The sequence below is a fragment of the Epinephelus lanceolatus genome, chromosome 15 (genome assembly GCF_041903045.1).
Source record: "Epinephelus lanceolatus isolate andai-2023 chromosome 15, ASM4190304v1, whole genome shotgun sequence".
Lineage (NCBI taxonomy): Eukaryota > Metazoa > Chordata > Actinopteri > Perciformes > Serranidae > Epinephelus > Epinephelus lanceolatus.
This window is the reverse complement of record NC_135748.1, coordinates 21,969,926-22,113,799: the sequence shown is the minus strand read 5'-3', so window position 1 is coordinate 22,113,799 and position 143,874 is coordinate 21,969,926. Positions and strand designations below refer to the sequence as shown.

General features: G+C 41.7%; 6 protein-coding genes and 1 long non-coding RNA gene across 8 annotated transcripts; 3 read left to right on the top strand and 4 right to left on the bottom strand.

Moving 5' to 3' along the window:
- Positions 1-4,414: 4,414 nt before the first annotated feature.
- Positions 4,415-37,093, bottom strand: prkcha (protein kinase C, eta, a). 2 transcript variants are annotated; one of them, XM_033643434.2, is made up of 14 exons: positions 36,463-37,093; positions 28,816-28,879; positions 24,583-24,736; positions 24,454-24,488; positions 24,284-24,366; positions 22,062-22,194; positions 21,827-21,960; positions 21,002-21,133; positions 20,559-20,732; positions 17,908-18,062; positions 9,796-9,934; positions 8,924-9,112; positions 5,153-5,299; positions 4,415-4,984 (listed from the first exon to the last, which is right to left on the bottom strand). In XM_033643434.2, exons 1-14 carry the CDS (start codon positions 36,811-36,813, stop codon positions 4,835-4,837), a joined length of 2,040 nt encoding a protein of 679 aa, XP_033499325.1. In that variant the 5' UTR covers positions 36,814-37,093; the 3' UTR covers positions 4,415-4,834. The 2 variants fall into 2 exon arrangements, with proteins under 2 accessions (XP_033499325.1, XP_033499327.1); XM_033643436.2 differs by having other exon boundaries at positions 22,062-22,191.
- A 13,684-nt stretch (positions 37,094-50,777) lies between these two features.
- Positions 50,778-68,017, bottom strand: slc38a6 (solute carrier family 38 member 6). The gene is made up of 16 exons (XM_033642055.2): positions 67,739-68,017; positions 65,149-65,279; positions 64,974-65,047; positions 61,484-61,536; positions 61,319-61,358; positions 59,266-59,344; positions 57,249-57,334; positions 57,100-57,158; positions 56,070-56,138; positions 55,566-55,622; positions 54,034-54,113; positions 53,820-53,920; positions 53,583-53,707; positions 52,144-52,288; positions 51,740-51,834; positions 50,778-51,631 (listed from the first exon to the last, which is right to left on the bottom strand). Exons 1-16 carry the CDS (start codon positions 67,829-67,831, stop codon positions 51,548-51,550), a joined length of 1,371 nt encoding a protein of 456 aa, XP_033497946.1. The 5' UTR covers positions 67,832-68,017; the 3' UTR covers positions 50,778-51,547.
- A 58-nt stretch (positions 68,018-68,075) lies between these two features.
- On the top strand, positions 68,076-73,719 carry trmt5 (tRNA methyltransferase 5). The gene is made up of 5 exons (XM_033643488.2): positions 68,076-68,169; positions 68,296-68,888; positions 69,759-69,883; positions 70,015-70,654; positions 73,415-73,719. The coding sequence occupies exons 1-5, from the start codon at positions 68,129-68,131 to the stop codon at positions 73,474-73,476; spliced, it is 1,461 nt and encodes a 486-aa protein (XP_033499379.2). The 5' UTR covers positions 68,076-68,128; the 3' UTR covers positions 73,477-73,719.
- On the bottom strand, positions 73,719-122,721 carry mnat1 (MNAT1 component of CDK activating kinase). The gene is made up of 8 exons (XM_033643489.2): positions 122,516-122,721; positions 113,391-113,543; positions 112,932-113,005; positions 109,653-109,756; positions 109,294-109,434; positions 107,933-108,064; positions 92,116-92,237; positions 73,719-74,018 (listed from the first exon to the last, which is right to left on the bottom strand). Exons 1-8 carry the CDS (start codon positions 122,602-122,604, stop codon positions 73,907-73,909), a joined length of 927 nt encoding a protein of 308 aa, XP_033499380.1. The 5' UTR covers positions 122,605-122,721; the 3' UTR covers positions 73,719-73,906.
- Positions 122,722-124,047: 1,326 nt separating this feature from the next.
- six4a (SIX homeobox 4a) lies at positions 124,048-131,134 on the top strand. Its single transcript, XM_033643380.2, has 3 exons — positions 124,048-125,022; positions 126,700-127,394; positions 128,932-131,134. The coding sequence occupies exons 1-3, from the start codon at positions 124,289-124,291 to the stop codon at positions 129,540-129,542; spliced, it is 2,040 nt and encodes a 679-aa protein (XP_033499271.1). The 5' UTR covers positions 124,048-124,288; the 3' UTR covers positions 129,543-131,134.
- Positions 131,135-131,761: 627 nt separating this feature from the next.
- On the bottom strand, positions 131,762-134,777 carry LOC144466964 (uncharacterized). Its single transcript, XR_013493355.1, has 3 exons — positions 134,547-134,777; positions 132,777-132,890; positions 131,762-132,088 (listed from the first exon to the last, which is right to left on the bottom strand). It is a non-coding gene; the product is annotated as an uncharacterized LOC144466964 (long non-coding RNA).
- A 2,243-nt stretch (positions 134,778-137,020) lies between these two features.
- LOC117267641 (homeobox protein six1b) lies at positions 137,021-139,327 on the top strand. The gene is made up of 2 exons (XM_033643662.2): positions 137,021-137,855; positions 138,646-139,327. The coding sequence occupies exons 1-2, from the start codon at positions 137,296-137,298 to the stop codon at positions 138,938-138,940; spliced, it is 855 nt and encodes a 284-aa protein (XP_033499553.1). The 5' UTR covers positions 137,021-137,295; the 3' UTR covers positions 138,941-139,327.
- Positions 139,328-143,874: the final 4,547 nt, after the last annotated feature.

The window sequence follows — 143,874 nt, the reverse complement described above, 5'->3', positions numbered from 1 at the left end:
TTCAGTCCAGTTCAATTAAATAAACTTTATTCATCCCTGAGGGGCAATTGTGATTTTTTGTAGACTTATGAACCAGAGCATAATTAAGGTATAAAGCATAACATATTAACACTATGAATTCACTCTATGCAGTATTTGCACTTCACCTGAGTGTTACAGGTAATTGTAATTGTGTCTGCAGCTTGGCAGAGTGTAGATTAACCTCACTCACTCTAATAACCATATTCCTACATAAAACTGTTTCTGCACAGCACCACATACTACTTACCTTTATACTTGCATGCAATGCTCGATGGAGAAAAAGAAAGGGATCTGTCTGGTAACTGTAGTCACTGTGGTAGAGATTACTCAGTCGCAGCAAACACTGTTTATTTATTTAGTCATTCTGATAAACTTCGACTGCCAGGAAGTTGTCTGCAGTGCCAGACACACCTTTTTTCTGTGCTATTCGTCATTTCAGAAGGGTGAACACATGATGCCACCTCATACATTGTTTTATTCCAAGCCCTGCCAGTTATCTTTGTAAGAGCAAACATTGTGAGATTAGAATTTTAGCATTGTTTTGTGGGGGGAGCATGTGCAGGTTGTTTTTGTGGCACAAACCTTTCTTATGTCTTGGAAGTTAAATTAAAATACACTGAAGGCATGGGTGGATTATGAGACAGCGGACCCCTGGGCACTGATATGCAAAAGGCCCAACTACCCCTCCCACACAGGAGCAAGACACAGACTTTGTAGAGTGTTAACCTCTTTTTCGTTGTTTTTGATCTCTATATAGTCGTTATGCATCTTTTTTTTTGTGGTTTTGTGTCTCTGTGTGGTCATTTTGTCTCTTCCAGGTCATTTTTTGTCTCTTTGAGGTCATTTTTTGTGTCCTTGTGGTTGTTTTGTGTCTCTTGGAGTTTATTTTCTGTCTCTTTGCAGACATTTTTTGTCTCCTTGTGATTGTTTTGTATCTCTTTATGGTCATTCTTTGTATCCTTGTGGTTGTTATGTGTCTCTTTGTAGTCATTTTGTGTCTCTTCGAGGTAATTTTTTGTCTCCTTGTAGTTGTTTTGTGTCTCTGTGTTCATTTTGTGTCTCTTCCACGTCATTTTTTGTCTCTTCTTGATCATTTTGTGTCTCCTTGTGGTTGTTTTGTGTCTCTTTGTGTTCATTTTGTCTCTTCCAGGTCATTTTTTGTCTCTTTGAGGTCATTTTTTGTCTCCTTGTGGTTGTTTTGTGTCTCTTTGTGTTCATTTTGTCTCTTCCAGGTCATTTTTTATCTCTTTGAGGTCATTTTTTGTATCCTTGTGGTTGATTTGTGTCTCTTTGTGGTCAGTTTTTTGTCTTCGTGTGGTCGTTTTGTGTCTCTTTGTAGTCATTTTGTGTATCCTTGTAGTTGTTTTGTGTCTCTCTAGAGTAATTTTGAGTCCCTTTGAGGTCATATTTTGTCTCCCTGTGGTGGTAGTCATTTTGTGTCTCTTTTAAGTCAATTTGGTCTCCTTGCAGTCATTTTGTCTCTCCTTGTAGTCATTTTGTGTCCCTTTGAGGTCAATTCTTGTTTCTTTGTCGTTGTTTTGTATCTCTCTGTAGTTTTTTTGTTTTGTTGTTTTGTCTATTTTTGTGTTTACTTTGTGTCTCTTTGCAGTTCCTTTGCATCTGGTTGTGCTCATTTTGAATCTCCTCCTGATCGGTATGTGTGAATTCAAGTGACATTTTGCCAGTGAAAGTCAGGAAGGCCCCTGGGATCGTTAGGCCCATTCAGCAATTCAACCATGACTGAAGGGACTCCGCTGTGTAACAACAACATTAACACAAAGCTTCAGAGAAAGATGTTGAAATGTACAAGAAAGATTGCATTGTTGCTGCAATAATGGCTTTCGTCTGATTGGATTCTGCTGTCTGAGTCAATTCCTACACAGGCTGGGGTGCTGAGTGTCTATAAACTCACAGAACCCATCATGTGTTGATGTATCAAAGGCACAAGTGACAAAATTAAGATTTCTACAGGGAATCATTTTGGTGATGTCTGAGTCTTTTTCATCATCTGTTTAATCCACCAAGCAGGATAGCAGGGTCAAACCCTGATTCTATCAAGCAGTGCAGAGACACTGCTGGCAGTCTTCAGTGAGTCTCAGTAATGAAAGCTGAGACAAGGCTCCTAAATCTTTCCTCTAATTCAGAAGTTACCCCGAGGAAAGCTGCAAAATGGGGCCATGATAATGGGGGAACAAAAAGGCAAGTCCTTTAATCCAATGTCCCATTCTTTGTATAGCACACACTGCCCGTCTCAGTTAGTGAACGCTTAAGGTAGATTAGCTGACTGATGTTAAGTCCTTGAGATCAATGCACTTTTAATCTTGAGTTGAAATGATCTTCAACAGGGACTGAAGCACTATAGGAAGTGCTTAGCTGCCGTATTAGCCTCCACTCGCTCTTTGTATGTAAACACAACTTCACATTAGCTCGTTTTGTGCTGTGAAAGCACAGCAGCACTGAACTCAGTGTCAGTGTATAAACAGGCATTTTTGCATCTGAAGCCACCAATTTACTGTATTTAGCCACACAATCCTCCACAGGATAGGGGGCTGAGGAGATAAACAGATGTGGTGTGGAGCCTGAAGACTTCCTGCCTCCAACTAACAGGAAGAGTCCATCTCCGTTCTGTAAGGTCGGGGCTGCTCATGTCTGTGCAGGTTCGGCACAGGGAAAACTAGATTCCTCTCATGGCAAGTGTCTTTATTTCTCTTTTGTTGTTGTTTCAGTCGGTGTAATTTATATTACCAGTGGCACACACTGTACTGTATTCATGCTTTTCGAAGTTCCCAAAAGCATGATTCTAGTATTCTTGTGTCTTCCTGTTTCTATCAGGGGCGACAGTAATGACGCTGTGTGGTTTCCTGTTTATTCTCTACTGGTTTGTAGCAACAAAGCAAACTACTGAAGAGCCCTCCACCGTCCTGATTGGCCGATGTTACTTTAAAGTTTTAAAGCTCTCCCTCTGTCTAATATTATGTTCCCACAGTGAGGGTGGTTAAGTGCTCAGCAGGGAGAATATTCAATAACTTTCTCGGATTTGCATGTTTGAAAATGCCCCCGTGTGAGCTCTCATTACTCAGGCAGTCTGCCCACAGACATGGAAGTTTTCAAAGGCTCTGTGTTCGCCGAGAGAAAGAGAGTGTGTGTGTGTCTGAGGGAGCAGAAAGCAGTGGACTGTGAGTGATTACTGTTACCCTTGAGAAACCCTAAGACACACCAAGACAAATCTAACAATTACTAAACACCATACTAGCATTATTAGTCTTCTGGCTCGAGAAGATGTGTGGGGTAATCTCAAAACTTCCCAGTCAGCGTGAATCACGGCGGAGCTTTCACCTCGGATGAAATGTTGCATCATCTTCAACATGCCTGGCTGATCAAATTACACTGAGAATCACTAAGGCAAAGTTTTTGTGACAGGGTGTGGCTAATAAGTGGGTCAAACATGCATCATCTATTGTCTGAAAATGACTGCAGCTAGTTAGACAAATTATCCTTTCAAAATTTACATTCAATCAAGAACTTCACCTAATGTAATGTTTAACATTATTTAACTTTTCGTAATGCCCTGAAAAAGCTGCACAGCTGCTTTTTAAGCCTCATTTACAGAGACACTTCTGTATTTTTCAACCTGGATCCTGTTTCCCTGTGGGTTTTTTTGTGTCAATGTGACTATAGGAACAGTTTTCTAAAATGGTCCTGCACTTGAAGCTGGCAGCTACGAAACAGACTGCAATGTAATTCTTCAGGACAACAGCACACTGTCAATATACGTCCACTAAAGGTGCTTGTTTTTGCCACTGACAGGGTCATCTCACAAGTTGAGTTGCTGCAGGAGGACAACAACAAACAGACCGAATCAACAAGAGACAAAGAAAAATATTAATTTTCTCTGTAGGGTCCTTTCCATAACATTTTCAGACACTTAAAATAACAATCTGAGCCTGTCTGTGGCAAAAACAAGCATTTTTAGTGGACGTGAAATGATGGTGCCAATATGTTTCAAAGGATTACATTGTAGCCCATTTTGCAGCTGCTGCGCTCAATACTGGACCAATTTAAAAAAAACTGTTGTTCCCATTAGTCCCTCTGACACAAAAACATCAGAAAATAGGGTTCAGGTTGAAAAATAAAGAAGTTTTATCCTTTATTTTGAAAGTGTAGGGATTCAGCTGTCATGCATGCAGTGTTTGTCAGTCTGTGAGTGTTTGCTTTTTTCCACAGCGGGGTCACATCATTGAGAAACTATTTCATCTGCTCACTCAGTCCTTCCAGGATTTTAACTGGCAGCTCAATTTTTCTGGGAATCTCTGGCAGGCTGGTTAAAAGTGACTCTGGATTTCTTGTTGTCTCTGGACAGCGCCAGGGCAAAAATGAAACACAGACCATGCCCTTGTGCTCCAAAAAGTGCTTTTTCATTTAACTGGAACTCATTCAGAGCAAAATGTACAATAGAATTCTGAGGTTGGGCACTTTTGTTAAAACATTTTACAACACATGTCAAAATACACAACGTCCACATAGACACTTGCACGAAGGTGTCCAAATCGAGCCGTCGTGCAATCAAAACTAAATGTCATTTCAAAAGCTGATCACATGCCACTTTTTGGGGGAATTACAGGAGTGCTTAAGAGTTCATCAGGTTCGTCCCTGGATCTTTTGAAGCGTGACTTCTCGGCACTTTGCACCCTCATGTCTCTGGGGAATGTGGCAGCATCATACTGCATGTACAGCTGGGAACTGTCTTAGACAAAGCCACAGACACCGAGACGAGTCAGAGTGCAGGATGACTAGGGGACCAATGAGGAGACCCTTAGCTCTCCAGCAGTTCAGGCGAGGTGAAGGAGAAGTTACGAAACTCTTCCTGGTTGATGGAAGGGATCAGAGGGTCTTCGATGGGAGTGAGGGTGGGCTCTTCCTGAGTAAAATCTGGGTCAAAGTTGTTGACGTCCTCTGGTGTTTTCTGGAGGGGAGTAATAAAGAGCAAATCAGAGGCAGCAACATTTTAGCAAAAACCTCAGTCACAGAGACAAGGTAAGACAAAGTCATACACTACGTAATGTCTGCAGAGTCTTCATTGTCATTATCACACACTTTATCATGCCATCATAAAGTAATTCATGTGACTTACGATCCTGGGCTTGAAGGGCGGCTCTATTTCTCTACGATTCAGCTTCTCCCAATCGATGCCAGTGAAGAAGGGGTGGCCGGTCACAGCACTCTCTCCACCGTCTGAGGCCACACAGCCCAGACGTCGAGCCGGGTTTTTGGTCAAGAACTGTGAAAACAAAAAGATGGATGAGTTCACAGACTAAATAAGACACTTTTGAAAATCAGTAAATTATGAAGAACACAGAAGAACAACAACAACAACATCAAAGTAGTATCAAAGGGAAATCAGTGAATTTTAGCAGATTATTGATGAGCTAAACAATGTGAGGAAAGTGTGACACATGTGAACTAGATCAGACCAGTAAGTTTTGGGAGTAATGCCAAACTGGACATGAGCCAGGGTGACATCCAGTCACTCCCCGCCTCCTAACACACACACACACACACACACACACACACACACACACACACACCCTGGATTGTATCTGGCGCCTCCCACAATGCTGAAGTTGAAGAGTTCACCTAGGTTCGATCAAGTGCAGCTACGGTGTCTCAACTTCCTGGTGTTGAACACAATAAAACAATAGAACCTGTTGGACTCCCAACTGTCTCTGCCACCAAAGTAGTCGTGGGTGGTTGGAGGCCAGAGGGAGAGAGCCAAACAAAACAAACTCAAAATTGAAAAACTTTATTTTAACTTGCCTCTGGGAGAAAACTGAAAAAACAAATGTGTTTTGGACAGCCCTCTCTTTTGGCTGAGGAGTGTGTGCACACCTAAGGGCAGGCGGTGACATTCAGACGAGGCCACAACAAACTAACGGACCTCCGTCTCCACAGTGACAGAGGCCAGATTGACCCGAAGTCATTGGAAAAGATCAATACATCTTGCTATATTGGCTCCAAACACTATTAAGTACCAGAGGCCTAAACAACACCACCTGCCTCGGCAAAACAAAGTTCCCAGAGACAGAGAAAGGAGATTAAAGAGACGTCAATGCAGATAAAGAACGGCACAACAGGGGAGATGAAAAGATAGAGGAGAGGATGAACCAAAAACAGTCTACTGCTGGTTTTGTGTGGTTTAGTCCTGTAACACACTCACATACCTCACTCACACACATTTTAAGAAGCATGCAAATACTTGCAGGCAGCTTTTGTTCTCAAGCGATGCAAGAGCACCATAAAATCAGCTTGCAGAGACTTGAATCCTACATCAACAACACAACCCTGTTTATATCAAGACATCTTTTTCGGGAGAGAACCATTACAGTTTAATGCGTTTTTATGCAGTTGCATGCAGGGATCTGCAGCTGCAGGTATGATTCTGATGATGAGCTTTACAGTTAATTAGCCAAAACTTTAAAAAAGCCCACATCAGTATACTAGTGTGGTCCTTGAAGCAGACATATGTTTGAGTTAGACAGACCCACAGCAGGGTTCAAGGAGTCCAGACGTTTACAAACCACAAACCTTGAGAAAAACTTCTGCACTGAATCTGATGCCATCATTTTTTCCATGGCTACACGTTAGCTGTGCCATCCTCACCACCAAAGATGCCATGTCAGCATTACTACATTAAAGTTCCCACTCCCCCATGGCAGCAGAAAGACACAAAGCAATCAGAAATTAATACTGGAGCTGAAACTTCAAGTCGATTATTCAAGTCATCAGCTGGCAGAAAATTAAAAAAATTAACAATTTTGATTGAATAAATGAATCCCTTTGCTATAACAGCAAAAATATCAGGGCTCCCACACATTTACCAGTGAACTTTCCCATAATATTTTACCCCATTTCCATTATTTTTTAAATAGTTTAAAAGAGGTAGGCCTATAGAGCTTGTACAACGCCATAATGAGGCTCTTACTCCAGTGAGTCATGCCCTAAGAAAGGCATTGTAGCAAAACATGTAGCATGCAATGCAAGCAATGCCTTTGTGTCTTCACATACAGTAGCCACAAAGTATTAACAATATCTGGCAGGGCTACAGCAGGCGTGAAATATGTGCCAACGCTGACAGTCTGTTGAGCAACCTTTTGGTTTTCTCAATGCTTTTTGCCTTTAGCATGGCCGACCAGAGGTACTTCCCCTATGTTACCAACGTCTAAACTTGTTGTTCGTATTTCCCGGGTAATAGTGCCTGCAAACTTAACTTGCTTATTAGACCAGTGGTTCCCAACTGGTCCAGCCATGGGTCCAGATTTCTCCTGAGTCATTAGTTGGAGGTCCTAGTTAAATACTCACTCTAAAGCAGAAAACGGCACTTCAAAATAAAAGCTCTGTGCTGGAAAAATAAATAACGTTTTGTTTTGTTTTTTTAAACAAACTTGACACGTTTGCAAGTCACTTGCTGTGCCTGTGACCCTCTTTTGGGCTGCGACCCACCAGTTGGGAACCACTGCATTAGACATTCCTGCCACCAACTAGCTGCACACGCCAATGTGTATCAGGTGATGCTAGTAACACTTTGACGGTGACACAGTGCAGCACTAGATTTGAATTTAGTAATACAAGGAACGTATGTCACGGAACGTTAGACATATAATTGGATTTTTATAAACACATTTAAAAAAAAACAAACAGCCAAAACAATATATATTCAGAAGTTTTTTAAAACAGACGTTAATTTCAAACCATCTCCAGGCCTGGAAAACGGTTTTATTTCATAGCTACTCCAGGAATTTCATGACTGTGGGAACCGTGGCTCCTGTACTGTGGTGGTGTTTTATAGCAGTGTAAATCGAACTGTTTGTTGGACAAAAGAATTTGAGGACACCTCCCTTGGGCTCTTATGAAACTGTGATAGGCATTTTATACAGTTTTCTGATATTGCACAGATTAAATGATTAATTAATTAATTAATTAAAAAGCAACAATGAAAGTAATTTTGTCACAGCCCTGATTAATAGCGTCATCTGATAATCCACGCCCCCCTGTTCTAGAGCATCTTTACGCAAACCACTGAAACAAACTTCAGTTATTAATAAAAACGTAATTATTCTCAACAAACTCAACTGAAAGTGAACTTGCTCAAAGGAATGAGGAGATCCATGCAACGGATCAGCCGTCAGTATAAATAGTGCAGTAGCGCTCAAATCTTCTCACACCGACAAGCATCTTTACATAACGTGTGACACTGGCAGCAGGGACACAAATCACCAGAGGAGATCGGCCCTGTGCTTCCTCAAGCATGCTGGAATAACAACAAGGATAAGGGGAGAACAGGGTGCAAAGAGGGCAGGAGTGGAGGGAGGAGGGGGGAGGGGGGAGGGGTCATCGTCGTATTTATAGCCTGTGTGCTGTGGCTGGGCAGTGGACCATGCCTTAATATAGTTATGTAAGAGAGCCGAGCCGGGCCAAACAGCTGGCTTGCAGAATTCCACAGGGCTGCCAGTCACTCTGCAGTCAGAGGGTGTCAGTCAGTCTGAAGGACAATAAATAACACACCCTGATCAGAGACAACCAGATGAAAGGTTTCAATCCTAAAGATACCACCAGCAGGCTCTGCTACACTCTCCAGGAATGCTGGGAATTTAGTAAATGACCTCAACTTACTGGCTTTTCTCAACAACGCTGGTCACAAGTCCAGCAAGACATTGATTTTCTCTGTCATTAGTTCAGTTGAAAAAAAAAAGCCTCTGACGTTTCCTGCTATTGTGTAATGAGAAAAAAGTCCAACTGAGGCAATCTGAGGAGGGTAAATGTCTACGGCAACACCTGGCGTTCATCCAGCTGTACCCATGGTGCAGTTTTTAGAGTTTATGAACCACTTAAAAAGATGCAGACTCACAGCTTTGAGTATATTCACTGCTTCAGCGCTGAGCCAAGACGCATAAACAATCTCTTCATTGAGGATGGATTCAAAGAGGTCGTCTTCGTTTTCGGCCTCGAAGGGGGCGTGTCCCGACAGCATCTCGTACAGCAGCACCCCGAGAGCCCACCAATCAACAGAGGGCCCATACAGCATCTCCTGCAGGATCTGTGGAAACATGTCGCAGCACACTATTAAAGTTAATCATCACAGACGCACAGAGAGCGCTACAGCGAGCTTAAAACCACTCCACTGGGTTCAGTTAGTAGACGTGTTGGATTTGTGAGGCTACACTGAGGAGCAAGTGTGAGGGGAAACCAAAGAGGCCTTTCATAAATCCAGACACACAGTCTTGGTCAGAGAAAAATCTCTCAAACATGAAGACACAGACCATCTTAATCCCTCATTATGAAAACCAAGCACGTCTGTAAAGGCACATTCTGATGAGGGGATCAGGGCCTGTCAAGTCAACAGAACCCTTCACAAGCTTGACCTCATGGGTACGCTGCCTTCCAGTAAGTCAGGAGGGCGTTTGGAGTGCCAGGCAGTGACCACAGTGTTTGTTTATAGTGAGGTGGTGTGATGGAGAGAGGACGGGACTGGGAACTGCATCATACGAACTCAGAAGACCAGGGCTGCAGGAAGCTAAGTGTGTCTGAATTTATTTTTTGCTGAAATCTGTTGGTTAAAAAACTGGAATATATAAGACAGCAGCAAGGTATCTAAAAATGTCCTGCGTCACAGATGTGGAAAAAGGATCCAGAAGTCTGAGATTATTTGTAGTTTTGGGTCTTGAGCTGTATGTGTATAAAGTTACAGTGTGTTTATTCAGCACAAGTGCAGAAACTGACCTCAGGGGCAATGTAATCCGGGGTCCCACAGAAAGTTCCCGTGGCCACGCCTTCAAATATGCCCTCTTTGCACATGCCAAAGTCCGCCAGCTTACAGTGACCGTCTTTGTCCAGAAGGACATTGTCCAGTTTTAGATCTCTGAAAGACAAGACGAACACAGACACAGAATATTAGTTTTGGCGTGTTGTTATCCAGCAGACATAAATGGAAAATAACAGAGGCTGGAAGGTTATCAATGATGCCAACAGCTGCAAGTTTGTTCTCGGCATCCAGTCGCACCCAGTTGGTGTTGTTTCTAATTATATCAAACAGAGGTAGAAATTTGTGGCGAGACAAAAAGAAGGTCTTCTGAGGACATTGGAAATATCTGTGGTGGCAGGAGACGCTGACAGAGAACTCTTCAACCTTTAAATGGCAGCCAGGAGCAGTCAGATGGTCACTTACGGACATTGCACGGCATGTCTGTATTTTTTGTCCAAAATTGTTGCACGGTTAAAAATAAATACGACCTTACGCTGTGTCAGTCACGTTTGCACACTGACTTTCAAACTTACGACCAAGAAACAGTGAAGACAATGTGGCATACAGGAGAGAGGTATAATTTCATTACTCAGATAGCCTACTTTCAACAGGTCAGACAGTAATAGGGTAGACGATGATGAAGAGGAGGAAGAGGATGGGGACCGCACACAGACAGAGAGCGACAGAGTGGAGACAGAGAAGGAGGACAGGTCAGCCCCTTCAGCTTCCAGTGGTGCCAAATGCAAGACATAGACAGAGAGTGGTGGCAGCCAGGGAGGTACCTCCAGTGGAGAGAATAGACAAGACAGCGAATGTGTCTTTTCATTTTGTCTCATTTTGCAAATAGAAAAATAGAATGCATCAGACTCAGTGTGCAAGGGTTCTGTGCATTACAATCAGTGGTGTAGTGGCAGGTGACTGGGCAGATGGGCAGGCTACAGAGGGGGAAGTGTATGAATTCTCCTATAAATTCCAGTGGCTTTTTTGCTGATAGGTGGGTGTACTGTACACAGCCGTAAAAAGAGGTGTGTTTACCCCATATACCCTCTGCTGCACCAATGGAAACTATTTTTGTTGGATGGAGGATTTCAAAAATGCACATGGAAAATACAGACTCAGTGTGCAAAGGCCTTCAGTTTGGCAAAAAGGGTAAAGTGCTCTGATGTCATTATGTTAGGATGTTACATACTCTGGCCTTGTCCCAGTCCATAAGATGATTTTCCCTTTTGCAGTGATCTGTGATGGCTGATTTGTAGGTTTCTTGTTGTGCCTTTTCTTTTATTGATCAAGGGAAGGGAAATTCATCTTATGGACTGGGACAAGGCCAGAGTCAGACACACCGAGGACAACAAATACCGGCGCTGGATCAGGGAGGCTACTGAAATAATGCTCTCCCACACCTGGAGCAGCGTCCTGGAGAGGCGGTGGACGGACAGCAAGTGGCGTGACCGTCCAGTCCGTTTTTGACAGGATGGTCACGCCACCCTAATATCGGCTGATTGACAGATCAGCTGATAAAGAGGGCGTCACAACCACCACCAAGTGACACTTCTGAGGAAGGCGGAAGTTTGCGCTGAAACATGTCAAGGTATCATCCTAACATGAGATAAAAGAACAAGCATACAATCAAGTTGGTGCTGTGGTGCTCAACAAAAAACAAACTGCAATCTGCAAAACAAGCAGGTTAAAAATTAGAGACGGAGATGCGACAGCGTCACGCTTTGTTCAACATTCAAATTTGCACAAATAACAGTTAGTAAGTAAGCAAGCTAATGCTAAGCTAACATCAGTTTAATGGCTCTGTTGTGGTACTGGTTAATAGTGCTACATGCTATGAAAGTGCAGTGTCAGCAAAACTTTTTAATGATTAAGATCGGTCGCATTTGTTTTAACAAATAAATACAAATTTTGTAAATTTAATATATTATTAATCTATTAAAGTGGAAGTACCTTTGGTGAAGAGTACATTATGACTTACTAAAGTTTAGGATTCGGGACCAGTCAGTCTTGACCTGCGACTTGGGCGCATAGACTTGGGACTTACTTGTGACTTGCAAAACAATGACTTGGTCCCGCATCTGACTGGAGGTAGAGTTAAGGTTAGAATTATATTTTGTTAATAATTAATCATGCAGTTAGGACGTCCATTTTTGGGTTATGGATGTGGGTTGTTTCCTCTTAAGCAAATGCATGATTTATGATTTTGTGGGTATATCAATAACACTGACTTTAATTTAACAACTGAGATTAACACATTATCATATTTTCTTATATTACCAAGGTCATTCGACTGAAAACAATTTCATAGTGTTCTGTGTCGTTAAACAAAATGAATGAACGTTGTGGCATAAAAATGACTCAAATAATAAATAATAAGGCACCAAAAACCCCCCAACCGCTCGGGGCGCCTGACCACGGCAGCCCCCTCACTCTGACATCTCTCCACTTTGTACATGTATAGGTCCTGTTTGTGCATGTGTGTGTATTTCGGACCTGTGTGTTAATGACAACAGAGTGAAAATTTGAATTTTTCCCTCAGGGGGATTAATAAAGTATATGAAATAAAAATTAATAAACAAAATATTAATAGATAAACAAAGGCTCCACAGAAAGCAATAACATCATGTCTTAATATCAATTGTACTGAAAAGGAAATGTATTGTAATATCAGTGGAGGTATCTTCCACTGTGCTGTCTGTGCATGTGAAAACCTCTCTAACCAAGTGATGGATAAGATCTCTTCCTGTGTGTTCATGTCAACTGGTGTTTTGTCATCTGACAGAGAGATTAAACTCTCTGAGCGTGGGCTCTGGAGTTGAGCTGTAATCTGTAATCAGGTGACCCAACTTTGAATCAAGGTCATTTCACAGAGACCAACTGAGGCTGAATAGAAGATACTTTTTAATATTGCAGGCTGACTGATGATAAATGACAGCTTTTGGGTGATGCACACAACTTAAAAGGGAACTGATTTTTTACATTTTTTTTATTTCCTGTTCCTCCCTGCTGAAAATGCAAAAAGGATCCTGAGTGATAATAAAAACAGGAACGCAAATCCTGAATGAAAAAGAGACAGGCAGACTGCTGGTCAAGCAACACGAGTTTGGTTGGATTAATCTGGATTGCTCTTCTCTCGCTAACGTAAGCCGATTGTGTAACCGTGACTCAGATATTCATGGCAACTGTCCCTCGCAGCCTCAAAAACAGGCCAAAAGGGATCAACGCTGATGCTTACACATCACGACCACTCAGTCGTACAGTACACAGTTTAGAACATGTTAGAGCTTAATACAACAAGAATAACAAAACTGGATGCCAGTAAATAGTTTCATGTTAAAGAGGGTGTGTGTGATATACGGCCACTTCTGCTATTTCACAAACATTCTCCTGCTCCAAAGCACTTTACAGTATTATTGCTGTATATATTCTAGTATAAATGTGCCCACTGAGAAATGACTCCCTACCCCTGGCAGTTTTACTACGCACTCTCATCACTGAGCTCCACAGGATCGCACATCACTATGCAAATAACCCACTGCACTAGTGCTCCTGCACTCCTTCATCCGCCCACCTCAACACACTGGAAAAACAAGCCAGACTTTGAAACGGGTCAGTCAGACAGTGTGGTAGCTACTTTAACACTATACATCTGCAGCTTTGATGTAAGGAAACTTTATCCCACTGCAAGACACATCTAACTGGGTAAGAGATAGAGTTGCACTAATATGAAAATTTCCAAATAAGAGAAGAGGAAGTGCTGATTAACACTATGACGCACATACTGAGAGGCTGTTTTTTTTCTCTGACGGTAGTAAGAGGGTATGAGTGCATCTGGACAAACTACCACTTTTGAAATCTATGCAAATACTGAACGCAAATAATCTATGCACTCAGGGAATACCTTCCCCTCAAAATGATCATTTGTTTATCATTTACTCACCCCTTGCTGCCTTGAATTTGTTAAAATAACTTTGTTATCCTCCCGCCTGCCTCAACAGTGAGCAAAGAAATTAAAACTGAAAAAGTTCTTGATGAATTGAAGTACATGGGGGCCGCGATTAACAACATCTATTTACAGAGTCTCACACAACTCATGCAGGATAATCCAAGTCTCATTTATCCAATCTTCAGTGCTTCCCAAACACATGCATTCTCACTAAAAGAATAATATATGAAAACACATAAATGCAGCACGCCTGGGCAACTTAATGGAATACATGAGTTCAGGCAAACACACTTGCCCATGCGCGCTACTCGTATGTGCTTGAGCAACAATGCATGTGTTTGAGGAAATGCAGCGATTACACTTCATGAAAGCTTTCAGGAAGATCATCGTGTCGCAACCTCTGCTGCTGTCCTTCCTTCATTGCTCTGTGGAAAGTGTCCTGACTTTTGGCATCCTGGTGTGGTACAGCAGCAACTCTGCAGCTGCCCCGCAGAGAGTGATAAAAGCTACGCAGAAAATAACCAACACACACGCCTACCTGACCTGGAAGACATTTTTACCTCCTGCTGCCTCCAGAAAACAACAAACATCCTGAAGGACTCGTCTCACCCTGCCCGCCATCTGTTTGACCTTCTGCCCTCAGGTAGACATTATCGGACAATTAAAACATGCACCATCAGACTGTTGAACAGTTGATACCCCAAAGCCATTATTACACTGAACGCTGCACTGAAATCACACAGCCAGTAATATTCAATTTTTATACTTGCATTGTGTGCAGTGGATTTTGTTGTATTCATTTACAAAGTCAATAAAAAGGAACTGAGCTGAAGTACTGAGCATACAACTGGATAAATGAGACTATACTGCACGAGTTGTGTGAGAGACTGTGTGAGAGAACGGGTGTTTTGATATAGTTTTGCTGTTGTTAAACGCTGCCCCCTTTTACTTCAATTCATCAAGAACTTTCGCCATTTTTGGATTCTTCGTTCACTGTGGAGGCATGTGAAACAAGTTAAGTTTTCTTTATGAATTCACGGTAACACAGGTGGAGTTTTTGGTAAACAAATGGTCATTTTTTTGTGTAAAATATTCCATTGAGGTCACGATTAAGCAGTGTCTTGTTACACACGATGCATTAAAGTGCTCTTAAAATAAGAGTTTGGATGAAATTATTGCATTTTTTTAAATTTTGTTCCCTCCTTATATGGTTTGCTTTCTAGCACTGTGGTAGGGACAAAATATTTGACACTACAAGACTACGCCTCTCTAGTATAGTCCCAAGAACAACTTTGTTCACAATGGTGGCATTTACCGCAGGGCATCTGTACTGGATTGCATGACATTTAGCAGCTGTTCATGACACTGTGTTCACCCCCCACGGACTCTCCAACGCCAGCCTGGGTTCAGACTGTTTGAAGTCTAGATGTATGTTAACTGAATAACTACGGCATTTTTTTTTTTTTTTTAAAAACATCTTGAAACTTCTTTTTGAGGAGAACAGTAACAGGAAACACGCTAAAGGAAATATGTGTGGAGAAATACATCTAGCTGAGCCACATAAGTTGTGCATGTTACACAACACAGTAACTGCAGTGTTATTTTAAGGAGGCAGCATGAGCTCTGCTCTTCTGACACTGGCCTGATGTGCGAGCAGCTTGTTATTTTAGTTGTAGCATGCTACTGATGTGAGGCCTCTTCAGCTAACAGTCATGCTATGTGGCGCAGACTGACACAGAATACTTGGACCACCAAATATAACTCAGGATTTCGCTCACATGATGCCCCCTTCCTGACCATCACGCACTGGCAGGAAGCCCACTGCTCTGCCATTCTACTACATTCTACAACAACCCAGAGGTCTCAAAGAACATACTCAAGTATCTGATGCAGGAATATGAGCAGAAAATTGATTACCATACAAAAACATAATCATTAAATGGGAGATCGAAATGAGTTCAGACATATCACATGACACCTGGAGGGAAATTTGTACTGAGGCACAAATTCCAATATCTGGCGGGAGTTTAAATGGAAAGTATTAACACGATATTTCCAGACTCCACAAGTAACAGCTAAGTAGGCTGCATCCAAGTCAGACAAGTGTTGGAGAAAATGTGGCCCACAAACTGGAAACCACATTCATATTTTCTGGTCCCGCCCCAAGTTAAGGAACTTTTGGAAGGATGCGTTTGATGCCCTGAGAGCAGTATTTCATCAAAAATATCCCCAAATATCCCTGAAGGGTTTGAGGGGAGGGCAAAAATGTATCTATTACAAATCCTCTCAGGGGCTGCGATTAAATGTATCACAATTAGATGATTGAATCCTGAACCTCCAACGTACAACATCTGGATTAAAAACTTATGGGAACTGTTTGAGATGGAATAAATCACATATGCATTGAGGTTGCAAAGACCAAAATTCATAAAGAGGTGGAGTCCTGCAATGAGTTTGTTAATGCAGTAAGGGAGCTCTGAAATCCATATCTCACTTTTATATTTGTAAGTTCACTCTATTTCTTATTTACATGTTTTTCTTCTTCTCTTTTTACTCATCTTAAACCTGGACAGATGTTACGGCAGCTGAAAACTTTGCACAATGATCAAAGTACTATGTGAGCGATGTAAAAACTGAATTTGCATCAAATGCTTAAGTTGGTATAAAAAAAATAGTCCAAAAAACTCTAAAGATTAAGTTATATCGTTAAAAGTGTGGTTAAGATAAAATTAAAACTGTGACTATGCTGCCAGCGTACACTCTGTGGCAGTCTGTCGTTACACTGTGCTTGCTATAATAAGGTATGGGCCTTAAAGAAAATAAAGGTGATAATGGACTTCAAACTGCACAGCTCAAGTTGGCTGCAGCACATTGTGCTCCAAGACCTGCTTGGAGAACATGAATGGGAAAAAAAATCACTAAAGAATAATGACAGTTTGAGAGAAGGCTGAGATGAAACCACAGGGGTAAACTCAGTGTATGACTGATAGCTTCAGAAACTGCACTGATGTTTCAACTGAAATGGGAAGTGAAGGAATGATGGCTGAATGAACACAGTTAACACATCCATCTTAAAGGAGTACAAGTCATCAAAGATAGATTAAACAAATGGGCAAAATCGATGCAGCAGAGGACAAATCACAGTATCATGAGTTTTATTCGCTTTTGTTTGATAATAAGAATATTTTTCATGCCATGAGGTTTTTCTTTTTATATCAGTCCGTATACATATCCTTTATAATTTTACTGTGCAAAGTTCCTATGCACTTTTCCTTCTTTTGCAATAGTATTTCATACTTACTGTGCATTAATATTTGTATATTTCAATCCATCATGGACGTTCATTACCTGTCTTAGTGAAAGGTGTATATAGCTTTTGTATTATTTTATTTTTTTACTCATGTCTTTATCTTGTTTCATGTCACTTTATCCCCTTACTTGTGTCTCTTGAGCTGCTGTAATGAGTGAACTAACTGTTGTGGGATTAATAAAGTCTGTCTCTTCTCATCTCATGTGAAAGCAGGTTAGTGAACAGTAGAAAGCAGTATGAAGGCCAGTGAAAATGTTACAGTGGTTACTTCTTTTTTTTAAATCTCTTAATTATTCAGTCTCATTGTCAAATTCGGTACACAATGATGCTGGAGCACTGCTTGGAAGAAAACGGGCAGTATTTTGTGACAGTGCGTCATTCCATCATGCCAAAAAGGGGTGTAAAAATTAGCGCTTTCACCTGAGTGTTATATAGAGCCAATTGAAGCTGGAGCTGATAAATACCTGTAACTAACAGAGTCATTTGTCCTAGGGGTTAACACCATCTCATCTCATCTGTAGACTGCAAACCCAAACCAATAAACCTGATTATACTATTCCATATAATGACACTGCACTTTCCTTGTTTTCATGAATTTTCTGGAGTGCCAAAACTACGAGACAGTGGTTCTTGCAGTGTAAAGAATATGAAATCTCAATATTATATTATTACATTCTTCATTTTAGGACTCAACACAAGGTAAAATATCTAGTTAAGATGTAGAATTACTGCAGTAGACTATAACATAAAGCTTTTGGGAGCTTTCTGTGCACACATATGTTCTACTGTATTTAGCACAGCAAAGCCCATTAAATCGTGCTCCCTGATTCAGACCTGTAGATGATGCCTTTGCTGTGCAGGAACATGAGAGCGGAGGTTATCTCTGCTGTGTAGAACCGTGCTCTGGGCTCCTCGAACTTCCTGGACTTCTGGATGTGGAACATAAGATCGCCACCATTCACAAACTCCATCACAAAGAAGAGACGGTCCTGCCAAAGGAAGCAAAGGGAATGACATTTATACATGTGCACACAAACCACACAAGGCTCCCATGTTATTATACAGTCCAAGAACCCATGACCATGGACATGCTGAAATTGCTTCAAGGATGATACATGTCTGCTTCTCATCAATTTCATGTCTGTTTAATGGATTCCTGTGCAACTCATTGAAGCTGAGAGTCAGCGGGGCAAAAAAAAAAAAAAAACTGATCAAAGCCATAAATCTTCCTCTCTCATTAAAGGCTGTGGGCAATATGTGATCTAGAAAATCAGAGCCTGGAGGGGAAAAAAAATCACTGCAGGAGAGTGTGATGTAGAGATCTGCTCATAAAGCTTCCTGAAGTGATCACGACATTCAGCTACAGCTGACTCCGTTTAACCACTCTGTGGCTTAGAGTGGCTGAGTATTTTCCCTGAGATTTATAATCTTTAATAATAATAATGTGCTGCACAAGTAAATCAGGCTGAACTCTGTGTGCCGTGTAGCTGTGAGGCTGTAAAGGGAATCTTAAAATTCACACTAGAGTAGTTTCTTGATTGTACTCTCTATTGAGTCGTATAGCATTGTAAAATTTTAAGATGCTAGTCACACTGACATTTGAGCTCCAAGGTGCAAGAAGCATTTAATCTAAAAAAAAACTGGTTCACTGTTTTACGTCAGTTGAATTCCACAATACTACTTGAGCATTAAGGTAACCACAAATGCCATTTCCTACAGTGGTCAATTTGAATTCACAGCCTATGAATGGCTGTCTCTGGGATTTCCAGAGTTTATTTATACTGGTTTCTTTTGCAAGACATTCTCCAAACCTGCGTGAACTTGATGAGTTTGATGCCTGGCGGTGCATCATTAGAATCAATTTGCTTTTTAATGGGTAAGATGAGCAGCTAAAGATCAATTGCCGTGCTGAAGGACAATTTTCCAGAGAAACATCATCTCCCCCTCAACACAGAAGCAACACATCCCCCTTACTCATCACTTCTCCCACGCTTTCCATACCCACTTGCTTAAATTTCACACTTTTGTTTGTAGAAATGCTTCAAAACAATCTTGGATGCTTTCACGACCTGTTCAGGAAAAGCGCGACAAGACACCTAAAAAAGTGAGGGTAAGGTTTAGTGGTGGAACAAAGGCTATTCTGAGGTCTTGTGTGGGCTTGAATGGATCACGGGAGCAGTGTCATTGAGACAAGTTTTCACTTTGTGCTGCTCTATTTTGATCCGAGGTGAAGTAGGTCAGTGCGGTTCAAACGATGAAAGCAGATTAGGAGTTGCCTGACTGTGCTGAGATCATCAGCTCTGCCATCTGAGCCTCAGTCACTCCCAACACCCTCTCAGGCACAACACTGGGAAACTGCCGCCACCTGCTGACCAATGTGCGCATGACAACATTGCATCCTAAATCCACACCACACACTAACTGTATCCACTACAGTAGATCTAACTGTACCGTTTGTGTGATGAGCAAACAAACCAGCCCTTGGCCATTGTGTACTAAGAGGAAAGTAAAGCAATATGTGCAGATCCAGATTAATGGACCGAACACAGTGTGTGGAGTAATACATTAACAATCACACAAATGAATGCCACGCTATTTACTAACATGTAAAGTATATATAAACAGGCATACAAGGTATTCAAACAAGATCAGTATCAATACAATCTTTACAAAGTGCCTGTGCGCGATTAACTACAATTAAAATACCTGAAAGAAAGAAATACTGCATACTACTGCCTCATCTTAAGTAATTCAGGATGGGAGGGCAACAGAGATCTTTACATCCACGAACTATGCAAATACAGCATAAAGAGTGTTTTGAGTTTTCCACTTTTTGAATGCACAGTGATCTTCTCAAATATCAACACTTATTTATACCAAATTTGATCCGAAAACACTTTTCAAGGAAGGCAAGGGAGAAGGTGTTTGTTATCCATCCATCCGCTTATCTGGGGCCAGGTCGCAGGAGGCAGCAGGCTGAGCAAAGCACCCCAGATGTCCCTCTCCCCAGCAATGTTTTCCAGCTCATCCTGGGAGACCCCAAGGTGTTCCCAGGCCAGACAAGATATGTAATTCCTCCAGTGTGTTCTGGGTCTGCCCCAGGGCCTCCTACCAGTGGGACGTGCCTGAAACACCTCTAACAGGAGGCGCCCAGGAAGCATCCTGATCAGATGCCCAAACCACCTAAACTGACACCTTTCAATGCAAGGGAGCAGCCACTCTACTCCGAGCTCCCTTCGGATGTCAGAGCTCCTTACCCTATCTCTAAGGCCGGTTGTATTCGCAATCTCATTCTTTCAGTCACTACCCAGAGCTCATGACCATAAGTGAGGGTTGGGGCATAGATGGAGCAGTGAATTGAAAGCTTTGCGACTGAGGGTAGAATGAGGTGTTTGTTACCTCTGTTGAATTGCAAAAATGCTCTGATTGTCTTCACAATAAAAGCTTACTGAACTGTAAAAGTGCACGAGTGTATCTGTACTGACCAGCGTCTGGAAACAGCAGTACAGCTGTGTGAGGTAGGGGTGACAGCGGGCCAGTGACAACACCCTCTTTTCCGTCATGGTACACTCCACATCATCGTCTTGCAAAATGATGTCCTTCTTCAACACCTTGACCGCGAAAACCCGATCTTTGCCATTTAGTCTCGCCAGCATCACCTGCAGACACAATGTACAGAGTTTAAATTCAGTACCACCTTGATACAAATCCCATCAGAACAGATGAGGCATATCCATTCACATACTGTAGATGTATTCAAGTATTGGAAATGCTAAATGATATACTTCATGTTACAACATCTTTTGAAAACATTTCTGAATTAATTCGACCATCTTCCCACTTTCTAGTCTTTCTCATTGTTCATCTACTGTGTGTTGTCACCTCATGACACAGAGCATTTCTCATTATCCTCTCTCTTCATTCCCACCTTGCCAAAACTGCCCTTGCCGAGGACTTGAAGAAACGTGAAGTCTGAGATGCCCAGCCGAGGGGTCTCCTGCTGAGTGGCCGTACTCCCCTTCCTTTCAGAGGGCGTCCTCATCTCACCTGCACTTTTGGCCTGTCAGTGAAAAAATAAAATAAATAAATAAAACGGCACTCAGTTCAGCCTGATTGTTTAAGCCACATTTAAAGTTCCCATTAAACAAATAGCCGAATGCTACTTGATCCCACATATTTACATGTTTCCGGTAAAAACAGGAAGCTAGAGAGGGACTTTTCGCAGATATTGCTTGGCCATTACGAGTGTGTCTTCAGAACACCCCCAAATTTCAGATTGACAGTAGCTACTTGTTCAACATTAAGACAGCCATGAGGACAGCCTGCTCTCTCTCGCCACCATTACCGTCCATGACTGTGGATTTTACCGACAAATCCGACAGGGACGAAATGGATAAAGAAGACAACTACGATGAAGTCATTTTTGGAGTGAGGCCAAACATGTTTGAGCCATGGTAGGCTTGTGTCTATATTATTATTCAGTCATGCTTTTCCAAGACATAACGTTAGTATACACCCCCAAATGCAGGGTAAGTCATCAACATTGTTTTTATGTTTTTCCAGGAAATGACAAAGTCTAAAATGAACACGTAAAAAAACTACTGTTTTGTTACTGTTGGGCCAGATACTGGTGATGATCAGTGCAAGACATATGCGATAAAAAAAAAGAAAAAAAAAAACTTAAATGTCTATTTGGACTTCATGGGAACTGAACAATGATTTGACTCAATCTCAAAAAACATAGCCTTTGTACCACTGAGTTGCGTTTAGCGAGTCCTCCAGCCTGCAGACCCATCGCTGCAAGCGTATTGGCCAGTTCCACACTGTTGACCCCACAGTTGGGAGCGACGTTGCCTCTGCAGCGGATGTGAACGTTCATTTTGCAGACTGAAGAAGAGAAACCACACAGACAGGAGCACTCAATACAAAGCCAAATGAGGACATTTGAGATCCTGATTTTGAGACACAAATGACGACGCAGGTCTTACTTTTACAGTGCAGCCCCTGCCGGACTATTCCCCACAGCAGGGAGCCACAGTGGTCACAGAAAGTGGGCGACTTGTAGTTGTGGATGTTGAACATGTGAGGCACATTGATGCTGAAGCCTTGAGTTATGGCCTGCTGAGAGAAGACATAGTGTAAACTAACCACTGTGTTGCAACAGTATCGTCAACCACACTTGTACATATTCTAAATAACCTTACATTGCCACATAGACTTAGTTCCTATTTTTGTCATAGCTGGACCTTCTTTCAGTTCATTGCTGCACTTGCTTCTGTCTGAATTTCCCAAAGGAAGAGAAACTTCTGACGCTCAGCGAAATATAGTAAGACAGTGCAAAAATGGCATGTTCAAATGCTAAAATGTGTATTTAAAGAAACATACGAAAATGCTACAACAAGCATGTGTGGAAAAGTACAGTGTTCTGGCTCAGTGACCAGCTCAACACAGAAACAGGAACCTGTGCATACTGCTGATCACTGCAGGTGTCAATCAGATGTGTGTGGTGTGTGTGTGTGTGTGTGTGTGTGTAGGAGGGGGCTGTAACAGGTCTGCTATATTTTGCACATCCTGTACTACACACAAACTGCTTCAGCAGTGAAAAATAACAGCAACAACTTCACTGCTTGAAACCCTCTGACACACTGTTTGATATGTTACTGCGGGTTTCACGATTTTCATGCTAAATCAAAAATCGATCATAATGAGCCTTTAATTTTAATCATCGAAATCAAAAGCAGAGTCAACAATTCTCCCAGTATGTATTTTCTCTTAGCCTGCGGCTGCACGTTTCCAGACACCATGGCTGCTGCCAGAGTAGGAGATGACTGAAAAACAACAGAACTGGAAAATCTTCCTGTTTCCCTGAAGTCAGCGGTGTGGCAACATCTTCCCTTCCCTCTGAGTTATGTAAACGACAAAAGTGTTGTTGACAGAAAAACTACAGGTTATGCTACCTCGGGCAACATGACAAATATGGCAGGGCATATTTGCAGGCTCCACAAACAAGCAGATTTGACTGGGAAAACAACATTAACACAGGCAACTCTTTGTCCTCATTAAGGATCTGGGTTTTTGTAACAGGTGTGGAAACTCAAGCTGCTGTTGTAAAGTACTCCTCAGCCATCCAGTGCAGGGGCCATCAACTACATTTGTCCAAGGGCCAGACTTTCAAAATTATACAACATTTTTAAAAATACAATAAAATTATTTTAATAATATTGTTACATTAAAACAAAATATTAAACAAGAGCATGTGAAATAAACTAAACATTAATTGACAGCTATGAGTTGGTCCCTTTGACTCTGTCCACTCCACTGAGATGACTGGAACTAAGCGCCGCGCCGCATGTGTGTGAGTTTGAGGGAGGGAATGACAGCGAGAGGGAAAGAGATGGTGAAAGGTGGACTATTGCACACATATGTTTCTGTATGTTAGGCTATTAATAACTTTCTTGGAATGCAGCTTTGTCACTTTTTGATGCATCACTGCTACTGATAATAAGCTGACAGATGGATCTATGACTTCTTTAGGATCCGGTAGTTGAACACACAAAAATGGGTTTGGTAAATCATTCATCATAAACATATTTCCATCTCTATTGTTTAAATCGTTGCTTTAATATAGGAAAAAATGTTAGAAATCCTAAATATTGGAACGCATTTTTTTCCTCCTCACTTTTTCTGAATTAATTTATACTCCATGGGCGGGATTGGAAGCTTTGGTGGGCTGTATTTGGCCCATGGGCTAGCAGTTGATGATGATTGTGGCTCTTCTTTTTATGCTTTTTATGTAGTTTGTTTAATTGACTGGTGAAATAAATTATTGTTATTTCATTTTAAATAAATTACTTAAATTTGACCATCTGGCCTTTGTGTGGTACCAAAAAAAATATGGCAAAATATATCATGGCATGACATAAATGACATCTATAATGGCATAAAACCTATTATCTGTTGATCTTTACAAACCAAAACTTAAAAATAGCCTAGCCTTAAGTGCTGAAATAAAAAAATCTAAATCAAAAACTGAATCAAATCGGGACCTTAAAGTTAAAACAAACTGAATCATGAATTTAGAGAACTGTGTCACCCTTATTTGTTACTCATCTGATGATATACAGTTACCAGAAATCCTGCTGTTGTGACCGCACAATGACCCTGTGTACAGGAAGTGTTGTGTGTTATGTGACGGTCACTCTGTTCTCACCTGGTCCTTTGCTGGCTTCTTCATGCGTGGACACACAGTGACGACCTGCTGGTGGCATCGTTTGTGAACCACGCAGGTGCAGACTGGGAAAAAAAACAACCGCTCAGTGTCAAACCCGTGTTTGTATGTTCAAGTCACTGCGGCAGAAAGAGAACATAAAGTCTGCTCACCTTGGCACTGGTAACCCTGTTTTCCAAACACACCCCTATAGTAAGAGACAGAGAAACAATCAGATCCAGCTTATAGTCTACACAGACATGTGCGGGCAGCGGTGATTCGTCCTTGCTCAGTGTTCTTACCAGATAAACTCTTTGCAGTGGAAACAGAAGGTGGGTTGACGGAGAAAAGTGGACATGAACTTGTGTCCGTTGACTTGGTGGATCCTCCGTTTCACAGCCCCCTGTCGCTTCCTTGTAAACTGCTTGTAGGTCTTCTTATTCACTATGGCATCATCTGACAGAAACAATACATAAATAAATAAATAAAATGTGTTGAAATTGAAGGAGTGGAACAAGTGCTGCTGACAGAAAGTCAAAAAAGCATACACTGAATCCTAGTTACATGGATAACTGTTGCACTAAAGCAGCTATAATGAATATTTCTATATTAACGGTGGACTACTTGCATAAGAAAGAGGTCACTCATATTGTCAAACCCACAAGAATTATCATTGCTACAGAGCTCTATAACACCTTTCAGCTCTATGTTTTGGTTTTGTGACCTAAATCTTTACTGTTTTGGTTCACTCTTATCATTAGCTTTAGCTGCCACAGCAGGCAGCTGTTGTCAGCCAAAAAAAACCCCACTAAAGACCCACTCTACACTACCTGAAGCGCTAGATATTTCCTGCAGACACTGGCGTGGTGCTCCAAATGAAAACTACCATCTGTTTCATACTATATCTAACTTAAACGGTGATAATATGTCAGTGTTGTGATTGCAGCTGGCTGTAAATCGCAGGTTTAAATATTGTGAATCCAGAAAAACTACTTTATTGTCTGAATTACCAATTGATGAACTGTTTGGTAAATAAAATGTAAGATAGTCATGAAAAATTTTCAATTTTCACCCACTTTGCCCAGAATTTAATGAACAGAAGCAGAAGCTATTCACATTTTAGAAACTGAAACAAGCAAATGTTTGGCATGCTTGTTTGATTAATGACTTAAACCACAAAATAATGATGGAAATTGTTGGTGAATTTGCATTCAATCGATCAATCAATTAATCAACTAACTATTTTGTACCAGTCCAGTGGTGTTTAAATATTTTCAATGCCAGCTGCAACATTCCCCCGCTGACTTGATGTTACCAGCCAAACCAATATCATGGTATCACTGACAAAAGAACATCATCAGTTTACTTTTTCTTCATATCAACCGACCCCGACTGTAACTTTGTATTGCGTAAAATTATGTGCATATCTTTATACCTTTGTGCACATCTGCACTGTGCAGCTCTATGTGTTCTAACTCGAGGTAAATACGGAGCTATTTGTGAGATGAAAACCACACATGCTTTACAGAAACCTGCTGGCTGAGCCCCCGCGATTCTCCTGCAAACAACAGATATATTTGTGGCAGAAGTGTGAGCAGGGGGCTTTACATTCGTCACAGAGCGCTCCTGTATCAAAGTATATATGCACAAGCCTACTTAATTTTTCTCTGTAAAAGGTCAAGATATCGGATAAACACCTACAGAAGGACAGATGGATTTCTGTTTTCACTTTGTTTTCCTATAACATCTGTCTCCATGAAAATGGAGTTTAAAGTGCATACTAACTGAGACCCAGTAATAATTTTAATTTAATTTAATTTAATTTAATTTAATTTAATTTATTTTATTTAATTTTTAATTTAATTTAATAATAACATATTATTTATCAACGTTTAGTGGAACTGTTTTGTGATGATGTGACAATACTGTAATATGATTTTGCAAAGTCAGATTTCCAAATAAGCTGTGAGGACATTTTAGTGTAAAGTAACTGAGTCATTTAAATTTTTGTTTCACATGAGCAAAGACTTTGGTCTGATGTAACCTTTAGAAGTGGAGCAGTTTATTGCAGCTAACATTATTTCAAAAATGTATTTCTTATGTTGCACACAATTTAATATGATGATATATATCAATATCAGATAATAACCCAGCCTGATTGTTGCCTGGAAAATGGCCAGAATGGTGCATTCACTGGCAATAAGTAAGCATAAGAGAGCAGCTGTCTCTCATTGCTCAGTGCTGTTTGCAGCCGGTCACAACCCCCCTGAGGCTGACCAGCACACAGATAATGTGAAACTCTGAGGTCGTGCGTCACATGTATTTCAGCAATAGTGACCTTTTAAGTCATGTAACTGATGCTGTTGTACACACTGAAAATATCCATATAAAAAGGCTGAGCTTATGTCCAAAGTTTGGTGAGTAATGTGACAGTGGACTCTGCAGAGAGCAAGAGAGGTACATAGAAGAAAAATGTTTCAGGGCAGTGCGCCAGGAGCTTTTCAAAGTTTGGAAAATGCAGGTGAAATCTAAAATTAAGGTAAAACACTGGGACTACCTTTGTTTAAGCTGTTAATGATGGATCACATGAAACATTATATATATAAATTGTAGGAGCCGTGGATTAAAACGTTTTGAGATGGTTTATATTTTGTATTTTTATATGTTATTTTGGTTAGTGTTTTGGGATATTATTATTTATTACTATTTTGTGATTGTGGTTATTGGGAGAGTCTGGTCACATGGGTATACGTGGTGACACTCATAATCTATATGAGCATCTCATCTTCACATGTGTGGGTTGGGTTTTTGGTGAGTGGGTTTGCCATATTTTCTGTTGACCACACTTATCTTTGTTCATTGTGATCATCTTAATTCCAAGTTTGTGCACACTGTAAGAAGTTGATTCCTTTTCATTAATACATTTATTCCACCTATTCTTGGATCTCAGTGAATCGTTTGTTGGCGTCAGACGAGTTAAACAGGCCCAGTCTTTTTACATAAATTATATAAAATAAAACAAAAAACAGCCAATATCTAAAAAAGGAAAAGATGAATCTGTGAAGATGTTTTGCTAGTTTAAAACAGTGGGAGAGTATCTGCAACAACTGCAATATTTGATGCATTTGTCATCAACCCAGTCACCAGCAAAAATGTTGGCATTGTGCATTTCTTTTTTTTTTCTTTTGAAAGACATGACAGTGACTATGCTGTGGGAGAAAAGACAGGTGACGCAACAGACAAACATTCAGGCAGTTTGGTAAAATGCATGTTGAGGGTGTTGAATGGCATTTTTGGTGTGTGTATGTGCATGTGTGTGAATGTGTGTGTTTGTGTTAATGAAATGGTAAAGGGGGAATAAGTTAGAACAAGTGGAACGGGCAAAAGGAAAAGAGACACAGAAATAAATATATTAAGCAAAATAAAGTAAGAAAAAGAAAAAAAAAACCCAAACAAACAAAAAAAAACACCCACCATTAATTCATTCATTTTAATTTCTGCAAACCATGGCTATGTGGTGTTTCTACATTATTTTGCAGCAAATACGCTGAAACTGAAACTGGAAAATGTTCCATTACATTTCAATAAACACTGGGGTTAACGTGTGGTTAGGTTTAGGCACAAAAACTACTATTCTATTAAAAAAAACGTTTTTGTGTTTCGGTGCCTAAAATACCACTGGAAAAACAGCTTCTAGTCACTAAAAACACCCACGTTCGGTATTTAAAAAGCTGCTGGTAAAACAGTGACACATTGTTACTAAAATACATCCAGTTTGATGTTTGTTGGTTTCGAACAGTGGTCTGCAGCTTGACAGGCGTCTCTCCATCCCCTCTGCTTCCAGATGACAAGACCAGCTATTATACTTTGTCACTTTAGAAATGTTGACATGATACATATGAAACATTCATGGTCTGCAGAAACGTACAATGCCAACATCTTCTTCTGGCGACGAGCTGCATGTTTTTCATATGTAAATGAAACTTTAGTGCTTCATGAGGTTTGGCGGGCAATGAAGCATTACGGCAGCAGATAAAAAAGGGGAACTTAACGGATGCCAGTTAGTCACTAGCGTACCAAACTTCTGCTTCAGAAGACCTGCAAGGTCACTTCCCACTTGTCTAATTTGAATGGCTCCATGTCATCGGTTAAAAGATCATGTTATCTAGGCAAAGTGGTCATGTCTTCTGACGTCTGAAGAAAGCAAACCTTCCTCTCATCACAAAGGCCGAGCATACCTGACACATACTCAGGTCACACACAAACATGCACGCACACCTATTCTGAAAGCCTCTTTTGTTACACAGCTACACTTTGGGTATTCAATGGCACACAGATGATTATTATTCAAAACAGCAGGCGGTGTTTCACAAACTAGAAATGACAATACAGTGACTAACTCAGTTGACATGAATAGCCGGCGCTGCTGTTAAAGATAGTGTGAAAAAGAAACAGAACAGGGGAAGTGTGAAGGTGACATTTCTGCATGGGGACAAACACTGGTCTGCAATTTGAATCTACAGGAGAAGCCTTACCATCAGTGAAGGATCCAGTGAGTGTAATATGGATGAAGACTTTGCCCTCTGGCTCCAAGTCCATCTGCAGGCACACAAACACACAGTTACATATCTGCATGGTCAGACAGCTAAACAGAAACAGTATGAATAGATATTAAGATCCACAAACAAAAAGGAAATCGGAAATATGGCACAGTTGATGCTTCTAAGTTGATATAGCAAAGAGTTGTTGTTGCTTGAGTTACAAGAACTGGGTTAAAATAGACATATGAGATAGCATCTGACATTTGAGCATCAGTCCTTAAGCTCTGGTGCAGGAAAAATGGACCTACGTAACCGCATATTTTTGCATTCCTCAGTGTGTACGTTATGTCTGAGGAATTTGGTCACTGGCAGAAAGACAACAAAGCAGGTCCTGCAGGTTGGGCTGGTTGTAGAGGTTGTGGTGATCTGATGCGATGCGCAGCTGAGAGTGACGTCTTACAAATTTACCCATTTAAAACAGACAGCGACGTGGGGACAGAACAAGACACCCACTGCAGCAACCACCGAGTGGAAACTTTGGTCACTGTACGCTTAAATAAAGATCTATTTATGCTACACACACACACACACACCACTGCCTGGAAAATGCTGTCAGCCCACAAAACACTGACACATCAGGTGTCTATTCTGGCTGCTCAGTTGGCACATTAAGCGTCAAACTTTCATTTCATGGAAGAGTTCATTTCACTTCATCTCAACCGTCTCCAGTTTTGTTTTCGGTTACCTGCTCATATCCTGTGTCTCTATCTGCAGTCTAGACAGCAAGTTTGACTTGTCCACTGCAAGGACTTCCTCTATGTGTACTATCTTTGGTATTTTCACCTCTGCCTACTCTGACCAAGCTCTTGAAAAGAACTTGAGAGCTGCGGTGCAGTTTTGAAATTTCTCTTGGCTCTGGTTTTGCAGCTTAAATGTACAAAAGGAGTCGGATTAAAGGACAGATTGTGTCAACTCTGTTTTTAAACAGTATTTACATGACCATGTGTGCAACCCAGATTCCAAAAAAGTTGGGACATGGTGTAAAACATAAATAAAAACAGAATGCAATGATGTTCAAATCCTTTTCTGCATACAGTAGCTATAGTACATGCCAGTTTTACACATTTTCCAATGCAGCCTTTCACACAAAATTTAGATCAGACGTTAGATTTAATTCAATAAAACTACACTGACAAGGAAATTGTAACATTTAATACTTAAATTTAACTGTATTTAATAATTGGAGAAGCCTTTATTTGCAATGCTACCTTCAAGACACTTACTGTATAAAGAAACTAATCTCTCATAATGCTCAGACGGATTTTTGGCCCATTCTTCCTCATAAGTTGCGTTTCTATTACAGTTTTGCGCAAAGTGAATGCGATATTTCTAAAGTTTCAACAAAGTACAACTGCGACTTGCAGGTGTTTCCATTAAAAGGTGTAAAGGTGTTTTGCGTACGAGCCATAATTCTCGTAAAATCTCATCCTGCGAGACTTCACTTTGTTTGCGCAAGTAAGATGGACATTCCAAATCTCTTGCGAGCTGGAACAATCATCTCGATTGGCACTGCTACTGTTGCAGTAATCTACAACCGAAGACGAAGAGAGCGAGAGGTCTTCCAAAGGCAAAGTCCTTATGTGTGGCAGCGACCACGGATAAAGGATTTCTGGGAAAGGATAGTGAACGAGGAATTCACCAACGTCACATCCGGTGACGTATATTTGCGAAAAAAAGTGTTTCCATCACACTTTTGCAATATACTTCTGTATCGACACGTCTGAAAAACCACCTCATGAGAGCGTACAAACTTTTTCTTGATATTTGAGAGTTTTTTTGAAATGTAGGCATTTTCCATTACCATTTTTTTATTGCGATATTTAGGTTTTGCGCATTTTTTGGGTTAATGGAAACACACTTACAGACAGTCTTTAAACCTTGAAGAATTTCGGGAGGACTACTTGAGGATCATGAGAAAGAATTTCATTTTTAAAACTTCAACAATTAATGTCCTTAGTTCCCAAACACTTAAGGTGTTGTAAAAAGAAAAGGTGATGTAACACAGGTGTAAATATGCCCCTGTCCCAACTTTTTAGGAACATGTCGCAGGCATCAATTTCAGAATGAGCGTATATTTACAAAAACAATAAAGTTTATCAGTTTGTACATTAAATGTCTTTTAACTGTATTTGGATTTGCAGATCACTACATTCTTTTTTTAGTTAAGTTTTCTCCAGCGTCCCAACTTCTTTGGATTCGGGGTTGTATATGCAAAGAGTGACTGGTAAATGTCAAAGCCTCGTGTACTGGCCTGACTGTCACTGTGAATCCATTTTTAGCATGGACTATGAATTTTGTCCATCACTTGTATTTCTTCTTACCTCAGAAAGGAGAAAGGAGGAACAATAACGTCAATCAATAACTCTTTTGACATACTTAGAGGCATAGAGCAGTGTTTTAAGACAGACTTGAAAAAAGTGAACCGACCCACTAAGGCTGAGCAAATTATGAGCTAATCTAAAATAGATGCGTGGGTGAAGGCAGCATGATACTGTAGTTCAAAAGCAGAACATTAATTGCTGTATCACAAAGAGGGAAGTTTCTTCTTTTGTTTTTTTCAGAAACAGGGGCTGGGCAAGTTTCAGTCAAGCAAGCAGTACACATTGCTGGAAAATGTTGAGGGGCCATATTTAACCCACTTTCAGTTTCAATGCCTCTCAGAAGTTGATATATTGTGAAATTTAAGAGCTCAAAGTGTCAAAGATGTCACAACGCAGTGCCATGTAGTGTCAGCAGGTGGGAGGCAAAGGAAACTGGCCTCATGTGTCTAAATGTCATATGGTGAATGTCTCAGACGGATGATGTCAGAGTGACATTATAAGTTAAAAAGAAGGAGTTGAGTAACTTTGGTTTGAGTGCATCAAACTGAACCGTGTGCACAAAAGGGGTTGAGGAGAGAAATGTAGATGAGAGCCAATAGTCAGTGAGTATTTTAAAACTGAGCCTTCCAGCGCTGATCAGATGGTGGGAACGCTGCGATAAGTGGCAGTGTGGGCGTGTGGAGGCTTGTGCCTCAGTCTCTGCTACCTCACATGTGAAACAAACCAGCCCAGCACTTCTTCAGCACAACAAAGCACAAAAACCCTTCACAGTTTAGATGTGGCGGATAACAGCTTTGAGCTCGTGTCTTGAAGTGAGAAAGCCAGCTAATTGCTTCTTATAAAACTGAGAGCCAAGCTCCACTTTCACACCACTTCCCCTCAATGCTTGAGGGTCTTGGTGACAGTGTGTGCAAAGCTGTCTCTATTGTTTTTTATTATTATTCCTAATAATGATCATGCACTCATCCCACTCAAACACACATTACCTACTTTTCTCACATAAGGATATATATTTCTCAACACTTTCACACTCATTTTAGTCGTATGTAAATGCCCAAGGGGGAGAAATTTGCAGAAGCCTGTCTGAATATTTGTTAAGATCATAATTCATACACACCTTTTTTTAATCCGTTTGCTTACATTTGTTTGCCCTGTCAAAGCAAAGTGTAATTCAAGTGCCTTGCCTAGACTGCTCTTCAGTGCACCTTACTTGTTTGTTTGTTAAATACTTGTGGACTTATGTTTCAAATTCAATAAATACACTTGTTTAAAATGTATGTAAATGCGTCACTTCTTCGACACCATGCCAGTGTGACTATCTCATACTGAATGTCAGGTGATAAACCACAGAAGTGTTGGGCAGTCAGTGAGGTGTTGTGGTAGGAATTTACATTTTGTAAATCATTTCTACAGAGTACATATAAAGTTGAGGTATAAAGCATTTGTCTTCCATGTATAATGTTGTACAAGCTTCCATGTGCTTTTTGTTTGTTTTACATTACAGTTAAAGTAAGGTGCTTTTTGGCACACACAACACACTTTACTTTGTAAAGTTATTTCACTGGTAATCGAGTGTTTTGCTGCATAATATAAATGCACTGAGTGATTTAATTAATTTAAGGTTAATTAAACAACACACTTTACTTTGTAAAGTTATTTCACTGGTAATTGAGTGTTTTGCTGCATAATATAAATGCACTGAGTGATTTAATTAACTTAAGGTTTAAAAAATGTTGACATTCTTCTGTGTCTAACAGGAGTTTTTTGGTACGTAGTCGATACCACCTTAGCTTGCTCCAGGCCTGGACAGGCTCAGGTTACACTCACCAACACCTGCAGTGGCTTAAAGTCCTAGAGGGATGAAAATAAGCAACAAGAGGGAAACTCCAGTGTGAAGGAGCAGTTTTTTGTTTGTGTCTGGAAGAGAGGGAGACTCATGCGATACTCAACATAAGGGCATTTAATCTGAGCTTTGATGGGGTCCATTTTAACCTTCAAGTGTGCATTAGGGAAGCAAAGTGTGGGGGATTTATCACAAAACATTTGTTTGTACAGGCAGGTCAAACGCTGTGCAGGGCAGGCAGAGGCAATGCAAGTCTGCTTGTGCACGATGCATTGTGGTGAAACAAGTCTTCATTGGGCAGAATTAACACTTTGTCAAAGCAGTGGTATGTGTGGTTGCAGACCACATTTGCAGTTGATCACAGTCTCACTAAGTGCATGATAAGTCCAAGACACAAATGGTCCCTTCTCTGGTGGAAACTGTCCAAACTTAGACATGACAATGTGAATGTCTGATGGTGTTAAGCATCTGCATACAAGGGAGCATTGATGTTTTCAGGCAGAAAAACAGGCAATGTTACTCACGTCGTCAGTGACACATGTAGTGAACATTGCCCCGAGCTAAATTGCATGTTTTGTTTCCTGAACCTGCTCTCAAATACTGTTCAGCATGTGTTAAATCTCTCATGGACAGAACTACAATGTTTCCGTGTAGAGAAGAGTACATGTGATGTCCTGTAGAGACTTAATGAGACTTGTTCTGACTCTGACTTTGAATGTAGACTTTTATAATGTAAATCGATCTATGGGAGCTACATTTTAACAGTATTTTTCTAGAAGTAAATGGGGAAATACTATTAGAATATTCATGGATGGATTTTGAGACAATTGGTCCCTGTCCCAGCAAGCAACAGAAAAGATATATAATACAAATATCAAATTGGACTGGGTGGAGATTTAAGGGGAACGTTGTCTCCTTAAACGTCAAGGACTAGTAATTCATCCATCTACTGGATCTTATTGTCAAGACTGGATTACCATCAGGGCAAAGCGGGTCCTTTGTCAAGGTCTCCAGATTGTAGGCTTGGGGCCAGACACTAACCAGCATATAAGTACTGGTTAGTGTCTGGGTCTCTGGTAGGCGTGGGAGGATCAATACCCAGTGCATCAGTACTATTAATGAGCTGTATATGGACATGGCATCATCATAGTGTGCCTTTGGTTCAGAGATGCATCAGGGTGCTTGGACCCTGGTCTACCAACAGGTAAAAGTCCTGCATTAAAAATCTCCCTAAAGTAAAGGTACATAAGTATAGTGTCAAAATATACAACATAGACAGAAGTAAAAGTGCTCATCATGCAGATGCCACATTTCACATTACATCTGAATCTGTAAAGTCACTAAAGCTGTCAAATAAATGCAAGCATGTAATGGAACAAAACCAGCGCTGTGTCTCAAAATGGGTACTTCTGTACTACTTGCTATTTTGAGAGCATAAGTGTTGACATAGAGAAATGTGGCAATATGCAGTGCACTATGGTGCACTTACAATGGTCAAAAAGTTGAGTGTGGGACGTTGGACACTTCTGACCTTCAATGGTCCCTGCGTTGTCTACGTAGCAGAAGGTGCAAAATGTTGGCCACCTACCACGGTGAAAACTGACGCATTATACATGTGTATTTTTCACTACCGCTATACTGTTGTCAGATAGAAGCCATCAGTTTGTTTACTGAGTTAACTGCGTAATAATTTGGGACCACAAACGATAATGGGAATACTAACATTAGCTTGCTAGCTAGCTAACAGCAGCACATCATCAGGCATGACATTACATGTTGTATAACTAAATACAGAGGAAGTCAAGTGGGCAAACAAACAGATATTCTGGCAAGTGACAATCATTCGTCAAATGTTGGCGGTAATGCTCCACTCAGATGCCATTCGTCAAGCGGTAGAAAAAAAAGCTGTCAAATATTGCAATTGTCATTTCTGTTAAGTGTGCAATGGCCATGCTTGATTTTGCAACAACAAAACTCCCTCAAAATTGGTGAACAAAACATATGATTGGTTGATGCTTCCCCGCATCATTGGAGCGCTGAAAAAAAGTTGGGGGGAAAAGTTGGAGTAATAATTAAAAACAATCGTCAATCTTTGTTGTAAAACTGTGTATCGTGTATTTACTAGGGATGCACGCGATTAGATGTTTAAACAATTAAACGTCGACTCCCTCGCTTGTCGGCACCAGAAATATTAGTCAGTTAAACCAATTAGTGTTTTATTCATGTACAAGGCCGCTTAACTGTCATGCAGCCGCCCGCCACTAATGGGTACTACAGAACCATCAGACAGCAGGCCCCCTCGCCGCGGTAATGCGGTAACAGCACGGTGGGAAATTGGATGAGATGTCTTCTCACAAAACCAGCGCAGTTTGGCAGTACTTTGATCTAGAAAATTAATTCCGCAGCAATTTATCTTTTTTGAGATGTTATATTATTTGTTAACTGTAAGTGAATTTTGTCAGATAATGTGCTGAGTTTACATTCATACTGCACGGCGCAAAATGCCTCTCATTTCAGCTGAAATTTAATTTTAAATTAGATGTTGTTTTATTAACTTTAAAGTGAATTGCTATCACTTTTGCCAGATAATCTACACAGTTCAATGTGCCCTACATTTCAGAGGCAATTTATTTATTTCAGATATTATTTTAGTGGTTAGCTTTTGACTGAGTTGCCATCATGTTCACATTCATACCGCAGGGCACAAAGTGTCTCGTACTTCAGTGGCATTTAAAGTCCGACATGGTTGTCGAAGATTGTTATTAAATACTTAAAAGGGCTCCTAATGCACACAATATTTTTTGGGACAATGTTTCAAATGGTTAACAATAAATTGTGCTAAATTTTGACCCTTTTTAAGACTAGTCGACTAGTCTTAATAAAACTTTCGTTTAGTCTACAGGGACATTAGTCGCCAGGAACATCCCTAGTATTTACCCAAGCAGTTTTTGTTTTGTTGGTTCTTATTATTTTTCAACTATTTTATTATTTCATAATGCTGTTATCACAAAAATCGTCTTGATAAAAGGTTATATTACCACGCAAAAATATCATGATACTATGCTGTTCCAATTTTCCCCCCACAACTAGTAGCATGTTGCTGTGTCGCTCATAGTTGAGAACGCAGCATTAGTCTTTACATGCTTGTTTGTACATTATGTGTACTTAAACTAATATTTACAATACATAATGTGATCACGTTACAATAGGGGGGGCCCAAAACCAAATCTTGCAAAGGGCTCCCAAAAGTCTGGGGCCGGCCCTGTCTCTGGACATGGATAATAGGGTGGGGATGGATCAAGAGGGACCCAAAGGTGGATGTTTCCAAGGCACCCCAATAGGTTAATCTGGCAATGATTGGGGTAATGAGGACTGGAAAACATATTTAAGCCCTTGATGTGTTAACTTTTTACTCACCCATCCCTCGAAAGTCTCCCCTGTGTTGGAGGTTTTGATGAGGTCCTCAAACAGGATGATGCAGTTGGCCACAAAGTCATCATATCCGATTGGAGTGTCGTGGAAAACCGCCAGCTCGATCTGTTTCCCGTCGTTCACGTTCAGGCAAAACTCCTCGTTGAACGTCGGCGTGTTGGTTTTCTGTTTGGTGAGGGTCTGTCCGATTTTGACCTCGTCCACCTTCACCACCATGTAGGGGTCCAGGGCCGGGGGGGCTTTGTTGAAGATGACAGAGTGTCGGAGGGAGAAGGTGGTCGGCTTCAGGTCCACCGCCTCTCCGATCCGGAGCTTCAGATAACCGTTAAACTTCATATTTACAAAGCTAGTTTAGCCTCGCGCGCAAAGTCAATAACAAAGAAGCGAAAAAATAAAACAAAGAAGTCATAAAAAAAGCACTCACGCCTACTTCATATCAACACTGACCGACAAAAAAGCTATAATAAATTCATAGTTAAAATCTCTTCACTCTAATTTGATACCAGCAGTTGGTCTGTGTGTGTTGCCGTCATGCTGACTGACCGTGTACCTGCTCACCTCCCACCTCTCAGCACACACACACTCACTGTCAGCCCCCCAGTCGCTCCGCTGCCTCAGTGTCTCAGTGTGAACCTCCTTTAAGAAGTTTCAGTAAATAGGAAGCCACAACACAGACATGCCGAGGAGGAGGCACAGGTTCCGCATAACTTGTCACGGAGCGCACAAACACACTCTCACAACCTGTCACTGTTGGCTTGCTGCGTCACATGATCGACTTTGTAGTTCTGGTTTTAGAAAGAGGAGTCTGGTACTACGCCGACCATGATGCATCACTCTGTTCACTGGAGGTGTTGTGGTGGCTCACCTGTCCCGTGCTGAGTGGGGAAATACCGCTGTTTAGTGGATACTAGAGTAAACTACATTGCAAGTTCTGTTTTACCTTTCTCTTCCTGGCCTATTTGAAAATTTATATATAACATTTTAGGTCTGTACTTTTTAGGCTAACTGTCTTTATAAAAATAAAAAAAATATACATATGATAAAGACATTTTTTTGTTTCGCGCCTTCATGCATCCTCGCATAAGGATATCACATTCTGGGTTTCCTGCAACTTATACTTAGCAGAGGACAAGATCAGCCGCCATATAACAGAGACAGTAAATGATGGTTATTGCCATGTTATGTCATTGTTAATGTTTGTAATGTGCTGCCAACGCATATGTTGTATGTCACACTAGAGGCCGGTGCTCTTGTGTTACAGGTCATGCCCATCACGCCACTTTTGATTCTGCAATGTCGCCAGGCAGTCTAAAATCCCACAGTGGAGAAGCATGATGCCTGCCTTGTTTGTTTCTGTATAAAAACGCAAAGGTGACATAAATAAGGGACATCGTGGCAGCTCTATAGTGCAATCTGCAACAGGTTGTGTGTCCTGCTCCGATATAGAGCCGGTGGGGCCCTCTGCATGTCTGTGCCCAGGAGCCCATTGTCTCATAATTTGCCCCTGGCTGTGAGTAGTAAAGTGAGGATTCGACTGTGGCTTTGCTCAGGATACATTTAGCCTCAACAGGAATCTCATCTGGGCAGTCAATTTAGATATCATAAATTATGTGCACAATCAATAATATTATCCAGCATTTTGAAAAGAGCTTAAATCCGTCTGAGTAACAATATAGTCCATTATTAGCAGAAGTTACTCATATTGCATTTAATTGTACAATTTTGATAACTTTTTAAAATGACTATTAAAGTCTTGTGCTTCTTTATGCTTTTAATCAACTAGCTCACTGTGCAGAGTAAGAATTTGAATACAAAACTCACAATCGTCTTATAAAATTGTGATATTGTAGGAAGTATTGTATTTTCAGATCCTTTATCTAAATTAAAGTAATAAAACCAAACTTTAAAAAATCCCTTAAAAACTTTAATTTCACCCAATTATTGATGGAAGGTATGTATAAAGGCACATGTTTGTGATTTTAGAAATGTCTACACTTTTAAGCCTACCTAAACCTAGGGAGGTGACAATTTTTACTTTCTTAATTTATATACCTAAAGAATTCTACAAGCATTTTATTTTTTATTTTTTTTACTGATTTAAGAAAATGTTCATTCATTTGCTCAGATTGCACAAAAAGTATTGATATGATACTGGATGTTACACGGACCGTAATAAATAAAAAGACAGATCCCACTGTTCTGACTACATTAAAAAAAAATGCATATGGCGGTGTGTTCTTTATATGACAGTTTTCCTAAAATCAGATTTTAAAAAGCAATATATTGCAATATATTGAAACGTAACCCCTGTATCGTGATATGTACCATATCCCCAGATACTTGCCAATGCACAGCCCTACTTAAACTATGATGATGCATAATGTAAACTCAAAAAATAAATAAATAAAGTACTGAATTTCATCACTGAAAATGGACAAGTCGGCCCTTGATGTGGGTCAAATGCTAAACAAAATAACAATCCCAATATTAAGCAACACATGGTTATGGTGTGAAAGTGAAATGTGAGACACAATGGCCGGTCACAAACCTTTGACATGAACCCTTGATCGGTGCTGACATGATTTGTCAATTAATCAGTTTACCAATTGTCAGAAAATTTGTTTTTTAAGTACTTTGTCAGGCAAAAATGCTGAACACAAGTTAGTCCCACCTTTTTAAATGCACTGATTTGCTGCTTTTGCCATTGTAAATGGAATATTTAACACTATAGAGCTGTTGGTCAGACAGAACAAGCATCTGTTTGGTTCTGGGAATATGTGTTAGGAATTTTTCACTTTTTTTTTCCCCTAACATTTTATTGGCCAAGAGATTAATTGATCACTTGTAAAAAGCTAATGTAAGAAAATTCCATGTGCTACTGGAAAATAAATCCCAAGGTGAGAGTAAAGGATAAATATTTAAAATCAAATTCTTCCCAGTGCTATTCCTTTCTCTTTTCTACTTTAAATGCCATTCTCTCCCTTTCTCTTGCTCTGAGGGTGCTGCGCTGCTCCATCCATAAATGCCACGATCAAAGTCTCCACTTTATTGGTGTTAGACTTGACCTCTCACCCCACTCTGCCAAATGTCAGCGCTCCACATCTCTCTGCTCCAGCTGTTATAAATAAAGAGCCCGGGTCCCAGATCTTACACATCCCTGGGATACAGACTGTCTTGTAAACAACGTCTCAGACATGACCTTACTGAGCAGAGAAGGTCGTAATGATAAAGGAGGCAGATAGCGGATTGCCTCGGTGCAGGAGTGTGAATACACCCACAGCCATCAGCAGCAAAGGCTTGAATGTTTGATGGGTTTAAGTGAAGCATTTTGCACCTGATATTTGTGCTACAGATCACCTTAACAAAAGAATAAACATGCATGTGTATGTTCACCCTCTACATTATTTGACCCAACACCTTAAAGTAAAGGTAATGGTATGTTTGAACCTGGACAATATAGGAGAGGTCATGAGTGCTGAGTGCTGCTCACTGAGGCTCTATTTGCATATGATGATATGGTTTATGGTTCATATCGTCCAGCAGAGGGCACAGTAAGACTGCTAAATAAATTTCCCACCCTCCTCATCCTCCCTGCTTGCCTGTCTCTTATGATGAAGCAACTTTTAAAGTGTATATATCTTACTTAATCTCTCCCTTGTTTTACCACAAAGCCACAGATGGCATTTTTACGCTCTAAGGTGATTTGTTTTGTTTCTTTGTTCTGCCCGCAGTCCTTTTTTTTTCTCCCTCTGTTTATCAACTCTGTGGTCCCACATCCCTTTCTCCTCATTCCAGTCTAACTTTCTCTCTGTAAGTGGTTGTCAAGGCCATATCCTGAATTATGCACCCGTGGGAGTATTCTGCAACTTCACACAACTCCCGACACCTCACTGAGAACACAGACTTGTGGGCTACATGTGTACATGTACACACACAGACACGTGTAAGTCCCAGACGCACACAATACTTCTGATATATCTCCTCAAGATGCCAAAATTTTATTGCACCCAAGCACAAGGCCGGCTACCAAAAGCCCCCCATATTTCAGAGCAGACTGATTCTCTGTATACGACTTAATTTCAGCCACCTGTAGAGTTTCCACATTCACGTCGCAGTCTACGCTCCAATTTATGTCCGTGTAACCCAGGACAGCTCAATCCTCTGGCTCCCTGCCCAGGTACACCCTATAGCTGCAGCTAATGAACCATAGCATTGGTGCCAAGCGGGGCAGTGGGGAAAAAGAGAGTATAGCCCAGATATGGCGGAGCCGGTTCCCAGCTCTTTTGACCCGGTGAGAGAAATCCTACGGGGCCCGTATACACCCCCACCACACCTCCTGCACCACCACAAACTCAATTACATCCATCAGTCACTGGGTTGCAGCAGAACTAACCCCCATTCTACCTTCACAAGACCCCAGCCTCTCCACAGGTAAGGCTGTGTAGAAACCTACTGCTGAGGCACACATGCAAATACACACACACACATCCCTGGGGCTCTCCCGCATGGAAGCAGAGGCACTCCATAAATCACACCTGTAAAAGCTGATTTGGTACTAAATATGCTATATTCACAAGTGGTGTTTACTGCCGGTGCTCTACCACAGGAAAACACGACTTAAGATGGTATTATTCTGCAGAAATTCTACCACGATGTAATGAGAAGGCCAAATGACTTTGTGTCATATCAAGCTGATTAAACTCTTTTTTAAAAGTCTTGTTTCTTTGGGTCTTTTTAAAACTTTTATTATGAAATAAGGGGAAAGAGAAGAGATGACATACAACAACAGGGGACGTTGTGATTACATGCATGGACGTAGATTTCGGGGGCAACGCAGCGTGCACGTCCCCCTCAGTATTTAAAATGTGCATTTGTCACCCTTCAATGAAAACATGAAAGCAGAAGAGGACTTTTCATTTGACATTTTCACCTTAAAGTAACGGTGTGTAAGATTTACTCCTCGTTCCCACTTACGTTTATGTGAGATCGCAACCTGAAGTCCGTTCATTCCTAAGGGAACCTCCGTGATATCTGATGTGCCTGCGAAACTCCTCCCCTCCATAATGTTTTGGTCCGTTTTGGTCTGGAATTTGCCTTGAGCACATTAAAAAAAGAGTTGAACTTCTGTGGTGGATTTCGGAGAGACAGTGTGCTCGCTTAGCTAACAGGCTGCTAACTGGCTAACAGCCAGCAAGCATTTTTTGGTTTAAAAAACGTCTAATAGCCGTCTGCATGAAGACCTGACGTCTAGGCTAAATCACAGCTGAATTTAGGCTGTCAGTGAAAATTTGGTAGACGTCTAACCATAGCCAAAATGTAGACGTCATCAATTATACGGCTATGTAGAGACCATGTCCAAAAAATGATGAGATAAACATATTTTAATTACTGTTGACTCTCCATACATGATTGAATATCATACCGCACGCCATCTGCAATGGCGAAAATTACATTTAATCAATTTCAAAATTAAATCAGCTAGATTTGGATTACATGTAGCTAGACTAAATCGGAGCTAAATATAGCCAATACGTTTAAATCACGACTATTGCTTGCTAGGATTTTCTTCAATTCAGTTGCCTGTGTTGTCAAGTGAGTTTGTGTAATTAAAAAGAATGTGTTTATCTAGTTTTATGGTTATACGTTATAAACAGTCAGATCGTCATTATGACTCGTTCAGCCGTTCATACATCTTTTTAATTGAATATTTCACCATACATGTCACATACCTGGCAGGACAACATATTCACCTATTTGCTGCCATGCAATATTGGTCCTGTTTTTGTCCCGGTAATGTTCCAAGCACATATTCCAAAATAAGCCTCTCTCCAATGGCTACAGGTAGTTTCTATCAGGTTTCTGTTCATCTATAAAGAAATGCACTTACTTGCGTTGGACACAAGAGGCATCATCTGTATATTTACAGATCTACGGACACCAGTTACATACGTAAGTTGAAATGAAGTGTTAGGCGGATTTAGGGATAACTAGTGATGAGGACCGCAGATTGCAACCGGCTAAAACTTCTCCTGGTAAGAATTCCGTTTTCGTTATTTATGAGGTTTTTACCGGGAGCCAAATTTTCTGCAGAGGTCTCTTCTTCTCCAAACCAAATCTGATGATTTAAACCAGTAAAAATACTGGATAAAGCCATCTCATGTTAAAAAAAAACTAAATCTGTTTGAATCACGAATGACCCTTGCTAGAGCCCATGTTTGGTTTGTCCATTCTGGGCTAATGGAGGAACATGGCATTGCAACAATCTCTGTAGACAAGGACTAGGACTATGTAGGTGTTAACAGCTCAATCTAAGGCAAGGAAAAAACGATGATTCTTAGTTCCAGGTGTTATTATATTGTATTCCATTTCTGCCAATACATCCTCCTAAATCCTATATTCTATATCCTATATCCTATGTCCTAAATCCTACACACTGGACCTTTAAATTGATGCAGAAAAGGCACAAAGTGGTGCATAAAAATTCACCAGAATACAGGAAATGAAGTTTGTGACACTCAAAATTTCCTGTAGAAGTACCCCTAACCTCCTTTCAAATGTGTTCCACCCATTGTTGAGTCTGAACCTATACCCTTGATTACATGGTCAGTGTCTGAGATCTCTATTCATCATTACACCCCGATTTTCTTTTTTTAACAGTTGATTGGTGAAAAAGAAATCCTTGTTAATGAAGAGGATGTGTTTTTGTGAGGCGGGGGAGAGGAAAGAGGGACTGACAAAAATAAAGAGTGGTGTTGTGAAAAGTGGAGGAATGCAACTGTGAGAATGGTCGGAGCTGCGTTGGACAGCAGAGCAGAGCGTAGAGGGTGGTGGGGGCTCTGTCACAGCCCCTCCAAGGTAATTGGCTCCAGATGTGAGGCAGCGTGGCCCCAGCGCCAGCAAGGCGTCAGGACCGCATTAAGAGCTCAGCCCATGGCTCGCAGAGAGACAAGCTCACCCTGCTCACCACCCCAAAAACACAGACTGAACCCCCATACTGTGCTGCTGACCACTGGGCCTCCTTCAGGACTCTTCCTACCTCTCAACCCCTGCTCATCATCTGCCAAAATAACTAAGTACTGCAATACTTCTTAAAACATCGTAAACCCCCCCTTGTTTATTTACCAAAGAGTTATTTCACCCTTGGCCTTGATTTCTGCGCTGACAATATAAAATATCTGTCATTCTCTCTCCAAGGCTTATTACGTCTTGGTGACTATGGTGACAGCAATCTTGGAGTCTATTTTATGTCATTGTGTTGCTGCTATTATGTTGGCCCTGATTGTGGACAATTCTTCCCCTGAACGCTGTTTCAGTTGTCTCCATTCAAGGCAGCAACATGTTTACAGCACACAATGGGCACAGTTGTCAGTGTTTTAGGTGGTAAGACAGGTTTATACAACCTGTGGTGCTCTGATATCCACAATGGAAGCAAGGTGAAGCACTTACCCGTCTACGCACACGCAGTATGAACCACCTGAGACACACTGGCTGAAAAGCAGAAGCAGATGACATTGTCAGGACTCGGGATGTTATACATACAGACCACTGCAGATGAGCACAGCCTTGTGAGCTTTTGTTGCACGAGATAACACTCCATTTGCCTCACCCTTTGTTAGCTGATAGCATCCTAATAGGAAGTCTATAGGCCTACTTTCTTTATTTGTGGGCCTTAAATCAATACGATTTCACAAAAAGCAGGAAGAAATTTGAGTGTAGAAAGAGTAAATTCTACTATGGCCAAAGCATCTGCTGTCTCAAAAAGAGTCCTCAGAGCGAGGAATGCTCTTACTGTGACACAAAGAGCATGTTTACTGATAGAGCATGGAAATCGATTAAAAGCAGAAAAGCAGCATGGAGTGGTGGTAGATGGAGGGAACGGAGAGAATGGAAGGAAAAGAAAAAAATAGATGGAGAGCACTTCATCAGTGATGACACTTGCATATCGATGGCTTTTGCTGAGTTGCAGTCCGCCACCATGACTAACAAGGAAAACCACTCATCATGCCAACCAGCATTAAAAGGCTCATGTGAAAAGACCCTTGAAGCACCTTTCAGCCAGGAATGCCTGTTGAACAAGATTATGCGGGTAAACAGAAAGCAGATGTGCATGTTCTCAGCTCTGCTGCAGTTTCTGACATCCACTACCTGTTAAGGCATGTTGATCAGATGTTCTTGAAACACAAACAGGAAGAGGAAGCATTGCATTGGCTGCATTGGCTCTGCTTTCTGCCAATACTAATTTGTCGAGGGCTGCAGTCACTTCACCGCAAAGTCAGTCTGAACAATTAGACTGTTGAGTGCTTTCTGCAGATGATCTAATGATCTAATCCAACCTTTGTATGTCAGATGAGCTCAAGTACCTCATCCAGTAGCTACTATTTACACTGTTAATCAATTACTTTCCTTTCAACTAACTATTTCAACTGTTCGTCTACTTTTCACTGACTATCTATATATTAGCTTAGTTTTAGGTTGATATTTTAACTCTTTGTCGCAAAGCTTACTTTTAGCTGACTACTTCAACTGTTTATCTTTTTACTTACTTTAAGATAACTCTATTGTTTAACTGTTAAACAATAAACAGCTTACTTTTAGCTAACTATTTTAACTGTTTATTCCTTAGCTTACTTTTGCTAACTACTTAAACTGTTTATCTACTTGCTTACTTTAAACTATTATATTGTTTAACCATTAGCTTACTTGTAGCTAACTATTTTAACTGGGTATCCCTTAGCTTACTTTTAGCTAACTACTTTAACTATTTATCTATTTGCTTACTTTAAACTAACTATCTTATTGTTTAACCATTAGCTTTCTTGTAGCTAACTAGTTTAACTGTTTATCTATAAGCTAACTTTAAGCTAAATTTTTATAACTGTTTATCCATTAGCGTACTTTTATGGGGTGCCGTTTGTAAAGTGGCTCACGCTGAAAATAACATCAACATTTTGCCACATTTAGCTTCAAACAATGTTTAAAAAAGTGTTGTGAATTTTTTAACGTCACCTTTAACCACATTTACAGCAATATTTGTTAACTTAGAAATATATTAAATAGTTAAATCTAAATATTAAATGTGGCACCTAAATGTTAAATTTTAAATCTAAATATTAAATCTAAATCTAAATACTAAATCTAAATCTAAATCTAAATGTTAAATCTAAATATTAAATCTAAATATAAATATAAATGTTAAATCTAAAAATTAAATCTAAATCTAAATCTAAATGTTAAATGTTAAATCTAAATGCTAAATATAAATCTAAATGTTAAATGTTAAATCTAAATGTTCTGGGTGAAACTAAATATTTAGCTAATATGCAAATTCACACTGCCGGTCACCGGAAGTACCAAAATAAAAGCTCGAGATGGTCAGACTGTGTTTATAGAATCAAATAACGAATTAAAACCAACTTATCGGGGGAAATGGACACTTGAACATACATTAGCGTGATAATAACTACCTAAAATAACAAGAAACGTGTTTGGAGAAATTTTATTTGACATGTACTTTGAGTTGTAGTGTCCCTTCGGAGGGAATCACCTTGTTGTTTACAAATACTTCCGGGTAGAAAACCAGCGGAGTTTAGCTCTTTAGCTACATATATATATGCATATCTCACATTTTTCACATCACTATATCACCGTTTAGACTAATCTGGTGTTTGTGAAGTCTATAAACACAATGATTGAACAAACATTACTATCACGTTCTGAAATTAATAACATGGTTATCGTAGATTAGCGGGGCTAACCGTTAGCTGTTAGCCCCGTTAGCGGTGTCTGTAATGACTAAACGGTCCGTGAAAAATTTTTTTTTTTCCAGCGGATGTCTTAGTTACAACATGATTGAGCTAACTGGAGTAGTTTCATGTCGTATCCGACAACGGGAGGCTTTTAACAGTGTGAATTTGCATATTAGCTAAATATTTAGTTTCACCCAGAACATTTAAATTTAACATTTAACATTTAGATTTATATTTAGCATTTAGATTTAACATTTAGATTTATATTTAATATTTATATTTAACATTTAGATTTAGATTTAGATTTAGCATTTAGATTTAGATTTAATATTTAGATTTAACATTTATATTTATATTTAATATTTAGATTTAGATTTAATATTTAGATTTAACATTTAGATTTAGATTTAGATTTAGCATTTAGATTTAGATTTAATATTTAGATTTAGATTTAACATTTAACATTTAGGTGCCACATTTAATATTTAGATTTAACTATTTAATATATTTCTAAGTTAACAAATATTGCTGTAAATGTGGTAAAAGGTGACGTTAAAAAATTCACAATACTTTTTTAAACATTGTTTGAAGCTAAATGTGGCAAAATGTTGATGTTATTTTCAGCGTGAGACACTTTACAAACGGCACCCCATATACTTTTAGCTAAATATTTTAACTGTTTTTATACAACAGTTAGTTCCGGCCCTGCAATCTGATTGGTCGAGAGACAGTAGTGATGATATTGGAGTACAACGGTTATTTCACTGTGTATGTATCACTCTGCCTCACAGCTGATTGCAATCAACAATCAAATCAAAACTGACAGTTAGTGTCAGTTAGGTCAGCAGTTGCATTGTAGGCTAATTAATTCATCCACTGTCAAACAGCCAAAAATATGGATTTATTTCCTGAAATAAGTTTTGAATTGAACTATGAATGGTCATCAGAGGAAGATGAGGGAGAGGAGAAGCTGAATCCATCTGAGCACACATCCAGGTTTGTCAGTGTTTCATCAGCGGAGCTCAATGACTTGGAGAAAAGCAACATACTGTCAGATCAGAAGGCAGAGTAGGCTGTGCCTGTGAAGCGACAGTCCACCATGCAGTCACCAGAGACTTATTTCACCGGCTGCACAATTAATGGAAACGTGCAGATAAATGTGTGTAAAGAGTAAGTGCCTGGCGCACCATGTCTGCTTTACATAGCAACGGTGACAGCGGAGTCCTGAGGGAACTATTTTTGTTGGCGGAAGACAAATAAAATGCTTAAATTATCTATTTTGTCCTCATTTTTCAACATTTCTTAATCAGCCTTGCTTATTAAACTGTTGAACTGTTGTATAAAGGCAGTATCACACTCGAGCTTGTGATGTTGTACTGTGATATCATCACAGCTGTGACTGTCTTCGGCACTCGGCCAATATCACAGTACAACATCACTCCCTCTCATGTGATATTGCTTAAATCTATAGGCTTACTTTTAGCTATTTCAACTGTTCATCCATTAGCGTACATACCTAACTATTTTAACTGTTTATCCATTAGTGTACTTTTAGCTAACTATTCTAATTATCTATAAGCTTACTTTTAGCTATTTTAACAATTTATCCATTAGCTTATTTTTAGATAACTATTTATTCCTTAGCTTACTTTGAGCTAGCAATACACTTGGCAATTTTAACAAATTATCCAGAAGGTTATTTTTAGCTAAATATTTTAACTGCTTTTCCCTTAGCTTACCTTTAAGTAACATTAACTATTTTAACTGTTTTTTCTAAAAGCTTATTTTAAGATAATTATTTTAACTGTTTTATCTATTACTTGTAGCCTACCTAGTTGTGTATCTATTAGCTTACTTTTAGCTTAATAACTGTGTGTCTATAGGCTTACCCTTTTCTTAAGTATTTTAACTGTTTATCCATTAGCTTACTTTTTCTAACTACTTTAATGGTTTATCCACAACGTCTTAGCTAACTGACTGTTCATCAATTAGCTAACTGTTAACTTAGGTAACTATTAACTGTGTATCCACGACTGACAGTGTTAGCTAACTAGCTGTTTATCTATTTGGCTTACTTTAGCTAACTATTTTAATCATTTATCCATTAACTTAATGTTAGGTAACTATTTTAACGGTTAATCCATTACCTCACATTTTGCTGATTATTTTAATGGGTTCTTCATTATTTTGGCTAACCACAGTTTATTACTTTTAGCTACCTGTCATCTGTCTAGTCATTACGTTTTTTTAAAGATATTCTTTTGGGCTTATTGTGTGTATTATAGGACAGTTTGAGAAAGACTGGAAAGAGGGCAGACAGAAGGGGGATGATATGGAGCAAATGGCCACAGGTTGGAATCAAACCCGGACTGCTGCAAGGACGCTCTACCAGGTGAGTTCAAGGTCTCCCCTAGCCATCATTGGCAACAAAATAATTTGAACTTAGGGTTAGGGTTAGGGTAACCCATGAGCCTACGTTCAGCTAGCCATTTCAAATCCATTATTTATTTTAACTGTTTATCCATAACTATTTCAACTTCTGTTTGCTTTTTAACTGGTTTCACACATCCAGTTGTAAACCGACTCAGGTTGTGAATGTAAATGTATTAAAGCTCATTACACTTATTTGTAAAATTATGAATTGTTTATTTTTGTCATTAACATAAAATATATGGCTATATAACAGCAATGTTTTAGTTGAATTAGCTGAGTTAAGTTAAATACTTCACCCACAAAATGATCATCAATTACTTGCTGTTATCAAATTTAATCTATCAAAAAATTTTATGTTTTTGGAGTCTTTGTTCATTGTGGAGGCATGCAGGAAAAACATTATGTTTTCACAAATTCAGCACAACACAGGTTGATTAATTGATATACAGATTATCATTTTGTGGCTGATGTATTCCTTTAATTAATAATATCCCTCATTGGGAATCACTGATCTAATCCACCAAGGCAGTGCTATCTAACAGTAAGATATCAAACTGTGTTAAAGGTCAAAGTAATGACACTGGGATCAGACCCAGCTGTTACCCAAAAATCCCTATTTCCAACAACAGAAAATAATTTTCAAAGAACACAGTCGACTCCTCTTAAAACAATACGAGAGCAGAGACTGCCAACAGGGGATTCATTACAGCCCACCATCGTTCCTCCGCCTCATTCCATCCTTTAACCCTGGGAGATGGTGTTGTCATACTGCTGGACACAGGCCCGGGGTGTGAGTGAGTTTAACTAAACAAAAACACTCCCACCCTGGGATGAGGACTCATGCCCCAGTCAGACCTCCATAAAAACAGCTCTGGTCTGTGTTAACGTGCATGTTTCCAACACATGATAAAACTGGGAGAAAACTGGAGCATCTGGTTATCTCTTCCTAGTTGGGATTTTATAAACTAACAGAGGAATGTCAATGAAATGAGGAGGAGCTGGGCTGCTGTAAACACAGTCTGACACTAGGGGGTAATCTTGTTTTGCAAATGGGTTTAACTGTGGTTTCCATAGGAACCTGTGCACGGGTGTCAGGGGTTGTTTCTTATTCCTGAAAGAGCTTGTTTCCACAGATATGGTGACAGACGACTGATGATGGTGCTACGCAAGTCAAATTCTTCCTGTTACTACTAGAAATAGTAGAACGTACATTTACTCGAGCACCTATCTTAGGACAAATCTGGGGTACTTTTTTTTTAAGTGTTTCCTTTTATGCTACTTTGTAGTTCTACATTTCAGAGGGTAATATACCACTTTTACTTGACTGACAGCTGTAGTTATTTTTCAAATTAAGATTTTAAATAAAAAGCATTTGATAAGCTTATAAAAATAAAATGCAATGTTGAAGATTAAACCAGTGGTTTTCAGCCTCTTTAGCTTGTGACCCCTTGTCAGTTTCAGATGTCTATGTATTTTTACGCTGTGGCCTAACTACACTTTGACCAGCTACAAGAGAAACATGCACATTGTTGTAGTATTAACAATCTAATGCCATATATGAAAATATAGCAGATAGACAGTTTCTGCACGAGTACTTTTACTTAAGTAAGAGTTTGAATGCAGGGCTTGTCATTTTTACATTGTTGTATTCTGACTTTTACTACCACCAACCACCAAATATACATTCAGTGTTGCAAGTGACTGTGGTGCACTTTTGTCATGGGATTGTCCTTCAGAAAAGAGGATAGAGGCATGGCATGTTTCCTGGACTGGGGAACCACTTTAAGGGGGCGTGAAGAGCGGGCAGCCACTGCTTTCTGCAGGGACTACGGGGCCAGTCTGCCTAATTCCTTAGATTAAAAGCAGCAGTCGAGTGGCTGTAGGTTCCAGAGGCAACATGAAGACAATCTAAACAGCATCATGATTAGAAACGTACCAAGCATGTGGCTTTCATTAGCTGCAGGCTGAACCCACAGCACAGCGCTGAGGAGCAGGTCTCAGCGTCAATACTGTGCCTGCCAATCAAATGCACAGCCATGAATGTGACATGTTAGACTGATGAGCTTTCCACAGCACTAATAACGACAGGTTGGTGATTGAATGAGCAAACTGACATGTCAGTACATAAACAGTTTCCCTTTTATTAAAAGGCCAAAGCACCGATCAGTAGCAGCAGTAACACTACCTACATTCAGTACACTTAATAAACAATATAAACAGGTTTAAAAGAAAAAATCACAAACAACAAAGTGGTAAATAAACTGTGTTATATGTGTAAACAACAATTAATGAAAACAAGTGATTGTGCATGTACAACTGAAAAATTCTATAAACAAAATATCAAAAAAACGGTAAACGTGACAAATTTACGGCTCAGACTTAGTCAACAGCATTTTAAAATGCTAGAAGACTGGTATACATAAGGTGCATGATCATCCACATACAACAATACAAGGGCTTTAAGAAAATAAAAATGAAGGACATACAATGAACTTAAAGATAATGGGCAACTTACTTCACACTTTTTTGTGACATTCTGACACAATAAATCTTTTGTGCCAGGTATACTAAAAAAGTAAAGATTTGCCCTGGTTATTGTCTGAAAGTCATCTTGTAAAAAGACATTTAAAAAATAAAAATAAAAAATCAGCGGGTAGAATATTTAAAGTCCTCACTTCATTTAGCTCTATGTGCTGAGTTTGAGCTATGTTTGTAAGAAAGTACAAAAACACATACAAGTCTAGTGTTGAGAACAACTTTGCCATAAATACTTTGCCTGAGGTGATGCTGATTATCATCTCTCTTCCCTTTTTTTTTTAATCCAGTTTTTATTTAGTTTCTTTGGCATGCTTTCCCCTTTCGTTGCTGTTGTGCTTAATTTGGGAAAGGGGTTAGAAGGCACGAGCCCATGTGTAAGCAATGGTAGAGAGGCTGAGGATTCCCATAATGAGACCAAAGATGACCAGAAGCACAGCCTAGAGAAACAAAGAGCAGAGACAACACAGTTAGCACCATTACTTAAAGGAAATGGTTATAACCCCCCCCCCCCCCCAAAATTTAGATATACATCAGTGTGTAGTTACCCCAATGGAGTTGAAGGATCTGAGGGGTCCTCTGTTGATCTTGAGGTAGAAAATGCCGGGGAAAACAAACATCAGGCAGGTGGATGTTGTGGATCCTGGTGAAAGAAACAGGAAAGTCACTTCAATTGCACAGACAGCCTGCAGCACATCTCTGAGAACAGCAGCTTCATAAACTGTTCAAGCAGGACTGCACCATTAATTATGTACGAGCAGATTCTGTGATTTTAGCCACCACGATCAATAATTGCAAAATATTGACATCTTGGCTGAGAGCTTGGCTGCGTCTAATGTCTGCTGTACAGAATAATGTCAAAGGTCACAGTTAAGCAGAAACTATTGCTCTACTAAAATGTAATAATATCTAGCAATACAGACCTTTCACATATATAATAAGCATCACATACCCACTACTCCAAACACATGACTGATATCAGGCACAAAGATGGCCAGCAGCAGCACCGCACTCAGGATGATTACTGTTGAAGTGATGTGGACCAGCCAGGTGAAGGGTCGGCCTCCAAACAGCAGCAGGGTCGCAGCCTTACGGGCCTGGAGCACACACACAAACAAAGCTCAGTCTAACCAAACATATTCATAGAAGATGTGCAGTGTTAATCATTCTGACCAAATGTCAGATAAGTGAAGAGGGAAACTGGAGTGGTGTTTGGACTAGAATGAAGAACTTGTTGGTGGTAGTAAAAAGTAAATCTATTTCTAATTGCATAACAGGATCTGAGCTAAGGTACAGACATACATTTAATATGAAATTCAGCATTATAAATACATGTAAATAAAAAAGTTACAAAAGAAAAACAAATCTAGCTCTGCTAAAATAATCAATCAAAAATGTTTTTAAGTTATAAACTGGATAACCATTAAAAAGCAGTGATATAAACATACAAAGCAAGGACTCGATAAACAAAATAAAACTTAATTTTACATCAGAAGTTCTGTTACACAAGTGCAACAACTTCAAGCATTTCTTGTTTTTAAGTAATCTCATAGAATTGAGTAAATATTCCAAAATAAGGAATGAGCAAAGTACCATTCAGAGTTTTTTTTGCTTTGTTTTTTAATTTTTGGTTTCAATTCAGTTCGTTTCAGTCAGTTTTTAGTGTGGGTTGGCTAATATCAGTATATTAGTTTTTAGTGTTTAAAATGTTAAAAAAAATTAATTAGTTTCAGTATAAGTTTTAGACATCTATTATTGTTATCATTATTTAAAATTATTTAGTTATTTAATCAATTAATTACTTGACATATCAATACTGGAGTTCCAAATCATAAAGAAGGAAAAAGACCACGAAAATAAGTAAATAAATAACAATCAAGACAGATTTTTTTATAAAGGGGTCTAAAAGTATGAGTTCATAGGATTTAATTTAACTGATAACTGATACATGCAAGTCAGAGGATAGATTTTACCACCATAGGACATGACGAGGGGTGCCATACATACACACACACATCTTTTATTATAATACATGGGGTATTTGTGAGGGGCAAGAATTAAGAAGTTCTCATTCCATACACATCCCAGGTTCAATCAATATTATACATCTCCTCATGCTTACTGTGTCGACAAATTTGACCACATTGTCAAAGACTAAAACTAAAGGCATTTCCTGTATTTTTTTATTTTAGTTAGTTTTGTAAGTACATAATAAACATTTCAATTAGTTTTAGTTTTTTTTCTAAAGTCTAGTTTCTATTTTTATTTCAAGAAACGAAAATGTTTTTTTTTTTTTTACATCTAGTTTCAGTCTTGTTTTAGTTAACTTTACTAACCACTATAGTCTTTGATACCTGTGTTAAAAGAATATTAGGGTGTCAGTGTACTCACAGGGAAGAGGATGAGGGGAACAGTCAGCAACACGGAGAACAGGATGGCCAGTCGAACCACCATCACCATGATGTCATGAGGCATAATCTTGTCGTAGCCAAGCAGCAGCTCAGAGTCCACGTGAGCTGTGGGCAGGAGACAAGGATAGAGTGAGGGGACAGTGCACACAGATATGGCAGGGCTTGGAAAAGTAACTACAGGCATTAGTTACAGGTAAGTGTGTCACTGCAGGCTTACCGTAGAAGGTGAGGTACCCAAACAGCGCAGAAACGAGGTAAACCAGGAAGCTGAGGCTAATACTGACATTTGTAATGTTCTGCATCTTGGACTTTGAAGGTCTGAAAGACACAAGGACACATTCACTGAGTGTCATGTTTACTTGGCAGGTGGACAGTAGATTCAGTGACTTAAACTGAGCAGTCACGTGAAGGTGAGAGGCTGCAGTACTCACTGGTCCAGTTCACAGTAGATTGGCAGGATAGCCGTGTGGCACAGGAAGGAGAAGGCCATGGTGGGGATGGCGTAGCCACTCTGCAACATACATCAGAGCACAGCCGTCATTAACAAGCTATCAGCTTACAGTTGTACACAGGAGTGAGGGGTTAGGTGGGACGAGGTGTGATTTGTGTCATGGTTAATTATCATCTGGGGAGCAGAGTGTGACGATGCAAAGTTCAGGAACTTTCCCGAGTAAATGGATGGAAATATATATCACTAAATACTGTTGAGAGTTTATAGAATCTTCTTGCAAAACATTGCGTTAAAACCACAGACTGTATACAAGAAGTGGATGAAGCCGGTGGAAGTGCTTTCAACCTGCAGTCTTTCTAACTGCCAGCAAGGGGCGACTTCACTGGTTGCGAACAAGTGGCAACTACAGGGGCTGAAAAAAGAGCCAAAAACTGCAGTTCTCTGAATGGCCACTTGAGGCTGACTCCAAGAGTGAGTCAGTCCCCATTGACCCTCATGTTAAAAATGCCCAAATTTAAGTGGGAAATAAACATGTTTACAGTCTGGTTAAAAAAATAGTTTTGATCTCTAAAGCTAATTTCCCTCTTCATGACAACTGTACGGGGGTACATCTTTACATAAATCACCATTAACTTTTTTTATTTAGACTTAAAGTTAAGCATAAGTAAGGTTGGGGCCACTTTGAGTGAAAGGCTGTCTGCAGATGGAGCCCTCAGATCCACCCCTCGCTCCTCCACAGCGCCAGCCTCCTGCCCAAATATGGTCACGTCTGGCTCCAAAAATCAAGATGATGACAGCCAAAATGCCGAACTCAAAGCTTCAAAATGGGAGTCCACAAACCAATGGACTACATCCATTTTGTTTTTTACAGTCTTTGGTTGCAGAGGAAGTCCAATTCTATAGAAGTCAATGAGAAAATAACCCTACGTTTCACGTGATTTATTACCTCAGGAAACATTTTCCTAATGAATTTATTTTCTCAATCGCAAGTTTCAAGTCGTCTTTAATACAGCATGATGTTCATTTTGTAAACTATGCTCCCATTTAGAGTAAAACAGACGATAAAGCAGGGTATGACTGACAGGTCGCTGCCACAGCAACCTGTCAATCAGAATAGAGGAGAGCAATGCCATCGTCTCATACAAATATGTTCACATCTGGCTTCAAAAAACCAATGTCGATGGCCAAAGGGCCGAACTCAAGGCGTCAAAACATTAGTCCATGAACCAATGTGTGATGTAACAGTGGCTTCGTCCACTTCTTTAATACAGTCTATGGTTTTAACATCTGGACCAAACATGTGCTTTGTGTAATTCTGAATGTACATATGCCCTTTAAGTGTAACATAAATATGAGTGGCAGCTGCACAGTGCACCCGCGATCCTTACACATACAGCCCAAACTTAGTGAGAAGTTGTTCTGTCTGCTGGTGACAAGTCACACCGTTTTCCTGCCACCTCACGGGTCCTGCATGTGCAGCTTAGAGGAAAAAGGCTGGTTTCATACACCTACCTTACTGGTGATGACAAAGAGTTTGGGTGTGCATTCTGCGTCAGAGGAATTTGATAGCTGGAGAAACAAGGAGAGAAGAGGGTGCGTGTTATTTCTGAGAGGAGATGACTTCTGCAGTGCTGCTGAGAATGAAGGAAACATGAAGCTAGATTCCACAGCCTGGCTTTGGAGCTAAAGGGAAAACAACCGTGCCAGGTCTGAAGCTGTACTGCGGTCTGTATAATTCCAAAAGGCCAGAGGTCATTTCCAGACTGATGCAAGGTCACCTGAACTTCCTTCCCCTCAGGACTGGCATCATTCACCATACACAGCTCTCTGCAGCCTTCTCTGGTCCTCATCAGCCAAAGCTGACATAATCATTGAACTCAGTCTCCTGGGTTTTCCTCATACGCCTGTGGCCATGACCGTCTGATCCAGACTACCTACCTCAGACCTGCGGTATCTTATTTTTGTGTGTCTGTGTGCACGTGGACTAGAACAGAAGGAAACTGGGGTTGCTGTTACCTGGACGGCAACTGAGATTGTCATATTTTGAGGCAGTGGGCAGGGGATGGACCACTTCTTGATCACAACCTGGAGAGGAGACAACACAACATGTCAACAACAGGAAAGCTGAGGAAACTAAAACCATCTTGTGGTTGTATGCCTCCACCAACCAGTCGAGTTACAGTTCACACCCATGTCTGTCCAGACTTATACAGAGCGATGACAGCAGACAATTCTTCAAATATGGATGTTGCTGTAAAGAAGCTACGAATTCTAAAACATGGATGCTTCACACACACATCTTCAACCCAGCAGCATAGAAAATCTATACAGTCAGTTCATGGTGGACACCCAAGAATAGAGTCACCAATTTACTATCGGACCGAATGTCTTCCCTTCTGTTCCTCGGTTATGATGTTGAATAATTTGATTTAATTTGATTTCGGAAAGAAATCTCAGATTTGTCTTGCATCTCAGGACGTCAGGTGTTTCACATAAATACAAAACAACATTTGACAAAACAACAAAACTATATTACAAACACCACAAATCACATCAGACATTACGAAAAGTAGATGCAGTGGAGTGGATAAACTGAGGCTACTTAGAAGCCATACTCTGATTTAATACAGTTAGTTCCTCAGTCTGTTTATTTGAGCCTGTGGGACTCTAAATCTTCTGTGTGATAGCCAAAGCTGATATTAATAATGGCCAGGAAAGTGTTTTTGCAGAACATTATGATGTCATAGTGAAGTTGACCTTTGACCTTTTGGACATAAAATGTTATCACTTCACTTCTATTAGACGTGTGGGAAATTTTGTCGTAATTAATGTCTGAATTCTGGAGTTTTGTGAAGTCACAGTGACATTTGACCCCCAAAATCTAATTAGTTCAGTGTGCTTTTGAGCCAAAGTTTGAGGTAACATGTTCATAAAATAGGACAGACTGATGTACAGACAACTTGAAAACATGATCCCTTCAGCCACAGTTGTCGCCAGCATGGAGGCATAAACAAATATGTTTTTGAAGATGTATATTTCAACTTACCACAATTGCGAAGTACAGCATGAAGCAAAAGGCAATGCTACTGGTGTAGCCCAGGAAGCCTGTAAAGGTGAGAGACATACTGGGTGAGACACAACGATTCAAACCACTCAGGGCAGCAAATCAAGATACCACTTGATCCACGTACTTACCAATTTTAGGCAACATTGCCAGGGGTAGAACAACACATAGTGTGGCAAGGATCAGAAGCAACCTGCCGTCTTCATACCAGGTATATCTGGAAAACAAGTGGACATGAATAATTAACGTGTGAAGCTGAATCAAGCCACAGTTCCCATCATCATCTCCCTGGTCTTGGCGATGACACAGGGTGACAGAGACGAATCTTCGGAGCCGTAAAAGGGACCAACTCTGGAAATTTGTCTCCATTTCGTGCTCAAATACAGAGCGACAGATTCATCATGTGGTATGAATTAAGGGCTTTAGTTCTTGCAAACCATAACAATTATGTAATTCACATGCAAACGTTGTGTCGCTCCGTCAGATGAGACCACATTTCACTTGCCGGGTTTTCGGAGAGGGGGAATAATATTTTCCTTTGCTGAGGAATAGCCTTGGCGGTTTATTCGGGATTGGAGAGCTTGTGGAGGAGAAGGAGGAGGAAGGGGGGCAGTGTTCGAGGTGACACATGTGGAAGGCATGCCGGCTCTGCTGGGGTCGGGGTCGGGTGGGAAGGGTGCTGCTGTATGTTGGACCGCAGCGTGAGGTCATGAGGGACTGGCTCCACTACTCTTTATGGGGCTCCCACAGTCAGCAGCACCTGCTCTGACCACATCAACACCCACTGACCCCTGTTTGGCAGTTTCACAGCTGTGGCGTTACCATAGGCGCTGATGGATTTGTCTCTGCGTCTACGCTGTTTTCTGCCCTGTAACTGGATGTCAGGGAGACCTCCGTTTTGACCCTGACTCTCTCCTGTCCAATCACTTCTACTCCAACCTAAGTTTAGCTGAAGCACTCGACCACAGCTTAGCTAACCCCCTTCTCCACTTTTACAGAACGTTATGCACACACGGGGATGTATAAAAATCTCCACCGCCACTAGGATCCACTCTCAGGAGGCTAGAGGCTTACTGTAAAGGCGCAGGATACCTAGAAGACCCATGAAATGTGGAACATTTCACGCTCTAACAAGATGCAGGATAGCTCTCAGTTAAGGTTGGAGTATGACTGCCAATGAGTCAATCTCCACATAGTGTTGAAGATCAGCATAAATCTGACTAACGCAGCACAAACCCACAGCTGTCCGCATCGTTGGCCTGAGCTGAGACTTGATGGGAGAAACCTAAACAGGACACACAGTCCATTAGCAAAGACAAAGACTAAAAGATTGAGCACAACTGTGTTTTCACTCTGCTGCGTTATGATAAATGAGCCAGAAAAAAGAAACGCGTTTTAATATAAAACAAGTCGGTTATTTGGGCTTTGATGGAATCAAGCGTGTGTCTGTTAACATCCCAAAGCCACTCATTAACAGAAATGTTTTGTTTCCCTCAGCAGCGAGCTGTAATTAGAATGGCAAAACTGATATCCCCTTGTATCAGTCTGATTCCGGGGAACATGTGCGAGAGATTTGGGGGTGAAAGGAGAGCACTAATACAAAGCAGCTGTGTGTGGAAGATTCAGATGTTGACGGATTGGGCTGAGAGCAGCTACAACGCTCACTTAAACCAGTGTGGCCAATAATAAAGTGATAGAAGTTACATTCTTGGCCTGGGACGTCTCTGTGAGGCTCGTCCATGTAGGCCAATGAAAGACACGGGCTGCTCATGATGGGTGATGTATGGCTCTACGTCGTAAATACATTTCCTCTGGGCATGCTTCAGGCTACAGAGCACCAGTTTCCCTCCAGTCACTCACAGACAAAGTGTTAGTAGTGTACTGTGGTTTAGTGAGAGATCTTCTCCCACCGCATTATTCATACGTTTCTCATTGCCCGGCTAAGTTTTTGTAGCTTTGTGGTGCACGAGTGTCAAATTTGACTTATTTGAAGGCCAAAGGTATAATCTACAACATCATGGGAACAGGAATGACTCATTCGTTATCTTAGTTTAGCTAATCTAAAAGAATGGCTCGGTTTTAGCCGCAGCTGTGACAGATTTTGAACCGAATTTCCTTATTGGCGAGGAAGGGAGCTGATGTACCCACCCTTCGCTTTGTGAGCTCACGAAGCTGTTGATGGCTGCAGGAAGCTCTGACTTCAGGATGAACAAATAGGATGACATGGCTGAGGGGAGAGAGGAAAAAAAGATTCAGAGAATGTCTGTTTTTAAAATAAAATAAACAATCATGCCAAACGACTAAATCACAAACACAGCAGATGACTCTATGTGGCCGCAAGCACTTCTAAATTGCTGTGCGAGGATGGTGTGTGTTTTCCAGCACAGGGAAATGAAGGCAGGGTGGAGGGGGGGAACCACAGCTCTGAGTTAATGCAGATGGGTGGGGCAAGCAGCTCAAGGGGATCACCAGCAAAGCCCTCGGTGCAGAGGAGCAGACATTATGCAGATCTTCCAACTGCTGGAGACCAGGAGTAGCAGCCAGGATGGAGAAAGTGTGAGGCGGGGGAGGAAGGCTAACAATAATGATCTCTGACGCTAATCCAGGTATTTCTCCCACTGCTCCACCTCAAGAGGAAACAGGATATTATCAGCCTCCGCCGGGCTCCAACATCCTTCCAACGGACAGCCAATCAGAGAGGGGATCGGGGTCACTTCCTGAGGGTCATAGCAGCCCCAAAAACACCAGGAGGAGAATGGGGAAAAGGGAGATGGAGACGAGGTGGAGAGGACGTTTCTGGCCGATTGTGTGGTCAGTCATAAAGGGAGATAATGTTAAGGGATTTAAATTTGTGAAGCCAGGCAGAGCAGGAGTTAGCTGGGGCATCTTTGCCCCGGGGGCAGGTCTTACACTCGCCGTTAAATAAGCCTAGACCATAATCCCTCAGATCCTGTATTTGTTTATGAAAGAAAATTCCTCCAATAACCCTCGAGCCCACACAGACGCAAGGACACTCACTCCCTGAATAACTAATGCCATTATAAGCACACTACGATCTGTCAATAAGGTTATTCTGAGGCAGTGGTTGATTTAGTGTCTTTAGACAAAAAGTTTCACTGCAATTTAAACGCACCACAAAAACAAAAGAATGATTTCAACCACACAAGCCCATAAAGACACACTGACAAGGATCACACAACAGGCATGGTGCAATGGTTTAGTTTCATGCAGTTGGTTACTGTAAGCACATCAACACTTCCATGGGGATTCCTGGTGGGTCCAATACTTACATCTCTAAACAAAAAAGGGCCCTTGAGTGAAGAAAAAGGATTGTTATTGGCCAAGTGGCAGGGAAACATATTTTAATAATAAGCATGAATTCAAGGAATATTGATGTAAACCGTCTGTGTGTGGTCAGCAGACAGTGGGAGAGAGTGTTCAGCATAAGACAGAGCCACTTTCATTTCATTAAGAGTGAGGGGACAGGCAGGCTGTGAGAGCCCTGGGCTGGGCAGTAATTAAGGTCAATTGGCCCATCAGCCTTTGGCAGTACAGATGAATGTTTACCCAGAGTGAGGCTAATTGCACTCTTATAAAAGGGGCCCGGGGTGGAGAGTGATGCATGCTGGAGTGCTGGCTCTCACACTCTCACACGTTACTGCCCCATGCTGGGAAAACCACAAACATACCAGAGGGCACGGCAGTAATCCACTCAGCCGTGTCACTAATGACTGCAGAGGAGCGATCACCTCCGCTCTCCGCTGTCTGAGAAGCACAGTTTGTGGCCGAGGCAGCGGAGATGGCAGTAGCAAAGAGAAAGAGATGTGAGGGGGGTGGGGTGGATGAAGGGAGGGGTCCCATTAGGTTACTCAACACTGGGTGGGTTTACCATCAGTGATCGATATGGCGTAAAGTCAGGTTTCAAGCCCAGGGGAGCGGGCTGAGAGGACAGCGGCTGCAGGGTCAAAGGCTATCAGGGAATCCAGATAATAGCCTCACAGGATGGAGGGATAGTGAACCTGAGCGCAGGCGCTCCTGATCACCAGTAGGAGGCACTATCTGCCTCCAAAACATACTGGCCATAGTCTGACCCTGCAGCCCCTCTTCAACACTCTGCTTCTAAAGAAACCACAAAATCGGTTTATGACCAACATGTCAAAGAAATGTGTGTAACTGTGCAGTGCAATGGGAGCTGACTTACCACCAATGTTTTGGACAAGAATAGAAATTCCAACCAGAATCTAAAAAGAAATTTGAAAAGGCTGTTAGAGCGAAGAGGTTTCTGGTAATGTTGAAAATGTAAGTGAGTAAATGCCCTGTTTTTCTGACAGGGCAAACTCACACTAATCCAAAACACAACACTTACTTTTCCTGGTTTTTGCAAGGCTTTCTCTCCGACCGCTTCGTATGAATTGATACCTAAGAGAGTCAAGTGAAAAACATCAGACCCAATTAAAAGAGTGCTCCACAGAGTCTGGATGAACAGTTTAAAACAAAATTGATGCAGCAAAACCAGACACATTGTCTTTTTGTCCAGGTATTCTTCTCAACTGTTGAAACCCGGTGCCTACATTACCCATAATGCAACTCGACTGCAGACAGTTAAGTCATAGATTCAGATATGTTGCACTAATGGTGGTGACTACAGTCTTGAGCTGTTCGACTCAATCAGAGACGAGGAGCAGGCTAAAACCGTCTGCTTAGCTCACTGCTTCCTAACTCCACGCTAAGACTGCAACTAGTAATCTGCCAATTATTTGCACAATTAATCATTTAGTCTATAAAATGTTTTAAAAAATAATGAAAAATGCTCATCACAACTTCCCAGAGCCAAAAGTGAGGGCTTCAAATTGCTGCTCCTGTCCAACCAGCAGTCCAAAACCCAAAGACTATCATACATTTACTACTTCATACATCACTTACGATCATAGATGACGAAGAAAAGCCACAAATTCTCACATTTAAGAAGGTAGAACAGCAAATGTTTGCTTGAAAAAAGACTGGAAACTATAAATTGATTATTAAGATAGTTAGTAATTAACTTTCTTTTGATTGACTAATTGTTTAGTCGACTAATCGATGCAGCTCTACTCCACACCCCCAGAATTTTTTTCACTTTCAAACTTGTAGTATTCAGACTAGGGCTGCACAATATGTCGTTGAGCGATAAACACATCATGAAAGACTGCGGTGTTGCATTTAGCAATTTTTTGAGTTAGTTGAGAGAGGGTATCGGTAAAAAAGTGCACTTTAAAATTTAACTATCATCCTTTTTCTTTTAAAAAATTGTGCCTTTTGTGTTCAGTTCAACGTTCAATTGTCCAATAAAAAATTTCCTTTTTTGTCATTTGAAAAAAATCCACAAGCAATCTGTTGTATTTTAGCAGTATGCTGAGCAGCAGAAAGGCAGAACTGAGTACCCTTAGTATCTGTTTATTTTTTATGACTTGTATTTTTTTGTCACAAGTAATATTGTTATTGCAATATTCAACAATGTTACTGCATATTTTCCTCCTATCGTGCATCCCTACAGACCCAAGTAAAGGGTTTTTAAAAGGTAATTTATCAGAATCTCTCTCTGGAGCCACATAAGGATTTACAAGGTCTATGTCCAAATTACTTACTAGGTATCTTCAGTATGTTCATGACTCTCATAGCCTGAATACACGGGCTAGTGTGTCTAATCTGAGACAACCCAATATAAATACTGAAGCAGGGAGAAGTGCATTCCTCTACATGGGGGGAGGAGGGAAATGAAATCCCAAATATTCTCCAAATAGTTTTAAAAAACAGCTGAAAATGGACGCTGAGTACGTTGGTACAGTGAAACTTCTCATCACTTTTCTTTATGGACTTGCTTTTTATTTCGTTGTTTTGTTGCTTTAATTGCCACTGGCAACTTTTTGTCTCCTTGTGTAACCTCATCTTAACTTGACCTTAATTTTGTCTTAAATATGATCAGTAGGCTTTCCATTGCTATACTGCCTTCTCAGTATCCTGTTTCTGCTTTTGCTTTGTCTCTCAAAGCACTTCTTTTTTGAAAAGGTGCTACATAAATAAGTTATGATCCATTCCAGGACAAGTTTTGACTGATTATCATTCATGTTTTTGTATTGTAAGTGTATTACTGGAAAAATGGGACAAGAGCATCATACACACATGTAATTTCCTTTTCCTGCCGGCCTTCTTCTGGTACTGCTACCTTAATGGAAGTAAGTCATGTGACTGTATTAAACACATTTGTGTACTGCGGGAGTCTTCAACGTTTGTCGGCTCACAGAGAGACAGAGCAGATGATACTGTGGAAAATGAGTACTGAAACTGTTTCAAATATTCAGAGTAGACATATTTTTGATAAATTTATATTTTTGACAACACTATCTAACTCAAATATGACAACATTTTGATGCCAAACCCGGAATACTTAGATTCATATATCAAACAGAAACTCTTTGAGCTCACAGAATCAATGACTAGTGTTTAATGGCCCAACCCCAAAAACTATCACAGTCAGTGATGATCAATACATGTCTTGATTGGGATGTAGCTTCCACTGAAGACACCAGGATTATGTTTTCTGTAATGCTGTCGAGAATTTAGAAATTTCCAACAATCTCAGGCGAAGTTTACCTTCTACAAATACAGAAAAATAACTTAGTGAGCTTTTTAAGGCTGGTTCTGGTGTTCTTCAGGCTCAAAATGAAACTGTTTTTAGGCAAAACAATTAAGGTAAATCTAAATGAAAGAGAGGAACTGAATATACAGAGTTTGGAAACTCCCTTTGGAGCCACAGAACACATTATGTAACTGTTTTATAGGCTGCTGATCATGATGAGCGAACTGAATATCTGTGTAAAATCAATTTAAAACTACAAATGATATGTGGCATCTGCATAAAAATTAAATATAAATATAGATTATATCCTCTGTGGAAATGAATCACTGAAATACCATGGTGACAGAGACAGAAAGCAGAAAGGAAACTAAGAAGTTTTCGGAAAAAGGCATGTGATGTCAGTCATAAGCAGCATTTTGACAAGTCAGGCAGCGCCTGCTACATTTAATGAATGAAATGAAGTTGCACTTGAGATAACTGTCTGTATATTTTTGGGTCTTCTCTTGCTTGTGCTTGCCTGTAACTACTAAGTCAGCAGCAGTTGTAGCATGGTGAGGTGTGTTAGCCTGTCAGTTGTGTCTGAGGTGGGCGGTGTGTCAGAGTCTCTTAACTGAAAAGTTACAAAATTGTGGCTCACAGGAACATCCATACACTTGGAATAATGATACAGCTAACTGGCCATTATATTTCATTGGTACATAAATGTTAGCTTCCTGGTTCACCTCGCTGTTTTGGATAAGTGCTGCACAGTGATTTAGCGTTAGCTAGCTCACATGATTGCATACTGATTCATGGGTAATACTTAGCCTATCATTTATGTTGTGTACTGTATATTAAATGGTGTTTTTAATGAATGGGGTTGTGGACCTCCTGTTGAAGACCCAGAGTGCCTGGTATTTTAAATTATCAAATCAATCAAGCAGTCAATCAAATCAATACACTTTAACGTTTAAATCTATTTGGAGTTTCCTCTCAATGATGACCAAACATCAGGACAGGATGTTCCCACCTTCAGTTTGATAAAAAGCAACCCCCTGTTATCTCTTCTTATCTCATCTCATGGCTTCTTTGATTATTTTGAACAGTATTTACATGTCACCTGATTCACTTAGGAAGGAAATAAAGACACAGAGAGATAGCATCATATCAACTACTTCCCTGAATACTAATCTAATCATGACAAACTCACAGGGAGCTGATTGTCTACAGTTAGATTGTGTCTCCATTGTTCTTGTCTCACCTGTTTGGTCACATAGCTTCAGAAGGAGATGTATAGAGAACGCAGCCAGGCCAGCCACTAACACTAACAGGATACTAGAGAGAGACAGAGTAGGAAATTAGTGCACATGTAGCTAAATTTCTGTAGGATACTTAAACAGCACTGTGGTAAAAAGGTTTTATGAGAGTGTTCTTACCAAAACCCAGCTATTCCAGTGTTGGCCATAGAATAAGCTAGACCGAGTATACCGCTGCCCATGATGGCATTCATCAGGTTAAACACAGAGGAGGCGAACGATGCTCCTTTAGATCTGCTCTGCACTGGTCCCTGCACACACAGCACAGAAACAACATGTGGATAAATGACTTAAAACGAGTGTGAGGACATAAGAAGCAGAAGCAACCTGATTATATTTGTTAGAGCTGTAGCAGAATTGCTCCTGACAGTATTAAGAACAACTGGCCGGCCCTGATGATGGATGTCATGAAACAACACTGCAGTGGCATGTAGGATCAGGGAATGGAAATGGGAATGGATGGGGTGGGATTTGAGCTGCTGGCGGTGGGACAGCTGCCTGAGCTCAGGATAAGGGGAGCTGCCCAAACTGCTTGACCTCTCTAATAGGGGATATCCTGGAGAGAACGAGTGGCAACTCTGGTGTCAGTGTCACAACAAGCTTGAATTGACCTGCAGGCTGCTGAGTCAGATTCACCCTGGGTTACAGTACGGAAAGACAGGAAGTAAACTATGACACCGAGTGGAAACAGGAAGGGGCAATATGACGATATCTTGATATGAGACTAGATATCATTTTAGATTTGGGATATTGTAATATCCTAGTCTTTTCCTGGTTTTAAAGGCTGAATTACAGTACAGTTATGTCATTTTATGAATTTAACAGACTGTCCTATCCGGCTCTATAATTTGCCTTTGCACCCTTAGTCATTATATCCACATTACTGATCATTATTTATCAGAAATCTCATTTTGCAAATATTTTGTAAAAGCCCCAAAACTCAACCCTACAACCCTTCTCCATACTGCCCAGCCCTGGATGGAAATACAGACTGGTTGCCATTTAAAATTATAATGTATCAAATTCATTTACATGGATTTGAAGACACTATAAATGTGACTTTTAAAATAAATATGTACTATTCTATTATTGTATAGTAATGTATTCATAAAGATGTTTCATCACCAGCTCATTCCTGTTTGGGGTCACAGTGGTGTAAACATGTCCCTATCACTGCTTATCTCACCTGCTTTCTATTCTTTTATGTCTTGTGCTTAGCTGCAGATTGGTGATAGGATTAATCTAGATGACATGCTTTATATAATGCTTTATAGTAATGAGTAATTAAGTTGACTTAACATGACAATGTGCCATCAAATTAAGCACAAGGGCGTTTCCATTCTCACCACTTCCTTTCTGAGCTGGTGTGAATGACGCTGACTGATCAGTGTGGACCTCCACCTACACACTGTCAGATAACTCATTATCACTGATGAGCCCCGCAGAAACTCTACATCTGCATCTGCGCCTGCATCTGTGCTTCTTCTTCAGAATATGTAATGCTAAGGATATTCAAGAGAAAAGCCACCCCAAAAAAATGTAAAATGCACATCCTATACTTAAAAACAGCCCCATGTTGCTTTGAAAATCTGAACCATTTATTCTTTTTTTTTCAACATTAGAGAAACATGCAACATGCCAGTATCTTTCACAGTGACATGCTAAATGTACTGGACTGTTGGTACACACTCAAAGCTACCATGGAGACTTCACTGTACTGGAATTTGTAACCTCAATACAACACCATGAAAATTATCAGTATTCAATACCCTTTTTTATACCGTGGGCAGAAATTTACACTGAGGGTATACAGGTTGAATTATTATTAGTGGCAGAGATGAGCAGAATGACTGTAGTAAACAGTGACAATAAGAGAGAGCAAGAAAACACAGCTGGAAAATGAGTACTGAAACTTTTTCAAATATTCAGAGTTGACATGTATCAATAAATTTATATTTGTGACAACACTATCTAACTACTAACTCAAATATGCAAGCATTTCGATGCCAAACCCAAGACTTAGAGTCATATATGAAACAAAAACTCTTTGAGCTCACAGAATCAGTCACTAGTGTTTAATGGGCCATCTCCAAAAATTACCACAATCAGTGATGATCAAAATATGTCTTGATTGGGATGTGGCGTCACTAAGGACACCAGGGTTATGATTTATGTAATGCTGTTGAGAATTTAGACATTTTCAACAACCTGGGGAGAAGTTTAAATTCTACAAGTACAGAAAAATTTAAAAAGCTTTTCAAAGCTGGTTCTGGTGTTCTTCAGGCTTAAATGAAACATCAAATAGACTTTGGAAAGTACCTTCAGAGCTGCAGAACACATTATGTAACTGTTTTATAGGCTGCTGATCATGATGAGCAAACTGAATATCTGTGTAAAATCAATTTAAAACTACAAATGATAAGTGGCATCTGCATAAAAATGAAATAGAAATACAGATTATATCATCTGTGGAAATGAATCACTGAAATACCATGGTGACAGAGACAGAAAGCAGAAAGGAAACTAAGAAGTTTTCAGAAAAAAGCACGTGATGTCAGTCATAAGCAGCATTTTGACATGTCAGCCAACTTTGTTCACAGATAGTTAAACTGTGTAATAAAAGTTTCTGCTGCTTATTCCTGAAGTTCAAACATAAAGATTGAAGCGCTGTTTCTTATCTGTTAAAAACACGGTGCTGTTTAATACTTACATTTGCTAATAAAGGTGTAGTTTCGTTTTCCTCGACGTCCCGGGCGACGCATTCCCTGTATAAATCTGCGGTTGCATTTCTATTGATGCTCATTTTCTCCTCTACAAAACTCACGACACAAACTACAGGAAACAATCTCTCTGTCTCGTGCCAAAACGTCTGCTGCTCCGGTTACCGTGACGACATAAAGAGCTGTGTTACCATCCTCTGATAAATCACTTTTATACTCTCCTCTTATCAACGTTTACAGCTGATAGCTGTTGTTGTTTATCACCCACATCATGTGACTCTGTTCCGGCGCACTTAAATGCATCAGGAGAGAGACCGCCCAATCAGAGAGCGGCTCTCCGCTCGTTCGCCCAATGACCAGCCGGCTTTGGTCGAACACTGATGACGCAGTTCAAGCATGCCTGTGAGCGGAGGATGTTGAGGTGAGCTCTGAATGTGGATTTTCTCATTGTTAATAGCGGTTTATTTAACCTAAAATTGCTCTCTAACACTTGTTATGTATTTTTTAACTTTTATTTTATGTAACCGCCATGTTTCTGTCATTTCAGGCTCCTCTCTAGGGTCTTTATACAAACACAAAGTAACATTAAAGCTGCCGCTGTGCACCGAAGCTTCCGCCCTGCAGCCTCACTGCCAGCCTCAGCTTATCCTGGCTTTTCTGTGAACCCCATAATGGAGCCCAAGCTGTACCGTCCCCCTCCAGAGGTCCGGGGTATGACCTCTCTGGACAAAGACGCCTTCACACAGACCATTACTGTCCCAGCTCTACGGGTGCCCACTGGGGTCTTAAACAAAGTGGTAAAGAGCTTGAAAAAGTCCACCATCCAGCGCCCAGGGGTGCCCAGGGTGGTGCAGGATAAAGAGGAGAGTAGTGACTTTCGTTTAGTGTTGTTGGACCCCCACAGAGTGTTCTCACCAAGCTCCTTCAGTGAAGCTGAAGCTGAGGCTCTGAGGTCATTCAGTGTCCCCGAGGAGCTGCAGCACTATGAGCTGCGGCTCACCTACCACAACCTGAAGAGTGAGGAGGTGCTGGAGGCTGTGCTGCCTCAGGGTCAGGACGTGACGTCTGCGTTCAGCCGGGTGGGACACATTGCACACATGAACCTGAGGGATCACCAGCTCCCATACAAGAACCTCATAGGTGAGAGACAGATGTTGTAAGACAATAGCCTCAGTACAGAATTAAAGGAAACTCCATGATAAGGTTTAATAGAGGAAGGAAAATGTTTCAATACCTGCTGTGTCAGACACTACAGAGACTCACATTCACTCATATAACCTCCCCTTACTAGTAACTGATTTAGCACAAGTTAATCGACTCTAGTCTGTGTCCTCCAGTATACTTTGGACCTAATCTCTTAAATTCCTCCCATAATAATTTGTCTTTTGGCTTTAGTGCCTCTTGTCACAGATCGTACAAGTCTCTGGAAGTTTACAGGGGAGGTGAACATCATTCTTCCAAAAAATACCCCCTCATTTAGTGTTTTGATGACGGTGATGGAGAGCGTTGTCCCACATGTTGCTAAAAAATCTCCCATAGCTGTTCAGTAGTGTTGAGATGTGGTGACTGAGGGCCATAGCATGTAATTCACATCATTCTCACATTTATCTGTCACTATATCAGTTTGAATTAGATGTTTGTTACTGTGTGCTTTCAAAATTATCATTGCAAAAAATACAGGTCATAGTGGATGTTCAGTAAGTCAAGTTTCAAGCACACACTTCAGGTCTCAATGTAGCTTTAATGCATAATGTTTTGATCTTGTGTGCAGGCTCAACTGTGATCTACTGTCACGTGAGCAATCAATTCTGAAGAGGAAGTGATGTTGATGTTTTATCAGTGCCCTATTGTTCAGTTTTAGGCTGAAACACTTTTTAATCAGCTCAATCATTTTGCCTCTGAAAGTCTGATAAATGTGTAGTTTTCGGAACATTAAAGGATCATGGTTTCACAAAGAAAAGGTTTAGGAACTCATATTTATTGCTAACTTCATGTCTTCTCCGTTTGCAGGTCAAGTCATCATGGACAAAAACCCAGGGGTTACCTGTGTGGTCAATAAGACAAACATTATTGACTCCACTTACCGCAACTTCAAGATGGAGGTGTTGGCTGGAGAGGAGAACATGGTTGCCAAAGTAGGTTAAATCACAGATGTGCAACTATTTTAATGATTCACATGCACTATCATATGACTGTTCATTTGTACAGACATTCTTAGATCTAATCTGATCATTGACTGATGGTTGATAAAACCTTTGTGCTGCAGGTGAAAGAAAATGGGGTGATATATGAGTTTGATTTCTCTCGTGTCTACTGGAACTCCCGGCTGAGCACAGAGCACCAGCGTGTGGTGCAGCTTGTGAAACGTGGAGACACTGTGTTTGATGTGTTTGCTGGTGTTGGACCTTTCGCCATTCCAGCTGCCCGCTTGGGCGCCAACGTCTTGGCCAACGATCTCAACCCGGAGTCCCACCGATGGCTGCAGCACAACTGCAAACTCAACAAGGTGGAGAAGAAAGTGAGAACCTTTAACCTGGACGGCAGAGCGTTCATCCAGGGGCCTGTGAAGCAGGAGCTGCCCGTGTTGCTGAAGGGAACAGCCAGCATTCACATAGTGATGAACCTGCCTGCTTTAGCTCTGGACTTCCTGGATGCATTCAGAGGCCTGTTGGACCAGGAGTCTCCCTGTGATGAGAACCTACCCACAGTGCACTGCTACGGCTTCTACAAAGAAAACGAGCCTGAGACAGATGTGGTGGAGAGGGCCTCCCGCAGCGTCGGGCTCCCACTGAAGGGCTGCTGCTCTGTGCATTTTGTGCGTAATGTAGCACCCAACAAAGATATGATGTGTGTGAGTTTCACACTCCCTAAAGAGGTCCTGTTCAGCGCTGATCAGGAACTGACAGGTGAGAGCTCACTCATAACACAGTGAGGATTATAGTTTGACTTGGTCCAGACCTTTGAATTCGCCCACTCCACTGAGGAGCGGCAGTGTGACATGAAATAGCAGTTTCTCGGTTTAAATAAAAGTTGATCCAGTCAGCACCATAGCCGCTAATCACACCGCTGAACGCTGCTGTCGAAGCAGTTTTATATCAGCGTGTCTTCTCAGTGTCACCCGTCATCGTAGTTTGTTATACTTACTCTGCGTCACTCTTAAAAACAAATCAGGTAGGTTGACATGGCAACGCATCAGTGTGGACTCTAGTGTTTGCTTAGGGAAATTCGAATCCCCTTTCCCAATGGAAATCGGTCAGAGTGGACACAGTGTCAGACTGAAAATGGAAACTGAGTGTAAGGAGTTGACAAATCTGATATGAGGCAAGAATTTAGTAAAACTAGAAAGACACTGAGCGAGCACATACCTACACAAATCCACAATGCCTCATCTTACACTGTTAACAAGTGATAAAATAATTTGTACTTCTTTAATTCAAAATGTATTGGGTTCTTCCTTGGCCCCTGCTACATCCTTACGCCAAGTTTCATGAAAATCAGACCAGTAGATTTTCTGTAATCCTGCTGACGAACAGACAAACAAACCAAACTGAAAACCTTATCTCCTTGGTGGAGGGAAAAAAAATATTCATTTATGAGTTCAGTGAAAAGACAAACACTCAAACCTGAACATGAACACTGAAGAAGAGAAACAAAAGGGGAGTGCAACACTGGGTAAAAAAAAAAAAAAAAAAAAAAAATCTTTTTATACCCTGATGATGACTGTCTAAAGTCAAAACACATTGGCCTATCCTATGTGCATAAAGGATTTTTAGTCTGCCAGCTCACACCATAGGCTTCCACACTGAGTAAGCTGGTACAGTCGTTAAGTTTTAGTCCTATGTGAACATGAATACCATTTGTAGTAGACGTCACAGAGCCAGTTAGAAGCTTTGTGGCTTCTCTTCACATCCCCTGTTCTCTAAGTATGAGAGGCTAAACTCTAGTATTCCTTACAGGATGCCTTTTACAGTAAAAACATATATACAAAGTCATGTATTTATTTATAAGTAACTGGGTTGCTCAGTTCTTAGATTTTTGTGTATTTTACCACTTAGACAAGAGCTGAAAGTCAATTAATCGATAAAAACAGTCTCTTTAAATAAATGATTGAGTCATTTTTTTAAAACAAAGTATCTGTGTCCAGCTTCTCAAATGGAAGCGATATCTGCTTTTTTCTTGTACTAAAATAAACTGAAGTTCCTTTGGGCTGTTTGACAAAAACAGAGTATCTACAGGTCCTTAATAAATCTTAAATTCAGTGTTACAACAGTAAGGCCTTAAAGGTATTTAAATAGTCTTAAATGTAAGTTTGTGAGGTCGTAACTAATACAAACATTTAATCTAATTTCGTTTAGACATTTTTTTTATTTCTTTTTGTGAAAATGAATTAAGGCTTTCTATGTAAAAGTCCACATTTGTAATTTTACCAGCCTTTAAATAAATTATAATATTGTCATTTTACTTCATACTTGCACTTACCTGTGGGCAAAATGTGGATTGACTTAACTCACTCTAAAAACCATAGTCCTACATAACACTTACCTCTACCTGCAATGCTTAGATAAATAAGACATGATTTTTTCTATCATAAATTTGGTTAAAAGGTCTTGAACAGGTCTTAAAAAGCATTAATTCTAACCATCTGATACCTGTAGACACCCTGAAAAAAGTAGTTTAAATATTTCACCTTCAGCTGTGAGAAATTGTGATTTAAAATCTTTCACTGTTTTGACATTTTACTATAGTTATTTACGATAATCAGCAGATTCATTGGTAATGAAAACAATCTGTTGTTGCAACCGTCACACATTCCTCAGAGCTGGGTATCAGTATTAGATACCTTTAATTTATCATCTGAAATAACACAGTATCAGGTAGTATTGACACTTCTCCAGTCAGAAAATACCTGCATTTGAACCTGTTTGTATCCAGATCTAGAAAAATTGACTTTGGTATGGTTTTGCTCGCAGCCAGTCACTGCAAGCAATTTAATGGGATGTGTAATTGGCCCGCTACTGCAGCAGCTAAGACCCAAACAGTCTGTGGTGTGGTGAAGTCAAACGCAATGTATTAAATAATTTGAATGCCTGTAAAATGTTTGTGCGTAAAAAAACTTGTAAAAGTCACTTGGATGGGGAGGAGTGGTGGTGGCATTTTACACAACTGGATGCCTCCAATTATGATGGATATCAAATGAAGTAGTCAAAAAGGTATCAAGTGATACCAATACTAATAGAGTACTTAACTGAGCATATGAAGTACTCCATTACATCAGAGTACCTCATTTGACAAATGAAGTACCCTTTGCCTTTAAACACATTAATTATCTGCAAAGAGGCATTTGATTGGTGGCTGGTGTTTATTCCCCGCCCTGCTGAGTACCGTCGCTACTCTTGGAAGCAAAGAAATGTGCTGGAGTAATTGTACCTGTTGCAACAAATACATACTAATATGTGCCACAGAATAAAAAAGAGAGTAATGTTTTAAGGTTTCCCACTGAATTAGTACAAAGTATTTAAATGAGCTCTAGTATTCACACTGTCACTGCTGTTGTGTGTGCTGTATGTGTTATTGTCCTGCCGAAAGGGCCAAAAACATTTTTCTTACTTGGTGGACAATACAGTTTTACAATATTCAATTCTAACCAGATTTGTGTTTCCTCACAGAGACATCAGGAGAACCAGCTCCAAAGAGACAGAAGTGTGAAGAAGCTACAGATTCAACGTAATCATCGCATCAACCTGCTTCTGTTTTGAATGCAACGAAGCGTCTGAGTTGAAAATTATTTTTTTAAGTTGTTGTTATTTTTACAAACTGCTGCTGAGGCTTTTATTGAAGGTGTTGGTGAATCATGACCCTACTTCAAAGACTTCATTTGTTCGTACTAGAACGTATTAGAAGTATATTATTCAGAGCCTGACCCCATGTGTTAAGTTGTTTCAGTTTAAATAAATCTCTGAAAACATGAACAGCTTATCAGTGTTCACTGTGATTTATTTAAATATAAAAATAACACAAAATATTAAAAGTCATTAACATCGTAACAGCAGCATCTCCCACAGCAGCTTTTACCCTCTCTGTAGCGGTGCAGCTTTTATAGTCCTTTCAGTCACTTTCCTAACCCGTGGCCATCTGAGCTCTGGATGTGCTTCAGCGTCTCAGAGGAACAGCCCACTGAAAGCATCCTGAACAGCTCGATGACACGCCAAAGCCGAGCTGTATCCTCCAGCTGTGTCCTGAGGCATGGCAGCCCGCACGTGGTTCAGATACCTGAGAACACACAGAGAGCCCTGGTCAGTAACAGCGTGGAGGTATTTTGTAAATAATGTGACTGACTGGCAGCCCGAGAGCTGCTTTTAAAAACTAGTTCCTGTGAGTGTAATCTGAGTGTGAGTTTATTCTTCATTAAACCCACACTTGAAGTTATTTTTTCTGGCTCTCCGCAACCCTTTGGCCCTTTGATGAGATCAAGGAAGACAGACGTACCCGTACACTAACACTGGAACACCTTGTGCCTGAAAGCCTCTCCAACATGGCTCTATTAAAGTATTATGGGTGTCTTTTATTTTTTAAGTGCTTACAGATGTATCCTGCCAAAGCCCCTTTTCAGGTTCTTAGGCAAAGCCAAAAGTCACTGTTTATTTTCACATCGGTGCACAGACAGAAAAACAGTGGAGCTGTTAATTCAGTCCCCGCAGTGATAGATGCCCCTCTGCTCATGAGGTGTGTGTGTAGTGGGGGGGTTGACCTGTGTCCCCACCCACTGTAATCCTTCCTCCACTGTTGTGTGCCATCAAAGAGTGGACACTGGGACCTGCACACATGTTCTGTACTGCTTTCTTGTAGCATCTTGACTACAAAGCTAAAAAAGCAAAGTCCTCCAGCAACTGAGACAACACGTAGCCTTGCCTGTCAATACTGTCTCCCCCCCGCACCCCCCCTCCACCCTGCAGAAATCAGAGTCCTGGCAGAGAAAGCTAAAGCCCTCACACGAGTCTGGCTTTGTGGCCCCTGTTCCTGTGAGCTGGGGGAAACTTCAAAGTGAAACGGGAATCAAGAGCACAGACAGCCCTCTGTGATTTCTGCGCCCATTCAAGCTGCTTTACAGAGTAACCTAACACCTGTGGGGAGGCTCAGAGAGACTGAGAGCTGAGGCGCGCGCACCGCGTGTGTGTGCGTGTAGATGAGAAGTGGACAGGGAGAAAAAGGTGTTGGCAACAGATCATATTTTGCTTTGTGTTTTATGATTCTATAAGTTGTTTTGCTCCTAACACAATAAAGCCTTCACTGAAAATATAAGATGAAACATATTCACCAGCATGAATGTGACATCATCACATCAAGTCAAACGTTCATCAGGTCAAACACTCATGAATATCACACACTGAGTCAATCAGTGGAGCTGCAACGTTGTCAACTACTAAATCAGTCGCTAATCAACTAATTTGATAATTGATTAATTGGTTTAAGTCAAAGTTTGAGTCAGTTTAAGAAGTCAAAAAGTCAAAATTCTCTGTGTCCAGCTTCTTAAAGGAGCACTGTGTACATTTTAGGGGGATTTAGTGGCATATAGTGGTGAGGATTGCACATTGCAACCAGGTAAAACTTCTCCACGTTAGAGATCCTTCAGTGTTCAATGGTAAGGAGGTATTTAGTGGGAGCCAAATTATCCACAGAGGTCTCTAACACTCCACAACAAACAGACCAGGTGATTAGAACCAGCAAAAACACTGATTAAAGCAGTTTCAAGTTACAAATTTGTGATTCTCCAACGCTCTCATTGCAGAGCAGCTACAAACTACCATAGCTGACACAAATACACTAACAGCCCTGTTTAGTCCCAATGTTTGGTTTGTCCACTGTGGATTACTGTAGAAACATGATGGTGCAACATGGCGCTCTCCATAGATTAGAGTTGTCAAAAGTATCGATACTCTGAAAAGTATCGATACTCAAACGCTGTATCTGGATACAATACTAATTTACAAAAGTATCAATACTAACAGTGCTCGCCACCTCAGCGCCTGTCGGGTGTGCGCAATGGGTCCGACGGACACGAGCTGTGCAGGCAGCGTCTGGCAGGCACAGAGCCCTCGCTGCAACCCGGCTTGTTGTCGTCGCTGTGCACGCATACACACATTTCTGTTGCTGTAATATGGCCAGCACGGCTGCAGGAGGATCAGAGCAGCCAGTTTTGGTCAAAAATGATAAAGGAAAAAGCGCTCTTTGGAAATATTTAGTGAAGTGAACACAGCACGCTGCAGACGGCAGGTACAGCCCCTGCCCTCACTAGCAGCTGAGCAGCTGGTGTTGCCAGCATCAAACTAAAATATAATTTCTAACGTTAATGTGGGAGCTAAGCAGAAAACTTTATCAGTCATGCCCGTCTGTATCATTAATAGACAATGTTAGTTTAACAGGACAACACAATTATGTGTGTCTGAAAAGTTATGTTAACTGTAAAGTCACAGATTGAAGCTGAAAAAACGCTTGGTTTCTCCCGTAAGCCCTGGTTCTCTGATCACATAGTGAGGTAGAAACAGGAGCATCCTGAGCCTAAACTACCAACTCTATTTGATCAGCAACGAAAATATGGTGCCAATTCACCAGAAGCACAGAAAATAAACAGGGCTGTAGATAAATACATTTGTATGGACAGATCTTGTTTCTGGTTGTTATTTATTTTAGGGGGATTTTTTGTTGTTATCATTGATGTTACTGTTCTGATCTTTATTTAAAAAATGACATGCCTCTTAATTTTTTGCTGCTGTATCGAAAATGGTGTCGAGTATTGAATATTTTGCTGGGTATTGATATCGAGTTTGAAATTTTAGTATCGTGACAACCCTACCATAGATGAGGACCATCTCCTTGTGTAGATATAAAGAGCTCATTCTAAGGTAACAAAAACACAATTCTTATTTTAGGAGATTATATACTAAAGAAAACATTTTTATATTATATTCCTTCTCTGACAATATATCCCCCCTAAATCCTACACACTGGACCATTAAATATGAATATTTGCTGGTTTCTTTGATGTTCTGTGACAATAAACTAAACGTCACCTTGGGCTTAGGTGAACACTGATCACAATTTTTCAGCATTTTCTGACATTTTGGAGAGAGACAAAGTCCTTCACTTTCTGGTAGAGCACCATGGGGAGTGATGGACTCAGGATGTTTGAAGGGCAGGGGCGAAAAGGAAAAAAGGGCACCTACCGCATGGCATGGGACCCCATTGGTGCACAAGAAGCTAGTGTGTCATGTATGGTGAAATAGTCTTTGTCCTTGATTCTTAATTAAGATTATATAGACAATCCAGGCTAAAAGTATGTTTAAAATGTTTATTTTATAAACATAAAAGGCAGCCAAAAGGGCACATCCTCTCATTCTCACCACTCAAGAGGGCACTTTAGCGCAGCGTTTTCAACCGAGGCGGCACCCTGAGCCCCCTGGGTCCATCAGTGACCATGGAAAAAAAAATATGTACAGTAGGTAATGGTGAGAGACAAATACATATGATGTTTCTCATTTTAAAAGATAATTTTGCATGTAAGACTACGCAACTATGTAATAAGAAAAGTTACACAAGTGGCATAGGTGATGTCTTAACTTTTACCCTTACTGAAGCGGTGCGTTTAACTCTGCCCCCCCCCCAGTCAGATTCTTTTGGGCATCTCTTTATGGTAAAGTTAACTTGCAGAAAATCTGGCTAGCTGGGGACAAATTCTGTCTTATTAATAAAGTTAAAGGGGTTTCCTTTAGAAGATTTCATCAAGTACATCCAAACAAAATAAGACACTGGAGAGATTTAGAATTGATACTGGATATTCTTGAACTTTCTGTGAACTGAGAAAAGAAACAATCTGTCATATGTTTGATCACTAGAATATTTTGGGTGGATGTTCCACTTTATATAAAAAGATAAACTGAGAAAACAATTCAGTCACAGGATAAAGATTTTTTTTTTTTTTTGGTACAATTAATTTTACTTTTGGGAAAATTCCTCATTCAGAAGAAAGACAAAGATTAAGCAAAATTACACTTCTCTGTATTTATGTTGCTTTTACATTATTTTTCTAAATTCTTTTACTTTTCTTTCATTTTTTAATTTGTTTTTCTCTGTATATATTCACCCCTGGTATGGGTACTTTTGTGTGTACATAACGCTGAAATGTTTAAGTATCTTTGTTTCTTTAACTAAGAATTAAACAAAAAATAAACAGAGGACAAAACAAACAAACAACAATGACAGTGCATTTCTTACTGGAATGCAAGTAATGGGTCTTGCCCGTTATGATAAAAACCAGGAGTTGCTGGATGAAATACATCAGGTAAGATCATGTTACATTGAGCGTGGAACGTAGCTAAGGTACCTAGCTAGCTCACTGTGTAAGTGACATACTTTGAGCAAGAGGAGACGTATAGTTAACTGAGTGGTTTAAGACTAAATTAAACAATAATCTGACTTTCTTGAGCTGCAAAATTATCTTTTAAATGGATTAACATCACTTTTGTAATTCATGGCACAATTAAAATATGATTTGTTTCTTGGTGTTTACTACTGTATATTTTTTCTGAAATAAGGTCCCATGGAGGTCAAACAGAAGGGAGGGATTTCACCTCTTTATAGATCAAACTAATCAATTAATCAAGAAAATAACCCACAGATTGATCACACAGGATGACCTTGTCCTGTTTCACAATAGACAATGAAAGTGAGAGGAAGAGCAGCACGAGATGCCAATCAGCACATCTCGCACACAAAGGCCACTCATCACCCACTAGAAAAACAACACACAAGTTCAAAACAGGAGGCCCAGTGATTAATAATAACTTCATTAGGCCCAAGCTGCTGTAGCCTGTCCTTCAGAGCACTTGAGGGAGGTCTTCTCATATGGCTTCCTGCATCAGATGAGTGCTATCTATTGATTATATTGTACTGGGCCTTTTTAATGGTGAAAAAAGTGGGCTATTTACAGCCCGGCTAAGTCTGCTCTTCCTGCTAATCTAATCCCCAAGCTACTCATGTGGTCATTCCTTCCAAGAAAGCTGAGAGCTCTGTGTAACTTTATACCTGCCTGCCCCTAAGGAGAGGGAGAGGGGGAGCAAAAAGAGAACATGAAGGAGAGGGAGGAGGAGGAGGGTGAGTGGAGAGGGGGTGGGGAGAAAGAGGAGGGAGGATATGAGGTGAAATCACCTTTGGGTATCATCATCACAAACCCTCTTCTCTTAAACCAACCCTGTCTGCCCTCTGCTCACCCCTAACACTCGAGGTTAGTTCAGTTCTGCTCCATTAACTCAGCGGCCATATCCGCATCTTCCTGTAAAGGCCAGCCACATAACGAATACACACACACACACACACACACACACACGTCCAGCTACAAAAGAAGCTGAAAAGATAAACTCGACTCTTTTCACATGACTGTACCTGACAATGCTGAGACATTGAGAGTGGATCGACAACAGCTTAGACGTGCAACAACATGAAATGCATTAAAAGTGTGCAGCACGCTCACCTGCAAAAACATGGCAGGCTCTTTACACTGCTTTCAATCATAACACGAGATGCAACACACACACCATACCCATGATTCCTACAGTTAACAGCAAGTTAGACTTTTAAAGACTTTATTAATGCCTGAATGAAATTTAAGACCAATTTCATAATAATTAATGGAAGAGGAGAAAAACATGAACCAACGTCAATTAATTTGGGTTAGGGACGTTTTTGCCAAAATGTTTATTGTTACAGAAAACTTGACTTTTTATCTCGTGGTGGAGACGAAGGTAGAACAGAACTGGGAAATACACAATTTTGTGTTTTTCACACTTGATTCCCATCATGCTAAATTTCAAAAACTGCATTGGTTTCAGCCATGTTCCAAAGTTTTAGTTAAACAGCCAATTTTTGTTGAATTTGCATGGCCCCACGTCGTCCACGGCAGTTGTTCCCAATCTTCTCCCTGAAGGGATGCCTATTCTATCACTGAGTAAACTGACTAAGTGACATATCTTATGGATAGTTCATATTACATTCAGTGCATAACAATAACAGTACAGGAACGCAATAAATGCAGGAACTTTACGTAAAATGAGTGATTATCATTTTTTGTTTTCGGGCGTTTATTGTCTTTTGTTGACAGGGTAGCTGAAGAGACAGGACAAATGGGAGAGAGAGGGGGAAATGACATGCAGCAAAGGACCACAGGTTGGAAACGCACTTGGGCCGCTGCAAAGGACTCAGCCTATATGTAGCTCACATTCTACCTTGCTGAGCTGGAGGTTCAAATCAAAAACCAAATCAAGTTTGTTTATATATACATTCAAAAACAACCAAAGTGCTGTACAAAATAAAAGAATGACACACAAATATATAGCAATATAAAATGTATTCAAATATAAAACAGAATAAAAGTGGTGACAATTACAAAAGTGAAAAAGATTTTGAAATACTAAAATATCAAAACCACTGCAGACAACCAAAGGCCATTGAAAACATGTACATTTTAAGACTGGTCGCACCTAAAACAAGCAATTTGGATGGATGTTTACTTCTTGTGAACTTTACATCAGAGATGAGTTTTTCTGATATTTTTAGCAACTTTTTAAATAATTGTCTGCCTGTATGATTTTTTTTAACAATCATACATACTTAAGAGGCTTCTTTTCTGACAAATTCTGTGTTTGCTTCTTCCTGACGCTTCTAATATGGGACCCAGTGGTCCAGGGTACAGTGACAGTTGGCTAGCAGACAGTGGATTCTCTGCTCTGAGCATCCGACTGGAAACAAAATATGAGTGTTTTGGCTCCACTATCCTGATCTGTGTGACGTTTATGTAAAAGGCATTCAGTAGATTATTTTGAGATTTTACAATGCAACATGACAAAACAATGATTCATAAAATCCTACTTACTATGTTCTAACATTTTTAAGCGGGGAACCCTGTATACCCCTCTGAAACAGACGCCTTGAGACCATTTTGACGCTACTGTTTCAATCTGCTCTCACAGTCTCCACGCCCTCCTATCCCATCAACCCCCTCCATCCTCTCTCTCCCTTTCTCTCTGAGGACTGGACTGCCTTTTGTTCGCAGAGCCCTGAAACCCAAGCCGTGTCGGCCGGTAACATCTTTCACTCTCCGGGCCCCACTGGAGCATTAGCTGCAACTCGATATGGGTCTTTTCAAAGCCTTGTATTATTGGGTAAATATGGGTCACTTTGGACTGGCCCATTATGTCGCTTGGGGGGAGTGGGAAAAGACTAGTGCAGGTGATGAAGACAACTGAATGACACAGTATGACACACTATGACAGTGTGCGTGTCAGACTGCAATTGCCACGAGGGAATATGACAGGGGCTTTCCATTAGTATACACACTCAGAGGAGTGATATATGTTTTTTCCCTCAGATAAACATCTCAGCATGAGTGTCAAATTCAGATTCTCAAAAGAATTATAGATGATAAAGTGCTCATTTTATTTTTCAGCCTCGACTCATACCATCTGCTGTTACCCCTTTCTCTGAAAAAGCCATGTGCAGTTGGATCAAAACTGTTCAGAGCCAACAGCATTCTTCCACTTGAGTCTGGAACTCTGAATACCTGGGCAATGTCTCCTGCTAATGCTAATAACGGTCAGAGATTTTCCTGACGGGACCCCGAAAGTATTCCCCACTCTGGCTGCCTGGAAAACACAGCGCAGCCCCATCTCTAATTCAAAGTGAAAAGATAAGTGGCGAAATGTTCCGGCGGGTTCTGCGTGATTTCCAGCTGAGAATGTGTGGCTCCTCTTTTTGTTTGGATCATCGACGCTGCTGCGGAACAGAGGGTGTTTGGGTTCTTCAGGGAAAAAGCTAAGAGGTTGGGACTCTGGAGGGAAAACAGCCGATATCAGACGGAGGTGCAGGCTCTGTTGGGCCTCTTGTCTAGACTCCATGTGTTGGCTGGAATTGGATTAAGAGGAGCTGTGGAAGCTCGGGCTTGATGGAAAAGAAAAGAGGCCTGTAATGCTACAATGACTATTTCAGCAAGCCGACACTTAATCAACATACAAACCACAGAGCAGACGCACGGGACAATGGAGCAATCTGAATCAGTCTTAAACAATGTCTACTGTAGAATTACTGTACGTGGTTTGGCTGCTTACTTACATCAAGACTTAAAAGGATATTTTGCTGATTTTCAACCAGCTTTATATCATAACATCGGTAGTATGTGTAAATAAACATCACCCAGATCTCCCTGCTCATCTCTCAACTTAAGTCCACCAGATGACTAGGGCTGTTGCTTCAACTACAGATTGTGCTTTTGTATATTTATATGCTGGCAACAACAAACACAAAGAGTATAGAGGTGGACTCTGATCAAACTGTAAAACTAGTGGTGCTGATCTAATATAAACCAAGATTCTGAAACTGAACTGCCTATTTCTTGACTACATTGTCTTCAGAAACATATTTTAGTGCACTGTTTGGCTGTTATATGAGAATTTGTGAACAGGAAGTGGGGACCATACTGTTTCCTGTATTGTAAGAATTGAAGGCTGAAAAAAAACGAGATCAAATGGTAACACTAAGCAGTGCTGATCAAATACGAATCAAGATTCTGTTACTGCGTTGCCTACTTCTTGCCTAAATGTTTTCAGAAACATATTTTAAGTTACTGTTTATTTGTAATTCGAGATCATTTGTTACCAGCTAGCCGTCATGTTGTTTCCTCTGTCAAAATGGCCAAGCTCGCATTACACCACCTGCCAGCGGGAGAGTTTATTGGTCCGGTGTGGTGCAGTGCAGTGCATGCTGGTAGTTGTAGGTTTTCTGCCTCTTGAGCAAAAGCAAATGCCATGGCCCTTTTCCTCTGTTTTCTCTGGTCATAAAGCTCCAATTTAAAAAGTATTTGTGTCTCTTTACAGCAAAGACATCCCAGTTTTATAAAAAGACCATCTTTCCAGCAGTGGCGTTCTTCTTTAACAGTTGAAAGAAGCTATACTGGCTCCTTTAACAGAAACCTTGAGGCAACATCTGAAAGAATTTGATTTTCTGAGACAATCCATAAATTCTGATGTCCGACTGCTCTTGTTTTTTCTTCAAAGCACTGACCTGAGACCTGGTCTCAGCTTGGCACCTGTCTGCCTTCACCCTCACTGATCCAGGGTCAGTATTTGTTTTTGTTTCACAAAAGATGAGAGGCTTTTTGAATTCAGCTTGTCGTCAGCATGATTCATGACCCAAACAGGGTACGCTGACTTAAGGCAGTTGGAGAGTTAAACTCTGTTTAATCAACACTGGAGGGAAAAATGACATCTACAAAGATAAATCAATAAAACCTACCCTACCTTAGACTGTTCCAAGGACTGAAGCCTCATTAGCTATGTTTATTAAAGCGAAGGAGCTTAAGACTGCCGTGTTGAGTGCACAAAGAGGGCAGCTGTCAAGCATAGGGCAGGCTATATCTGAACAGAGGCTGCCCCATACTTCTGAAAGGCCAGTCATGAGGCTGCTGGACGAAAGCGCGAATGTCCGGAAGTCTTCCTTTAGCGCTCTGCTCCGGCAGCGGTTGAGGATTCCTGGCCCTGGAAATGATGGGGGCTGGGGGAGGAGGGGGATGCAGAGCCACACACCTGCCAGATGATTTGTCATTATAGAGGGGTCAGCACTCAGCTGTCACCCCCTAATCACCCATCCTACCCCTTAAGTCAACCCCCCTTTACCCCCCAAACTCCACTCCAGTCCTCCAAAAACACCCCCTGCATTCCTCAGGCGGCTCCAGTTTCACTCACAGCACTGCTGCCCCATCTGCCCCTCCTTCCTACACTCTACTCTGAGAGAAAATGTACCCCTGTGAGAGACACGGCACACTGAGCGCATTGTGTGGATGTGCGATGTGTGCTTATGCCCCCATGTGTGTGTCTACGCAGTTCACATGTGTGTGAATACATGTTTTTCTAAGGGCAGAGCTGTTTGTATCGATACTGACGGTGAACCGATGGAGCAGAATTTTAGCAGTGGAGAACGTGTGAATTGGTCCAGGCTGCGGTCCAGAAACAAAAACCCCCGCAGACAAGCCAAACACAGAGGACTCTCACAGGTATACTATATCTGTCAACAGCAGTCTTTCATCACCGCGGGTCATAGGTCACACTCTTTTCCATTGAATGCAGCTTCCTCTGGGACGTGTGAGTGTGTGAGACAGATCCTCAGCCATTAGCCAACCCACTGTCCACCAGATTATCTCAAGTTGTACTCTGCGAGTGTGTCTGAGGAGGGGTGGTTACATCATATCCTCACGAGCCTACAGACCCCTTATCCATTATCATGTGTCTTATCATCACCACCGACAGTCTCTGCATCCCAAAAGAGAGGAGGAGACAGAGGTGGGTATCACTAACACTTAGTTATGGGGAGAACATGTTTAGAGTGTTAACAGAAGCTTTGGGTGACACTTGACATTAACGCTTATAGAAATACATTCTCATGTGGAGTGACTGACAACCTGTGAGCTGTCTTCAAGAGCTTGTTGGTATCAGTGATAAAAACTAAGAGGTGCACATGTTTTGTGTCTGTGAATGACAGCATTGTGGAGGTGCCCACGATAAAGGCCCATTGTGCTACTCGTACCCTAACTTCACTTCCTCATCCAAGCATCACCTGTCACTTCTCATCCTGGGCTCTGTTATGTGTCTGCCCTGCACCTCCTTTATCTGCCCTGATGGGGGCAGTAGAGGCTGGCTGACTGGCCAGGCCACTGGCCTCACACCTAACCGCAGCAGCCGAGGGGCTTGGAGAGGCATCACACATCCCGCTAGCCACTTGATACAGAGAGCATCGTCCTTTCGTCTCCTGAGCTGCCACTTGATAACTCTGCCCCCTGGAGAGCTTAGAGGAAGGAGGAGGAGTGGGGGGCGAACCAGACTGGAGAGGGAGGATAATGACATGACATCAGTGTCATCGTTAACCAAATGGGGCCGTAAACAATGGAAGGACATATGCTGTTCAGTGAATGGCTGCTTGCACAAGGCACACCCATACATATACAGCAACGGAGCCTTGACAGTTAAATGTAACATTGTGGGAATGGAGCACCGATACAGAGGAGAAGAATAGAGTTTTCCCGAGGGGCTGGGTCGCTTCCACAGGTATCAGTTACAGAAGCACCTCAAGCACTGAGGAGAGGCAAAGAGGATTTCAATTAAGGAGAAATATGGGAAGAGAGCAAAGACGTGGGGGATGAAGGAAAACAAAAAGGCAGGGGGAGGGTGATAATTCATACATCATAGTGAAGTACCTCCCAACATGAGGTGTGCGTGGCAAGCCCAGCAACCAAGCCCCACATGACGGGAGCTTGTTTTCTTTCTCCAGCTCTTAAGAGGGGAAAATGAGCCTGCTAATCCCCCTGTACACTGTCGGGCCCTTTGCCCCAGGGGTGAAGAGCAGGGGAGAGGCACAGGGTTCAGGTCTGTTGGTGTTTGTGTGAAAAACACACACAAACCGAGGGCGTGTGTGCGGAGCTATGAGCACCATCATGCTCAAAATCAAAGCATGCAATCTTAGAGCGCGTGCAGCTACTTTGCGAGCCTCCACACAGATCAGTGTGTGTTAAAATAGTCAGGAGGCATCATCTCACCCTCCTCTGGGTATTGACCCTGTCGCCTCTAGGCTGTGACACAAATAAACCTGAAGGCAAGAGACGGTGTTATACTCGGAGTTTCCTGTTTGCTGGTGTCTCCTTCGCTGGCCTGGTTTGGCCTGGCCTGGGTTCATCCTAGGAGGAGACTGCTGGTCTGTCTGGCACACAGCCCACCGAGGGAAAACAATAACACTAAAAGCAGGCCTCTTCCAGATGACCAGAATACACACAAGACAAATGTTTCTCCCGCTCTGTCATTCTGTAATGCTCCCTCCGTTTCCGCCTGCTCTTTGGGTCAGAAATGACTCACCCACAAGTAAAAAGCCTCCAGTCAACTACAGCGCGTGCTTATTTTGACTCATACTTCAAGAGGAGATCAATATTTGCACAGATCTATGGGAGGGAAAACAATAGTGATGTGGCCTCCACCAGCTCTGTCTGTTAATGGTCTGTTTACTGAGACAGACGGGATAATGGGCTGGGTGGGGGCTGCTGGAGAGTCGGACGGTGCCCACGCTCCACTCTGTTTCTGATCCAGTTAGTAACGAGGAGAGTGAGCACTGTCAGAACAAGAAGCTGAGTGTGGAGGCAAGGCGGTGGCCGTGTACTGTGAATGAAGACGGAGCATCGTGTTGACACACACAGGTTTGCAAGTCAAATAGCTGGACATGAACCTCCACACTTTTACAGTGCCTGCACTCTCTTTTGGTTATGCAAATTTTAAATCTGAGAGCCCCAAGGCTGCAGTAAAGCTTTCAGATCTGAGCTATATGGAAACACTTAAATGGTCAGGGAGGCTCTGCATTGAAGTCTATAGTTTGCTGGATCTAGTAACACAAGACAGTGGCACGCGCAATGAGTGCGTACTGTGAAAAAAAGGAGGATATCAGATATCTGAGAAACCAAGTTCAGCTTTAGGTCTTGGTTATGGTGGCAACCCCAAAGTATGTGAGGGAAAGCCCTACTGTTATGCAAGAACCAAATAAACAATTTTTCCCATAAATGGCTCTATTTGGCAACGTCACAGAATATTTTAATTGGCTGAATGAGAGAAAAATATGAGCCCCGAGACATTATCTAATAGTAGTAAAAGTAGATCAAAGCACACTGCTCTTGAGGGAGTTCATCTGAGGTCATGCTAACCGGCGCCTCAGTCTCCAGCTCATAACTTAAGCATCAAAGCTGTGTTTGTGTGAGAGAGAGAGTGTGTGAGTGCATGACTATTTGAGGCCAAGAATACAAGACCCGTCTCTCCAAGGTGCCATCACTCTGCTCCTGTCAGTCTCAGCACTCTGACGTTCTAGTGCTGCACCCTACGCTCCCCTCATAGTCAGTGACCTCTGACCCCGCCCCTCTGGCCCTTCCAGGCCCATCAGATGGATCTACGCCCTGCAGGGATCAGAGAACCTGGGCTACATGGACAAGCTATTCATGCCTGTTTGTAGGAATTCCTCTGGTGTAGCTGTTCTCTGCACATTGAGTGAAAAAGAGGAATATCATGGCTGACTTGCACTTTCATCACGGAGTCAGAGGGGAAAGCGGGAGGAAGGAAAGAATGATTTGTATGCAATTTAAACCTCATATACTCCAATTTAGTGATGGCAGAAATGGATTCAAGAGTACTCTATGGACCATGTTTAGTGGTCCTGCAAACTCCCAGAGCCAAATCCAGGGTCACTGGTAGTGTTCTTGGCCAGCTAGGCCAGAGCTGGAAAGATGGAGAGCTCAGACCTGGAGTCAGGCCAACCAGGCAGGGAGAGGCTAGCAAAGCCCGCTGCCAGGAACTGAGGGCTGTGATGGCACCACTGACTGTTCTGGATATCTCCCTCCCACCAAAGCACTTAACATGCAGTATAAGCCGACACACAAACAAACAAACAAACAGATACACACACCGTTCACATAAACACGCAGACGCCAGGGGATGCTTGGAAAGCTGAAGAACACAGGCAGGAGGAGAGCATCACTCAGAGACCCATTAACCCTTGGCTCCAAACCAGAGCAGTGAGCAGGCGTCCTTTAAGTACACGTTAAACATAGATAGTCTATGCGTGTGTGCACTAGTGATTTATATACTTTTGTGTCTGCATGTACATATGTATAAAAAGACCGAGTCACTTTCAGTGAAGACTCGGGGGCAGCTTCCAGGAGATGAAAACGATTGGTTATCCTCTGTGTTTATGAGTGAAGGTCACAGAAAAGTACCCGTCGCCATTTAACCCCTCAGCTAGTCGCAAGTTGTCTGTTTTGGTGAGAGAAAGTGCTCTGAGGACTACTTCCTCGTGCGGAGAAGTGTATCCCCAGGAGACCAGCTCCAGACTAAACACTCTGCTCATTCAGCTGCTCCCCTTCACCCCACCGACAAGAGACGGATGCTTGACAAGCGCTCCCAACAGAAAACCTCACTTTTTCCACCAATTATAGAAAGCAATGCAGAGTAGGGGGGGAGGAGGCAAAACTTCATAATATTATACACACTGGCATTTGGCGAAGCACATTGAGCAACCTCTGTCAGAAAGAGATGGGCTAATTTCAGGGCGACCTGTGCCAACACAAACAACTGTTCTGGCTAGCTTTCATTGTCAGCACTTGAGGTTTGAGGCGAATTTTTCAACGCTCTGCAGCCAATTTCTCTTTCCCCTATTTTTCCCCCCATATGATTTGTCCTTGTCCAAGATCCCAGTTAGTCTTTCATCGCCTACGCAGTCAGAGCTTAAAAGTGTTCTTGTAGAGAACAAACTCAGACCCAGATGCTCATCTACACACGCAAACAAAAATAGAAGTTAAAATTTTCAGTTCGAGCGTGTGTGTGCAGAAACTGGCTTATTTTAACTATAATGTAGGCTTGACTTCATTGGTGCTGCGCATTTTAATGCATCCGAGTGCCTCCATTCGGGTTATGTCCATCAGCAGGCGCAGGGTCGGCAAGAGGAGGCGGGAGTTAAAACAGCTACCGCTTCAGTCTCTGGCTGCTGTGTGCTGGGATTCATATCACAGCCATGTCAACATAAACATCATATGTTTCTGTTTGTGTCTCCAAAGCAGTATTTACTTCTACTTTGATTTTGTTTATTAGAGACTTTTACTGTTCAACATAAAAGCAAGGAGCCATGGCAGGACATTTGGAGTACAGACTGTAATGTTACATTCATAGTCGTCTCATAATTCTCACGGCTCACGCATGGCTCTGGGTATGTGCCAGTCAACGAGATGGACAGCACTATACTGCCATTATAGAAGCCTCACACAGGAGGGGTCCAATCCTCTGTGGCAAATCACACGCACCTATGCACATCAGGGGAGGAGCGTTTGGATATGTATGTGTGTGTGAAGGGGGGGTAGATGTAGAGATGGAAGCTGAATGGGCACTTTTGGAGGCCCCTGTTGCCTGAACATGCAGCCTTTACTCTGCTCCAGTATTGAGGCAGCTGTCTTTAATATAAGAGCTCAGCTCAGCCCATATTTATTCAGGTACAGCTGACAGAGAGGGAGAGACAGTGAAAGAGGCGTGGCCCTTCTTTTTCCTGGCAGCCATGCAGCACTCCTGCGGTTTTTTGGGGGCAAAGGGACAAGGCAAAAAAGACAGACACTGAGACAGAGGGAGAAAGAGAGCGGTGTAGAAGAAAACAGAGTTGAAATAAAAAAGCATGGCTCCACTAAGTCCTGTGTTGACTGGACGTCCTGCGCAAGAGACCGGCCCCAGAGGCCCCGGGGCCACCAGGGAGGGGGTGTGAGCTCAACTCTCTGGTCTCACTTGATGGCTGCGTCCAAGACAAATCACCAGTGGTGCTGCTGTCACCATGGGCCTTGACCAAGACAAACAGCGGTGTTTTAAAATAAGTACCTGCCCCCTCACAACCCCTTCCACCTCATCCACACTCAGGCACATCCATATCTCCTCACACATTCAAGCATATTCCCTTCACAGGTCATAGGACTGGAGCTGGAGTCCAACGCTCGACACAGGGGACTCACTTTTCACCCTCTCAACGCTGTCTGCGTTCTCTCTCCTCTGCACACACACTTGTGAAGTTCTACCACATCACACACAACCTCCATTGTGGCCAAAATGCTGGGACTGCAATAACAGGGGTGAGTGTGAGTGTGTATGACACAAAATGCGTAGCTGCTTTAAGGGACACTGCCTGTATGCATGTGTATGTGTAAGCTTCATCATCTATGTATATCTGAGCCTGCATGCACAAAACCTCAAACTTAGCTGAATCACAAACTGCCAACTGCGCAGAAGTGTCAGCACTATTCCTTGCTTTTACTTAACAGCACATTGCATCTTGGGAGTTGTGGTTTGTCTAAATGGGCCTGTCTGTGTCGCTGCCTGCGGCCTGCACCAGTGGGACTGGTGTTCCTCACTGAACTGAACCTCATTTATCTCTGTGGCAGAGCCCTTCCTCTCCAGCATCGGTCCTCCTGGACCCCTGAACTGCTGACACCGGGCCCCCTCCTCCTCCTCCTCCTCCTCTTCCTCTCTCCTCTGAGCTCCAGCATGCGGCAAAAATTGTGAGATGTGTTTCATCTGCATATTGATCAGCCTGGCCAAAAGAAGTAGGACCTCAGCACTTCACTGAATACATAATGTAAATAAGTACCAGTTATTCTGCTTAAACTCTCCTGCAATCCTTTAAGGAAAACCTTTCACCTTAAGTCGGTGATTTTCCAGGTAATTAGGTAAATGTGATTGTGCAAACAAAAGTCAATAGCAACTTTTATCTAAAGAATAAAGAAGAATAAACTAGAAAACCCTCATCCTCAACATGCTGACATTACGTACAAATTCGCACATCTCAGCCAAATGAAAGTTATTGTCTGGGTGAAGCGGCGTTGAAAGTCAATGAGCTCGCCCAAAAAGAATATGACCCCGTTTTGCTCCTGTCACCCAATAAAAGCAGGCCACTCTCAGTGTGTGGGCAGGCTTTAGTGCCAGCCAGTTGCAGTGCAGATGGCTGGGTGCTGGGCTGTCTGATGGATAGCTTACATTCGGCGAGGACTGGACCAATGGCGTCGTGGATTGATTGGCCCAAAGGGGCCGTCGGGGAAAGCACTTCCTGTGTGTGTTAATGGACGCTCCTACAGAGGCACTGTGGCGGCTTGTGGCAGGGCGATGGTTGTTACTCCCTCTCTCTCTCTCCCAGCTCTCCTCCTCCTCATTTGCTTTCACTCTCCCAGTTAATCAGGAGAGAGTCAAGTCAGACAAGCCAGGCTTTCCAAGCAGATCGACTCTCTTACAGCTCTACACCAAAACCTTACAATAAACCACTGTAGCTATGTGGAGATTTAAAAAACACCATGATTTAACTTTAATCACAAACATCTTATTTTACCTGTCTCATAGTTTCCTATAATTTCCTAGAAAGTACATTGATAGGGATGTCCCTGGAAAGAACTTTTTAAATTGGTATCAATTACAAGCAAAGTTGAGTTGGTTTATTTTTTAATAATGAATCATAATTAACTGCTATTATAAGTCAGTGCAAGGTAGGTCAGCTTTTTCTCAACTTTTACTTTGGCTTAAATGGAGCAGTTCTTTTAAAGAGATTTCACTGGAAAATCAAAAGCTGCTTCAAAGTTGGACACAACTAACTGATCTCAACGGTCTCAGAACTTTGTCCTATTCTCTACTTGCACAATGTGTGACATATATCCATTTTGCGAACTTCACATCAGCTCTATAGTAACGTTACCTTTGCCTCTGACCTTAGTGTTCAAAGTGCTTTTTCACAGTACATATTGTTAATACTATGTACTGTTCATTTTTGTATATTGTGTTATGATAATTTTAATAATGAGGTGCTAAAATGAAAAAAAGAACCGTCAAGTGTATGAGGGCAGTCAGCTCTATGGAGCTTTGCTGCTCGCTTTCGCAAAGCGGTGTACTTTAATATTTTTGGCAGCTCTTCAAAGCACCGAATGCCAAAGAGAGCCATAGCAGCCGAACATTAGCTAAGCTTTGAAAGTCAGGCTAATATTGGTGCTACACTGAGTGACTTGCTAATGCCGCTAATGGTTATCTAAGACAGTGAGGTGATCTTTACTAACATTAATACTACTAAATATATGTGCGAAGCTAACTGTGAAAAATTGAGTAACATTAACTTGGGCAGCACGGTGGTGCAGTGGTTGGTGTTGTTGCCTCACAGCAATAGGGTTACTGTTACTGTTACAGAGGCATGTTCTCCCCGTGTCAGCGTGGGTGTTCTCCAGGTGTTCCGGCTTCCTCCCACAGTCCAACGACATGCAGGTTAATTGGTGACTCTTAACTGACCGTAGGTGTGAATGTGAGTGTGAATGGTTGTCTGTCTCTATGTGTCAGCCCTGTGATAGTCTGGTGACCTGTCCAGGGTGTACCCCGCCTCTCGCCCAATGACAGCTGGGATAGGCTACAACCCCCCACGACCCCTAACAGGATAAGTGGTTATAGAAATTAATTAATTAATTGACTTAAGGATGATGAAAAAGCAATTTGATCACTAAGGTCAGTTTGTAAAATGGATTTATGTCACACTGTACTGTGCAAGTAAAGACTCACCTACTTTTCACCAAATCATGTGATTCTTTCCAGGAAATTTTCCAAATTTTTTATTCTTCCTTCATTCAACTTGATATCTGTGCTCATCTAAAGGTGAAATTAAAAGTCACAGTTAATGTGCAGCTTGATTAATCTAAAACACCCCCATCCCTGGCTGCAGCAGATGTGTGAGTGTGTAAATAAGTGTGTACCCAAGTCTGCCCAGCTGCTCCAGTTCAGGCACTGGGGGTCCGTAGATTTCAACTTGAAGAGGCTTGTAGTGGTACAAAACTTCCTCTATCCTGGGCGCAGGCTGAAGAGACACCGTCTGACGCTGAAAAAAAACCAAAAAAAAAACCAATGGTGAGACATCATTCAACACAGGACAATAATCTTCATTGTCTCAGTGTAGTATTCACTGTAACACTGGAAACTGCAGCCATGGCACAATCAGGATGACACAAACAGGAAAAAAAAATAATTTCGAAAAGGCTTACTGTCAATCAAACTGCAGCATTAACAACCTCCAGTTCTGGACGGACTGGTTTGGCAAAAAGAGTTTTGTCTAACAACATTTTCACTCTCCCCAGGCTCTGCTGGTTTGGTGGAGAAACCTTACTGAAACAATGACTGAGCATGTTCTTAGTGGTCAACACAGCGTTGGCAACTCAACAACTATTCCTCATGTGAACCTCATCAAGAAGGAACAAACATAATGCAGGGGAACTGTGGTGGATTTGATGAGGAAATGTAATTCCTGATAACAGAGAGTGTACTTTGGATCAAACTTGACTTTTTCCATGAAATCACCAAAAGACAAATCAACAGACAAAGTATAAATGTAGAAGAGGAAGTTAATGTTTAATCAAATTAAGTTTGGAAGGCTAGTGTAAGTGCGTAGAAGTGCTTTGTTCTCTGTGTTGAGCTGTGATTGTTTGCTTTTTTTTTGCACTGTTGTTCTATGAATTCATGTAAAACAATGTAGATCCAGCCTGGGTGAAACTGAATGTCACTGAAATAAGGCAAATTCTCAGGATTGTTTAACTTACAGAAGTTTTATAAAATGCTACACTGCTGGGTCTCCTATAGTGTTAATTTTGTCAGCTATCTTTTTAATTTATTCTTAAACCCTTTTTGGACTGGACTAGTATGTGTAATAATTGCAGAGGTTGTCTGTGATCTTAATTCTGTGTGTAATTTGTTAAGTTAAAATTCAAAATTACCTACCATATTTCACCAAACACAGAGGTGATGTTATAGCATTAGTACCACGTATTTTTTCTCTGTGCCTCTTTTCTGTTCAAGAATTATAGAAGCTGCATGGCAATTCTAAATGACAAGTCTGACAGCATTTCGGGCGCAAATTCAGGAGGCTCATCTTGCTACACAACATGGAGACTGATTGGCAGAAAGAACAAGCTCAAATCCATCAGAAGAGCGAACCCTCGAAAGATGATGAGATGGATAATATTTGTGGCAGAATCAGTTATGGTTGTTTAACCCACATTTAAAAGAAAAAAGGAGGTTAACACTGTATGTCACTGCTAGTGATGCTGTTTAAGTGTTTGTGCTTCGTGTAAAGTGGAATTACGAATGACTGCGCTCATCATATCTGCAGAATAATGTCAGTAAATCTGAGTAAAATACAGACTTCTCTTAGCCTGTGCAAATGCGCTGGATGAAACACAGACATGGGGGTCATTTCTAAATCACATTAGGTCCCCTGGTAATACTAGTCCTGTGTAAATACTCCTTGTTGTTTTTTTTCATTAGTCACGTTCATCCTGTTTTCTTTTGTTGTCAAGTTTTAATTGACTAAAAGTCTGTTTTTTAGTCTTGTCTTAAGTACTATTCGGACGGGATTGGTTTTACATAGGGATGTGGACTAATGTCAGTTTACCACAGGATGTCTGTAATATAAATGTCTGATTCGCACGGGACAAGAAATCTCCCTAATTCTACCAGAGATGGGAGTGGTAACTCTGTTTGCGCCCTGGCGTCACCTCCCTGTCGGCATGTGCGTGCTACGTGTTGGTGGAGCAGGGCATAAGGCATCAGCTGAAGGATAATAATAATAATAATAATGATTAGCCCAATATGAAATATTGCCCATGATCAGGATTGTGTGTACACAACAATTAGCAATATGGATTTATATTAGGCCTACCTAACACAACCAAAAGTCTCGTGGCTCTGAAAAGTGCTTTCTTCTCGACCTTTTTAATTGGTCTCTACGTAGGGCTATGCGATCATTAGAAGAATGTCCACTATCACGACTGCCGTCAACACCGAATGCTTCTTCAAGCACCTCCATCGTCGGAAAAACGCGGAAAACTAGTTGTAAAACACTGAAAAATGGTTGTAAACAGGACATTTACATACATTTTTACTGAGGATTGCGTTCACACAGGATTAATGTTACCCGAGGTATTTTCTCCAGACCGTTTTACAGAAGGTAAAAGTCGCCGTAATTTTTACTGACATTATCCGTAATGATTACAGACATGGCGCGTTTGGATGGGACTAAAATCCCTGTTAATAATTACTTTAACCCATGTCTCCACGTTAAACTAATCCCGTCCGAATCAGGCTTTAGTCAAAGAAAACCTTAATTGTTCTAGTATAGTTTTAGTCAATGAAAACTGTTGAACTTTATAGTCTTTTTTTAGTCATTGGACCATATTGGACATTTCAGTCAATCTAGTCTAGCCTATGACCTTATCACTTACTCCCAAGTCCTGTTGTTATCTTTGTTATCTTCAACTTTTTAGGAAGTAAGTTACTCCGAGTCCTCCTGACTGGGCTTATTGTGTGCTGCCAGTGTAGTCCTGATATGACACACACAGCACAGAAAACAGAATGGCTTCATTTAACAAAAAAAAAAAGAGTCCATAGTATAGTTAAGTTTCTTTAACTGCATTTTAGTCTCATCTTTTTATCCTCAACAATAGTGCATGTTGACATTGTCACAGTTAGTGTGTAATGAGGTTGGTATAATCTCGTCTTAATCATGGAAGTGAAAGGTTGTTGATGGTTGAAGGTTGCTTTCGTAAACAAAATGAACACTGGCCTCATACAGTCATAAGACCTGCAGTATCATGTACAGAAAACTGTAGTCTGGTTTATAAAAAACCCTTCGATCCTTAAGTACTCAAAGTGGTGATTTCAGCCGCGCTATTCCAGTTCCTAATGCTCTGGACCATGGCGATGGAGTGAGAAACATGATACTTCTTAAGGACACTGTAGAATTGTTCGATTTGGGGCTCTGCCATCAAAGGGGAATTTCCACACAGCATCAGACCACTTTGTTTTCTCCGGCATTAAAGTAATGAGACTCAAAAGAAAAAGTCGGACTCATGAAACAAACCTGGAATTAAACAGATGATGTCTAAACAAACACTGCCTTTTTGAGAGAGAAGCAAAGGAGCTCGGAGACAAAGGAAAGATAAAAAAAAAGATAAGAGAGAAAGCAAAGAGAAGAGTAGTGGGGAAGTATAAACAACAGAACACAGAGGGGAGCTGATGAAAACCAAACTAAACGAGTAACATGTGCCCCGCGGCTTCAGACAGCCTGCCCTCACACATGCTTTGGCCCGTAAGAGCGCACACACGGGGAAATAAAGCAACCAAAGCTGAGCTGGAAGTTACAAAAGCACCGAGTGATGAGCACTGAGACAGCAGTGGATGCAGAGTCTCTGAGCCAAACACAACATGATGGTAATCGTTCTAACCAGGACAGCCTGTAGGATAGTCAGACGAAGAAAATTTATACTGTACTCTTATAATTTTATAAATCATCAATATTTACTGTTAAAGCACTTACTGACATGTTTGTTTTTTTTTTCGAAATATGTGCATTCGTTTTCCTCGTTATTGGTCTCCAAACAGTTCATGGCTCTGTCCAGCAGCTGTATCTCAGCCTCTGCTGGGAAGAGCCAAGACGTTTAGGGGCCAACAACAACGAAAACGAACACGCATATTTAGATAAAAAATGTCAGTAAGCATAACGCAATGTATGTTTTTTTAATCTGGAGAAAGAATTTTTCAGTCGAAGATGAAACAACAAAGGCATTATGGATTATAGCGTGATTTGCAGTGTTCGCCCCATTGACTCCAACAGAACTGACACCAAAGTATAGCTCCTCGAGTGCTGCCACTGTCGTCATGACCATTCATTCTGTCCCATCTTCCCCTGTAGGGTCGGACAATGTGACAGTATGTACCGTTACTACATGGCTTTGTCGAATAGTCATTTCTGATTGGCCAATTACAGTTGTTTCTGATCAGCAGACCACTGGTATGAATAACAGACCATTGGTATGGACGCAGTTCTGATCACAGACGCTTTAAAAAAGCATTAAAATAATTTTTAAAACATAAACATCATTGTAAAAAGTGGGATAACGTACAGCGAGTAGGTTGTTATTGTGAAATGAACCCCTTCAGAGAGATCCAAAGTCCTGTATCATCCCATACTTAGAAGATATACTAAATGGTGTTTACTGTCAGAGATCAATTAATCACACCGTTTGTACAGAATTACCTACTATCTAATATCTCTGGCTATATTAAATCATTGTGGGCAACACTGCAAATCAATGAGCAGGACTTCTTTACGGCAGTATTGGGTTTTTGTAGAATTTTAACATCAGTGTACCGAAGTACGTCCACTGTATCAGCTTAACAAAAGACACTACTGTGAACGCATTTTATACAGTCACTCTGTTGATTTTTTTCAGAAAATGTAGTATATTACGATATATCAATGTCACAATATAAAATGTCCAGAATGACGTTCAACTGTCTTTACAGAGCGAGCCTGAACCTGTCGCATTCAGCTGTGGTTTATACATGGCAGGTGGAGGGGTAGCAAGGGATAGCGACAGCGGCATGATATAGGCAAGTGAAAATGTTACTGTGATATTTCTGCTTTTGTATCTGTTACTTATTCAGTCTCTCTTTCAAACTCAGCGCCGACTAACTTCGAACAATGTTCAAGTGCTGCTTGGACAAAAATGGATACTTATAGCGTGTGTCATTGCATCATCCACCTGGTTGTCATATTTCCATCATTGCAAAGACAAAAGCTAGATGTTAGAAGGTGTTATTGGATTATTAGGCCAATGAGAAAGGGGCTTTACTGTGTCCAAAATAATAAGAAAAACAAAACACCCAATCAACTATTTGACTGAGGAACAGATGGGTATTTCTGCCTGTTGCCCTGTTTTTTAACACTATTGAAATTGTTGGATTTTTTTCCTTAAAAACACAAATGCTGGTTGACACACACTTCTCTGTGGTTTTCATTCAACCTTTAACCCCAAGGTGCCAGTGATCCCCTATCCTGTCCCATCCATTCATCCAACACAGTGGAGCCCCACCACAGGCTAATGAAACCCAGACCACCAGACCCGAGCCCAGTCACTCTCCCTCACTTATGCACTCCTTCAGTCTCTCCATCCATCTTCTTCCAGACTTTCAGCACTGTTTAACCCTCCTACTGCGCCAATCAAAGAGACGCAGTGGGAAGAAGGGGTGGAGGGAGAAGCAGAAGAAGAAAAGTTCACAATGTTGGAGCGGCAGAAAGAGAGAGGCAAATTGGGAGCTGCAGATAGCTAAAGGGCAGTAAATCAGATTTTTGAGCGACAGACAGAACACAGCCAACCCCCAGTCCGGAGAAATTTCTGTTGCATTCCTCTGCAAAGGCACCTTGAAAACTGGCAGAGACACATCATCACGAACAAACACAGCATAAGTCATGCATACACAAGAACAGGCCTTGCTCCGCTGAATATATTCACACACACAAAAAAAATGTAATTTAATGATCTGTAGTGCTTCCAAGCTGCTTTGACGCAACACTGCTCATCTATCATCATCCCAGACCTGCTCTGTCCTCCACTCCACCTAATAATACTGCTGAAACTTTCAATCATGAACTCATCATGTCCTATTAAAAGCTTGTGTGAATTACGTCGTATGAATGTTGTTTTCCGAATGCTCTGGTGAAAGAAAGCAACAGGAGGGGAGAGAGAGGGGACCCCAGCCAGGCCCAGCAGAGCAGAAATGGCTGAGGGACTAGGGGCCACTGGAACAACACCACTGCAAGAGCCAACACAAACATCTGCTTTTTACATCACGGAGGCCCATCTTACTACCTACACAACATTATGTGTGCCCGCCTGATGCTTTCAAGTTTGTGTATAACTTGGTACTTAAGACTCTTATAATACCCCTGTGACACTAAAATGAAACTCTGGGGGTCGTCAATCTTAATAAAACCGCAGGGGAGGATGATTTAAGGAAATCACCATCGCGCCAGAGGGATTAGTCCTACTTCTCCTCGTGTTGTGACCCTCTTACATCTAACCTCCAGATAGAGTTATAGTGATCAAGCAATACCAGCTTCAATTTCTAGGAGAGGAGTCGTTTTAAAAGGTCAAGCAAAGCCGTCACTGGTGCCTCTCCTCCTGCTGGTGGAAGAGACAGGTGTGCTGGCTTGGAGAACTGTTAAGCACTCTGTGCCTCTGTGGGGGGGGGGTTGAGTTCAGCTCGTGATGCGCTGTCACGTTACCCTTTCTTAACGCTGCTGTCCATCTTAGCAGTGCCATCTGGGAAAGCAACAGGGTTAACCCATCTGACAGAGAGACAGAACGGACATTCATGTGACTTTTACTGGACAGGGGTCTCATAAAAGTCACTTTACTTTTAAGGTTTGAGAGGTCTGCCCCACGAGGCACAGCACCAAAGTCGTCACTAAAAACAAGAGATTGATGGGGTCATGGTGCTAATGGGTTGGAAAAGACAGATTCTTCAAACTCACTTCTATAGAAGTTTTTTATGCAACTTTGCTTGTTTTATCACCAGCCAATGATCCGTGTTCTGAAGTATGACGTCTAGTATCACCTTGATGCTTTCACCTACGGGTGGGTGATATGATCAAAATCTTCAATTGTGGTACATATCATGGTAACAATATATATCACAATACAGTAATTATTCCGTAACTTCATTAAGAAATGGCTTGAAATAACCGTACTTCATCATATTTCATTCTTTTCTTCTTTCATGTTCAACTTCCACACAAACAAATAACAACTGCCTCACGAGACGAAGCTTGAGTTACAAGCAAGACTTAAAAAACAGTAAAACGTAAGTTTAATGGAAGCTTTAAGGTTTCTGTGAACAATAATGTCAAGTGTTAAGTTTCTGAATTTACAACTTGATGCTCTTCCTCCATGTCTACTCAAATCAGGTAAACTTGCAAGGCAAATGGATTTGTGGGATTACTCAAGAATCATGAGATCACGCAAGGATCATGAGATCACGCGAGAATCCAGCCCTGATTTGCTACATAGCCTGCCCCAAATGGCTCCGCTATAGAAACAGTTGAGTCAAATCTCTACCGGTAAACACATTTCTACTGTCGCGTGTTATTTACCGTCATATCACCCAGCGCTACTTTTACCATTTGTACTTTTAAATGTTGTTAAAGACACAAAGTGCTACTCGGTGAAGAAGGAGGTTTTAATCCAATGTCCACAATGCCAAACTTGGTCAAAAGCTCCCTGGACAACAGCTCAACTCATGGGTCACCACTAAGAATTCCACTAGAAACACGTGCCCCCTGCCCACACACAAACACACACACTGCACAATCATCAGCACTCTCCAGGCTCCCCATCTATCCTCTGACTTTGCAGCTCAGCAGGACACATCAAGGTCGCTTGGAGACTGACCTCTCTATCAGCACCTCCCCGCCACATCCACACATATACACACACAACCACATACTGTTGTGTGGTTCCTGAGGGTCTGAGGGGCCACAGCTGGCTCCAGCAGCGTTCCAGAGACAGTGAGACCCTCGTCACTAATGCACAAAGTGGTAATGAGAACAATGGAAAGGGAAACAGTGATCAGCATAGTATAGGGGATAAAATTAATAAGCCTTGTTAGGGGCCAGCGTAGTGCCATCCCATCCTCCGCCCTCACTTCCACCTTCTGCCCTGGCACTACCAGTGCTTCTGTATGGATAAAGAGCTTTGGGCTGCCCACTGGCCCACTGAGCAGCAAGTAGCAAGTGTAAAAGCTGCTGCCCACACAGTGCCTCCCCTCGCCTTACAAGTTTAAATATAACTGCCTGTCCAGTGGCAGCTGCCCCAGCGCAAAGCCCCTAAAGCTGACAACTCCTTTTTCCGCTGGCCTGGGCTAGTTCTGCCTGTGGGCAAGGGTTGCTGAGGCCAACCTGACAGGGCCAAGCTAGGGGCAGGGGCAGAGGTGTGAATGCCCACATGTGCTAGTGCCAATCAGGGCTGACGGTTCTCTTTACCCCCTGAGGTGACCCCCTATCCCCAACCTACATGCCAGCAATTCAATAAAAAGGGAAAGGCCACAGGGCAAGAGGTTGTGCACTCCCCCACATAAAACCTTTGCTTTGTGAATGCTTTAAAAGAAACAACAACAACAACAACAACACAAATATCTGTGTCTGGTACTTTCTGTCCCAAGAGTGTGAATAAGGAAAATGAAAATACTACTGGAGGTAGTGAAAGACTGAGTGGGGGTTGGGGGTAGTATGTAGCGACAACCTCACAGGTAAAACAGGTTAGGCCAGTCTGCCAGAGTAAAGTAAAGCAGAGCTCGGCCTGCGCTGAGGAGTACGTCTACCGAGCAGAGGTCACTGTAGAGGACAACTTAACCAAGTAAATCAGGCCTGAGCAAACAAGCTCACACCATTTGTATGTGTGTGAGTGTGTACTTTTGTTTGTGTTTTCTATGGTAGTCAAATCCCACTGCCTAAGTGTAGAATGGACTAAAGCCAGAGAGAACCCAGGGTTATTTCAGTCAGCTACACATCTATGTTTAGGGATAAACTTTCCACCCACATTGGGCTGATTGTGTGTGTGAGTTGCACTTTGTTTGTGTGTGTGCCCTGTCTGCTTTCATTAGGTGCCCATGCCGGCCTCGTCAGGTATGTCAGCTGCTCTGCCGCCTGTGAGGAGTGGATTGCGGCCCAGCAGTGCTGGAACCAAGGACCTTTCATCTAAGGTGGCGCTGAAAGCTGCCCCAAGGTGGAGAGATTCCCCATCGGTCAACCGCTTTCAGGAATGGGACACTGTAGCAGCTGAGGACAATCCCCAACCTCACACACACACTCTCAGACTGGAAAACTCAATAACTTTACTGGCACAAACAAACAAATCCAACATGCTTTAAAGACACATTCACTCATACAAAGCTTAAATTAAATGTAATTTATATGCTAATAACCCTCATCTCATGTCTGTGTTTTGCTCTGAGCAGGTGCCAAACACTCTTGTCATCATGACTCTTGTCATTGTGCTTGGCACTGACGCTGGTCTTATGTGTCAGACAACAAGCAACCTGTTTAAACAGTGAAAAGCTGCCTCCCTCCCACACAGAGAGTCTCTTTTGATATCAGCGGACGTCTTTTTTAAAAAGACACTTTATTCTTCAAAGGATGTTTACTCAGACTGGGTGAGGGGAGTGTGCGTTTATGTGTGTGCACGCACCCGCACAAGGGTATGTGTGCGTCTCGGTTCAATAGAGTGCCTACAAAGTGAGGGATTACTGAGTGATTCCAGACCATTCCTGAGGCAAGACCAGGCCCATCCCACCTCACATCACACCTGGACCGAGACTACTTTCCCTCAGGATCGGCTAACTTCCACAAGCATCCGTTCACCAACATGTTAACACACAAGTAGAATAACCAGGATTAGGGCTGGAGTCCCCTTTAGCAACCCCTGGAAAATCACCCGGGCAAAGAGTAGTGCCAGAATAGCTGAGATGTCCCCATGCATGTTCTCAGTAAACAACATGACACAACTAGATGCTATATTAGATCACTCTTTAAATAAAGACCGGGGAAGCTGAGGAGGAATTGGCATCCTCACGTTCCATGGATCTGAAGCCTCAAAGACAGGCAGATATGCCATTCCACCATTGACAGCTCACCTTGGCCCGGGGTGAAGCAGCTGGCTGAAGTGCTAGTGGGGCAGGTGGGGATGGTGGTGGGGGTGGGTGTTAAGGGCACCATGATTGGTGAACTTGCAAAAACATCACCAAAAACATCCAGATGAAAAAACAAGAGGTCATACATCAGCCCTCCGTCCATTCATCACTGTCACAGTCTGTTTCTGCTTTGTGTACATGCTTCACAAGAAAGTACTGATACTGGGGCTTCTACTAACAAATATTTTGATGGTCAATTAATCTTTCTCGATTTTTTTCCCCAAATAAATCTGTTATTTTTGTAGTGAAAACTATCCATCACAATTTCTCAGAGCCCAAAGTGAAAGTAGTTGTGTTTCCATTCAACTGTCAAGTGACTTTTAAGCTTTTAAACTTTTGCAATGTCGCAAAAAAGAAATGTGAATTAGGATCGTTTTCATTGTCTGGTTTGGAGCGAATAAACTAGGCTACCCAAAGTGTAGTTTTATCAGAAGATGGTGGTATAGGCTACGCTTACTGCATGACTGTAATCTGCCAGTAAAAAAAATATAAAAGTAGGGGTTGTGAACTGGAAACTAAACCAATCTACAAGGGAAATATAGTGAGAGGTCTTCAAGAATTTGTTGCAATTATCCGTCCATCCATCCATCCATCCATCCATCCATTTTCATCCACTTATCTGGGGCCGGGTCACGGGGGCAGCAGGCCGAGCGAAGCACCCCAGACGTCCCTCTCCCCAACAATGCTTTCCAGCTCCTCCTGGAGGACCCCAAGGTGTTCCCAGGCCAGATGAGAAATGTAATCCCTCCAGCATGTCCTCGGTCTACCCCTGGGCATCCTATCAGTGGGACGTGCCCAGAACACCTCTGACGGGAGGTGCCCAGGAGGCATCCTGATCAGATGCCCAAACCACCTCAACTGTCCCCTTTCAATGCGAAGGAGCAGCTCTATTCCGAGCTCCCTCACAATGTCCGAGCTCCTTACCCTATGGCTAAGGCTGAGCCCAGCCACCCCATGGAGGAAACTCATTTCGGCCACTTATAGCCGCGATCTCATTCTTTCGGTCACTACCCAGAGCTCATGACCATAGGTGAGGGTTGGGACGTAGATGGACCAGTGAATCGAAAGTTCACCTTCTTGCTCTTGTTGTTTCAATTAGGCAAATTTTAACTGTTCTTTTATGTCAACTAGTATTGGTTTTAGTAATTAATGACATCCAGAGACAAATACAAAATTTGTCATAATTGGAATATCCAGGAAGACGTCGGCAATGGAAACAGCTGATCAGTCATGTGACTTAAATGCTCACTATGTCAGAACTTATTCAGTGAAGGTGTTTGTTTCCACATCCCATTTATACCAAAAACTATCTCAAGCAAATGTCAAAACTATTTTGCACAACTGAGGAAGTTTTATCAAATCTGGCCGTTTCCATACAGCTTTCATAATGTGATAACATAAATGAAAAAAGGTGTTGACTATGTTTATGTTTTATGTTTTATTATGGATCCCCATTAGTCTTCACCAAGTGAAGACTATTCTTCCTGGGTTCCGGAAACTAAAACATGGCTATTGTCAAATTGCTTGTTTTAGCTGACCAACAGTAAAAACCCAAATTTTGCAATAATAAAAAAACAAAGTAAATGACTGCAACTTCACATCTGAGAAGCTAGAATTAGGGGTAGTTTTGCATTTTTGTTTGATAAATGACTTGAGTGACCAGTGTTGTGCACTGGGTGCTCATACTTTTGGCGAACAGTTAACTAAACACATCAGTTTGCAACTGTTTGATCTTGAAATTAAGCGCCGTTTACTCTCACTACAGTTAACGCCGCTTGTTTATGGCACCCAAGGATTTACACCACCCAGCATGCCGACACAATGCAATGCAAATCAGTCCATTACAGGTTCTAATGGGCCCGCCAGGTCTGAAAAAAACAAGTCAGAACATCGAGCATTGAGTCTTGGGAAATATCCTCAAGTGAACGATTACCACAAGATTTCATTTTAATTAAAAAAAGACTTGAACATTAACTAGTTGGGACCATGTACTAAGTTTAAATATTCAAACTGTGAACTATGAAGATAAACTAGTTCATTTTGAAGTACTTTACTGAACTCTGAGCTACCTCTTGTGAAGTGTGAGTGTACACAAAAGTGAAAGTGACAGAATATTAAAACGACTGCCTATTAATTTTCTGGCCAATGACATTTCAGCACTAATTGAAATTCCTGTCAGTGAAAAGAGGAGCATAAATCAGCTTAAATGTGTGTAAAGACATATCATGGAAATGTGGCCCAGCTTTAGAAATGTGTTTTTACATTTGCCTCCCCTAATTTCTGCTGAAGAAAAACTGAACCCTTGCTTGGAACAAGGGACCACAAGCTAGCAGATAAATGAATTCCAGCAATCTGCAGGAATCCACCGCTCTGTGCTGAAACCCCACCAAGTCAAACAGAAGTCATTCTTATGGACTCTGAAGTGAAGGGAAATCCAAACCCACACGTTCCCCTGACTCAAGACTCTCAGTCCAACACAGCAGATGCATGGTGAGAGCTCTGCTACACCAACAGGAGCTCAGGGACGGGAGGATGAAGAGAAATGGGAAGAACGAAGCGAGGAAAAACAGCCACGGATGAAGCCAAGAGCAACACGATCGTGCTGTTTCTCTCTCCATCAGCAAGTTTAACTTCATGCTGTATATCAAGGGGGTGAGAGTCAGAGTACCAAATCCTCCATTTGGATCAGTTCAATGCTTTTCCACTGGTGGTGGATGAACCAGTTGTGTCTTTGGGGTTTAATGGGTAAATTAATGTTTTTGTAAAGTCTCACCAATTATCACTGCATCTGAGAGTTTAACCAAAATCCTTTAAAGTGCTATACCAGTGGAAAACACAATAAATTGGGCAGGATAGGCAAACAGATGGGAACAGAAAGCATTGGGTTATACCTGAGTATGTCAAAACCTTGCTCAAGCTTGAGCCTAGGTGAGTACTAAGCAGATATCTCTCCCACGCATCACTGCACCGTGTAAAGACAACCATGCCTCATGAGGGTTGCTGGGGAGGGGGTGGGGGTGATGACACAGCCTATCTCATCACAGTAAAATGAAAATAAACGACTGAAAACCTGAGCAATAGCCAAATGGAAGGTCTCTCAAGACACGATGAGCACAAAGCTGCGAGCTCAGAGCGGCCAGAGCCACATGCTCTCTGTGTGGGTCCCACCGTTCGCCCACAGGAATGTGATGACATGACTGAAGGGGTGAGGGCCCTGTTCCCACACTGGAGAAGCACCAGACACGGAGGAACATCCTCCCTTTGAAGGTCTGGACCATTATCACCACTCCATTGTCAACAAGCACTCCACATGAAGTTTAAATTAGCACTGAACTAAATTCCCACCGAGACCTTCGTAACTGTTCAGATCCACTGTAGCACCAATGGACAGAGGTACACAACCATGTGACCTTAACCTGCGTGGGCTCATTGTAAATATAGTAGCCATTTGTTATTTATGGTACATATAGCTTCTCCAAGTTCTCATGTTTCACTGTGCATGCATGTTAAAGGGATAGTGCACCCAAAAATGAAAATTCAGCCATTATCTACTCACCCATATGCCGATGGAGGCCCTGGTGAAGTTTTAGTCCTCACATCCCTTGCGGAGATTGGCGGGGGGAGCGGCTAGCACACCTAATGGCAGACGGCGCCCCAGACTAACGTCCAAGAACACAAAATTGAATCCACAAAGTATCTCCATACTGCTCATCCGTAGTGATCCAAGTGTGCTGAAGCCCCGACATAAAAACTTGTTTCGAAAAACGTCATACGAACTCTGTTTTTAGCCTCACTGTAGCCTGTAGCTCTGACTGCTTCTCTGTGCTCTGCGCTCATGTGTGCGCGCCTGCGCGAAACCAGCGAAAGCATGAGCTTTGCTCACCCGTGTTTACATCACGTGACACGTGCACCGCAGGGAGAGACAACAGTAACCACAGTAGCTAAAAGATAATTTGCACTACGGTCTTTTAGCAAAGGACAGCCCAACATGTCTGAAGACTTTGAAATTGAGGAGGAACAGCATTTCTTTGTTGAGCCATATTTGTTTGAGTCCGAGTATACGGACGGAACTCAGGCTACTGGATGAAGCAGCCGCCGCAGCTCATGAGCCTCAACCAGCCGCAGAATACCGGAGTCGAGCACTGGAAACCTGGTGGTGTAGTTGTTTCAAATGCAAAGCAATGCCAACGGATGAGGAAAGCCTTTGCTGCTCAGACTGGGAATTGGCGATGCCTGCACAATCTGGACATCAGTACTGACGACACTGCTGCTCTTCAGAGATCACCGATCACCCTGAGCGCGCACACATGAGCGCAGAGCACAGAGAAGCAGTCAGAGCTACAGGCTACAGTGAGGCTAAAAACAGAGTTCATATGACGTTTTTCGAAACAACTTTTTATGTTGGGGCTTCATGACACTTGGATCACTACGGATGAGCAGTATGGAGATACTTTGTGGATTCAATTTTGTGTTCTTGGACGTTAGTCTGGGGCACCGTCTGCCATAAGGTGTGCTAGCCGCTCCCCCCGCCAATCTCCGCAAGGGATGTGAGGACTCTAAAACTTCACCAGGGCCTCCGTCGGCATATGGGTGAGTAGATAATGGCTGAATTTTCATTTTTGGGTGCACTATCCCTTTGAAGTTGTTTTCAGACCAACGTTACCCCTGAGTGAAACAACGTAGCTTCCTCATTCATTTTAATAAGCTGATGCAGTAGGGGTGCCAAAGCAGAGGGAGCTGGAGAAAAAAATCAGACCTGGCCCAACTTTTGTACATTCCTGGTAGATTACTTTTTGATTGCTGCCATGATAACTTTGCAGACTTGTTAAATGCTTACTCATACTACAAACCACTGTCCAGGGTTTTGGAATCAGATAAGCCTTCAAACTCATGGATGGATCTTTGGCCACATCCACACCAATATGTTTTTTGCTTTAAATGATTGTTTATTAACAAAAATGGAAAATGGAAAGCAGATTGTCTACTTTGCGGTTGGTTGCTTCATTACAGAAAATACTATGGAGATTGCGAAAAAATGAGACCAGCGATTTCTTTGCTTGGACAGACGACAAGGTTGAACCGTCACTGAAAGTAACATGAGTATAAGGTGGTCAAGGTGTCGGAAAGCAGATTGGGAGTCCTTAAGCATGGGCAGCACTGCCTGTATAAGCAGTGCATTGTGTTGCAGAACCTTAGAGCAGCCACACTGCCCGTGTGAGATATTGATAATAATACAGACGTTATCACCTTTCAGTGCAATTTCAATGTCTTTATCTGTCACGGAGATGAAAAAATAGAGATAATTCTTTTTAACTCAACCTTTCCTGTTTCCATTTCAAAATAAAAGCTCTCTGACAACGTTTGTCGACAAAATCCCTTCATTTGTTAAGAAAAGGATTTGTATTGTGAAATATTGTCATGACCATGTTGTTGATTATGCAGTGGCTTGCACTTCTCCATATGATATGAGTATCGGCTTTTAATTGTGGAAATACAGTGGTTACAGCAGCAGGCAGCTCTACAGCAGTGCTGTAGCAGCAACGCTGTCTGTGTGAACAGGGCAAGCATGTAAGCAGCAGCAATGCAGCAAGGTAGCCATCACACACTGCTCACACAGGTTATGTTGGGATGCCTGGGACTTATGAAGCAAATAAGGCTATATGTTACAGCAGTACTAGCTGGAAGCATCATGCCTTGTTGGTGGAAGCAATGACAGTGGGAAAGGAGTTCCCACACAAGAAGGATGAAATCACAGACGTTATGGAGACCTAGCTATAATGTTTTGGCTTGACACATCTTGACTGATAAGACTAAACATTGGTGTCTGCATCATCGTTTTCAAAAGACTCCATTTCCACCTGTCCAGACTAAGATGCAACCTGCAGTTTTCAAACTGTAAGTATTAGTATAACTATAACATATTAGTGTGTTACTTTGAATCTGTATGTATGGTCTGGGGTTAAAGAGCTAATAAACATAATGTGTTGCACTCACCATATTTATTCCAGTTGAAAATATACTGGTAGGTTTGACCGCCTGTTTCTGGTGCTCTATCTCAGTTTCTAGTTGGGCAGCTCGGACCTTGTGTTGGGCAAGCAAGATGGTGGCGGGAACGTGAGACTGCTCCTGGAGAAACAAATGAGATTTTATGACAATGTTAATCTTGGTGTGTGATACATGCAACAACGTGCTTCATCAGGAACTTTCCTGCTCAGAAAACAGCTGACACTTGTATATGTTGAGGCCTTCTCCCTTTGTAGCTGTTGTATGTTAAGATGAGATGAAAAAACAAACAGTACCCCACCCCCCCTCAGCATAGGGTGCTTTCAGGCTATCAGCCACATTATTGATGCAAGCCATATCAACAAAACTGTGGCACTGCAGGGGACGCTACTTCAAGTGCACTGCACCGCCTTCACCTCCATTAAATGCAAGGTCGGACATTTCAATTTCTCCAGTGGAGTGTTGCCAAGCACAGAGGTCTGAGAACACAAGCTTGGACACGTTCACTGAAAAGGTAGGACATTTTTGATGGGGTGGACAGCAGCAGCGGACAGTCTAGAGGTGTCTTAACATTTAACAATAAACCAAAAGCGATTTAATGGCTGCCAACACTAATAAGTCCTGGTTTGACTGCAAACATTTATCTTTCACTTATATTCGTTATACTAATTTTGGATAGGTGAAATTATTTGCTTCATTTGGATGACATCACATAGTTTACATGCATCTAATTTCACAAAAAAAAATGAAAGATAAAAGATTATAAATTGAAGAAAAAAATGTATCTGCAGAAAATGTAAAAATTGATGTTTACATTAGTTTATAATAATAATCAAAAAGTGTGTCACAAGTTCCCAGTGGTGTGTTTTGTTGATTAGTAAACCACTGTTTCAGCAAACAGAAACAAAGAATTTAAATGTATGTGTGAGAACAGTGAGCTCTCAGACCACAGGGACGTACAGATGTCACAGCTCAGGACGGCCCCCCAGGGGGGGTGGGAGCTGATCTCATCTGCCTACAGTCAACAGGCCCTGTGCCTTAAACAAACAAACACACAGCTTAGCCTGCTATCTGCGATGGTCCTTCAGCAGCCCGCTCTGCAGGAACAATCACTTCCAAAGCCGGCAGCTCAACACAATGGAGCCAGGAGGCTTTGGAATCACAGAATGAGAACAATGCGGCCTGCAGCACAATGACTGGTAATAATCTCTTAATGATCTCGCAGCCATGAACCCTCAGGCTGAGGGTGTGTGTATGTGTGTGTGTCAGACATTGAACATCTGTCATAACGTGGCTGCTCTTTGCTTCACTAGACTGTGAACATATGTACATGCAACATGTGTGTATCTCACCAGTTCATCCAGCAGAGCCTGCTTGTTCTTCCTCTTGACCTGTAGCTGCCTCTGCTCCTCCTGCAGCAACTCCAGTCTCCGCTGCTCATTGCCCTGCTGCTCCAGCAACAGCAGCTCCTCCAGTTCCTCCTGCTCTCGCGTCTGAGAACAGCGATATTGCAAAAACTTGTGTCACGTCTTTTACCACAAGGCTGAATTCCAAACAGCCGTAGCAATGCCAGATTGTACTTGACCCTACACTCTAACTTCTCTAAGGTGGGAATCAAGCAAAGACGTTTCCCTCTGGTATTTATTTTAGCACCTCATTATCATTATTAATGACGGTGTTATGCATGTGAGGGAAAGCACTCAGTACATACCAGTTTAACCTTATTCCTCTGGATGAGATCTTTGTTCTCCCTCTGGTACTGCTCCATCTGCAGCTTGGTGTTCTCCACATCAATGTTGTTTGTCAAGTTAAACACTACAAGAAGGAGACACAATCCAGCGTTAAGGGGACAGTAAACACTATCAGAAGTCCTTCTTGGATGGTCACAAAGCTTGGGAAACCCCCTACCCCCACATTTTTCCAACGTGGGATTGGAGGGACTGTGTCTGTCCATTTCTGTAACTTCCTGAAATCGACTATCTGATGTTAACACTCAGTTCATACCGTGATTGGCCCGCTGTGTGAAGGTGAGAAAGGAGCCAGGGTTAGAACTTCTCTCTCAGTGAACAACCGAGTTTAACACTATGATTGACCTTCAAGAAGAGACTGCTTTAAAATGTGTGCCATTATCCCCATTGTTAAATAATACCACTGTTCCCAAGCACTGCTCAAACCCACAATACTATTATTTTCAATTATAGTCTAGATCCAAAGACTTCCAGGGATAACAAATACATCCAGCTGAAATACTGGGAAAAAGTGTATAAAATGATCAAGATATGTACAATTTTCCATTTGATGGAGTGGTGCAGCCTTAAAAAATGACATCTGGTAATTCAATATTTCTCTCAGCATGAGACAGATACTGTGGATTTTCACCAACACACTGGAGTAAGTGGGTACAGAATGTATACTTGTGTGCTGCTGTCAAACTGTGGGGGAAAAATGTAACTTTAAGGCTGCTTAAAGGAACACTTGACCCGCAAAATGACCATTTGTATATCAACTACTCAGCGGGTGTTACCTTGAATTCATGAAGAAAAGCAAACATTCTCCATGAAATGAAGTAAAAAGGGAGACCACGTTTAACAACAGTACAATTATATCAAAACATCTGTTTACAAACTCTCACACAACTTGTACAGTGTATTCCAAGTCTGTTATCCAGTCGTATGCTCAGTACTTCCCAAACACATGCATTTTCATTAAAACTTCTGCCTATGAGTAACGCGCCCCGAGCGTGCCTGAGCATGCTACTTGGCTGCACGTGAAACTGTTTGTACTAAAGTGCTTTAAATTGAAATGTTTTTTATGAAAATACATGTGTTTGGGAAATAGTAAGTATGACTGGAACTTGGATGATACTGCATGGGTTGTGTGAGTTTGTAAACTGATATTCTGATATAGTTTAGCTGTTATTAAATGTGGTCACCGTTTATTTAATTTCATGGAGAATGTTTGCCTTTTTTGGACTCTTCATTCACTGTGGTAGGATACGAAAAAAAAAAAGTTTTCTTTACGAACTCAACGTCACTCACTGTGAGTAACTGATCACTGACCATCAGTATTCCTTTAAAGGGAAATTTAAGGAGAATTTTGAAGGTTTACAATGTTAAAAACAGAGTAGCTAGTCAAGTTAGAGTGTACACTTGATATCACTGGTGCACCTTCTAGCACCAAAACTATGACCTAGCATTCTGTTAAGGGCTAAATACCATCATTTTTATTGTTATTATAGGAACAAGATACCTGATTTCAGTGGTTCTCAAATGGTGTGCCGTGATGCCAATTGAGGTTTGCCGTGGGATTTTGTGATAACCACACATTATTATTGCAATATTCAACTTGGCCTATACAAAAAGTTATTAATGAATTTTTAACTGACTGTATCAGTATGATGTGCCTAGTAGGAGGCAAACTCTTGCTAAAAAATGTAATCTATTCAATTTAATTTAAAAAACCCTCACAGGGAACCTATTTGTCACAGTTCACATGTGGGAATTTTAAGTGTGTGACACATCAAAAGCCCCGATTGGCAGCCAGTGTGAGGGGTGATAACATTTAAAAGGAGAAAGCTGTGAGTGGGACAATGGATCGCTGTATTGTACTGAGCAAATTACAACAAAGCACCAGCGAAGACGACCTACCACCGAAAGAAAAGAAGATAGTATCAAGAAAGCTACCTGTCTTATTTTTTCTTATTTTTATTGTCTTGAGTCTATCGTCTATGAGTAATAACACATATTAAGCTATTGTGCAAAGATATAAACACAAGTGTGCCTTGAGATTTTGGCTTGCCCATTGGTGTGCCTTGGGCACAAAGAGTTTGAAAACCACTGCCTTATTTTTAGTGTCTCTCTGCCTGGCACTGCCCTCCCTGTCCTGCTCAGCCCAGAGATTGTGCACTGGGATGACATCACACACATTGAAAAATAGTTTAGCCAAACTGAGGGACAGTTTTGCAAAGATAAAATCTTCATGGTTTAAGAGTGTATAATTTAAAAGTGCCGTAGGCGATTTTTTTTGTTGCAGCAGCACGGTTGGCCACTGGGACAAAGTAGCAGTGAGGCTGATTTGCCGTTACCTTGCGCAGGAGCTGGATATCATGAGATATCAAAAGATCACACAAAAATCTATCGTCTCAGGCTTCAAGCAATGCATTTGTGTCCGAACCGCAGTGGTTTTGACCAATGAGCGTCCTGTGAGGAGGTAGTCTGAGTGGGCGGAAGTTCGCTGCATAGATCAGCCTCTCATTGGGCGGAACGAGCCACCCGCTGAAGTCCCGCCCTACCACCTCCGGTTGTGTAGCAGTTTTCAACCGTTTTCAACACATTCTTTACTAACTTTTGCGGTGTTTGATCTTGCGGGGATATAGCCATTTTTCTGCCATAGTTCGCGTCCTGTAGGCGATATTTTTGTGGCCGTGTTACACCAAAACCTGTTTCCCCCCGGCAATATTTTTGCAAGCGCACCGTTGCTGTGGCACCGCCAAGAACGATTGTGATTGGTTGAAAGAAATACAAGCAGCCGGGGCGTTTTTTTCTCCAATCTCCAACGTAGAAAGGCAACTGTTCATACAAAACAGCAATGGCAGCCCCCACAGAGATTAGCATAGATGCTGCAATAGCATCAGTTGTATCAGAACGGGACAGTGTTTATTTATTGAAAGAAAAATGAAGAAGGGCACTGGAGACTTACATATATGTATATAAAAAATAGCTGTTTTTGTTTTTCTTCTGGCAGGCTTCGGCTTCAGTGATAGACGCTGATAGACAGGTGGTTCATCCAATCAACTGCCAAGTATTTCTTGAAAGTGCTTGCCCTTTTCAAAACAGTTTACACTGACGGCCTCTCATATGGTTCTGTGTTACAAACTATCTGGAGCTTCAGGTTAGACTAGTTGTATTATGTCCAGCTCTCTTAATACATCCATGCTAAAAGTCCATGGTGGGTTGCCAGTCAAGACATGATAGCATTAAGCGGGTCCTACCTATTTCCTCTACATGCTCCAGGTAGTCGTTATATTCTCTCAGGCTGGGGAAGTCAAAATCTCGCTTATTGTATCTGCAGAGGAAGAAGAGAACTGATGAGACAAATAGTAAAACCTGATGAAAGCAAATATGCACAGACATTAATAGCCTCCATTAAATCAACCATTTTAAAATACCATGTCTGCATACTGCCTAATAGACGCACATTAGATGTCAATTAAGGGGCTATTAAAGAACAGATGAGAGGGAGAGAGGGAAGGCAGGGAGGAGCTGAGAAGTAAAAACCTGGCAGGGAAAGAGCCTTCCCGTTTGAGCCCCCCCCCGGGGAGACTCTTTGTCTACAAAACAAACAGTGTAATGAGAAAGACAAAGGTAGCTTAAGAAGTGGGAGGAGGCATGAGATGACACATAAACACGCAGAGCCGCACCCCTCACCCTCTGGTCCCCCCCTCACTTACATCTTCAGCACCTTCTTGCGAATCTCCACCTCCTTATCTACGGTCGGGTCTTCGAAGAGCTGCACGCGGAAGTTGCTCTTCCTCAGGGGCGTGTCGCACTGCACACAGTTACCCGAGCCACGCACAAACAGCATCTCCACACAGTTCTCGCATCTGTGGGGGCAACAAAACAAAAAACATACCGTCAAGCTGAGTTGCATGTTTCCAGAGAAGGTGACCCTCCCAGGAAGGCCTGAGGGTCAGCTGTTGAGCGTGTGTGGCTGTATGTAGCTGCTGAAATACAATTTTCCTCACAGTAAAGCAAGTCTGTGTTTTTTCTTTTCATGTCTGTAAGTTATCATCTGGCGCAGTGGGTGATAATGGGGCATATGAATATTTCCTCTGAGTGCTCAAAGATGGCTGGGATTATGATTGGAATGTCGATTAGGCTGCCTCCTACTCTCAGACAAGAGGAAATTAGTCTGACACCCCATCGGTGGTGTGTCTGTCTGCACTGGAAAAACATTTGCTTTATTGTTATTTCAACAGACCTCAGTCATGCCACGTTGCATAATATGATAAAATCCAGCTCTGTAATTCACAGCGTAGTCTATCATTATAAGAATGGACTACGTCTTACGTAATTCGGGGCAAAGACATACAGATGGGCAGTGTTTTGTGTATTCCTTACTTCAACTTGACATTTGTGCTCAAGGTTTTCATTTATCTGAAAATGTAACTTTAATATCTAAAAAAGCATCAGTATGTCCACATGCAATTCCAACATTTTTCCCTTGTCTGCAAGAATATGCCGTTATTATTCCTGACACAGTGCCTACACGAAAGGAAGCTGCATTATGGAGACGTTTAAGCCACATTTTCAAATACCGTGGAAATCTAGGCAGTTATTGATCAAAGTATCTCCTGTAAATCTTCTTAATGGATACGATCACTGTCCAAGACAAAATATGTAGCAGTACAACACAGTCATGATGAGTTTTTCAGGCGGCCTTTGGTTTCTCGTATAGTTCTCTTCAGTAAAGAGCGTGTCTCTCCACCTGACTAATGCTGAACAAAACAGCAGAAATAAAATGAGAGTAGAACTAACATTTCCATTCAAATCAGCATATCGGGATGGTCAGACTGGCGGCCATTTTTATGTGTACTGTTGCCATTGCAACCATTGTACTTCTGTGTAAAGGCAGGAGAGTAGTGACGTTACATTTTCTAATATGCAGTGTTATTTCCCTGTTTCTTTTGTTGCCCTTAATTTCATGTTTGTTGAAACATGATGTACCTGAGCTGTCTCTGAAGATCGATGAGACCCGCCGCACAGCTGGCAGCTGTGAGGCATTGAGACATTGTGGGGATAAACAGCGTGTAGACCCGGCATATCTTTTACATCTAACATGAAGAATTGAGGATTTATTATGACCAAATCGTAGTTGGTGATTGCTGGAGCATTGGACTAACTCACCTGACAACTAACAAGACTAACATGGACCGTTTTGGTGGATGTTGTTTCTGGTGAGTTTGAATGAAGTGTATTTTACGGTGAGTTAACAAGGAAGTTAAGCTCAAGTTAGTCTTAGTTCAGAGAAAGAGAGAAACTTGGATTGGTGTGCAGTGGTATTTTTCTGCTTAATAAGAAAAATAAGGGTAAGAATAGGTCAAGACAGTGTTCTCGAACATGTGAGTGACGCACTTTACGGCCACGCTGACCTGTGTTGTCATCATAACAACAATAGGCATTTCTTTTGTACCACTCATATGACAACGGCAAACAGTAAAATGTCCTTTGTACTCATTTCATTATTGTGCCAGAAACACACTTCAGATAGTGTTGGGGAATTTTGGGTAAAGCCCACGTTCAAACAGGAAGGTTTACTTCATGCGCTATGACGACATGACTCCATGGCAACTGCCAGACCTACCTGAGGGCACAATCCTGAGCTTAGCCATCAATCACACCTCTATGCAGGTAAGCGTTTACCCATTAGTCACACTCGAGTGAGGAGTGGACACTGAAGACAATGGGAATGTTCCTAAATCTCCCCTGATGGGGTGGAGGGCCTGGATAAACGTTTGCACAGTACGCTCTTTTAATTAAGTCTCTGCGGAGCTTTATTTCCATAGGAATTCACCTTCCTGCTTGTGACCACCTTCACAAAAATGAACAACATCTGGTTTCCAAATGTCACTATCTGCTTTAGAGTGCTGTCAGTTTTCATAATAAAATATAGCAAAGTTGATGGGAAAAAGACAGATTTTTCACCATACGTCATTGATGGTATGGTTGAGTCATTTCTTTCCAAAGGCTTGAGACACTGGTGCCTAGTCAAAAACTCTCTGGGGACGGAGCATTTTAGAACGATTATGACAGACATTTCACTTCATCAGCAGGATTCAAAAAAAAAAAAAAGGCAGTTAAAGGAAAAACTGCAGAGCCATGGAGTTTGGCTGTTTATGTTTAGCGTCTCAGATATGGGTCAAACAAGCCCAACCTGCCAAGTGTGACACCAAGCTTTCACAGCCATTCAGCAACAACATGTAACTTGCACTGCATTGGGAACTATCTTACAAGCTTGCCAGTTTAGCTTGGCTTTGATGAAGCCACAAAATAAAAATGAAAGCTCAATGACAGACAGAAACATCTGCGCTGTCCAGTTGGTGCTTTGGAGCATGAGGAGACCCCTGCTCAAGTGCACCCTGGAAGAGGCAGATGTTCACTGTGGCCCCAGGCTACAGGAGATGTATAGGCCTGGCCATATGGAGGTAGATGGAGGGATTCTGCGTGTTTCCACAGGCCCACAAAGAGCCCATTCATCAACATGGGGCGAGGAGTGGGGCGTAGCTTGCCCCCTGCCCCATAAATGGACCACACAACAGAACTCTCCAAAGGGGAAATCCTGTGTAACTCTAGAGCAAAGAGGTGTATGTCTAAGTGGGAGGGAGGAGATTTAAGGGTCAATTTGCCATGTTTCTTCTAAAATGTGTCTTGTCCAAGTGACAGCTCTCGGATTGTGTGCCTGTTGCAATTTGTAATCAAAAGAGGGACTCAGAAATCTCCTGCCAAGGCTACGCTGTATTGCTTGGCATACTGAACAGACATTTAAGGGAGCCGACAGATCTCTAGCAGCTTGCCATCTCTGTGTCCCAGGGCTGTTGTCGCTGACTGAGTACTCCTGACTCCTCCCTCTCTCACCTGTCCTGCTCAGAGCTCCAGGCTCCTATCTCTTCCATCTGCAGCTGTCAGCAGGTCAAAGAAGGGGGGTGGTAAGAGGAGGGTAAACAGGGTCCTGGCTCAGCAAAGAGGCCTCCCCACTTCCCCACCACCCCTTGGTGACATTGCCTGCATCTTTGCCTCCTCTATATGCAAGAAAGAGCATAACAAAACAGCACTATAAACACACAGGAGCTTCTGCTGTAACTCTCATGATCTTCACAGGGCAACGACTGAGTTCAGACAGAGGAGCTGGCTTTGTGTCAAATTTAAACCTGCTATGACGTGCTGTCCTGCCCTGTGACCTACAATACCTGCAGCAGCATGGTCAAAAAATGCTGAGGCCCAGGAGTATGATTGCTTACACAGGACGCTAGCATAGGCATGTGTGATCTTAAAAAAATAAAGCTTAGATTTGGTGTACTTCATAGAAAAGCAAAATGGGCAGAGACACAGGTTTCATAAGTATTTCTCCCACAGTTAATTTAAACAGAATAGTTTATATAAATAATAATTTCATTGTTCCTTTAATTAATAACTCTGATCTGAAAAATGTAACACTGCTGTCAGATAATGTACCGTGAGAACCACAAGTTAGTGGAAGAGAAGCTGTGGTAGGGCCGATATTCAGCTCTCTGTAAGCAGCAAAGGTAACAAAATTTTAGGCTTGTTAATAGAGTGCTGCAGGGATGACTTTTTTTTTGTAGTCCGACCCAGAAGTTAGCATCACCCTGATTCCATAGACAAAAAGCCAATGGGATTTTTCCATTGGATTTGGATTACTGCAGAAAATAAGATCAGTGGCAAACAAGTTAATGATACCTACATGTTTTGTCTAGCTAGATAACTTTCACAAATGAACACCACTTTTATGATTTTTGAACTGCGTTTTTAAGCTTCAAAATTCCCAAGTGGGGCATGACGTGTTTTATATCGTAGAACAAAGCGTGAAAATCTCTTCAGCTTGTGTTAACAACAGACCTCATTTCATCAAACCAAAAACTCATTAAACAACCCATTGACTTCAAGACAGGGGAACCAGAAGTGCAAACTTGCTAACTCATTTCCAGGTTTTAGGACTCATTCCTGCACCACTTTTCTGGTTGTCTTTTACAGCAATGCCCTCGGGAACATACCCCTGACTTCTCTCTTAAAAACATAGGTAAATGTTTTAGGAAATATGCTTATTGGCATTTTTGAAGAGGAGAAGATCTGTATCAGTTTCGTTTCTGTCTGTTAAATATAAAGCTACAGCCAGGAGGCAGTTAGCTTAGCTTAGCTTAAAGACTGTAAAGAGGGGAAACAGCTAGCCAAGGTTAAACGCTCTGCCTCCTAACATCTTTTTTTTTAATCCGTGTAGCAACTGAAATGACAAACCGACATTTTACAGGTAGTTAGAGGTGCTGTCAATCTATTCTGTTAATTTTTTAGGTGCACAGTTGGTTGTACTGATCACTCAGCCAAAGGTATTTTATGCCTGTCCATGTGTTGGAGGTATCTATGGCAAAAATGAATAAAGCTTTTATTTTATTTATTTATTTATTTTTTTGTAATACCAATATACATTTCATATTTCGTTACATAAGTTAAATTCCAGTCGTGCTGGTCAAGCATTTGATAACAACAGCAACAGAAAACCAATTTACAGCAGTACAAAAGTAAAGTTATACATCTACTGATACAATGCTCCCTTTCTCATGTCCCAAGTTTTCTCCAAATACTTTGCCAGTCCAAATATTTCTTTTTCAAACAGCCAAGTCAGTCGTTGTGAATCATCCGCATTTATCCAATCTACCTTAATCTTTGTATTATTAAACAACTCCTTGCGGATCTTCCAATAAAAAGGAAAGTACAAGACAAAATGATACTCATTTTCTACTTCTTTAAGGTCACACATTGGGCAGATTCGACTGTCTTCTTCCAACCCTACATACTTCCCGGTTTCAATATGAAGTGGCAAAATGCCTGTTCTAATCTGTGCACAGAGTGATCTTTGTTTCTTTGACAGGTTTTACAGAACATAGTTTTCAGTGAAGTACTCATATTTTATTTCATGGTAGGTACGTAGCTTTGGTTTACTCCAAATCTCATCTGCCCACTGTTGTTGAACCTCATAAAGCAGCCTTTCCTTTAAAGTTACAATGTCAATTTTCTCTGTTCTGAGGAATACTTGTTCATATCCACATTTACAAAACAAATCACACATGTCCATTAACCAAGGTCCATTCCGTTGTATATCCCTTTTACTTCTGAAACTCTGGACGCCTGAAATAAACATTTTTCACTTTATACTGTATATCACCCAGAGGATACAACAACAAGGTACAGGAGCTTCTACTTAATAAGCTGTGTCTATTCTGTCAACCTCACTGTAGAGGGTGGACCCCTCTATTCACCACTGTGTGCCTGAGCCCCTATCGTTTATGTCTGTCTGCGCCCAGTGTCAAATGCCAAAGGACATGGGTCTGGTGTCATTGTCCAAAGGTAATAAATAACACACATCAAATGCCCCCGGTGACAGGGATACAAAATGTGCTGTGGTGGGGTTTAAATTTAGATGCATGCTGGAGGTTGAGAAGCTACTGCATTGCAACGCCTGGTCAGCCCAGACTGGAATGGCCTCTTAAACCAGGCCAAAGTAGAAAGGGGATGACGGTTATTTAAATGAATGAACAAGTGCAAAGGGTCCAATTAAGGCTGCAGCTGATTACACTCAGCATTGATTGTTGTTTTGATTATTTTTCCAAAAAATTGATTTAATCATTTAGCCCATGTTCTCGAAATACAGAAAATCATAATCATAGCAGGTTCCCAGAACCCAAGGTGACATCTTCAAATCGCTGGTTTTGTCGAGGCCAGTCTAAAACTCAAAGGTATCATCTTTCAGTTATTAACAGAGAACATTTGGGCTGGATCCAGTGACTGCATTTTTACTTGGTATATGAAAATTAATAGATGATCAAAAGTGTTGTCAATTAAAGTGGAAACATTTAACTTTTCAACTTTTCCCGCCCAGCAATTCCAAATGGTATTATTGTTGGTGCCGCTTTCACAGAGACAACTGGATCACTTTCCTGTTTCCTCAAAGCCTAGCAACTACCAGTTTATCAGGGATGGTAATGGCAAAGAACTTAAACTGATACTGTTTGTTAACTGGGGATAGGTACAAATAGCAACCATAGAAAACAAAAGTGCTATCCTTGCGCAATGGTTGATGCAGTTCCTTCATACCACAAATCGAGCCTTCATTTTCCTGGGGGATTGTACCCGGTGGCAGACAGAATTGCATAGTGAAAGTGAGGCTTATGGAACCAATCTAAACACTGATGATGTCATTATTCTGTAGGCATTACACTGTGCTATCAACATTTACTTCATTGTAATAAGTTACAGCAAAGAAATTCTATTTCAATTTGAATTTTCTTTCAACTATTCAACTAATAGCTTCAGCACAAAGTTCGACATCAACAAACAAGACCTTAAATCAAACACTGCAAATGGATTGGATGACCGCCATTCACATTCATCAGACTGTTTAAGGTTGTTTTGTCACACTTTTCTTAAGAGGTGGTAACAAAACACAACAAGAATCTAAAGGACAAATTCCGCTCTGTGATTTTTCTGCCTACATGAACAATTATAAATGGAGGTACATCACTCTGCAGAGTTAGGCAGAAACCAAGGATTGCACTTGGTACTGTATGTGTATGTACCCATTTGCCCGTCTAATTTGATTTTTTCATATTTCCCTTTCTTTCTTACTCACTTTTCTGCATAGAGTTGTTGATTACACCAAAATGGGAAACCAGTAACTGTGAAATTGAAACACGTTGCTCATGCTACAGTACAGACCTCCATATCTATCAACTCTTGAGGAAACCCAGTTGCAAAACAAAAAGCCAAATCACATCAGTGATGAAAATACTAATACAGTTTGAGAGTACAGCAGTTTTCCAAGTGCTGCATTAATTCACCGTTGCACTCACTCCGAGGAACAAATCCAAGGTGACCTGGGCTAGGACATCTCGCTCCAAATTGCTTCATTGCAGAATCATTTTAATTTTCTGTGTGTAGCCCCGCATCCAGACAGAGGCGGTGAGTTATGAGCTCGCTGACCTGATGACAAAGCACGGCCACTTCCTGATGGTACGGTCAATAAACAGACAGGGTCGAAAAGATGCTCTCATCAGGCTACCACCCTCACTGCATGATAGAGAATGTGTCCTCTTCATTTAAATGACCAGGTTTTTAAACAGTTGACAAGGTTAAATATTGGAAACTGCACAGCAAACAAGTTTTACCGGGTATTGATACAAGGGTGACGCACTACCAGAATTGTAGTGTGACCATAAAGAGCATTAGTGTGAATTAATGGCAGAACAATTTGTTTAATGAGCAATAAAATTTAATGACTACACTTGCAATTAATTGTTTGAGTCACTTTTTAATATAAAATATCATATACTGGATGGAGAGAAAAGCAACTTGCTTACATTTTTTCTGTCATTGCAAGTTAAATTCACTTAGAATTTAACCTAATTTAATTTTTCAATGAAATCTAATGATATCTAAGCCTCTAGAAACTTGTGATGTGGGCTGGAATTAATGTGAATTATGTCAATTAGTTATTTGGTCTATAAAATGTCACAAAATGGTAAAAAATGTCCATCAGTGTTTACCAAAGCCCAAGTGACATTCTCAAATGTCTTGTTTTGTCCACAACCCAAAGATATTCTGCTTAATGTCACAAGGGAGTGAAGAAACCAAAAGATATTTATATTTTATAAGCTGAAATGAGATTAATTCTGACTTTTTTTTCTTAGAAATTTCTCAGAGTGATTTATACAATCATCAAATTGTTTGGCAAATTATTAAATAGTTGACAGCTAGGCTAATCGAATAGGTGTTGCAGCTCTATTGTGATGGACATTTTGCTGTATGTTTTCATCTGTTTTATGCAAAATCACAAATCCTAGCAGACTTATAAGTAGAACAGCTATAATGGACCCATCACAGGGGTTTAATAAATAAAAAGAAATGGCTTTGCTTAGGTCTGGGACTGATTTCTGTCTCTTCTTTGCAACTATAGGACAGTCTATAAGAGCCAGCTTTACAGACATGTTAGCACACAAAAAAACATATATTAGTGGTGCTGAGATTGTGCATTGCAGTGCTAGTATAGATTGGATTGTATTTTCTCCTTCTTGCTGCCCCATTTAACCACCCCTGCATAATTTAGTGCTCATGTGGTTAAAGCCTAAGCACATACACTAAGTTTACTCCTCATCTACTGTCACTCTTCTCTCTGCCATCATAAAGTTTTTGTACTTTCCGTTAATTGTCATATATTCCAAAGGACACTCAAGTCAAGTGAAAAGAGGCATCATTTCTTATATCAGCTTTTAAAGAGAAGTACAAATAGGCAGTGCAGGTCAGGTGCAGTGTTATTAACAGCTAACTGTCCGCCATGTTTATTTACACTGTCTATCAAGATTGACAGTTGTCATGCTGCATGTCACTGACCCACATATTAACTGTGTGAACTCCCCTACTGATGCTACCTTTAGCCTTTTAAAGATAAAGTCAATACTTAACAGTACTAATATTATATTATAAATAAGAATGTTGAGTTTATAACCGACAGAAAGTCATTTTTTCCACCTTTATATCTGTCACTTTATCAGAGAGCAGAACCAACGGCTGCTGTTAGCTAAATGCTAATAGCTAGCTTCTACGTGTATTATATGTTAACGGTCAACGAAGATACAAGAGAGGATATCAAGCGTAACACAAGAGGGAGTGGGTTTAAACAAGACTTAACCGCCTGTTTTAATGGTTTCTTGTGTTAGTAAGTGTTCACAAACTGTGGTGAAGTTAGCTTCCCTGTGCTGCCTGTCTGTCAGATGTAAATAACGTTACTCACAGTGTGTGACCACAGACATTCACCATCAGCTTCAGCGACGGATTCCTGTACTTGGTTGTTTTGCATCTCGGACACCCCTGATCGTCCATTTCTGTCTGTGCAACACAAAATAATAAGTAAAAAACAAGCTTGAGGAAGAATGTCAACAACTAGCAGCTCTCCTGTCACTTTCCCGGCGGTGAACCGCTGTGTCACACAGAATGCGGTCCGATGGGAAACGCCATTAGTAAGAGAGGTTCCTATTTAATGATGACTTCGACAGCAGTGGTGGTCACACTGAGGTGCAGGAACACCCAGGGGTCCCTGGAGAGTCCCAGAGGGGTGTGAGGTAAAAAGCTGAGTGGTTTATTTTCATTCAAAGATTGCATTTAGAGAGAATATATGAAATGGCTGCTATGATTATAGGCTTCACTGTCTCCACTGTGCAGGACCCTATAGATTGCTCCCATATATTCCATGATCTAATGTAAGCCTGGACTGGGACATAATTAAAACCAAAAACCTCTCCAGATGTTACTCCCCAGGGCTTTTTGACATCATGTAGTTTCTGGTTGAATGTGTAACCGTTTGGGGAAATAACTCACCAAGGGCCAAGTGATTTATTATCTTAAATAAACAATGTCTGATAAAGAAAGAAACATGAATATTAAAATATTATAGTGCTAAAAGAGTTATACCAATAGTTTAGTCTACATTTAAATCACTAAAACCCCAGGCATGTGAGTCATATTGATTTATTGACTGCAGACTATAAATGTCAGATACTCAAGTTAGGCTCCAGTGCCACATTTGACTGGCAATTAAGCAAAAATGACCTATTTTTCAGCAAGTTTTGACTGAGACCAAATGCTGTATGACTAATATATGCTCGAGTGAGGCTTTCAGTGGTGTTAAAAACATGTTAAATTATATTTAGGGAAGACAGGTTGTGGGTGAAATAAGTGTGAAAGGTAAGAATAATAGAGCTTTGTGGAGGAGGGAAATGGCAAAGCACACATATATAATGTCATCGAGGAAATACTCTGAATTTGCTTTAATGTAATTAATAATTGGGATTTGATCTGTGACTGCTATGGGGATCATTGTGTGTTGTATTGTGAGAGGCTGGTGACAGAGAAACTGGTCATATTCACACATAATCTCAGTCATAATCAGCACCTTGAACTAATATGGATCTGGCTTGAAAGTTATTTAAAGGAGAGTGTATTTAAAATTCCTTTTGAAGTGGAGTATATCTCAGAAATACAGTGTAAGTGTCATTAAATGTTTTGTGAGTTAATTCAGACTTCTCAAAATCATTTAGACAATGACTGACACCAGTCCCAGGATTACTTCCCCCTTCCATATCTGGACTTGAGAGTAAAATGCTTTGATGTTTCCTCATATAGCTAAGTCAGCTCCTGACAATACAGACAACAAGGATATCCCGTTCCCACGATCCCAAAAGCACTCACCTTGCACAGGTGAGCCACGGGAATATACTGTAAGTTATATGACTGACAGCTGGAAGCCAAACATTCGTGCCTGAATCCCGCTCGCTCCTCCCTAATGGGGCCCTCGGCGGCCAATAGCGTGGCTCTCCTGCAGATAGACCCCAGTGTGTCTCCTTCCAGCTCCAGTCCCCGCAGAGTAAAAGTCACGTTGGAAGGAAAAGGGGAGAGAGATATCTACTTACAGCTGCTGTCAGATATCCGATCGCATTCGCATGGCGAGGAGGTAACCTGATCGAGCTGGGAGGAGTGACTTTACAAGGGAAGGCTTGAACAAAAAAAAATGTCCTCTTCTTCTGCCGGAGAAGTCTCAACAGCGAATGACATCAAGAGGGAAAATGTGAAGGAGGTGGATAAGCGGGAGTGCATCAAGCTTGTGGCGCTGGACGCGGCGGAGTTGTCCATGGAGCGCACGACTCCCAACACGGACGCGGTGCGCACGGAGCTGTTGGTGAGCGCCGCTTCCTCACTGGCTTTCTCCCCGGAGCAAGTGGCGTGTGTCTGCGAGGCTTTGCAGCAGGGAGGTAATGTGGACCGGCTGGCCAGGTTCCTGTGGTCCCTGCCACAGAGTGACCTGCTACGCGGCAATGAAAGCATCCTGAAAGCCCAAGCCCTCGTCGCGTACCACCAGGTTCGGTACCAGGAGCTGTACAGTATTTTGGAGAACCACAGTTTCAGCCCGTCCAACCACACCTTTCTGCAAGATCTGTGGTACAAGGCCCGGTACACCGAGGCGGAGAAGGCGCGGGGGAGACCCCTGGGCGCCGTGGACAAGTACCGGATCCGGAGAAAGTACCCTCTCCCCAGGACTATCTGGGACGGCGAGGAGACTGTGTATTGTTTCAAGGAGAGGTCCCGGAACGCGCTGAAGGATCTGTATAACCAGAATAGGTACCCCTCTCCTGCCGAGAAAAGAAACCTCGCCAAGATTACAGGACTCTCCTTGACCCAGGTCAGCAACTGGTTCAAAAACAGGAGACAGAGAGACAGAAACCCGTCCGAGGCACAATCAAAAAGGTGAGGGAACAAAAGGAACAAACTATTTCAGTCACAAACTTTATATAAAACACACTATTAAAATATTTATCTGAGTGGGCTGTGCGTAAAAGGCACATTTAAACACACCCAAGATATTCTAACAATATTAATTTTAACAATTAGAAAGCTTTTTTTTTTTCTTTTTGTGTTAGGGCACCCATAGTTTACAACCATTCACTCTCAGGACTGACTGACAATACTCTGTGTATTTCACAATCTCCCGTCGGACTCCTTTATAAGACTTGATAGTGTGAATCATTAACCGCTGCTAATTAAGACACAAGAAAAGTGTGCGTAAAAGGGTTTGGAGCACGCTTTTAATGTTTTGAAATATGAAGCGGTTGCCATTCAGATCCGGTTTCAAGTGTGTTGGTGCTAGGGGGCATGGAAACCATAAGCAGCTAAATAACATAGTAACGTCCACACTCCAGTGATCTGACCGTCACACACTTGTTAACTTTGATGAAACACGGTGACTTTAATTTCTTCTTTCCTATTTGTAGTGTGTTTCTGTGGCAGAGATGGACTCACACACACAGTAGCGCGTGCACGTGTCCCCATCCCAGCACATAAGTCACTTTTTTTTTTTACCTCCTCTCAGACCAAAAAGGATCTCAGAGCCTCCATCAGCTCCTGCGTTTCATTTCATAATCCTGCACACAAACAGACAGAAATGAGGCTTCTTTCATGTTTCTCTGTGTCTGTGAACAAAGCTGACGCACACCTGGTGGAGGTGACCCCTCTCCCTTACACACACACACACACACACACACACACACACACACACACACACACACACACACACACACACTATCATAGACTGCCTTTAAGTCGCTACTAAAATTACTCACCAAACTTTTCAGTATACATTTATAACCTGTGGATATTTTTTTAACTAGCTGTCTCATAGTGTTTTTACTTTTCCTTTAAGTGGGGGTGAGACATTTCAGTGTGTGTGTGCGTCCTTGTGTGTGTGTGTGTGTGTGTGTGTGTGTGTGTGTGTGCTGGAGGGGGTGCAGCTGTTTGGATCAATCTTAAAAAAAAAAAAAGCAACCCTTCATTAATAAGCTGTGCCAACCACTTTAATGTCATTTCAAGACTTTGTGGAAACAGAATAAAAAACAGGGATTTCAAATCTCAGCACCATTTCAAATCGAGAAAGAAATTCAAATAACCACTCTCAGCCATTTGTTTTGTCACGCCAGTGCTGGCAGACAGTTTGTCACAGCAGAATTTATTGCGCCAAATGGTTGCACGGTTGTTGACGTTGGTTGGTTGTTGTCATTACAGCTCTCCATGAGGTAAGAGAGGGCTGCACACTCACAAACACAGCCTGTGCTTCAAAGCTGTGTAATAACACAGCAACAAATGTGACTCTGGCAAGATGTGGGTGGAAAGGAAATAAATGTCAGTATACAAATTGTGGGGTATTTTATTGGATTTGTGTTGTAATGGTGTTTTAGAGTATGTCCTCTGTGCCAAAAAGGACCACAACTACTTTATATCTACATCAGGAACATACACAGTTCCCGATGTTATTTTATTTTTTATCCAAAAAGTGTATCAAAGACAACATATAACAAAAAATTATGACAAATACTTCCTTGTTTTGTATTCCTTTGTTTTATGACACACCATTTGTCATTTTTTCCACAGTGAATCTGATGGAAACCACAGCACAGAGGATGAGTCAAGCAAAGGCCAGGAGGAGCTGTCTCCCCGGCCCCTGTCTAACTCCTCAGATGGGGTGATCACCCATGGGACCCTTCCCATTCAAACAGGGCCTCTGGACAGTGGGGTGGTCATCCAGCAGATCGGGGACATCAAGCTGCCCCCTGGATCCAGCGGTGGCGGTCTGTACAACGGAAGTCTAGTGACCAGCAACACCTCCTCCACTGTGTTTCACAACGGTGGCTCGTCTTACCTCCACACACCTGGAAACATCCTCTTCAACGGGCTCAATTTGGGCATCCAGCCGCTTGCCTTCAACCCTCTGAGGCCATCCGGAGGGGTGCTGCTGGGGGGCTCTGGTATGGACATGCAGATGCAGACAGGACAGGAGAAAGGACTGGGCAGTTCTGCTGAGGACTCTGCCCTGCAGTATGCCTCCTACTCCAGCTGTGTGAACGGTGCAGAGGTGAAGCTGGAGGGGGTTCACACCATGGCTGCCCAGAACGGAGGCTCCTCTGTGCTCACGTTCAGCTCCTCGTCAGGTGCGCTGCAGCTGGGTGGCTACAGCCTGGTCCAGGTAGGAAGTGGAGTCTCTGACAGCGATGGCAGCTCATTACTCAACAGCGACGTAGGTCTTCCTCCACTGCAGCTCTCCTCTGCCTCATCTTCCTCACAACAAGGTGGGTACAGAAAACTACAAGATTATTAAAGATTAAATACTTGTTTGGTTTTAATAAGCAGAGGTGGGACCAAGTCATTGTTTTGCAAGTTACAAATCTCAAGTCTTTGCACTCAAGTCCTGAGGCAAGTTCTGAGTCAAGTCCAAAGTCCTAAACGAGATATAATGCGCTCTTCACCAAATCTACTGCTATTTTAACAACAGAGTCATAATATATTAAATTTATGAACATTATGAATGCTTTTTGAAACTTGTATTTCTTTGTTAAAACATGTGGGACTGAAATTAACCATAAAAAAGTAGAGTGACATTGCACTTTCATAGCATAGGCACTACAAACCCATACCACAGCAGAATTAATTTTAATGTTTCTCTCCTGTCTTGTTTTTATATTATCTCATATTGAAAACATGTCTATAACTTTCTTTCTGTTTAAGTCCAAGTCAGCTCTTAAGTCATTAAATTTGTGACTAGAGTCCAAGTCACGTGATTCAAGTCCACACCTCTGGTAATAACCTTGTTATACTTGAAATTATACAGCTATACTGATGCAGAAATGGCTGACAGTGACAAAATAATTTGGTTATGACTAATTTAATTCACAGTACTTAATCCTAATTAGGCTCTGATGGTATTGTCCAAAATGGGGATATGATTCTTAATGATTTAAGTTTACTGTAAAGTAAATCCATTAAAGTTTATCACTTAGCCTCAATGTAATGTTGGTGTGTGGTTCAGCACTCAAGACCAGACAAAGTTAAGATCTATCGCTGAATTAGAATAACCACAATCCAGACATAATCTACTCTTATATCAACATATAGCTGTTATATCCTTATATGCCTTGTTAGCTGATCATTGGTGCCCTTTGCCCTCCTTAAATGTTCCAGTCCTGTGCTACACATCCCTGGTGGTTTGTCAACAGGTCTCTACTACATCCACCCACTATATCTGTGCTGCTTTATTCTTGGCTTGTCTGTGTTTGGGCCATAGCCCAAAGGGCCGATAGTACACATAACACAGAGCACAAGAAACAGGGTCGGGCCACACACACGCACACACACACATACACAGAAGAAGAAGAAGGTGGTCCTTTGAAAACCCTAGAGATGAATAAAAACAAGCTCTGAAGTCACTATCACTCATCATCATTGCACTCTTGATATGCAGCGCAGGGAGGAGGGGAACTATGTTTCAGACAATCAGAGGCCATGAGACGCACTAACAGGGAATAAGCCATTACAGCACTTACTCTGACATGAAGCAGAGAATCTACACCAGGATGAATAATAAGGAAAAACAGAAAATTGCAGCTTGCTGTTGAGTCCTGGCAGGCTTCTGCGCTCGTTCTCTGGGGCACCGAGGGGTCGAGCTTAAAGAGCACAAAGTGTGTGAGACACACAACAGCGATTTCGGAGCCAAAGCCTGCTGTAAATGAAACGTATAATACTGTGAGGAATGAGAAGGGGATCCAGCCATGGGAATGGGGTCTAAACTGCAGGAGCTGTATGTATTGATTCATTGTTGTGTTACTACAGGTACAATGCCTCTGAACAACGTAGCAGTGAGTTCCTCCAGCGACGACTCGTTCCAGCAGCAGGACAAGCTGACCATGACGTCCCTGCACCACAGCACAGTCCTCTACAGCATGAGCAATGCCGGCCAGCCGGCCATCAAGAAGGAGCCTCTGGAGGGAGGCGTCTACTCCTCGTACCACCACGGGCTCCACCTGGACCCCAGTGGTCAGCTCAGCTATACCACCCCCAACTCAGAAGAGGTTCCTTCCAGTCAAGGTCCAGCCTCCAGCACGGAGAACCCCGCCGTCAGCTCGTCCAGCCCTGAGCCAGAGGTCTACACCACCCTCACCGTCAGCACGCCCCTGATGGCTCAAACGGACCCCAGCAGCCACCATCTCCAGCCCACAGAGTACATCGGGGGCCACGAGGTCCGGGGGCCCTCCTCACACCTGATGGGCCCCGGCATGAACAGCAACTACATGAACCTTTCAGAGAACAAGGTGGACGGCTCAGGCTCTGGAGGCGTGAGTGAGATGGTGCGGGCGATGTGTGGGGAGATGGAGGCTGTGGAGGGGAAGGAGCTAGCCAAACTACAGACAGTGCAGATGGAGGAGGACATGGCTGACCTTTAACCTCGAGCCTCCTCTCGCAGAAGCACTCACGTCCGCCCCAAGCCGTGATATGGTGAATCTTTTTACTTTTGTGTGCGTGTGTGTGTGGTTGGTTTTTTTTTTTACCATTCATTTCCTTTAAATGTTAAATTATTTGTGTTCATTTGACTTTTACAATGCACTCTAGTCAGAGCGGAGCCCCGTGGGTGGGCGAGTTTATCATAAAAATAAAAAAAGTCTGACACGTTTTAGAAAGCCCCGTTCATGAGATCAAACATCACTGACAAGAGAAGTTGCTCTATGTGTGTGAGCCGTGTTTAAATGTGCATTTTTATAGACAACACCTGCTACTTCCTGTTGAGAGGATTTGATCCTCAGAAGCAGGTGCTGGAATGCCTTGAGTCACATGACCAGGATGTTCCTCCAAACTAAATGCGTCATATGGGTCAAACCAAAAAGGTCATTCAGTAGGGGGAAGAGGGAGAGAGCCTCTGTGAAAACAGTCAGTTAAAGAGCGACGGCTTCACCAAAGGACTGCACACACACAGAGAATAGGTCATTAAACACACAAAGCTGCTGATTTAGGAAAAAAGTGTCCTTCGGTTATCACTTTAAAGTCTCTGAATGCCTCTCAAGTCACGGCAAACCCCTGTTTTTGTGCTTTATATCATACCAAATGAACTAGGAGTGTTGGACTTAGACGAATGTGCCTTTCTGCTACTTAAAATACACAATGGCATTGGTCTGTTTTGGCATTTGCACTATCATTATGACATTAAAACAGCCTTCATGTTGGAGGGTTTGTCCTCAACAAATGCACACTATTTCAACTCATATTTTGAGCCTCATCTTTAACCTGTGAGACCAACATGATGATCTAAAGGTCACGCTCACACGTTGTTTATCATGTGTTGTTTTTATAACGCTGCAACTCATAGTATGTTACCTAGATGTGATGATGCTATACTATATCCTGTTTCATTTTGATGTGTCTCTCCCAGTGTCAGTAATCATGAATGATATTTTTCTATAAAGGGATTGTGATAATCTCTCATTGCATGGCGTCATGTTTTGGACACTAGTGCCTTTTACTTTTTGTTTTGTGAGTAACACTGAAAGGAAGCTTGGTCGTAGCTCTTGCAGGCTTCAGAGATTTACCACCACCGCCACTGCTGCTGGCACATTTGTTGGGTGTCAGCGTGGAGGGGAAAGACAAGAGAATGTGGAGCCCATTTGTCAAGTGTGTCCGGTGCTTTTCACAACAGGAGCCTAATTCCTCGCTGTCATACATGACCATAATAGCACATTTCAGCCTCACAGCCAACTCACACCATGCACATCTATTAGTGCATCACGTCTTCATACAAGTGGACTAGTAATACTTTCCTTTGTCAGGATTTATCCCATCAATTTGAACGGATGTTTCAGTGGAAGTATCCTCAGTGCTTTAATGTCATTATACCAAAAATGAGTCGTGGGCAAATAGTAAAACTGATGGTCATTTGTTTTTGTTTTTTATCTTAGTTTGAATTATATGTTTGTCTGAAATTATGTGAATGTATTTTTCTAAATCTCCATACTGCAATAAAAGTTTATATTTATAAAAACATAAATGAGATATTTTCCCAATTCTTTCTAACAAATTTAGCTTCAAGATGATAAAATTAAGGAATGTTCTCTGAGGTTTTTCCACATTTTACGCACACAGACTGTCTGTGATGAATGTTAAGTTCATGCCAGACAAAAAGCACGTCTTCCCAACATTTAAGAGTCAAATGTAGCCAAACTGTGAGGATGGAGGGGGGAAAGTGGCACACAGTAATCCAGCGAGCCTGGTGCTGCTCTCTGCAAACCTGCAGTGATCGTTTGCACATGCCTGGCAACCTGGAGTTCATTAGCCCTCCTTTTCTCATCTCAGCCCCTGTAATTCAAATAAACAGCAATGAGATTTCCAGAGGTAAAGCTCCTTTTGGGTGGGGGGTCTGCAGCTCCACACAGCTCCACACAGCTCAGTCCAATCCAATGGTCTTTTCCCCCATGTGAAGGCCCAACAGCCCCCTGCCCAACTCCTTCAACATGTGGAGGAATGAATCTGATGTGCTGTCACTCACAAACACTGAGTCTCTATCCAGAAAAGTGTCTGAACTCCTCTCACGGCTTGAGGGGATTCTCCTTAAACTCATGAATTTCCACCCAATGCTTGTTCACTCGGTGGGCACCCGACCAAACCAGCAAGGAGAGATAAGATGGAGACAAAGTTTGACAAATGGACGAACAGCAGGGGATTTGATTTTATTCACAGCGTGTCTGTGGTGGATTATAGGAGTTGTCCTCTCGGCGGATCCTGGCTGGAGGAGTTATATATGATCTAACTGATGACCTAAATAAACAGAGGCTGTTTGTCTGTGCTCACTGTTGAGGCACAGAGGGAGAGAAGACAAAAACTGGGAGAGGCTAGCGGGAAAGGGAGGGAGAGGCAGGCAAGCGGGATAAGGTTACCTGTGCACAGGTGACCTCGTCGCCATGGGCAGTGGATTAGCTGATTGTTAGGTATCAGGTAACTCCTCCTGTAATATTGAAGAGGGTGAAAACAGCTTTGTTGGAGCCCAGAACAATATCCCATTCGCAGCATGGTCTGTGGGTCTCACGGGGAGGGGGCCACAGAAAAACTCCAAATTCCACCTTTGCATTGTGCCTATAAATTAGCCAGGAAAGGAGCACAATTGTTCCCTCACAGAGGATGTGCTTTTTCATGGGGACTGGGGTTGTTGAATTTTTAAATTTTACCTCTCCCTTTATGTGTGTCACTAACAGGACATCCCTATATTTAAAAAGCAGGGGATCATTTTGCCCACAATTTCAAACATGCAACGTAAAACATACTTGGGGTGTGCAGTAAAAAAAAAAAAAAAAAGAGGGAACTCCCCCAGAACTCTGGCCTTATTAAAAACACTGACCTCTGATCTTTCAGATGGTTTCAAAGCTGACATTTAATGCGGCGCAGCAGACTGCAAGCCATATGTAACATGACCTAGGGAGCACGGTACTCCACTGCTCCACGTCCCACTAATGAGAGGGCAGGGGTCAGTGGGTACCAGCCTGCTCGCACAGACCCACCACTACTGGCCAAGGCATGAGGGAGAGGACTTCTCCTGGCAGAAACTAAATCTACCCTTGGCTTTTCCTGGGGGTTGTGGAAAGTCGGTGGGTGTTTATGAACTAGCAGGAATCAACCCTTGTAGCTTTTTCTCTTACCTCCACTTAAAATAATTGAGTTGTTGCTTGGCAGGGTAGAAGGTATGTGCACTTCATCATCCAGTGTGGGAAGGGGGAAGATGCAACCAGCATGACTCACTAGTTTGTTCTGGACTGTGAGGACAGAAAGCACAAGTCAGAGGGACAGTTTTAAGTGTGTGAATGCAACACACACATGCTCACACACAGAGAGGCAGCAGCTGGGAGGCAGCATCATGTATTTCCCAAAGAGAAAAACAGCACTTTGTAACAGGAGCAGCAGCAGATGAGGCCTGACATGACCAGTCAGTGGAGACCATGCACACACACACACATACACACTCACACACACCTGCTGCTCAACTGTCTGCCTGCTAAAACTTTGTCACAGGCTAAAACACACGCATCAACTCATCCTCCGAGGAGTTACATCTTGACTTGTATGATAGCACTGTCATGGCGCCCCCTCCCTGCCAGCAGGCACACATGGTAGCAACACACCCCGTTTTAAATCCTTCCTTTAGTTTATGTGTTTGTCTGCTCGCCTGCTTCGTTCACTCACTGCAACCCCGCAGCAAAAAACAAAATTTGCCTAAAACAAATCATCTATATATGCCCGGGGTGTGTTTACCGAGCAGAGCACTGTAAAAGCCGAGGTCGTAATTGCATATTTGTGGAGGTGGTCCTCTGAGGAAATGCGTAATGATTTTGATGGGGGGGCTAACCCCAGTGCACTTGTACCAGGTCTAATTTTCCAACATGACAGGAAACTCTGTTAAGCTGATAATTGCAGCTCCAATTTCATTTAACTCACTCATGTCAACAGTTGTGTTTTGTTTTGAGAGAAGGAGCTGCTTTTTTTTCCCTCACTGCACAGAATAAACCGGGTTAAACTCTTAATTAAAGACACATTTAGGACATCTTAAATTAACCATACACTGCAAGACAATGACATACTGTTGATTAGATTAATTAGTCTGAGCATGAGTTGGGCAAATAAGCCAAATAAATAAATACATTTTATTAAAAAAAAAAAAAAACAAACAACAAGTTTGATTTACGCCTATATTTTTTTCCAGTGCAGTCACCAAAAAAATCTCTCCCAAAAAACAAAGCTTAAAAAATAGGAAGAAAATAAAAACCCCTGCGGAATAAATCGGACATTTTTCACTTAATTTAAACAGTATCTGCTTTGTTCCAGTCGATACAGCTGAAATAGCACTTTGGATTTAGATAGAGTGAAAACCATCTGTTCAGTGAGCCAGTGGTCGGTTCAGTTTTCCTCCATATTTTCAAAAAAATAAACTCTCCAATAGGAAACACGGGCTTTTTGATGATGACATTTTTATGAAGTGTTTTCTGCTGCTTTGAGTGGAGACTTTTTTTTATTCTTTCTCTCGGTTTTTTCCCACAGGACTGGAGGTCACCGTTACATTTCTGCAGTTTTCCCAGTAATGCATGCTGTAACGAATTTCTCCAATATTGCATCTATGAATAAATAAATAATTAATAAAAATAAAAAATTGCTGTAATTCAAAAAGCAAAGGTGCCACGTTTCCCTTAGGCCTGCACCTCACATTAATGATAAATGGCAACCAGTTTATTTGAGTGACTCATTTCAGTTTTCCAGAAAGGCTCTGACTAATACTTGAAATCTTTATAATATTCAGCTGCCCTGCAGGAGATGCAGGCTGTGGTTTTTGGAGGTACCGAGGAGAAAGTAACTAGAATAAGGAATCCCTGCTCCCTTTGAGTCCCACTTTGAGAGGAGTAACGAGTGAGCGTCCTTACCTAAGTATTGCATTACTTGTCGGGGTATGAGGAGCCCAGCTCTGGCCGTGGCAGAGGCGGAGGCGGAGAGAGTCCACATCTTGAAATAATCTCGCCCCCCGGGCTGCTCGGGTTAAAGGAGGAGGCGCGGCGCAATGTGGTAGAGATATTAGAGAAACCCGAGAGCCGCTCATCAGACAGCTCATTTACTGAAGCACTGAGGTTTTACACACACACAGCCTGAGTGCTGCTGCAGACCCCGAGCTCAAGTGGCCTGAGAGCCTGTGTGTCCACTACAGACACAGATCAACATTTAGAGGATGTGCTAATTTAATCACGTTGATGCACCGTGGCGTGAGTGGCCTTATTCAGACAGTGCTGCCTGTAGACATTAAGCTTGTTTTTAAAATCAACTTTTTAACTTTAATTGTAATATTTCGTTGCAAGGTGCAAGAATTTACATTTTCATCTATTATTATAAAAGTTGTCTGTGTCTATTGCTCCTCTGCAGCCTGATAAAACAATTAAAATCAACTCCATAACCTCGACTGTACTATAAAATAACAGCGACTTTAAGTGTGTTTCTGACAATAATCTGATATTTCCTGCAGCTACACTTTAATTCCAGCTTGGTGAGTTACATGCCATCCATCCAAAAGGAAATTAGGTCCAGTCTACTATCTGATGGATGGAAAAAAATCATGCTAAAAAAGTGGACATATGATAAAGTTTCACCTGCATTTATTTTTATTTCACACATACAACGATCATATTCAACGGCCTGACTTAACCTGGATAGCATTCTGATTTATCTTATTCAAACTGATTTATTTCCAGCAGTCTAAGCAACTACAAATGCCCATATCTCCATATATTCATTTATTTTTATTTATTTATTTTATTTTTTTTTTTTTTGTATTTTTAAAAACATTTTTTATTTGTGCATAAAATCCTGTAGGTTAAATTAAAAATATAAGATACTGCAGAGTGGAGCTGGTCACAACAGATGTGTTTTTTCAGGTGCTTATCGCCACAAAAACAAAAGCTCAAAGCATTTTATCTCTATAGTAAAAAACTCTTGAGGACACAGCTAATCTTCTCCAAACGTTACGTGTGAATTTGTTTAAGTTAAATATTATTTTCTGGGTCAAATCTTGTTCCTTAACATATTGAAAAGGGGAGTTTTAGCTTCAGACTCTGGTGCAGATAAAGAAATGTGATCTGCAGGGCTCAAACCAACAATTGCACCACCAAGAACCAGTGTGGCAGAGAACTCATTTACTAATGGATTGGTCTAGTGTTTCACCCCACAGAAAACACTGGAGCCAATGCGGTGCCCGTCTAATCCTTGAAATATAAATGTAGGCTACAGGCTGGAAGGAGCTCTTTAAAAACACGTGATGGTGTAGGAAATGAGACCAAGAGAGCGAGGGGCCTGTCTGTCTACACGGTGTTAAGATGTATAGACAGAAAGCGAGGAAATTACCTGAATAAAACAAAAACTGACTCTCGCCATTCAACTAAAATGCAGCTTGACACAAAGCCTACATATATAGGGATAGGTCTAAATTCTGAAAACCTTTTATTTTGTGAGTTAAAGTGTGACGGCTGCTGAATTTGTGCGTGTTTGTCCAGTATTTCCAGTCCTGAAGATGTTTGTCAAATTGTCCAGCAAGCTTGGACCATGTGGTATTTCACCCCCACCCCTACACACACACACACACACACACACACACACACACACACACACACACTTAAGTGGCTGCTTTCTGGTGGTCTATGTCCCATAACACGTTTGGCAGGTAGGTTTCTCATATAAAAGACGTGCGTAATGGCGCGCATGGACCCAACAATCATAGCAACTTATTAAATTATATCACCTCATAAAATAAACGGCTCCGGCTAATTAATAGACTATGAAAGGTGGGAATACAACAAAGTGTTCAATCTGCATGTGATTAAGGTGGTGGGCGTCAACCGTGATCAGCTGTGATGACAAATAAAGCTCCAGTTCGTGTAAAAACACACACACAAAAAAGACCAAAATATCAATTAAAATAAAAAAATTACGTGTTTTTTTTTTAATGGAAATTTTCTGTGCTATCATAAGGTGGTTATGTGAGCTGTTTTAAGTGTGTTTCAGTCTTTAGAAGTGGATAAACCCTCCTGCACAGATAAAAAGCTTTGTGTTTTTGTGGCTTCACCCTCCACTGACTGTGATTACTGATAAAGTATGGAGATGCAGTGTGCGGTTTGAGCCACGTGGGAAGCCCATACAGTCGTTACCATCACAGAAGATGTATATTCACTACATGTTAATAAGGCTTTTTTAAGAGGTCTGTAATAATTGATTAGTGTTTAGGTGCTGCTCTGCTCCCTCAGCTGCAGCGGGAGAGGGACTGTGGGGGCGGGAGGTGGGAGCGCTCCTATTTCAGCCCCTGACGCACTGCCTCTGGGGAGGAAACGGAGCTGCAAACTCAGTCCTGCTCTGCTGTACACGGTGCAGGGCAGAGGGAGAGCCAATCACCGAAACGCACAGGCTCCCTTTAAGTCTGACATATCTCCAACAGGAACAAATTGTCCCAACAATCAACATCCCAATCTGCTGCGCGCATCAGGGGCTGGAGTGGAGTGGATAGCCTATAGGCCTGTGCTGCGTGGAAGGATTGCGCTGGATTGCATCGAGACAAGACACTATACACACAGCAAATAAACGACAGCCATCATCTTGGATACCAACGTTTTGGGCGGAGGGGCGAGCTCGGACATCATGTCTATATTGCCGTCATTCGGGTTTACGCAGGAGCAAGTGGCGTGCGTTTGCGAAGTGCTGCAGCAGGGAGGGAACCTGGAGAGGCTCGGCCGCTTCCTGTGGTCTCTACCCGCATGTGATCACCTCCATAAGAACGAGAGCGTCCTCAAAGCCAAGGCGGTGGTGGCCTTTCACCGGGGGAACTTCAGAGAGCTTTACAAGATCTTGGAAAGCCACCAGTTTTCTCCGCACAACCACCCGAAGCTGCAGCAGCTGTGGCTGAAGGCGCACTACGTGGAGGCGGAGAAGCTGCGCGGCCGGCCGCTCGGGGCTGTAGGGAAGTACAGGGTGAGGAGGAAATTCCCGCTGCCCCGCACGATATGGGACGGCGAGGAGACCAGCTACTGCTTTAAGGAGAAGTCCAGGGGCGTCCTGAGAGAGTGGTACACGCACAACCCCTATCCGTCCCCGCGGGAAAAGAGAGAGCTGGCCGAGGCCACAGGACTGACCACCACGCAGGTCAGCAACTGGTTCAAAAACAGACGGCAACGAGACAGAGCCGCAGAGGCGAAGGAAAGGTACGTGTGATGACTGACACAACCTCAGTGCTGCCTGTTATTTATACGCAAAGACATTTACTATTTTGTGCATGTTTTAGGCGCAAAATAAAGTTTGTGTTGGAATGAAATATTCCCATAATGTGGCTACAAGCACCCAAAGTGTGAGACAGTGCAGTTCATATTTATGCTGCAAGAAAGAGGCAAAGTTGGAACATAAATAGAAATGTTTCTCTGCAAGAAATCATTTTTAATTCAAGCAGAAGTTTGAACTTATTTTCTTCCATTTTGGATATGAATCAGACACGTCCTGATAACAGTGATGGAGGGTAAACAGAAGCGTGTTGTTGATAAATGATGCTCGTTTTTCTGGACTGAATTATAACATAAACTGCATGCAATCTTAAAAAAATATCCGCTGCAGATAAGAAGATATTGTGGCATTTAATAATGCTGGAATTTAAAAAAATAAAAGCAAAATAGCCATTTTTTTGAAGAACTTTTTTGTGTTAAAGGTTAAACTGGGAGTAAAGCTGCCAACATAACACGTGGTTTAAAGAGTGTATTAAATTATCAGTAAACAGTATTCAATATAAGAAAGAAGTAAAACATTTTATATAAAATTAAAGAGAAATAACCAAAGCTCCCTGATTAGTTTTTCGTTAAGGCCTTGGCCTGGTATATTTTTGGTGTTGCTGCGAAAATAATTATGGCTGCCTTTCATGCTGCCATGCCAACACACGGATTTATCCTGCAATCTCCCGAAAAATGTGCGTATTTTCTCTCATTCCCCTCTTGTTGTCATTTCCAGAGAGAACAGTGAAAACAGCAACGCAGGCGGCAACAAACAGAACCAGCTGTCCCCGCTGGACGGAGGAAAGTCTCTCATGTCCAGCTCGGAGGACGAGTTTTCTCCACCCCAGAGCCCCGACCAGAACTCAGCGCTTTTGCTCCAGGGCAACATGAACCACCCCGGGGCCTCCGCTTACCCTATGTCCGGCCTGGGGCCCCCACAGCCGGTGCACAGCATGCACGGACACCCGCACCAACTGCAGGACTCCTTGTTGGGACCTCTAACCTCCAGTCTTGTGGATTTGGGCTCTTAAAGAGGCTGCCAGATTATTCTATTTTACAACAACAAGAAAAAAAGAAGACTGATAATCAGATTGAGTACATGTATGAAATAACACTATAGTAGCCTACCTTATGATATAGACTGACTTGTCTGTCGTTAAATTTGGGTTAGAACAAAATTCCTTTTATGCGCTTAACCTGTATATCCCCACTGACAGGAGCTTTTTCTCGCCTCCTGCACAGGAACACACACACAAACAGGAAACTCTTAACTCAACGAAACACTTAACTGGACTGCCCATTTGCTTAATTTATGATATTTTGTTGAGATAAAAGAATTATAGCAAAATCCTGCGATGGAAACTAAGAGGTTTTCATTAGAGTCATGGTAATTAGTTTCCAATAAAACAAAAGTAATGCATTTGTCTCTGTGTTATTTGTGTATTTAGATGGACAAAAAATAGATATAAAAGGTATGATAAAATCTGGGCCTCAAACGTGTGCAATCGGGACTCGAAAATTTGCCATAAATTGGAAGAAAAAAAAACGCATTTGCTTATTATTAATTTTATTTTTTGTTGAGCTACTTCATGATACTTTTGCTTGCTGCTTATAGCGTTAAAATGTTTAAAGTACAAGATGCCAAGCAGGCAGTCTGCTGGGATATGAATCCATATGAGTCACTTTGTGTTAAAGATTAAAGCCTGCTCCACCGGTTCTTTGGTTTTTAACAATAATAATGGTAATTCAAAACACAGAACTCAAACACAGAGTCATAAAGGGAAATTTAATTATACAAATGTGAGTCAACATGAGCAGCTGTCTGTCAGGAGGCTGCTGTGTACACATCAGCCAGTTTTGGTTCCTTTGATTATCATGTCTGCTCCGTAATACATGTTTGGCTCAAGGAGGAGGTTTTTCTTCTTCTTCTTCTTCTTCTTCTTCTTCTGCTTTTTCTATTTTCGTCATTTTTAGCCCGAGTGCTGCGGATCATTGGCTTTTTGTTGCCGTGTTTTCTTTGCTCTCTCCGAGAGTTTGCTCTGTCGGTTCCGGGCCATGGGAAAGAGCCACCACTCAACCTTTATAGCCACACCAGCTCTGGATGCACTGACACAAAAATGGCAACCATCCCATAGGAGAAAAAGACATATGAAATCAAAATAAATGCCCTATAAAGATAACAAATTATAGAGTTTATAGTCATGTAATTGCAAAAATGCAATAGGAGCATAAGGAGACACTCCCAGCCTTATTATAATTTCCATAACAAACAACAATGTGATGCCACTTCTACTACTAATAATAAATACAGAGATTATTTGTAAGGGAGAATATGAGAATATGGTAGCCTGAGAGCAGGAATCTGGTGAGGACAGCTCTCATGTCCCCCACCCCCTACGCTCTTCTTTGGGCTCATGTCAGGGTAAATTGTTTTGAGCAGAGAGCACAGAGGATTTCCTGAGCATAATCTGAAACAGTCGCTGCTAGCATTACTGCCTGATTGCGAAGATTGCAGGGCTGCAGGGGCTGCAAACGCCCCGGCTTCAGTGGAGGGACCTTGAGGTATTCTGCATCCCAGAGGCCTCCTTCTCTCTCTCTCTCTCTCTCTTTCTCTCTCCTTCTTTCCTCTCTTTTTCTCTGAACCCCCTCAGGTCTACTAAAAACACCAGGGCTGTGCTCCCCCATCTATCACCTACAGAGATCCATATGGTTGTGTTTGAGTGATGTGTCTGTCTGGATGTCCTCAGCAGACCTTCCATCATCTGGCTTTGTGGTCAGTGTTTCTTTTTCTTACATTTTTAATATGGGAGAGTCAGTGGTGGAAGAAGTGTTCAGATCATTTATTAGCAATGCCACATATTGTGTTAAAGTCCTGCATCCAAAATATCACCTAAAATAGTAGCAGCAAAATGTACTTACAGTAAAACACAAAAAGCCCCTGTCAATCCCTTATTATATTATAGTACTATTAGATTGTCATACAGATAGATGCAAAGCTTTGTGTGTTGTTTGGTCGTTTAATCTATGACAGTGTATCATATTTTTTGCAGTAATGCAATGCTTTAATTTGAATCTGTCAGATAAATGTGGTAAAAAGTTATATTTCCCCACAAAATAAGATATGATATTGGAAATTCTTGTGCCAGAGACTGCTCCAAAATTACACCAACATAAGAACAGAAAAAGAGGAATAATAAATGTAAAGTGTATTAGTGAGGCAAACACAAGTGCCTATAGATTAACAATAAAAGTAGGTTAAATTTAGAAAAATAAGTTAACTAAAATACAATAGAAAAGTAATACTGCACATGGTGTTGAAAGCAATTGTTAGTAAGTAAATGTAGCAGAGTGGAAATGTAAGGAAGCATAAAATGGAAACACTCAAGTATCTTACAAATACCCTGCAGCCCCTAAAAACCTGGTTTTAATCACATTTCTGTATTTATATCTCTTTCTATTATTTATTTATCTATGTCTTTATAACTAAATAAGCACAAGTCAAAGTTAAAGTCAGTAAAAACGCAGTTGTGTATTATTTAACACTCAGAAACTCAGCTCGTTTGCTTTATCTGGACTGTGTGGGAGTGGATTGATCAGATTTGATTGACAGCAGCCTGCCAGCCCTAACAAACAATCCCCCAAACTTTCATTGGATTTTGGTTTAAATGCTGCTAAATCCTGATTGGTGCAATGAAATGTGTGACATCACTTTTTTCCATGTGAGCCACTTTAAACCAGAGACAAAAACAGAAATCTCTCAAGTGAAAAGAAAACACACTTTTCTGACTGAAGCAGAAAACAGTGTGTTCAGATATGAGCTTTCTCTCATAGTAAGAGCCTGGAGGACAAAAGCATCCAGCATCCAGCTGTTTAACTTAAAGCTGAAAATATGAGGAGTTTAACATCAAAATGCTGATTAAAAAAACAATAGATGTGGATGATAATTGATATTTTACTTTACTTTATCAAGCAGATAAAGTAGATTATATGACCTATTTTTGAAATACCAACTTAAAAGAGCAAATTAAGGGACATTTTTCAATAGACAATGTGACTTATTGAAAATACAAATGGTTTAACGTGTGTGTAATAGTATTTTAAGTAGAGCTGGGCAATGTACTGGTATCATATAAATGTCATGATATGAGACTATCATCTTAGATTTTGAATATCATAATAAGTGTTGTCTTCTTGTGGTTTAAAAGGCTGCATTACAGTAAAGTAATGGAATTTTCTAACCTTACCAGACTGTTGTAGCTGCTCTAATATTTGCCTTTATCCATATAACTGAGGATTATTTATCAAAAATGTCATTTTGTGGCAGCACCAGTAGTCAACCCTACAGTATCGTATCGAAGGTATTTGATCAAATATATTGTGATATTCGATTGTCTTCACATCACCCAGCTGGAATTTGAAGATAAAATGTTTATTATTATAGCCCGCACCTGAGTGTATTTCACAGTAAAGCCCATGTGTCACATTCAGTAGGTCACTAGGGAGCAGAGGTCCCACAGATCATATATAATTCTGACCACAGCACATGTCCTTGGCACACAGTGCGGCTAAATATTCACAAATTAGCAAACAGGTGATCACAAAGCCACCAAAGTGACTCCTCATACCTGTTAATCTAATGACAACATGTCCGGCAGGGTACAGACACAGCAAGGATTAAACAGGCTCTGTGCCACATGACAGAGGGAGGCTATCAGAGTCACCTTCAGGATGTGCAAGAGACTAAAATCAATCCAACACGGAAACTCTGACAGTGCTTTTAATCACGCTCCAATCCCTTGCTTCCGAAACCGGAGGGACGACGTTTGCAGCCATAAATCTATCTGCTGTATCAGCCACTGTGTCTTCCCCTCATCGGCCACGCAACAAGTGCAAGTGGTAGGCGTGCTCCAGCCTATAGACTGGATGACAAAAGCTGGAGGTAACGTCAGCCTGCGGCGTGCCGGTGCCAGCAACAACAGCTGCTGATGGCAAACAGAGTACGAGTCATCAAAAGGGCATTTCATTTCTCATAGGCGTAAGTGGCAGTGGCTCTAAATCAACAGCAGGAAGGGCCCTGACGTGTGCAAATAAACATGGAGAGTAGCCTGCATGAGCCTGCGCCGTCTGCCTCAGCTGGCTTAATGTTTTCTCTGGCATCACAGTCAGTGAGCATCTCTTATAAGAGCAAACTCCAAAGCTGAGGAACTTTTGGTTGCCTTGCCATGGTCTGGTGCCTGCAGGTAGCTTTACCCCACACGGGAGCCGGGTGTGAGACAGTCCCAGGTATCCATAACCACAGGCTGTATGAGGGGTGTGTGTCAGAGAGAGGGGGGAGATGGGTGAGAGAAGGGAGCGGGGGCTAGGCGGGTGATGAGGGACAAAAGGATCTTTTCAGGTCTGCCTCAGAGGGGCGGGGGTGGTGGAGAGATTTTCTTACCAATGATGCATGGATCTGACAATGTTCCTGCCTGGACGTACCCAGAGGCAGATGCAGTGTGTGTGTGTGTGTGTGTGTGTGTGGGCACCCTCACGTGTACCAGACTTATGTGTATCTGAGGAACTAAAACTGATTAAACATTTTCTACATGGCAGTGGCAGGCGTCTGCTATATTTCTCTGACATAAGCGTACAGAGATCAGAGGGTTTTTGCTGCTCGGCCTAAAAAAAAAAAAAAAAAAGTTAATTATACTGATGTAGGAGCTGCGAGCCAAACACAGCTTCCACTCACAAGCGTAGGAAGCCTTTTTTCGTCCAACAGGAAGCTCCTATGTGACAGAGCTGAAAGAAACATTTATCTCTTTCTCCCAGACAGATGAGTGATGTATGACCCAGGGTTCAGACACAGGGAGGAGGAGACTCCGCAGATGATCCTCACCTATTAGGGTGTTAAATAGCATGTTGTGTGTCAACTGTAGGACAGCATCATATACATTACTTGATGAAAGGGGGGAAATTTTCTAATCCG

What these genes read in the sequence shown, in the direction of transcription:
- prkcha (XM_033643434.2), bottom strand. Translation starts at nt 36,813, where the DNA reads ATGAAGTTTAACGGTTATCTGAAGCTCCGGATCGGAGAGGCGGTGGAC. An exon ending in AGAAGCCAGCAAAGGACCAG is followed by an intron (nt 22,195 to 24,283) that starts GTGAGAACAGAG and finishes GTCTTCTCTCAG; the next exon opens with CAGGCCATAACTCAAGGCTT. An exon ending in GCAGGGGCTGCACTGTAAAA is followed by an intron (nt 21,961 to 22,061) that starts GTAAGACCTGCG and finishes TCTCTTCTTCAG; the next exon opens with TCTGCAAAATGAACGTTCAC.
- slc38a6 (XM_033642055.2), bottom strand. Translation starts at nt 67,831, where the DNA reads ATGAGCATCAATAGAAATGCAACCGCAGATTTATACAGGGAATGCGTC. An exon ending in CTACACCTTTATTAGCAAAT is followed by an intron (nt 65,280 to 67,738) that starts GTAAGTATTAAA and finishes CTGTGTGTGCAG; the next exon opens with GGACCAGTGCAGAGCAGATC. An exon ending in CAATCTCAGTTGCCGTCCAG is followed by an intron (nt 55,623 to 56,069) that starts GTAACAGCAACC and finishes TTGTTTCTCCAG; the next exon opens with CTATCAAATTCCTCTGACGC.
- trmt5 (XM_033643488.2), top strand. Translation starts at nt 68,129, where the DNA reads ATGACGCAGTTCAAGCATGCCTGTGAGCGGAGGATGTTGAG. An exon ending in TGTGAGCGGAGGATGTTGAG is followed by an intron (nt 68,170 to 68,295) that starts GTGAGCTCTGAA and finishes CTGTCATTTCAG; the next exon opens with GCTCCTCTCTAGGGTCTTTA. An exon ending in CCCATACAAGAACCTCATAG is followed by an intron (nt 68,889 to 69,758) that starts GTGAGAGACAGA and finishes CTCCGTTTGCAG; the next exon opens with GTCAAGTCATCATGGACAAA.
- mnat1 (XM_033643489.2), bottom strand. Translation starts at nt 122,604, where the DNA reads ATGGACGATCAGGGGTGTCCGAGATGCAAAACAACCAAGTACAGGAAT. An exon ending in AATGTCTGTGGTCACACACT is followed by an intron (nt 113,544 to 122,515) that starts GTGAGTAACGTT and finishes TTGCCCCCACAG; the next exon opens with ATGCGAGAACTGTGTGGAGA. An exon ending in GAGCAGCTGGGCAGACTTGG is followed by an intron (nt 74,019 to 92,115) that starts GTACACACTTAT and finishes GTGTGTTCTCAG; the next exon opens with GTATCTGAACCACGTGCGGG.
- six4a (XM_033643380.2), top strand. Translation starts at nt 124,289, where the DNA reads ATGTCCTCTTCTTCTGCCGGAGAAGTCTCAACAGCGAATGACATCAAG. An exon ending in TCCGAGGCACAATCAAAAAG is followed by an intron (nt 125,023 to 126,699) that starts GTGAGGGAACAA and finishes TTTTTTCCACAG; the next exon opens with TGAATCTGATGGAAACCACA. An exon ending in CTCATCTTCCTCACAACAAG is followed by an intron (nt 127,395 to 128,931) that starts GTGGGTACAGAA and finishes GTGTTACTACAG; the next exon opens with GTACAATGCCTCTGAACAAC.
- LOC117267641 (XM_033643662.2), top strand. Translation starts at nt 137,296, where the DNA reads ATGTCTATATTGCCGTCATTCGGGTTTACGCAGGAGCAAGTGGCGTGC. An exon ending in GCCGCAGAGGCGAAGGAAAG is followed by an intron (nt 137,856 to 138,645) that starts GTACGTGTGATG and finishes TGTCATTTCCAG; the next exon opens with AGAGAACAGTGAAAACAGCA.